Source organism: Panthera leo, chromosome E1 (assembly GCF_018350215.1).
Source record: "Panthera leo isolate Ple1 chromosome E1, P.leo_Ple1_pat1.1, whole genome shotgun sequence".
NCBI classification, from domain to species: domain Eukaryota; kingdom Metazoa; phylum Chordata; class Mammalia; order Carnivora; family Felidae; genus Panthera; species Panthera leo.
The window spans coordinates 23,153,419-23,297,597 of NC_056692.1; the positions used below are offsets into that span (position 1 = coordinate 23,153,419).

At 43.9% G+C, this 144,179-nt stretch overlaps 1 protein-coding gene and 1 long non-coding RNA gene across 5 annotated transcripts; both read left to right on the plus strand.

Annotated features, from left to right (window-relative positions):
- Nucleotides 1-36,007: 36,007 nt before the first annotated feature.
- LOC122206217 lies at nucleotides 36,008-41,251 on the plus strand. Its single transcript, XR_006196387.1, has 3 exons — nucleotides 36,008-36,140; nucleotides 39,232-39,332; nucleotides 41,169-41,251. It is a non-coding gene; the product is annotated as an uncharacterized LOC122206217 (long non-coding RNA).
- Nucleotides 41,252-44,520: 3,269 nt separating this feature from the next.
- HEATR6 (HEAT repeat containing 6) lies at nucleotides 44,521-79,334 on the plus strand. Of its 4 annotated transcripts, none has more exons than XM_042915192.1 (20): nucleotides 44,521-44,924; nucleotides 48,297-48,404; nucleotides 51,201-51,341; nucleotides 51,830-51,945; nucleotides 52,758-52,872; nucleotides 54,391-54,492; nucleotides 55,388-55,525; nucleotides 57,223-57,518; nucleotides 58,259-58,436; nucleotides 63,524-63,730; nucleotides 64,168-64,267; nucleotides 66,598-66,953; nucleotides 67,771-67,893; nucleotides 68,263-68,349; nucleotides 72,171-72,305; nucleotides 73,004-73,126; nucleotides 73,838-73,962; nucleotides 74,788-74,884; nucleotides 75,954-76,158; nucleotides 78,370-79,334. In XM_042915192.1, exons 1-20 carry the CDS (start codon nucleotides 44,706-44,708, stop codon nucleotides 78,939-78,941), a joined length of 3,543 nt encoding a protein of 1,180 aa, XP_042771126.1. In that variant the 5' UTR covers nucleotides 44,521-44,705; the 3' UTR covers nucleotides 78,942-79,334. The 4 variants fall into 4 exon arrangements, with proteins under 4 accessions (XP_042771126.1, XP_042771129.1, XP_042771127.1 ...); XM_042915193.1 differs by lacking the exon at nucleotides 44,521-44,924 and adding an exon at nucleotides 45,000-45,193; XM_042915194.1 differs by lacking the exon at nucleotides 44,521-44,924 and adding an exon at nucleotides 45,000-45,181.
- Nucleotides 79,335-144,179: the final 64,845 nt, after the last annotated feature.

A 144,179-nucleotide genomic window follows, 5' to 3' on the forward strand; every position in this document is an offset into this window, starting at 1 on the left:
GTGTTATATCTTCCCCCCTATTATTCAGTAGATTGTCCTTTTGTTTTCTTGATGGTTTAAGTCGCTGTGCAGAAGCTTTCTATTTTGATGTAGTCCCAATAGTCTAATTTTGCCTTTTCCCCCCTTGCCAGATGAGACATACCCAGAAAAATGTTTCTATGGCCAACGTCAAATAAATTACTGCCTATTTTTTCTTCTAGGAATTTTATGATTTCAGGTTTCACATTTAGGTCTTTAATCTATTTTGAATTTATTTTTGTGTATGGTGTAAGGAAGTGGTCTGGTTTCATTCTTTTGCACATAGTCAACCAGTTTTCCCAATTCCGTTTGTTGAAGAGATTGTCTTTTTCCATTGTATATTCTTGCCTTTTTTGTCATAGATTAATTGACCATGTAATCATGGGTTTATTTGTGGACTCTATTCTATTCCATTGATCTATGTGTCCATTATTGTGCCAGTACCATACTGTTTTGGTTACTACAGCTTTGTAGCATATCTTGAAATCTGGGATTGTGATACCTCCAGCACTTTTTAATTGGTCAAATCTCTTCACCACCTTTGGGGGGGCTGCCTCTCCCATGCACAGCCTATACGTGTAGCCTCCTGACCACCCATCACTCTCTAATTCTTTTTTAAAAATTAATTTTATTTTTTAATTTACATCCAAATTAATTAGCATATAGTGCAACAATGATTTCAGGAGTAGATTCCTTAATGCTCCTTACCCATTTAGCCCATCCCCCCTCCCACACCCCCTCCAGTAACCCTCTGTTTGTTCTCCATATTTATGAGTCTCTTATGCTTTGTCCCCCTCCTGTTTTTATATTATTTTTGTTTCCCTTCCCTTATGTTCATCTGTTTTGTCTCTTAAAGTCCTCATATGAGTGAAGTCATATGATATTTGTCTTTCTCTGACTGACTAATTTCACTTAACATAATACCCTCCAGTTCCATCCATGTAGTTGCAAATGGCAAGATTTCAACATCTTTGATTGCCGAGTAATACTCCATTGTGTATATATACCACATCTTCTTTATCCATTCATCCATCGATGGACATTTAGGCTCTTTCAATACTTTGGCTATTGTTGATAGTGCTCCCATAAACATTGGGGTGCATGTGTCCCTTCGAAACAGCACACCTGTATCCCTTGGATAAATACCTAGTAGTGCAATTGCTGGGTCACAGGGTAGTTCTATTTTTAATTTTTTGAAGAACCTCCATACTGTTTTCCAGAGTGGCTGCACTAGCTTGCACTCTCAACTCTCGAATTCTGTGTATGAAGTATGATTGGCTCCACCTAACAGAGCAGAAACGTGCTTGTGTGTGTTACAGTCTCATAGGATTCTGAGACTCTGATTCGAGCCTGGCCCCATAGCTGTGAGCCTCTACCCTCACCTTCTGCCCATGCTTCCTTTAGAAAAGAAAGTCATCCAGGGGCACCTGGGTGGCTCAGTCAGCTGAGCATCCAACTTCGGCTCAGATCATGATCTCACGGTTCATTGTTTCGAGCTCCACTTCAGGTTTTGTGCTGACAGCTCAGGGCCTGGAGCCTGCTTAAGATTCTGTGTCTCCCTCTCTCTCTGCCCCTCCCCTGCTTATACTCTGTCTCTCTCTGTTTCTCAAAAATAAAAATAAACATTAAAGAAAAGAGAGTCATCTAAAAAATCCATGCTGGGAAAGATTTTTTTCAAGTGCACCTTATTGTATGATTTTTCAATTTGCCTCTTTGAAATGTCAAGTTCCCAAGCACATTCAAGGCAGAACTTTCCTGTCTATACCACATGCTCAAGTTGTAGGAAAGGGGTTGCTTTGGGCTTCCTTGGGCTGTTCCCCTTACTCTGGCCTGCATCCTATGTGTGTGTCTCTCTCTGCCCCTCCCCTGCTCACACTCTATTTCTCTCTCTCTCAAAAATAAATAAACATTTAAAAAAGAAGAAAAAGTAGGAGGAGGAGGAGAAAGGTAACTCAACCTTTGACCTAAGACTGGTTTCTCTGTATGAATCCCATAGAATTAGGCACTATCTCTACAGCAGAAACTTTTCAAGTTTCTGTTCATTGTATCCATATGAAGGTTTTCTTTCCAAGTCTCTGTGTAGGTTGAGTGAATTTTGTTGCAACTGTAGTAGTCGGGGACAGAATGTGGATCTCCTCCTGTGAGGAGCTGTGGGTTTCTTCTGAGCTTTGACTCTGGAACAGTCATCATATACTGTAGGAACACCACCATCAAAAAGGGTAAGATGCGGTAAACACGTGAACTGACCTACAGGGCTTCTGTCTGAGAAATGATTGTAAGGAAACTAGAGATCTGCTTGTGGGTATATGACAGGCCCCCTGTCATCATCTCCAGCAAAAGGAACACCCACCTGTCTACACACAGAAGACTGCATAAGCCCTGGGAAAGAGCAGTTGGTTGCAAATGGCAGGAGAACTGGAATTGTCCTACCTAACACAAGACACAGGAAGGACTAAAGAACCCTCTTCCTAGAGAGGGAGGAAACCACTTCCAGCTGCTCAACAGACACACTACCATGCTCCTGGATTCCCAGGACACTGATTAAAAATCCTTGAGATAGGTCCCTTCTGCCAGGGTAGGGTGAAGCCATGGGGAGTAAAAAAATAGAGTAAGTAAGCATTTATTGATTGCTGTTGGACACCAAGGTACTGTGCTTGGTGTTGGAATAAGAACACACATAAGGCAAGTTCAGCAGGACAGACCCATATAAATAATTATAATATAACCTGCCTGATGCTGTGGAAGGGATTTGTGAGAAGTTCTGCAGGAGCAGAAAGGGGAATTATTAGCTCTTGCCCAGGATGTTGGGAAAAGGTTTAGGTGGTGTGAAGTATGTGAGCTGGAAGCTGAGAGATGAGCCTGAGGTCACCAGGTGGAGGGGGAGCCAGGTGAACCATCCAGGCAGCAGGATCTGCCTGCACATGGTCTTGGGAGTGGGGAGGGCTGGAGGTTGGAACACCGGGGGAGACAGTTTCCTGGGATAGTGGGACTGGAGGAGGATTTAACAGGAGCTCCAGGCCAATTCTGGAAGGCCTTCATTGCCATGCCAAGCAAGGTGAATGCATATCCACTGAGCATAGTCAAGCCAGCAAAGTATGATGACTGATTTGTATTTTAGAACATCATTGCTGGTGGCAGTGAGTGATTGGGGAGATCCTGTCTTCCTTGCACTATGACTTGTCCCAAAAAACACTTCTGGAGTCTATGTGTCCAGGATAAAGGGAGACTCATCCACAGCCCTGGATGGGAATATACAATGAATGCTTGACTTATGAGGATTTCAGGCAGCATTGCCTAGTGGTTCCTTTTATAGAACCTTTATTCTGAATACACTCTTGCTTAACCTTATCCATCTTGGGTCATTGTAACTAATTAAGTTGGGTGCAGGAGTTTCTATAATCACCAACATCTCAGCAAAGACCTATTAACTGAGTATTACATGGGCAGGGCATTCCTGCAGGTGATAGAGATGTCAACAGGGCAAAGAAGATGTCTTACCTTCCAGTCCCTTCTTGCTACTATCTTCTAAGCCAGGCTACCTGCACTCATTTGTGTCTACTTCTTGGCCAAGGGCAAAGAGAACCCTACTCTCTACACAGGTATTATCAGTGCAGCTACTCCTAGGTTGTGAGACTGTAGGCTGTGTTCCTGCCTTATGTAACTTGTCTGGCCAGAGTAAATCAGTAGAATGAATAAAGAAGATATAATAATATGAGTGGGCCTTATCCAAGCAGTTTAAGGCCTTAAAAGAAAAAGACAGGGGTCCCCTGAGAAACAAGGAATTCTGCCTTCAGACTGCCTTTGGACTCAAGCTATAACATCAATTCTCCTTTACAACAGAATCTTTCCTCTTGGACTTAGGAAGATGAGAGCCTCTCAACTCCAGCATGGGTGACTTCAGGGTCTACAGATCAGTAGGTGATATAATTAGTTGGAGTCCTGTAGGGTCAATGCTCTGGAGAATAAGGAAGTAAATAGAGCAGAGATAGTTAAGAGTACTTTGAGAATACAATTTCATTTAGAGAAAAAAGGAAACAGTATCAACCTAGCCAGGGACTTATAAGGTATAACTTTGAATGGATACACAGTCATTACGTGCCTTGGCTAAGATCTGAAATCAGAGCTCTCTACTACTCTGCCTTGGTTCCAGAGTCCCACTGCAGGACACAGAATTGTCTCTGAGTCAATGCTTGGGAGGCAGTTCTGTTTACTACTCTTCCACCAGGTAAACCCCAAGAATGCCAGAGGCTTAGAGAGTGACACCTAAACTGTAGGTCATGAATCGTCCCTTGTTCTAAGGTTGAACCTTTTATGAAGTTGTGTCAGGAAAGCAACAGAGGCCAGGCAGTGAATGGCCTGCATCAGCTCACTGACTGTCATTTACATTTGTGACTTTCTGAAAACTTGAGAAGTTTTCAAGGAACTTTAAGCAAGTTCTATAAGAATTTGGTTCTTGTGGCCTTTCAGACGCTGGTTTCAGAGTGGCCAGGATATCTCAGAAGTATAAGCCACAGAGGGCCCCTGGGGTAGAGGTTATCTCCAGCTAGTGATTGGAACAGACTATCCCAGGACTAATTGGTGGTTTGTCAAGCTGTGCAAGATCAAGTATATGCCATCTCTCTTCTTTTCCCTGGATTTGGCAGTTTAAGTTTGGGAGCCTAGTGCTCTTGGGTTAGTTCTCCTTCTTTTTTCTACCACAATGAATAGAACAGCTGTACAACTTCAGTGTCCCAGGCCCCACAGTCTGGGTGGAAAGATGAAGGTACATTCGCATGTATGCCCACATTGTCAGGGCTGCCGTGTTGCCTAACTCTGGGGTCAGCCAGGCATATCATAGTCCGTGGAAATAGTGGCCCCTGGTGCTGTGGCTGTGCCAGCTCCATGGCACTGCATAAGCTCTGTGCTTTGCTTGCTGATCATCCTTCTGCAGGTTCCTCCATGCCTCCTGTGCCTCCCCATCTTCCTAGGTATTTCCGGGGATGTCCCTCTTTTGAACATGGATAAGCCTCTCATGTTCTACTCTTCTGACTTCTCAGTCCTGATCTGACCCTTGCAAGGCCACTTGAGTGTTGAACTCACCAGCCACTCCTGGCCCCCAGAGCACTGTCTCCTGATTGCAATATTCTTCCTCAGAACCTATAATCCCAGTCCAATCATGAGAAAACATCAGACAGATACAAATTGACAGATTTTCTACTACATATTGAACCAGAGGAGACTAAGGGGATGTCATATACCAGAGTAAGGAGCAGTAATAAATAAAATACAATGTGGTCTCCAGGATTGGATCCTGGAACATAAAAATTAGCACATTCATGGAAAAACTAGTGAAAGTCAAATAAATTCTGCAGTTTGGTTAATGGCACTTGGTAGTTGTAATTTTGTGCTTTTGGTTAAGAGTAATACTGATTTATTTTAGTTTTGACAAAACTACCATGGTTATGTACGTTTAGCAATAGAAGTCCAGGTGAGAGGTATATAGGAATTCTCTGTATGATCTTTGCAGTACCTTTGACAACTTCAATGAAATGGCCAAATTCCCTGAAAGACACAAACTATCTGTGCCAGTTACTGATTTATTGCCTCTTGGCTCCAAATTCACCCTTTTAGACGATTCTGTGAGAATGGGTCTGGGCCCTTTAAATATTTTTTCCTTTGCCAGACAGAACAGAAGCTATATCAGAAGAGAGCACTGGAGAGACATTGCAGGACCAAGAGTTTTGCCTCCTGCAGCACCTGGAGCTTTTGCAATGCTCAGTTACTGTGTGCAATGGAGACAGCGGCACCCAATGGGCTGCAGCTTCTGCACCCACACCAGAGTTTTGTAGCAGAGTGCCTCCAACCCCCACCATGTGGGTGGTTCCTCCAGTGCTCAGCTCTTGCAATGTTTAGCAACCAGTAGCACCCAGCAGCCAAAAGTCTTTTCTTGACACCCTTCTTGGGCAGGGCTTTGTAGCAAAGAGCCCCTGCTGACACACCTCCTGGTGAAGAGATTTCCTGGCAGTCCTCAGTGTCAGAAATGCAATATGACGCTCAGACCTAGGTCCTGATGCAGAGACAAAGCATTGTCAGAAAAAAGTCATGAAATACAAAGCCAAAAATATCTGAGTTTGAACCTCATTTAGTAGCTTTTAATAAGAAAAGCAGGTTGCACACAGATGTTTCTGTTACCTCTCCTCCTCCCTATCTGCATCATCTTCTCTCCCTCCCCCTCCTTTCCTACCTCTCTTTCTCTCTGTGATAGATTTCTTTGTTACCTTAAGGAGATACTCCCCTTGGTCTGTGTTGTTGAGGTGTGGTTTTTTTTTCCCAGCAAAGTCAGCTCCTTGGCAGAGCCCAAAGTTCAAGGTTTCTACATGCTGATGGTGGCCTTGAACTCTGGTCTGGCTCACTGTCCAGGAAGGTATAAATTTCAGCTCCTTTGGCCTTGCTGCATTATCACAAAACAATGTCTTCAACTAGCTGCATGAAACGGGTGTCTCCCCCTTGTGGTCCCCCTCATCCTCAGCACAGAGCTCCAGGCAGTCAGTAAGTCCAGGCAAAGACCAGCCCCTCCTGTCTCACAACAAGAAAGTCACAAAGTGGGAAATCTAGGACTAGGATTCTGCAGCATAAAAGAAGGGACAGAAACAGAATTGAAGATGGTTAAACATGGAGAACAGTCTACATCAGGAAATACCCGGGCACATTTTAGTTGTCAACACCCATCATCATGCTGGTATCTCTGTGTCTGCTTGCCTCCTCCCTCCCTTGTTGCCAGGGCCAGTCTCTCCAACTGCACTCTCTAGGCCTCACCTCCTGCTCTGACCCTGCTCCATCATCTCTGTGTCTCTCCATGGTCTCTCCATTCACTTCTACCTACAAACAGATACATTTCCTCATTCTTGAGAGATCATTTTTCTGAACCCCACTTTTGTCTGTCTTCCATCTCTTCCTTCCGAACCACTGATCACCCCTGAGCCCTTACAGGATAACTTCGGCCACTACCACCAACACCATTACAATCACCACCAATTATCTCCCCACAACACACACACACTCCCACCCTCTGGTAGCACCAGTAACTTTCTGGTTGACAGTCTAATAATTTTCTACAATTGTCACCTTCCTTGATATCTCTGCAGGATCCAACATTGTTCAAGATTTTTTCATTCCTGAAACTGTCCTGTGGCTTCTTTCTCTCTCTCTGCTTTTCCTCTTCTCTTCTTTCTGCTTTCTCTTCTTTTTCCTTCTACTCCCTGAAACTTATGGGCTCACAGCCAAAGATGATTTTTCTGTCTGTCTTGCCACACCCCACCTCAACCATGCAATTACCAGACTTTGTCAACTCTTCTTTCAAGATTTCCTTTACATCCTTTCTATACCTACCATTGTGAACCTCCTGATTTCCTCAGCCCCAGCAGGAACATGTGCTTGGTCCTTCTCAGCCTTTCCAAAAATGAGTTAAATAATAATGAACTCTTGAGTATGGATTTGAAAGTTTTCATCATAAAATATAAACAAAATGGGGTTCTTTGGACCCCCCTACCACAATTCATATGACATTCTGTCATTTTCAACTTTTTTCAGTATGGGAAATTTTTTTAAGTGTAACTTTAATCACCCCAAATACATATTTATGGTTGAAAAACAAGACTCTACAGCCAAAACTACATAAACAAACACATAAATGGCACCCACAGTATCATTGCCCAGAGAAACATTATTGTTCATTTTTCAGTGTATATCTTTCTATGCTTACTGTGTCTGTTGAGTACAAACATGGGAGTAATTTCACTTTGTTTACTCATTAAAATGTTTTGTACATCCCTCAACTTTTTTTAAACTTTTTATCATGGGACATATTAAACACATACAAAGCAGACAGAGTATAACAATAGACCACATACCCATCACCCAGTTTCAACCATTATCAACATGTGATCATTCTCTTATCTCTAATCCTACCTGCTTCCCTTCACCCCATGTTATTTTGAAGCAAGTTCCAGACATTATTTCATTACATATTATTTCTGTATGTATCTCTAAAAGACAGAACTCCTATTAAATGTATGGTTTATCCTACCTTTTTGTTATTATTTTACTTACTGGTATAGTTTTATTTCCTCTTTATTAGATATATGGTCTTTTACTATTTTGTTCCAAGTTTTTATTGAAATTCCAGTTAGTTAACATACAGTGTAATGTTGGTTTCAGGAGTAGAATTTAGTGATTCATCACTGACATACAACACCCAGTGCTCATCACAACAAGTGCCCTTCTAATACCCATCACGCATCTAGCCTATCCCCCACCCACCTCCCTCCTTTTTTTTTTTTTTTTTACTATTTCACTATTTTACCCTCATTTTTTTTTTACTATTTTATTTCACTATTTTTTCTTGTATAATCTCTCCCTCTATCCCTTTCTGTTTCTTTTATTATGTGTCTTGTATTTAGAAGGTTTTCTATTTTTGTTGAACCAAGACTTCTAAATACTACCTTAAGCCCCTACTTTTTTTGGATTATCTATAGGTGTCCTACTATGAATAATAATAATAATGAAATCTCCCTTCTTCTGTCTTCCCCATTCGCCTACCCCCAGCCACTGATTTAAAGAATTACCTTTTCATTCCCATTTAATCACTTTACGGTACTCATCATACTTTCTCTACTTATTATATATTCTTTCCAATCCCTTTCCCAATTTTTGATAGGTATATTATGTTTACATTTTCAGACGTATAGGTATTTCATAGACTTTGTCCATGGATCATTATTCAGCATAATTCTACTGTAAATACATATTCACTGGTTTTACTACTCCCCATTTTGGTATCTCTCCTGTCACTTTGGTCCATTGAAGATCAATCTTTAGTAGATTCCTCAGGAAGTCTCAGGGGCGCAGTATCCACTTCATCACTTACCTCATTGCTTCCTGTGGATTTCCACACAGATGTAGACTCTTTGATGATCTGGCAGATGGTAGTGGTTTATTCCCTTCTGTCTACTCATATTTTGGAGTTTGAGGGGATACCTTGTTTCCCAGTTTTATTGTCTTTGTGTTTTGAATTTTGCTATTTTGTTCTGTGTGTTTTTATGGGGAGATTTTAGAGGATTCAGAAATTATGTCAATCTACAATTAAAACCACAAGAATTTGACATTATTTTAAACAACTTCCAACTTTGTCTTTTGTGAAGTATCTCTTCCATCCTTTTGCCCATTTTTCTATTAGGTTACCTTTTTTTTTTTTCTTCTATTGATTTGTAAGACATTCTAGATACAAGTTGTTTGTTGTATATATGTATTATAAACATTTTCTCCCAATATGACTTTCCTTCTCACTCTCTTAATGGAGTCGCTCAATGAAGAAAAGTGCCTAATTTTAATAAGATCCCATTTATCTCTCTATTCTTATGGTTAATAATCTTTCTATAATATCTAAGAAATATTTGCCTCTCTCAAGATCATGAAGCTATTTACTACAGTTATCTTCAAGAAGATTTATTGCTTAACATTTTACCTAGGCTCATGATCCAACTGAAACAGACATTTGTGTGTGGCATGAGGTAGGAGACAAGGTTCCTTTTTTTTCCATGTGAATAATCCAGTTAATCCAGCTACATTTACTGAAAAGACTTTTTTCCCCTGCTTTGTATTACAGTGGCTCCTTTGTCATAAATTAGGAGACTGTGTGTATACATTTTCACATTGGTCTGTTTTTCTCTCTTGCACCAATGCCACACTGTCTCATTTACTGCCACACATAATAGTAAGTCTTGATAAATGGCAGTTCAAGTCCTACAGCTCTGTTTAGGATTGTCTTCACTACTCTTGATTTTTGGAATGTACATATGGATTTTAGAATCAGTTTATCATGAATCAGCTTTTCATGAATTTTTATGAAAAATCCTTCTAAGATTTTGACTGGGATTGTATTAAATTTCAGTTTGAGGGAAATGGACATCTTTACCATACTGACCATACTGAGTCTTCTAACCCATAAACATGGCATATCCATCCACTTAGTAACATATTTAAACTTTTTTCTTAGTAATATGTAGTTTTCTGCACATAATTGGTTAGATTTATTCCTAGGCGATTGATAGTTTTTGCATGATATTGTAAAGGCAGTTAAAATAATTATTTTGGAATTGTAAGATTTCAAATATTTTTATTTTATTTATTATTATTATTTTATTTTAGAGAGAGAGAGAGAGAGCATGAGTGGGAGAGAGGAGCAGAGAAAGAGAGAGACAGAATCTTATGCAGGTTCTACACTCAGTGTGGAGATGGACACAGGGCTTGATCCCACGACCCTGGGATCATGATCTGAGCAGAAATCAAGAGTTGGACACTCAGCTGATTGAGCCACCCAGGAGCCCCTAGACTTCAAAGTTTTTAACGGAGTCTCTCCTCTCATCAGGCATCTGTGAGCATTAGTGCAGAGAAGTCAGGGACCATGGGAAGGAAAAACAGTGCATGAGGAAGGCCATGGTCACATCTGCTCCCCCATCATTCAAATAGGTAAGTCCCAACTTCCTCCACCCCGCCTGTCCCAGGAGAGCTAGAAATTTGGTGCTATCTGAACTTTCACTGCTGTGTGGTCACCCAGAAATGTGGGAGAAATACACCTGAATGCTGATGTCTCCTTGCGTTCTTGCCCTTCAGAGGGAAAGGTTGGTCATGAGGCCCTTCATTCCAACATTTTCAAATATGAGAATCTAGAAAATTTTTTCATTTTATTTTTCTCAAAAAATTTCTATATATAGATATATAGAGAGTCATTATCTCATTATAATGAGATAATCATAATTACATGTTTGTTCATATATTTCCATATATACCTATATATTCATATATAGAGATAAATAGAGAGATATATTCATATATAGAGATATATATATTCATTCATGGGGTGTGGTGCCCAATGATCATGGCATCACACTCCACAAACATTTTTAAATTTTCTGTTTTTTTGTTTTTACACTCAATAACATGTAGTGAACATTTTCTCATGACTGTGGAAGTATTTGCACAACTCTTGTTTTTTCCCCAAAGACTTCACAGCATTTTCATTGTGAATATAGCACACTTTGCTTACTAATTCTTGACCAATGGACATGTAAGCTTGAATTTTGCTATCAAAGGATTCCCTTGGAACTAAACCTTTCTGTGTATATGTGAATGTTCCTAAAGTATTATTGTAGGCTCAGGAAATGTTCCTAAAGTATTATTGTAAGCTCAAAGGGTATACATTTTTTTTTGAGAGAGCATGAGTGGGGGGGGGGCAGAGGGAGATAAAGAGAAAGAGAGAGAGAGAGAGAGAGAGAATCTTAAGCAGGATCCACACTGAGTGGGCTCGATCCCACGACCCTAGGTTCATGACTTGAGACTAAATCAAGAGTTGGACACTCAACCATCTGAGCCACCCAGGTGCCCCATATATATTTTTTTATCCATAGATACATTGCCAATTTGATTTTTGTGAGAATGTACTATCTTTTTCAAAAAGTTCAATATGTTTGTCTCCCCTTCTCTGCCCCTCCCCAGCTTGTGCTCTCTCTCAAAAATAAAATACACATTTTTTTAAGGTTCAATAAACTTCAAAATGCTAGATATATTTTAAATTTTCTCTACTTAACAATAATAATTTCATAGGAATTTATTATTTTAAGTCAAATAAAATTTATTTTTTTTTAATTTTTTTAACGTTTATTTATTTTTGAGACAGAGAGAGACAGAGCATGAACGGGGGAGCGGCAGAGAGAGAGGGAGACACAGAATCGGAAGCAGGCTCCAGGCTCCGGGCCATCAGCCCAGAGCCTGACGCGGGGCTCAAACTCACGGACCGTGAGATCGTGACCTGAGCTGAAGTCGGACGCTTAACCGACTGAGCCACCCAGGCGCCCCTTGTCAAATGAAATTTAAAAACAATTTCAATTATGTTTGTGAAATATTGACTTGTTTTTAGGGAATGCTTCAATAATCCTTTGCAATGAATTGACATCCCCTGGCATGGGTAAAGAGTGAAAAACACGTTTGGAAATCTCTTTGTGGCAGGTCTTTTTAATACATGACTTTGTTTAATCCTGAAAGCTTTAGGTACGAGTGATGTAAGTACTCATCTCACCTCCACTTCACAGATGAGGAGACTGAGCAATGAGCCAAATGCTTTTTTTCTTTGGCTTACCTTGCCATGATTTCTCTCTACCCTCTTCCTTAAGTCACTTGGATCACACTACAAACAGTGACACCAGGAGGCAATCATACCTCACAGCATCCCAAATTTGCACTAATGATTGGTGTCCTTCAAACCCTCCAGGGAGGACAGAGCCTGAGTGCCTGGCTCAAGAGCAAAGCCTGGGATGGTATCAGTCCCCATTGTGCCATCTGCCGGCTCTCACTGTCTGGTGCATGACCTACCCAATCATATATGGCAGGACTGGCTGGAGCCGATGAAGTGGAAATATCTGTAAATCTCACACGTTTGCATTTAATCTTTATAACACCTTTCCAAAGTCAATCTTACTCCCTGTATTTCAAGTGCTTAGAGACTGGGTCTCAGATCATGTCTTTACCTCATATCAGGCAGTTAATAGATGACAAAGCTGGTCTCTTCACATCTAAAACACATGATGCTGCCTCCCAAATGGATTAATAATGAGAAGAGACTACCCTAATGGTTCTGCATTTCCCCCCAAACCATTAAAACTATAAGGAAAAGTACCCAGTGTCTTTGCATAGAGTAGCCACAAGTGTGTGTTGTGGTGTTGCAGTGGCTGGCCACACTATGACTCACTCTCATGGCCAAGCTCCCACTTAGTTCCACTCCTTCCTGCTCAGACCCATCTTTTCCTGTTCTGTGCAAAGTCCAACAAGAGCAAGCAATCTCTGTCTGGTGGGGTTTCCCATCTCTGCCTGCTTCCTCCCCTAATCTTCTCCCTTCCCCTAGACAAGACCCATCCAGACCCATCGTAAGGAGCTGAGATAGGAGGGCATGGAAGCTTCAGATGGGAACCAGCTATTACTGGGACTGCCATCGTCATTCTGGTTCATGGGAGAACACAGCTGCTAGCTCTACAGAGACCTGGCAGCAGTATAGCGTAATGAAGTTTGAGGTCACATGGACCCTATTCTAATCTGGGCCCCTCCTTTTCCTAGCTCTGTGGTTTTCTGTAAGTTACTCATCCTAAAATGGGAATAATAGTTCATAACCCACAGAATTGTTCTAAGGATTAAACAAAATTGTGCTACTAAATAGCCCAGTGGCTGGCACGTGCAAGTTCTCAGTAAGAAACAGGTTGGGAGTTGGTGCTAAATATGCGCCTTCCCTGAGGCTCTCTTGGTCAATAGGGAGCATTAGCATCATGTGGAGGTAAAGATCCAGAAGTCTGGAGTCAGACAGACATCCTTTCAGCTTTAGGCTCTGTCACTTATTGGCTATGGGTCACCAAATGTGGTGACCTTGTGTCTCCTCTCAGCCCATAGACAATCTTTATTAAATAAAGCTCAGGGCCATGCCTATTTTTAAGGCTTTAGGCACATATTTCCAAATTGCACATAAGGAGCCTTTTAAAATGCCAGAAATGGGAGAGGGAAGATGGCGGCATAGGAGGACGCTGGGCTCACCGCGAGTCCTGCTGATCACTTAGATTCCACCTACACCTGCCTAAATAACCCAGAAAACCGCCAGAGGATTAGCAGAACGGAGTCTCCGGAGCCAAGTGCAGACAAGAGACCCACGGAAGAGGGTAGGAAGGGCGGCGAGGCGGTGCGCGCTCCACGGACTGGTGGGAGGGAGCCAGGGCAGAGGGGGGGCTCGCCGGCCAAGCAGAGCCCCAGAGTCTGGCTGGCAAAAGCGGAGGGGCCTGATGGACTGTGTTCCGACAAACGCGACTTAGCGTCTGGGAGGTCATAAGTTAACAGCTCTGCTCAGAAAGCGGGAAGGCTGGAGGACAAAGGGAGGGAGAACTGCTGAGCCCCCGGATGACAGAGCCCAGTTTGGTGGGGAACAAAGGCACTCGCCAGCGCCATCTCCCCTGCCCATCCCCCAATCAAAATCCCAAAGGGAACCAGTTCCTGCCAGGGAATTGCTCGCTCCGCGCAAACACCCAACTCCGTGCTTCTGCGGAGCCAAACCTCCGGCAGCGGATCTGACTCCCTCCCGCTGCCACAGGGCCCGTCCTGAAGTGGATCACCTAAGGAGAAGCGAGCTAAACCTTCCCCTCCTGCCCCCGTGCACCTTGCCTACCCACTCCAGCTAATACGCCAGATCCCCAGCACCACAAGCCTGGCAGTGTGCAAGTAGCCCAGACGGCCACGCCACCCCACAGTGAATCCCACCCCTAGGAGAGGGGAATAGAAGGCACACACCAGTCTGACTGTGGCCCCAGCGGTGGGCTGGGGACAGACATCAGGTCAGACTGTGGCCCCACCCATCAACTCCAGTTATACACCACAGCACAGGGGAAGTGCCCTGCAGGTCCTCACCACTCCAGGGACTATCCAAAATGACCAAACGGAAGAATTCCCCTCAGAAGAATCTCCAGGAAATAACAACAGCCAATGAACTGATCAAAAAGTATTTAAATAATATAACAGAAAGTGAATTTAGAATAATAATCATAAAATTAATCGCTGGGCTTGAAAACAGTATAGAGGACAGCAGAGAATCTCTTGCTACAGAGATCAAGGGACTAAGGAACAGTCATGAGGAGATGAAAAGCGCTTTAAACGAAATGCAAAACAAAATGGAAACAACGACAGCTCGGATTGAAGAAGCAGAGGAGAGAATAGGTGAACTAGAAGATAAAGTTATGGAAAAAGAGGAAGCTGAGAGAAAGAGAGATAAAAAAATCCAGGAGTATGAGGGGAAAATTAGAGAACTAAGTGATACACTAAAAAGAAATAATATACGCATAATTGGTATCCCAGAGGAGGAAGAGAGAGGGAAAGGTGCTGAAGGGGTACTTGAAGAAATTATAGCTGAGAACTTCCCTGAACTGGGGAATGAAAAAGGCATTGAAATCCAAGAGGCACAGAGAACTCCCTTCAGACGTAACTTGAGTCGATCTTCTGCACGACATATCATAGTGAAACTGGCAAAATACAAGGATAAAGAGAAAATTCTGAAAGCAGCAAGGGATAAACGTGCCCTCACATATAAAGGGAGACCTATAAGACTCGTGACTGATCTCTCTTTTGAAACTTGGCAGGCCAGAAAGGATTGGCACGATATCGTCAGTGTGCTAAACAGAAAAAATATGCAGCCGAGAATCCTTTATCCAGCAAGTCTGTCATTTAGAATAGAAGGAGAGATAAAGGTCTTCCCAAACAAACAAAAACTGAAGGAATTTGTCACCACTAAACCAGCCCTACAAGAGATCCTAAGGGGGATCCTGTGAGACAAAGTACCAGAGACATCATTACAAGCATAAAACATACAGACATCACAATGACTCTAAACCTGTATCTTTCTACAATAACACTGAATGTAAATGGATTAAATGCGCCAACCAAAAGACATAGGGTATCAGAATGGATAAAAAAAAGCAACCCCATCTATTTGCTGTCTACAAGAGACTCATTTTAGATCTGAGGACACCTTTAGATTGAGAGTGAGGGGATGGAGAACTATTTATCATGCTACTGGAAGCCAAAAGAAAGCTGGAGTAGCCATACTTATATCAGACAAACTAGACTTTAAATTAAAGGCTGTAACAAGAGATGAAGAAGGGCATTATATAATAATTACAGGGTCTATCCACCAGGAAGAGCTAACAATTATAAATGTCTATGCGCCGAATACCAGAGCCCCCAAATATATAAAACAATTACTCATAAACATAAGCAACCTTATTGGTAAGAATGTGGTAATTGCAGGGGACTTTAACACCCCACTTACTGAAATGGATAGATCATCTAGACACACGGTCAATAAAGAAACAAGGGCCCTGAATGATACATTGGATCAGATGGACTTGACAGATATATTTAGAACTCTGCATCCCAAAGCAACAGAATATACTTTCTTCTCGAGTGCACATGGAACATTCTCCAAGATAGATCATATACTGGGTCCCAAAGCAGCCCTTCATAAGTTTACAAGAATTGAAATTATACCATGCATACTTTCAGACCACAATGCTATGAAGCTTGAAATCAACCACAGGAAAAAGTCTGGAAAACCTCCAAAAGCATGGAGGTTAAAGAACACCCTACTAACGAATGAGTGGGTCAACCAGGCAATTAGAGAAGAAATTAAAAAATATATAGGAACAAACGAAAATGAAAATACAACAATCCAAACGCTTTGGGACGCAGCGAAGGCAGTCCTGAGAGGAAAATACATTGCAATCCAGGCCTATCTCAAGAAACAAGAAAAATCCCAAATACAAAATCTAACAGCACGCCTAAAGGAAATAGAAGCAGAACAGCAAAGGCAGCCTAAACCCAGCGGAAGAAGAGAAATAATAAAGATCAGAGCAGAAATAAACAATATAGAATCTAAAAAAACTGTAGAGCAGATCAACGAAACCAAGAGTTGGTTTTTTGAAAAAATAAACCAAATTGACAAACCTCTAACCAGGCTTCTCAAAAAGAAAAGGGAGATGACCCAAATAGATAAAATCATGAATGAAAATGGAATTATTACAACCAATCCCTCAGAGATACAAACAATTATCAGGGAATACTATGAAAAATTATATGCCAACAAATTGGACAACCTGGAAGAAATGGACAAATTCCTAAACACCCACACACTTCCAAAACTCAATCAGGAGGAAATAGAAAGCTTGAACAGACCCATAACCAGCAAAGAAAATGAATCGGTTATCAAAAATCTCCCAACAAATAAGAGTCCAGGACCAGATGGCTTCCCAGGGGAGGTCTACCAGATGTTTAAAGCAGAGATAATACCTATTCTTCTCAAGCTATTCCAAAAAATAGAAAGGGAAGGAAAACTTCCAGACTCATTCTATGAAGCCAGTATTACTTTGATTCCTAAACCAGACAGAGACCTAGTAAAAAAAGAGAACTACAGGCCAATATCCCTGATGAATATGGATGCAAAAATTCTCAATAAGATACAAGCAAATCGAATTCAACAGCATATAAAAAGAATTATTCACCATGATCAAGTGGGATTCATTCCTGGGATGCAGGGCTGGCTCAACATTCGCAAATCAATCAACGTAATACATCACATTAATAAAAGAAAAGATAAGAACCATAGGATCCTGTCAATCAATGCAGAAAAAGCATTTGACAAAAGTCAGCATCCTTTCTTAATAAAAACCCTCGAGAAAGTCGGGATTGAAGGAACATACTTAAAGATCATAAAAGCCGTTTATGAAAAGCCCACAGCTAACATCATCCTCAATGGGGAAAAACTGAGAGCTTCTTCCCTGAGATCAGGAACACGACAGGGATGCCCACTCTCACCGCTGTTGTTTAACATAGTGCTGGAAGTCCTAGCATCAGCAATCAGACAACAAAAGGAAATCAAAGGCATCCAAATTGGCAAAGATGAAGTCAAGCTTTCGCTTTTTGCAGATGACATGATATTATACATGGAAAATCTGATAGACTCCACCAAAAGTCTGCTAGAACTGATACATGAATTCAGCAAAGTTGCAGGATACAAAATCAATGTACAGAAATCAGTTGCATTCTTATACACTAACAATGAAGCAACAGAAAGACAAATAAAGAAACTGATCCCATTCACAATTGCACCAAGAAGCATAAAATACCTAGGAATAAATCTAACCAAAGATGTAAAAGATCTGTATGCTGAAAACTATAGAAAACTTATGAAGGTAATTGAAGAAGATATAAATAAATGGAAAGACATTCCCTGCTCATGGATTGGAAGAATAAATATTGTCAAAATGTCAATACTACCCAAAGCTATCTACACATTCAATGCAATCCCAATCAAAATTGCACCAGCATTCTTCTCGAAACTAGAACAAGCAATCCTAAAATTCATATGGAACCACAAAAGGCCCCGAAGAGCCAAAGTAATTTTGAAGAAGAAGACCAAAGCAGGAGGCATCACAATCCCAGACTTTAGCCTCTACTACAAAGTTGTCATCATCAAGACAGCATGGTATTGGCACAAAAACAGACAAATAGACCAATGGAATAGAATAGAAACCCCAGAACTAGACCCACAAACATATGGCCAACGCATCTTTGACAAAGCAGGAAAGAACATCCAATGGAACAAAGACAGTCTCTTTAACAAATGGTGCTGGGAGAACTGGACAGCAACATGCAGAAGGTTGAAACCAGACCACTTTCTCTCACCATTCACAAAAATAAACTCAAAATGGATAAAGGACCTGAATGTGAGAGAGGAAACCATCAAAACCTTAGAGGAGAAAGCAGGAAAAGACCTCTCTGACCTCAGCCGTAGCAATCTCTTACTCGACACATCCCCCAAGGCAAGGGAATTAAAAGCAAAGCTGAATTACTGGAACCTTATGAAGATAAAAAGCTTCTGCACAGCAAAGGAAACAACCAACAAAACTAAAAGGCAACCAACGGAATGGGAAAAGATATTTGCAAATGACATATCGGACAAAGGGCTAGTATCCAAAATCTATAAAGAGCTCACCAAACTCCACACCCGAAAAACAAATAACCCAGTGAAGAAATGGGCAGAAAACATGAATAGACACTTCTCTAAAGAAGACATCCGGATGGCCAACAGGCATATGAAAAGATGTTCAACGTCGCTCCTTATCAGGGAAATACAAATCAAAACCACACTCAGATATCACCTCACGCCAGTCAGAGTGGCCAAAATGAACAAATCAGGAGACTATAGATGCTGGAGAGGGTGTGGAGAAACGGGAACCCTCTTGCACTGTTGGTGGGAATGCAAATTGGTGCAGCCACTCTGGAAAGCAGTGTGGAGGTTCCTCAGAAAATTAAAAATAGACCTACCCTATGACCCAGCAATAGCACTGCTAGGAATTTACCCAAGGGATACAGGAGTACTGATGCATAGGGGCACTTGTACCCCAATGTTTATAGCAGCACTCTCAACAATAGCCAAATTATGGAAAGAGCCTAAATGTCCATCAACTGATGAATGGATAAAGAAATTGTGGTTTATATACACAATGGAGTACTACGTGGCAATGAGAAAGAAAGAAATATGGCCTTTTGTAGCAACGTGGATGGAACTGGAGAGTGTGATGCTAAGTGAAATAAACCATACAGAGAAAGACAGATACCATATGGTTTCACTCTTATGTGGATCCTGAGAAACTTAACAGAAACCCATGGGGGAGGGGAAGGAAAAAAAAAAGAGGTTAGAGTGGGAGAGAGCCAAAGCATAAGAGACTGTTAAAAACTGAGAACAAACTGAGGGTTGATGGGGGGTGGGAGGGAGGGGAGAGTGGGTGATGGGTATTGAGGAGGGCACCTTTTGGGATAAGCACTGGGTGTTGTATGGAAACCAATTTGACAATAAATTTCATATATTAAAAAAATAATAATAAAAAAATAAAAAAATAAAATGCCAGAAATGTTAAGACACTCATAAGATTGCTGAACTTTTAGTATCCAACATGCCTAATGACAATCATGACTAATAGATTCAGGAATGTCACTAAATGCAAGTTTATGTTAATATTTACAGCAGTCTATACTTCTATTTGAACAGAGGAGCATAATATTTATTCACTTTATGGACAAAATATGGGTTTCTTTTGGGTTTGCCAATCCCACGCATTCCTCCATTGTCTGGTTCTGCATGACATATACAAAGCTTAGGAAACTGGCCCCCAAGAGCTTGGGCTGTCATCTCTCTCCCTGGCTCTGGGTCCCAGCTCTGGCTTTCCTGGGTGCTTGTGATGGAGCTGGAGTTTGACAGTCAGTCTGGGTCTTGGACCTCCCAAATTCTGTTGTACTTTAAAATCTCAGTTACAGCCAGGGACTCAGAAAAGACCAAGACCCCAGGTTGTCAAAGGCCCTTCTCTTAAAGGGATGAATCAAAGGCTTTTTTCCTTTATCTTGTTCTTGCCAGGGTTTGTGTCTACTCTATTCCCAGAATAAACAGGGTCTCATTAGACTCTCATGCCTACAATTGTCCCCCAGTTTGTACAAAGGGATAACCTGGTTCCAGACAGGAAAACCATAGTATCAAATCTACAGAGGGTGGGAAATTTATGTGGGAACAGCCTAGCCTGTGTTGGAATTCAAAAAATCATGACAGGCTGGATGGAGACCACAACTAGCTCAAGTGACACTTTTGTGAGAATCAGAAAAAGGCCCCTTCCAGCACATCCAGTGGGTACTTAATTTGGCAAACAAACATCTTTATCCTATATGGAAAGAGTATCCCTCTTTCCATGGTGGAGGGTGCCTGGGTGTAGGACCTCAGGAATGAAGTCATGGATGGGTTACAGACCCATTCATCTTGTTATCAGATGTGATTGTGCAGTGCACAACCTTTAAAACCATACATGGCAGCCTTGGTTAGAGTGGATGAGATGGAAGTACGGGTGCCTTCATTCCTCATTACATCTTTTTGGAGTCATAGTGTCATGCTCATCATAAACATGAGAATTGGGGCTCAGAAAGGTAACGTTATCTGTTTAAAAAAAACAGCAAGGCTCATCTCTTTAACTTGAAAAACAGATCACTTTCTACCACAGTATATCACCTCTTTGCATGAAACCTTTAAAAAGCCACCATTTGCCCACTTCTGCATCTTCCTTTCTTCATTTTCTCAAGATACAGGAAGTTCAAGAACAAACAACACATCATCTTTGCATATGGTGTGTTCTGTTCTTTTTTCTGAAAAGCCCAACTACAGCAAGCAAACTGTGAACCCGTAAGATTTCCCCTCTGGCTGGCTGGCCAGACTTCCTCCACAACTCCCTTCCCTTCCTTTGTTGGGACACACACAACCCCATCCTGAGAAGGCCATGGGGGCTCTGACTAGGGGGGCATCTCTTCCTGGGGCTGCCTACATCGTTCTGGCTTGTGGGTGAACATGATTGTTAGCTCCACAGAGACTTGGCAGCAGTAGCGAAGAGGCTTCTTTGCAAGTCTTTCTTTGGGAATCAGACTTAGTTCGGATTCTGTGTCTACCTTTTCCTAGCTCTGTGGTCTCATGACAATTGCTCAAGCTCCCAGAGCTTCGTGTAATGTAAATTGGGATTAAGAACACCTACCTACTAGGAATCTTGTGAGACATAAATGAGATCACAGGCACAATGACAAGTCCTCACTAAATGATAGGAGAAAAATCCCTGGGAGCTTGGGAGCCAGATATGCCCCATTTATGAAGACACCCTTCATGAAGAGGAAACATCACCCTCATGAGATGGTGGGAAACCAGAATGTCTGGAGTCCTACAAATCTCAATCTGAGTCCCTGTCCAGCCATGGCTCTCTCCCGTTATTACCGTGGTCTCTGTTTGAAGACCCTTTGACAAGCCTCCATTCAAACCCATAGCCCTGCACACCTTGAGTTGTTTTGATTTATATTTTCAGATTGCCCCACATTTTGGCTGCCCAGAAATGAACATTTCCACAGAATTATATGTATTATTTATATCTACATAAGTATTAATAATATTTAGTATTATATTTAACCCAAAAACCATCCAGTAAGTAGTTTTTTGTAACTTCAGTTTGTTGTGAGCATCTCTGCTGTCAACACTTATTTAATACATTTAATTTAATATATTTAATTATTAAAATGAATACACTGGTTTATTTAATTGACTTAATTTAATAATACAGAATACACCACATCACCTCAACAAATCACCTTCTGGTGGACATTCCAGGTGTGGTATTCTCTTATCTCGTTAATTGCTGCTATATTAAGCAAAGCCTCAATGGTAATTCTTGCTAAATTTTGTAGACTTCCTTATTACTCCCACATGAAGAAACTGTGGCTCCTCAGATTTAAGGGACACACGAATTGCTCGTGGCTGAGTCAGGCTCTATCCCAGGTCTGCGCTTCACAGGGTGGGAGGTACTGGGCTCCAGGGTCTTCCAGTCCCGCCCCCGCAGCTCCCTGATGTGGGGTTGAGGGCAAGTCACTTCACCTCGGGTCCCTCATCTGCAAGATGGGGTCACACCTATCTCACAGGGGTGTGGGGATGACTACATGACCTAATGTAGTAATGTGTTTGGCCCTGACCCCAGCACAAAATTTGGAAGGAAAATGAACAATAGGAAAAAGAATGAGGTGGCAGGAAACGCTTGTAACATCACAGGGGGATTTTGACTTGATTTCAAAATGTTGTTCTGACTTCTGAATCCTTTGTTTCCTCATCAGTGAAACCCAGAAAATGATCCCTCTGTGACTGAATTTTATGAGGAATAAATTAAATGTATGAATGTGTATGGAAGAAGCATCTAGCAATGTGTAAATACTCAGGAAACCAGTGACTGACATGGCATGGGCTGCCCTGTGGTGGAACTCAGGGGGCCTGGGGTGAGAGGGAAGGGTCTTAGGGTCCTCTCCTCCTCCCCCTCTTTTCCTCCCAAACAAGGCACATTTAATTCACATCACCCAAGATAATTAAATGGAACAAAAATTGGAAAGGAGCTGATCAGACTCTCAGGTGACATGGTGTTTGTTTGATATGGCTCAGCCTTGACTCTCAAATTACTGTACCTTATTTGTGTAAGAAACTCCACATGTCAAACAAGGAAACTACCCTGGAGCAGAAACAGACACTTCCAGAAGCCAGTGTTTGTCTACCGGCTCAGCTGGCAGAATTGTCGCGATGATTCTTTCTCTCTGGAAATCGTACAGGAGATGAGCTCATTCACGGAACATTCTCACAGACCAGAGAATAAGTCGTGCAGCATTATACCATCCTCTAGCCATGAGCCTGGAGCAGAAAACCTAGGGCCTGAATGCCCCTCCCGTTTGTTCTGACCCCAGCCGGAGGCCTTACATCCAGGCTCACTGGGGGTAAGCTTGTACCCACATTAGCCCCATTTCCCAAAGCCTCTGGATGCCCCTCTGACAGCTGGTGGACAGAGTCGGGGGTGTTGGCTCCCCCTGCAGGATGCCGGGTTTGATGCAGCTTCCCTCTCGAACTTTTCTATTGGGGTGCAAAGCAGGGTGGCCCCACTACCCTTTGGTTGCACATTCTCTTTGGTTTGGCTTGCTCTTTGGGGGGCACTCTACCCCATTTCCTTAGCCACCTTTCTGCACCATGATCTGCACAACACTTGAGAAGTCCCTTGACAAGCTCCACCCCATGCTGTCCCCCAACCTTGCCCTCTACCAGTGCTCCAAGACCAAAACTTTGCTTCCTCTGAATGATTTTCTTTCCTGTTCAATTTGGTTGTTAATCTGTAAGCTGGTAATAATTAAGGTCTTGATCCTGATATGTGACTCTAAAAGCACAAATAGCCAACTCAGCCAAGTCACTTAAACAGGAGGAGACATTCCCCTGAACCCAAAGGACTCTGGTTACAGTGGCCACTAGGGCCTCTCGAGCATACCCTTGGCCTCACTGTTAGGGAAGGGATGAGGCTGTGCTTCTGCTGCGGCTAGGATCAGAGAGAGACCTCATCCTATGTCTGGTGATTTTAACAGCTCTGTCACAGTACTTGATTTTACAGCTTCAAGAATTTCCTGTTCTTTAATATCATGAGTTTTGTTAATGTTTTATAAGTAATTTTCCCCATTTGATTTTTCTTTCATAAAGTCTCACAGAACAATGTTTATGATACAGCCATTTAATATATGTACAAATTGTAAAGAATATGTATAAATGTTTTACACAGATGTAAGAGCATGCAGAAGCCAACATAGAAACAAACTGTTAAAAACTGTACAGTAAATTTGGAAAGCACTTTTTCAAAACAACAAAAAGAGTGGTTTTTCTCAAATTAGCCTTTGAGCAAGTACTCCTCTGCCATTCTAAGTAGGTGGCACATTTCCCATCGACCTCAAGGAATGGAGGAAGAGACAATGAAGTTCACCATGTGTTGGACTTCAGCCCCTGGAAAACTCTGGTGTTGGCTGATGCCAATACATCTGGGATGCTGTCAGCAAGAGATCTCAGGAGGCACCAGGGCTCAGAAGGCTGAGCAGCAGCACTGTTTTCCTGGTGATAGAGTCCCTAACTGGGAACCACACCAGGTAGAAAGCCACCCTATGCACCCAGGAGGGAGGAAGCCATCTTTGGAGGTGCAGTGGTGGGAATCATGAAATGCAACAGATGCCTGGGAGATCAAGGATGGAATGATTCCTCACATGCTTATGAGTTTCTGCCCTGAAGTCTCACTCTTAGACTTCCTGCAAAAATTCCCTGTCATTGTGCCTCCCAGAAGACACACTGGACCCTCAGACATATAAGGCCCCAGCAGAACCAGTCCAAGAGTGTACTTAAATCCACATGGGTATGTGTGTGTGTTGGGGAATCACAGAGAATGTCTGTATTTGATATGGACTTCAGGGCCAGGGCCATCTGGGTTCCAACCCCAGCACCACTACTCACAAGCCCTGACTGTGGGCAAGTCAATTTATGTTCTCCGGGTCCCTGTGTCCTTGTTTCTTAAGTGAGAATTTTATGCCTCTCAACACCTCTGTTTTTGTGCAACTGGCACACACAGGAATGGCTTGGTGAGCACGAAATCCTTCTTCTCCTGTTTTTCTGCTGGTCAACAGCATCGGCCAAAAAGCTAAAGCTTATTTCTCTGAATTTTCTTCATTTTTAAATTTTTGTTTTTCTTTATTAAAGTTACACTTTTCTTGCAGAAGCTAAAATGTCATAGAACTAAACAAAAAGGGATAAATTTGCCTACAGTCCTAGCCTCTTGAAATAATCACCATTACTACTTGGGTAAACATTATTTCAGTTTCTTCTATGAATATGCCAATTTAAACTTATTTTCACATTATGTCCTGTTTCATATTCACATTATGTATTATGTACCATGTAGAAGCTTCCAGATATCCTTACATGAGCCTTCTTTGTGTTCACTGGGTCTTTTCTAACGTCAGGCGTCTGTATGGATCACTGCCAAGGAAACCAGGACTGGGAGGGCCAGAGAACAGTGTATCAGGACGGGATGTGGTCAAATCTGCTCTCCAGCCCAGGAACCAGGTAAAAGCCCTGAGCCCTGCCCGAATCCCCAGACCACACATAACTCAGGGAGACTTGCTTAGCTCTGCCCAGACTTTCTCTTCTCTTCCTTGGGTGGTTAATCCCCCTGGTCTCTGATTTCAGGTTTCTCATTCCCAAGGGAAAAGCATGACATGGTGCCGTGTAGCTCTACTTTTTGAGCACAGAACTCTCTTCTCTTATTTTAATGTACAAGCAATGCATGCTCATGGGCGTCTGTGTGGCTTAGCTGGTCAAGCATCTGACTCTTGATTTCAGCTCAGGTCATGATCTCACAGTTCATGGGCTCAAGTCCCGAGTCAGTACAAGATAAATGTCCTAGAGTGAAATCATATTTCTTTAAGATAAATTCCTAAAAGCAGCATGGCCAAATGCACATTTGAAAGCTTTTGATGTATATTTTAAGTGTCTAATGAAGACATCCTTCAACACTGAAAAAAAAAATGTAGGCTCACCCCACATATTTGTAATTTAGTAGACAAATGTGTGCTAACATTTTATGTGTGTATACATGTGGGTTATTGATGTGCTTGTGTTTATATTTGTAAAAACAAAGAGAAAAGTCTGTAAGGAACCACAGGAAATAGTAGATAGTTCCTGGGAAATGAGCTTGATGGGTTGGGGGAGAAAGAGTTTGACTTCTTACTTTATATAGCTGAGTGTTTTTGTCTTTTTTTAAAAGAATGAAACGTATTTTACAATAGTGCAAACTATGTAGATATCTATATATTTTGAATTGAACAAGAGTTTAAAACAAATAAGCCTCCTCACAGCTCTCCCCTGCTCTCTTGCCAGGCTTGACAGTTTTCTTTCTCTGGTGGCAGGTCTCTGGGTGGAACAGTGCCAGGGACACTGGGTCTGTGGTGTAGGACGCTGAGTGTCAGTGGTGTATGCAACCACATCTGCTTGCCGGCCCAAGACCAAGGTAAGAGCGCAAGTCCTGCCTTGCGAATCCTAGACCAACTGAGGTTTAGCCCGCCCAGACAATGGCTGTCAGGCTCACCTCACAGAGAGAGAGAGAGAGAGAGAGAGAGAGAGAGAGAAGGCAAGTACAGATGGGGCCAGTGTTAATCTCTGCTAAAATTAGAAAAGATGCCCCACCTCCCAGGTCCAGGAGACTATGAAGAAACAGAAAAATAGTATCTTGTTTCAGAAGGATTTGTAAAACTTGAAAAAGCTGGAAATAGGGGCACCTGGGTGGCTCAGTTGTTAAGTGTCTGACTCTTGATTTCACCTCAGGTCATAATCTCACGGTCCATGAGATCCAGTCCCATGTTGGGCTCTGCACTGACAGCACAGAGCCTGCTTGGTATTATCTCTCTCCCTGTCTCTCTGCCCCTCCCCTGCTCACACCCTCTCTTTCAAAATAAATTAAAAACTTTAAAAAAAATAAAAAGCTGAAAACAGTCTTAAAATAAAAATTAAAAATCCTTAAGCTACCAAATTATTCCTCAGCAAGGGCTGGAAAGAACATAAGTATGAACGAGTTAGCTTATATCTCACACCCAAACACATGTCCACACTGGTGTGAAACACACAGGTCTGTTCATTCACTCCACAAAACCTTTTTTTTTTTTAATTTTTAATTTGTGGGGCACCTGGGTGGTTCAGTCAGTTAAGGTCTGACTTTGGCTCAGCTCATGATCTCACGGTCGGAAAGTTCGAGCCCCACGTGGGGCTCTATGCTAACAGCTCAGAGCCTGGAGCCTGCTTTGGATTCTGTGTCTCCTTCTCTCTCTGCCCCACCCCCACTTGTGCTCTGTCTCTCTCTGACTCTCAAAAATGAATAAATGTTAAAAAAAATTGATCTTTAATTTGAGGGGAAGGTAGAGAATCCCAACGACACAGGGCTTGATCTCACAAACCATGCGATCATGACCTGAGCCAAAACTAAGTCGGATGCTTAACCAATTGAGCCACCCAGGTGCCCCTCCACCAATCTTTACACCTGCCCACCTGATTCTTGCCAGCAGTGGCTGAAAGTTGCAATTTTACCACAGAACCTTCAGGCCATGTGTGTGGCCTGAACATTGCCTCACCCTGGAGACCTCTGAGCAGGTCACAGGGAAAAAAAGCTAGCACACCCCAACACGAATGATCTCAGGAGCTAGTAGAGAGGCTGAGGGAGTAGTAGTCTGGAGGATAATGCCCGAGGTACTGACAAATGGATTGTGGTTCTATTCACCATACTGGAGCTCCACAGAGACTGTAAAGAATAGCCTCTTAGTGGGGCACCTGGATGGCCCAGTCAGTTAAGTGTTTGACTCTTGGTTTTGGCTCAGGTCATGATCTCGCAGTTTCATGAATCCAAGCCCCACATTGGGCTCTGTGCTGGATGCCCAGAGCCTGCTTGGGATTCTCTCTCTCTCCCTCTCTCTCTGCCCCCCCCCACTTGCACTGTCTCTGTCTCTCTCAAAATAAATAAATAAACATTAAAAATTTAAAAAAAATGAATAGCCTCCTAGCTTTGGGAGTTTAAAACCCAACTGAGGATAAGAAATACATTTAGAAGAGAAGGAAAACATTTTCTATAATATATTATTAGATGTTCGATATTTTCTCTGCATTATTTCCTTATCCTTACAATAGCCTCATGAGTGGAGTATTCTGAGCCTCTAATTCTTGATGAAGAAACCTACTCAGCTTAAACTGTCAAGGTCACAGCACCTTGGTAGAGCCTGCTTTTAGAGCCAGATCTTTGTGGCTTTAAAACCCCCTTTTTTGCCCTCTACTATACTCCCTCCAAAAATAAAAATTAGCACGTGTATTATCTGGCAATTTAATTCCAGTCAACCACTTTGAAATCACGTGTGCCATCCACGCTCCCATAGAGGGAAGCACTTACAGAATCGGAGCCTTGGGAACAAACCCTGGCGGATTTCCTAACACTTGGTTAGTGACTTGTTACAGGATCTTGATTAACATTTGGGAGGCCAAGAGCTTGAAAGACATGGATCAATTATGCAGTCTCTTTCTGTGCCAAGTTGATTAAACAGTCCCTAAAAGAGAGGCTATGGGTCTTGGGTCTTCCTGACACTTTGAGAGATGAAAAGGGGACTCTAAGTTTCGGTTGTGAGAATAGTACCATCTCACCTGACAGCAGCTTGCAATGTCCCTGAGGTCTAAATGCCACATGATGCTGTCCAGGGAAGCAGCTATTCCTGACTGGTACACTGGGATCTGTGCTATAGAAAATCGCTGATGGCCCAGAAATCCGTGCGTATTTCAAGCTGCTCCAACTCCAAAATATTTGTCACCCTACCCTTCCTCTCTTCTTCACTGAGCTTCACTTTCTCAGTCTCATGAAATCTCAGGGCTCACAAATATTCCCTCTGTTACACCAATGCAATGCACAATATTATAGCCCCAAAGTCCTCAAGTCCCACCAGCCTGCAATTAATTAGCTGCTGCAACAAATTAATCCCAAGATCTTACTGGCTTAACTCACTTGAGGTCTATTCCAATCCAGTGTGAAATCCAAAATTGGTATTCTTTTTTTTCAATGTTTATTTATTTTTGAGAGGTGGGGGAGAGTGAGAGAAAGCAGGGGGAGGGGCAGAGAGAGGGGGGGATGGAGGATCCAAAGCTGGCTCTGTGCTGAAAGCAATAAGCCTGATGCGGGGCTTGAACCCACGAACCATGAGATCATGACCTGAACTGAAGTGGGACGCTCAACCAACTGAGACACTCAAGTACCCCCGCCCTCCTAAAATGGGTATTCTTGAACAACAGACAGCTTTCCTCTAAGTAGTAATTTGGGGATCAGGCGCCTCCCATCTTGAGTCACCATTTTCAATACTTGGCTTCCAGGATCATTTATCTATGTGCTTTAGGCTGGCAATTGGAGGGTTGTATGAGGTGGGGAGGGGGTGATTAGGGGCCTCACCCCAGAAGTGGAGCATATCACTTCTGTTCACATTCCATTGCCTAGAACTCCGTCACATGGCCATAGGTAACTGCAGGAGAGGCTGGAAACTGCAATGTACTGTTCTCAAGAAGTCCACCTGCTGCTTACATGAAGGCTGGCCTTCTCGATTGTGGCCAAGGTTACATAGGTCCATACCAGCAGTCAGACATTCCACAGAGCCATGCTTGCAAGATGCATGTTCTTCCAAACAGCTTTGCAAAAGGAAACATTAAAACTTATACATAAAAACTGGATCAACATTTCTGAGAACCTATAATAAAAGAAGGCTGGAAGATTAGGTGGAAGGAGGAAAAAAGTTGTAATGCTCAGATATGGGTTTTTTGTTTTTTTCCTGTGCCTGAACATGGCAAGAGGCTTATTTACCCAAGGAAATCTCTACCTGTTAGTATTTCAGGTAATGTGACTGGATGAGGAATTCTAGGTAGTTCTGTGGAGACTGGGGGGAGAAGTCGAGAAGATGCCAGTCCCCATTTCTAGACCAGACCCTGAGCCCTGTAACTTGGATATAAAATCTGGTGAATGGGAGTATGTAAGGAAAAGGCATAGACTGTGTGTGCAGAGTAGAGAGCTTGGGATTTGGATCAGAAGAACCTGAGCAGGAAGTTACTGGGGAGTAACTTCTTTTCATGTGTGTAATGGAGATAACGTTTGAGAGTACTTTTTATTTTTAAAGGGGGTGGAGATAGTGTGTGTATATATATATATATATATATATATATATATATATATATATACACACTATATATATGTTATTTTAAAGATCAATTTATGGGACACCTGGGTGGCTCAGTCCGTTAAGTGTCCAACTCTTGATTTCAGCTCAGGTCATGATCTCACCATTCATGGGATCAAGACCCATGCTGGGCTCTGCACTGGAAATGGAGTCTGCTTGGGATTCTCTCTCTCTTTCTCTCTCTCTCTCTCTCTCTCTCTCTCTCTGACCCTCCTCCCTCACACTCTCTCTTTCTGTAAAAAAATATTAATTAAATTTTTTAATTAAAAAAACCTCAATTATATATACTATTTAAAGTGTGTGTATATATATATATATATATATATATATATATATATAATATCCAATTTTTCTATGTAGTAGAGGTAAAATCTGGTAGTAGAGGTGCTTAATAAATGCTGATTCCCTTTCGCCCCACCCCATTTCCCTCTGCCATTCAAAGTGCCCTCTGTTCTTTAGGCAGTCTTGATTATTAGACGGAAGAAACTATTTCACTTGGGCTTGGAGAGCTTATGTGAAGATACACCATTACTCAATATTAAACACGGATCTCTCTAATCCAGAAAGGTCAACTGCCCATCAGGGCTTAAGCTTCCAAATACTTGTGACTTGACCAGGTTCCACACCCCAGCCCAGCTCAGTGGGAGGAAGGGTGTAAACCTTGGCTCATCTCTGCCCATCTGCCTGGTCATCACAGGAGACTCCACACAGCAGCGTGGCATGGGGGTGTCCTCCTCCTTGCTGCCCCCCCCCACTCTCAGCACAGAGTGCAGACTCTCACTCTCAGACTCTCAAGGAGATTGGCAAGTCCAGTCAGCTGCTGCTTGCTAGAGTCAGTGTAAGGAACTAGGTAGAAGGATGTGTGTGCAAAGATGAGAAGGAAGGAGAGAGAATGGGGAAGGCAGGGGCATAAGACGTTGCATCTGAAGAGGAAGCATAGGGTGGCATCTCATGCCATCTCTGCCTGTGCTCAGCCCTCCACCTGCACTCCCCTCCCTTCCCATGGTCCTCCTCTATTCCTGCATTCACTGCTGTATCACTGGCGCTCAGTGATACAGAATTCACTTCATGTAAAGGAGAAGCATGAGCCCATGTCTGTGTAAAGGAGAAGTGCTCGCATCCGTGGGGTTTCAAAAAAGGTGGAGGAGGGGGGACTTGTGGGCTTCCCACCCTAGCAGCAATCATTAGAGATGAGGAAACCAGTGTCCTGTAAAGACAGCATGACTTATCCAACATCACACAGTCATGACTCTGAGGCTTAAACCTGGGTGCACTTAGTTGTGAGCAATAATTCCTTTTTATTTTCTTTTATGTTTATTTATATATTTTGAGACAGAGACAGCAGTGAGCAGGAGAGGGGCAGAGAGAGAGGGAAACAGAAAATCCCGTGCAGGCTCTGTACTGACAGCATGGAGCCCAAAATGGGGCTCAAAGTTACAAAAACATGAGACAATGACTGGAGCTGAAACCAAGAGTCTGACACTTAACCAACTGAGCCACCCAGGTGCTCCAAGAATTCCTTTAAAAATTTTTCTTAATGTTTATTTTTATTTTTGAGAGAGAGAGAGAGAGAGAGAGAGAGAGAGAGAGAGAGACAGCTTATGAGTGGGGGAGGAGCAGAGAGAGAGGGAGACACAGAATCCCAAGCAGGCTCCAGGCTCTGAGCTGTCAGCACAGAGCCCGATGAGGGGCTGGAACCCACGAATCATGAGATCATGACCTGAGCCCAAGTCGAACGCTCGACTGACTGAGCCACCCAGACGTCCCAAGAATTCCTTTTTAAATAATACCACCACTGATCCTGAAAACAGCAACCTTTATTGGGTGCTTGCTGTCTTCCAGACATTGTGCTGAATTATGGACATAAATCTCACCAAATTCTCACCTGTCACCATGGGGGCAGGTACTATTCTCATGCTCATTTTACAGGGGAGGAAACCGAGCCTCACAGGGGTTTGGTAACTTGTCCATGGTCACACCGCTACTGAGTGGGAGTCAGGATCTGACCCAGGTGATCCGGCTCCTGAACTCAGACTCTTGCCTGTTGCACGATCTAGATTTGGCACAGCACAGAGAGGTCTATGTGGGAAGGGACATGCTTAACATTCTCCTGGAGACCAGATGTTATCCTCAACCTTGGTCCCACGCTCTAATTTCAGAGCATAGGGAGCAGCAGAGCTGGTATTTGGAGCAGCTGGGTGTTCACTCTTCATTGCTGACCATGGGCTCTTTGTAAGCAAAGGCTCTCATTTGGAGGGGGGACTCTTAGGATGGGGATAGCCCCTTGTAGACAATGGCTATCCTCTTTACTACCTTGTAGAGAAATGATGTAAGATTGTGACTTCGTTGATCCTCCTCTGGCAAATGTCTGTTTAGGCAAAACTTGGTCACATGCTAAGTTTCCTGACCTCTAGATGGGCATCATGAACCCACATACAGTTGTTGAGCCAACAGTAATACCTACTTAAGCCCTAGAAGTCTCTTCATGGTTCAGCTTATATTTTGCAGCATAGTAGAATATGGGCAGATTCTGATTTCCCTTTCTTTTGTGATATTTCCTTAATGAACTGATACATTTTTGCATGGACTGTGTATAAGTGCCCTGTTCTAGGGAATAGAAAGGCATACATTTCCTTTCATAGAAATTAATAATGATAGTAGCTGCCAGTTTTGAGGACTCTGCCAGGAATAGATGTGTGTACATATATGTTCATTTAATCTGCCCAACAGGCCATTGAGGTAGGAATTATAATGCCTGCTTTGCAGATGAGGAAGTGAGGCTCAGAAAGGGAAATTAATTTCCCCAAGTTTACACAGCTACCAAGTAGTGGAGCCAGATACAAACCAGATCTGTTGCACCCCAGAGTCCTCACTCTCATGCACTGGGCTATACTCGCGTTGGCCTTTGTGAACAGCCAGAAATAAGGGCCATATTGCTCTTCCTCAGCTCTTTTAAAGCCAAAGTTACAGTTTTAGGTGGATGAGCCCTACCTTTAACCTGGTTGGGCATCAGAGTCCTCCATAGCAAGCAGCTTAGCACAAAGCAATTGTGTTCTGCTGATGAAATGGTAACACCATGCCTGTTGCTGTGTCCTTAAAAGCCCATTTACCTGTGTCTCAGAGAGAAGTCAAGAACTTGGACCTAGCCTGACAGGAATGTGCACCAGTTAAGAGCAGCCTTTGAGGTTTGATCCTAGTTCTGCCATATTATTTTGGGTTTGTTACTAAACCTCTCTGTGATTTTGTTTTCTCGTCTGTAAAATGGCAATAATAATGCCTGTCTGTATTGGAAACCATACGGGATGTCTTCCTAATTACAATCGCTCCCTGAATGCCACCCCCACCTCTCTCTCTCTCTCTCTCTCTCTCTCTCTCTCTCTCTCTCTCTCTGACACACACACACACACACACACACACACACATACACACACACACACCTCAGCAGCTTTGTATTATAGGGTGGGGGGCAGGGAGCATTTGACAATCAAATTCTCTCCTGCAGCATTCCAAATTTGAGATTGAGAAAATCTAATACTTTCTGGATTGAACTTAAATTTAGGGTTCCAGAATGGTCACATTCCCTCCAACATATGGTTTGAGAAACAGCAAGATCTACAACTGGGAACACTTTGAAGGTTGCCGATTTGGGCGGGGGGGGCAGATTAGGAGTACAATCAAGTTTAAATGCAAATGGAACTCCCCTTGGTGGGCCCAGGGTGATGGGGGGGGGCAGATGACATTTGCTTAAAGTTTGTTTGTATGAACGGAATATTTTCTTTGTCTCAGACCAGTAGGGGTGCCATAGAATGTTTACTTCCTCCTTTCTAAGGGCAAGCCCACCTTGTTCATGCCACATCCCCAGCATTTAGCACAGGGTGTGGTACATAGTCAGAGATCAACAAGGATTTTCCTAAAACCTGAATGAGATTTTTTAATATACTAATGTTAGTACTGGCCCACTCACATCCCCAGGAAGTGACCACATGGAGGGATTCAAACAGAAGTTTATCCAGCTCCAAAGCCGTGTCCTTCCTGTCATTAGTGCCCTTATGGGGCTTCCAATTTGGCAAATAAAGGACACCCTATGGGTCCTGTTCACACCCAATCTCAACCCCATGTCCCCACTCTCCTGCCCTTCTCTCTGTCCCCACCCATTAGCCAAAATTCCCATTCATTTATCACTGTCTCTACTGTGGGTTCACTTAATAGTTATTGAGCACAATAAATACTTATCATTGAAGCACAGAAGACAAGAGATAAAGAAGAACACTCTCCCACCCTAGCCATCAGGATATTCACAGGAGAGAAATGTAAAAATAATAATAATTGCAACACAGTGTGCTAAGTGCTATGACCAGACAAGTATACAGACAACGTTACCTCTCCCAAGGGTGGGGATTGAGGAAAGTTTTGGCAGTGACATTTGTGCTAAGCCTTGTGAGATGTGGTAGAGAAAGAAAGGGAAATGGTGTTCCAAGTTCAAGGAACAGCTTGAACTGAGCATGAAGTACCTGGCAAGGAGCAGCAGCCAGAGCATCCCATAGTGCCTGAGGGTGAGGAGGAAGACAGGAGGCAGGGAGGCAGGCTAGGGCCCCACTGCCAAGGCTCTGAAGGCCCCACTCAGTTTGGAGTAGCCCAAAGGACAAACAAAGCAGGTTCTTGGAGCACCAGCAAAACAGGGCACCCATAATAAAATCAGAAAAGAGGACATCTAAAAAGAAACAAGTTTAATTTCAACACACCTTTGAGGTTTATTGAAATTTCAAAATTATTTCAAAATATGTTTTTATTTCATGGTTAAGCACTTTCTTAAAATTTGCGGTTACATATAGAGAACATCTCTATCATTTGTTCAGTGTTTAGGGCCTCTTTAAGGTTTCTTTCTGGCTCTGACTCTGTTTCAGAAATTGGACACCAACCAGCCTCAGCTTTGGGATAGGCAGGGTTGTGTTGAGGCAGTTTTGCAGAATTGTTTCATGAATAACCTATAGTTATTCATGCACCCCCTAACCTACCCAGGAGTACTAGCAATTTATGAGGTCAGTTGTTTGTCCAAAGGACCTCTCCCTGGTGGCATTTCAGAAACTGTGAGAAATGAAAGCAAGGTAGGGAGGGTCTCTTCCTGTAGCCCTAGAATTAGAACCCAGGCCCCTGGTGAAATGACAAGGACTCTACTACTCTCTAAAGAGAAGTCACCCATATTGCTAAAGTCATAAGAATCTGCAAACTGGTCCTGCCATACCCAAGCAGCTGAGTCATCCTTATCCCATGTTAAGTAAGACATCTTATGGGACACGATGTTCATGGCCAGAAGTTACACACACCTCTGCCTTCGCCTACTGCCACTGGGGAGGGAAGGAGGACATATTCCAACAAAAAGCTGAGGGGAGTACAGATTTCAGAAAATCACTTATCTAGTTGAGGAGTGCTTACAAGAAGGGGAAAATGAATTCTCACTCCCCACCTGGTTGGTTACTGCAGCTACCTGGCATCCCCCAATCCCACCGCAGTGCTGTCTGATGAGAGACATCCTGGAAGAGCCTAACACATATATTGAGAGCTAGGGTTCTCGGAAAAGAAAGTGGACAAGATGAAGTGAAACTCTACACCAAGAGAACGACATATATCGTGTCAGCAAAGACCACCACAAGTGCCTAAATCAGACCAAGCCAGGAGACTAAGGTGGCCTCCTTCCCACCAGCAGGTGACCTAGGAGCACCCCTGCTGGTTCTTCTGACTCTCCCTGTCCTCAATACCAAAGGCCCTAGGCCCAGAGCAGACAGGGGAGATGTCAAAGAAGGGGTTGCACCCTTGCTAACACCCAGTTCCTAGATTGTGATTTCTACAGGGATGTATTCCATGCCTGGCATGTGTCTGGCCCAGAGGAGATGTTTCTTTGTGTTTAAAAAAAAGAAGGAATGAGTGGATAAAGTACATAATAAAGGCCAGGGCCCACCCCCCATCCCACTCCACCCCTTTCTCTGTCACTCATAGCTTACCTGCTTCAGGAGACTCTTGTCTGCCAGAGGAGGGTGTTCCTTTGGGTCAGAGACTTGCCTAGGCAACAAGGAGGAGTTACCCAGGATACCTACTGGTGTGAGTTCTTCAGAAGTAGTTTCTGGGCAGGGCTTAAGGCTCTCACCTCCCTAGTCCCACCCCTGACCTTGCATTCTAATTCGGGGGTGGGGGTGGAAGAGTATAAATTTCAGCCATTCTCTGCCTCGCTGCCTTTCTGCCAAAGACTTTCTACAGCAACATGAAGGTGGGGGGCTTCCTCCTCCTGGTGATGCTCATCACCCTCAGCTTGGAGGTGCAGGAGCTCCAGGCTGCGGTGAGGCCACTGAAATTGTTGGGTGAGTCCAGGCAGAAGACAGCCCTGTTCTCTGAATGAGGGAGCTGGAAAGTGGGCCAGCAGGGACCGGTGTGTGCAGGGGGAGGAGGGAAGAAAGGAGAAAAGGAAAGATGTTCTAGTCAAGGAGCCATCTTGACCGCATAAACCTCTCTCCCTCTGCTTCCACCCTTCCCCCTCCTTTCCTCGGGTCATCCCTTCATCCGGACTCTCCACTCTTCCCTTTTTGCTGCCCCATCATCTCTTCCATCTCCCCCAGCATCTCTCTCCCCATGGGTTTCTTGGCCTTTTGCAACAAATAAATCAGATCACTAGAGAACACATTGTCTTAGTCACATTACACACAAATCATCTCGATCTCTACTTTTCCCTTTACCACCAACATTCTCAAAGGAGCCATCTTAACTCTCTGCCCCTACTTCCCCACGACTCATTCCTTCACACCCTGAAGACTGACTGTCACCCTTTCTGTCCTCATCAGTCTCCAGAAACTTTGCTCCCAGGATCTGCTGGCAAATCTCTTGACGCTCCTCGGCAGTAAAAGCCTGTAACCTCTGCATCTGACATGGTTTGCTGCCCTGCCAATCCGCAAACTTTCTTCTCTCTTGGATTCTCTTCACTGTAGCTCCTGCTTCTCCCTAAATATTCCTGGGTTCTCGCTTACTCCCCTCTCTTCTTTGCTGTCCTCCTCCCCCCTCCATTAAACCAGTTGCCAAATACTGTCCATTCTTTGAAATTGTTTCTTGCATGTGTTCCTTCCTTTCCCCTCCCCATTGCCACACAGCACTTCCAGCCCTGACTACCCCATGCTTGGGCCAGTGCCCAAGTTTCCTGACTGCACCCCCTGACCCTCTTTCCCCTCTGAGGTTTGCTTGCTCACTGAATCCTGGTCCATTCTATGCCCTCACACCAGAATAATCTTTGTAAGCAAACTGCAGTCATATCCCTCCTTGGCCTACCAAATGGAATCCAAACTCATCAGGTCCTCAAGATCTGACCCCAGCAACTTTATCCCCTGGCTGTTTGTCCTGCTTGACTCCCAGCTGCTCCCGTGTACTTCTCCAGCCTCACATTTGCCAGTCCTCCTGTATTCCTTGCATTCCAGGCCGAGAAGTGAGGAGAGGAGACGCCTAGAGTGCAATATTGAAGGAGACGTTCACTCTCAGGTTGTGCAAGTGCAAAGTCCTTAAACTTTGTGCCCTGGATGCCTCACATGCCTGCATTTCCCCTTGTGAACTTTTGCTAGTAATTCTTTTCTCTTCTCACAAGACTCTAACACCACCACCGCCCCCCCCACCCCCGCCCCATCAAGTCTGCCTTAAAAAGATTCCTGTACTTCAAGACTCACCTTTTGTGGCTAATCTAACTGGAAATAATGTTCTCCCTCCTCTGAGCCCCTTTTCCTTTGGATATACCTCTCCCAGGACACCTGTCATATACTGCTTTGTTTTTAGTACTTCGTTTTTTAAAAATATTTTAATGTTTGCTTATTTTTGAGAGAAAGAGAGTGGGGAGGGGCAGAGAGAGAGAGGGACAGGGGATCCAAAGTAGGCTCTGTGCTGACAGCACAGCCCGATGTGGGGCTCGAACCCATGAACCAAAGTTGGGCACTTAACTGACTGAGCCACCCAGGCACCCTGTTGTTAGTGCTTTAAACACAAGTCTTATCTCTGTTGTTAGATTCTAAGCTGCTTTAAGATAGTGACTCTACCTGACATCTTTTCTTTTAACTGTTTTTTTTAATGTTTATTTATTTTTGAGAGAGAGACAGAGAGAGAGAGAGAGAGAGAGAGAGAGAGGGAGCATGAGGTGGGGAGAAGCAGAGAAAGAGGGAGACACAGAATCTGAAACAGGTTCCAGGCTCTGAGCTGTCAGCACAGAGCCCAACGCAGGGCCCAAACTCAAACCACGAGATCATGACCTGAGCCAAAGTTGGATGCTCAACCAACCCACTGAGCCACCCAGGCACCCCTTAAATCTTTATATTTTCTGAATAACTTAGCTCTATGCTTCATACATAGCAAAGATCAACAGATTTAAGGAGTGGGGCAAAGTCTTCAACCATCTCACCATATATCAACAACAGCAAACAGAAGCAGGGAGGGATCGTACTGACTTTCTCTGAGGTCTGCAAGTATATTATAGACATCCCACCAGGCTCCCTTCTTATACTCTTAAACATTGCTAGTCATCACAGGATTCTTTTCCTGTTGAGCCTGGACAAGATGCCCCAGCCTTCTCAACGCAGCATTAGGTAGTCATCTCTGTTGATCAGACTTGACACTGGAGAATGAACTTCATTTCCCCTGCTAGATCTAAGAGCTCCATTTTACATATGAGGAAACAAGAGCCCAGAGAAGTCCAGACACAGAATCAGGTAGAGAAACCCCTGAGTAGAAGCAAAAGCACAGCACACATTCGTCCAGAGCTCTGCGTACATTTAGCTAGAAGTTCCTGTGGGGTCTTAACTGGCTTCTTGGACCTATTTCATTGGTTCTCAAAGACTAACTGTGAGGCTCTGGGAACCTAGGGGGCCTCCACTCAGGTCAGGAGTGACTCCTTGACATTTGGCAATGTGCACTTCATCTCAGAGTCTGTTTCACTATGTGGGACGGAAGAGGGAGCTTGGCCTAGGGGCCAGGCTGGTCTAGGTTCAATTCCATTTCTGTACCTACAGAGGTGGGCAATTCACCTCTGTGCACACCAGTCACCACACTTATTAAATGAGGTTAATCAGATTCACTGCGCAGGGTGACAGCAAGGCACCCTGGATGGCATTTGCTTAATGTGAGTCTCCTCTTTTCTGCCCTTTTCCCTGCAAAGTAGGGAAGTGAGGACATTTGAGTGGGCTTCTTTGCACTTCCCTTCTGCAAATACAATGATTCTCTTCTTTAAAGTAGGCCTTACTTTATTGTGATTATGTGAATGTATTGTCTTTAACTGAAATATATAAGATGTTAAAGAGTATTATTCTGTAATTATTTAAAAATTCCATATTTATTGAATTGAAAGAAGAAAGTGGAACTAGCCGCTTCAGTCAAGGGCTGTCCTCTCTGATACCTGGGCTTAAAACAAGGTGGTCTGTTCTAACATAGGTAGCTGCATTGAGGAATGCAGTGGTGACTGGGATTGTGATCCAGATGAACGCTGTGCCAGCAATGGATGTGGCCACGTCTGTGTTCCAGCCTAAGGACAGGTGAAAACATCAGGCCCTTCCCTGCTTCCTCAAACCTTGCCCAACCTAAGGAGGCTGGCTCTGGTGGGACTTTCCAGAGCTGGGTGGAACAGAAGACTATCATTCTGTGGCCTCTCCCTCTTTACACCCTTCTCAAGAAAAAGAAGCATCCATCACAGGATGGTAGCTTCCAAACCTTTAAAATAATTTCATTACCCAATATATCCAGAAGAGAAATCAAACTATTTATTTGAACAAAAAGAACATTAAAATCAGTCACATTATGCCCCATCCCCAAATGATATCTGCTTAATACTTTGGTGCATATTTTAAACACACACATGCAAATACATAATATACATACATATATATTATATATATATGTGCATGTTATATATATTAATATATGTATATATTATATATATATAGAAATGAGATAATTTGTGTCTATTTTGATTTCTTAATTATTTCACTTAGAAAATAGCTATTTTCTAATACAACTTTTAATAATACCAATGTTTCTATACCATCATCAACAGGCATAAGGCTGTTATACCTTTAACAGCCTTATAAAAAAGTTCATTAATACACACTTGATATGTTTATTATTTATTAATACAGTTGTAATGAATACTAAATTGGTATACATGCCCTTATTAACTTCCTTGGGATAAATTCTAAGAATTATAATTTATGGCCCAAGAGTATGTTCATTTTATTTATTTATTTTTCAATATATGAAGTTTATTGTCAAATTGGTTTCCATACAACACCCAGTGCTCATCCCAAAAGGTGCCCTCCTCAATACCCATCACCCACCCTCCCCTCCCTCCCACCCCCCATCAACCCTCAGTTTGTTCTCAGTTTTTAACAGTCTCTTATGCTTTGGCTCTCTTCCACTCTAACCTCTTTTTTTTTTTCCTTCCCCTCCCCCATGGGTTTCTGTTAAGTTTCTTGGGATCCACATAAGAGTGAAACCATATAATATCTGTCTTTCTCTGTATGGCTTATTTCACTTAGCATCACACTCTCCAGTTCCATCCATGTTGCTACAGAGGGCCATATTTCATTCTTTCTCATTGCCACATAGTACTCCATTGTGTATATAAACCACAATTTCTTTATCCATTCATCAGTTGAAGGACATTTAGGCTCTTTCCATAATTTGGCTATTGTTGAGAGTGCTGCTATAAACATTGGGATACAAGTGCCCCTATGCATCAGTACTCCTGTATCCCTTGGGTAAATTCCTAGCAGTGCTATTGCTGGGTCATAGGGTAGGTCGATTTTTAATTTTTTGAGGAACCTCCACACTGTTTTCCAGAGTGGCTGCACCAATTTGCATTCCCACCAACAGTGCAAGAGGCTTCCCGTTTCTCCACATCCTCACCAGCATCTATAGTCTCCTGATTTGTTCATTTTGGCCACGCTGACTGAGAGTATGTTCATTTTAAACCTCTGATGCACATTGCCAGATTAGCCCATGAGAACCCCTTTCCTGTGGAAAAATTTCAGGGTCCTCATGTGATATTTTTAGTAGCCATCAAATGAAAAAAAAATGCATAATGGAAAGCTATCATGATTCAGTCTTGATTATAAATTAGGTTGTATTTATTAACTAACGTAATAACTAACACAACAGAATCAACATAAACTTCAGAAGTAAGCCATTTGTGTTCAGAAGTTACTATTTGTCCAATCCACCCACAATCCTTGGGATGCTTTTAGCCTTGCTCGCTCTTTTCAGGTGCTTGTTGATTCCCAGAACTGGGAACTGTCACCTCTCAATTGCAGTCTGCGACCCTAGGTCACAAAAACAGCAGGTCTCATGCATAATTTTTTTTGTCCATTTTTCAGATGAAGATTTATCTTAAGGGTCATCCTTCTCTAATAATTTCTCATCACTTCCTATCTTCAAAGATGTGACTGGAACTCCTTGCCCTGGAAGACAGATGAAAATGGGGACCTGTGGATGGAGATTACATGTGGTGGGGAAGGAAAAAGAGTCACTTCTTTCAATAAATCATCATTGTTAAAAGTACCCACACTGCTTGAGTTATTTGGTTAGGGGTGATGATTAGGTGGGGGAAACATTTGCTCAGGACTTGGTATGCCACTGTGTTATAGTCTCCACAAGAATCATCTAATTTATCCTTACAACCACCTTGTGACTGCTTATTACCACTACCATTTTACATATAAGGGGGCTGAGGTTTGGAGAGATTAAGTAATTTACTCAAACTCATATAGCAGATAAGTGTCAGGACCTTATCACTAATCTCATTTCAAGCTCCAGGGCCTATGCATTATAGCATTGTAGTTAGGAGCTCTGATTCTGAATTCCAAACCCAGTTCCACCACACAACTGTGTGACCTTCAGCAAGTGTCCTAACCTTTCTGTGCTTTAGTTTTCTGATCTGATTATCAATATATACTTCCTAGAGCTACAAGGATAAAAGAAGTTAGTTCATGTAAAGTGCTTGGCATGCTTGGCATAGTGCCTGACACAGAAAACATTCAATAAATGTTGACTATGATTGTTATGATTATTACCAAATAGATGGGCTGATGGCCCTTAGTCCTAATTTTCTAAGATTCTAGAAGAGAAGCCAAGGCCAATCCTCCTTCCTAGCCTATCCTAGTTGATCTCAATTCTTAGGACCAGCCTCTCTCTTCTGGTTTTCCCCATTACAAAACATGGGTAAAAACAGACTTATAGTTTCTTGTCTCTGGTCTTCACAATCACAACTGGCCTGGGTTGTAGTCTGATTTTGGCCAACTTACTGCCTGTGTGGCCCTTGACAAATCATTTAAACTCTTTATACTTTCTTTTTTTAAGCCATTTAAACTTTTCTTATCTGTAAAAAGGGGGAAGTAACAGTGTCTCCCTCATTTGGATGCTAAGATTTATAGAACTTTATAGTTTACAAAGTATTTTCACAAAGATCCCATTTGATTTTCACAACAAGTAACAAATGGCAAATTGGGGGCTCCGAATAAATAGTGAATCCACTAATTCTGTCAGCAAGTATTGGTGAGTGTCTTCCCTGATGCAGTTGCTGTGCTAGCATTGATGAACAGCGATAGATGATGCAGACAGTGAACAATAGTGAACCAGACAGATGGGATGTGTGCTTTCACAAAGCTCACATTCTAGAAGAGGAAACAGATAAAACCAAGTAAACAAATAACTACACATTATGGTAAAGGTTTTGAAGGAAATAAACAAGGATGTGAATTACAAGGAGAAGGGGGCAAGGTAAAGCCTACTTTAGTTAGGATGATCCACACTCTAATGAAGTAATAAAAATGAAGTCTTGACAGAGTTCCAAAATATGAAAGAGGTGATATTCCAGAGTAAGGCTCCAGACCACTTTATGCAGAACTTACAAAAGGAAATAGCTATGAATATGCTAGGCATCCCTTAAAGTCCCAGTGCCACTGTAGGATTAAAAAAGATTCAGAGTGAGGAGGAATAAGGATATGTGAGGAGGTTTTCTTGGGAGAGATTTTTGCCAAGCTATGAATTCCACAGTTTGGGGGTTATCATCTAAACACAAGCCAATGAAGTGGGCTTTCAAGTCCTTCCTGAAAGCTTGATATATGTTTCTTCAGTTGGTGATCAGCAAAAGGTAGGAATGTTCATTTCTTTGGAGAAACCACATTGCCATCTGCTAGGGTACATTCCATCAGAACTCAACAGACTGGTATCAGTATACTTTACAATATCTGGGTCATTCAGTCTTGAATAACAGTATGCGTGGGCCACTCAGGTTGCAACCTAAGATGAGCCACACCAAACCCTGATCCTTTCCACAGTCTCTATCACACCACTTCCACTGTGATGATGATCAGGTTTCACATCCTTCTAGCCCAGTATATTGGATATCTCTTGTGCACTGCTTTGAATACTCTTGGCCTTACACTCTTATTCTTAGTCTAATCATTGCTATAGCAACCAGCTTCTATCAGGCATCTACTAGCTTAGCACAAGTTAAGGCTCTTGTCAGAGCCTTGTCTTGGACTGTACCCCAGTACCCTCCACCTCTCACTTTTGCCTCAGGGCTTCTCTGTGCATCTAGAAACTCCCACAAGAGCCACCACCCACTGATGCATGCTCAAATGAAAAGCACTGGAGAACTGATGCTTGGTGGGGCAATGCTTGACAACAGAATTCAAAGGCTGGCAGATATATGCTTCCATCTTCCATTCCTCAGGAAGGGGGTTCTGACAGCATTCCATAAAGCTTCTCAGAAAATCTTGAGGATTGAGCAAATACCACCCCTTGCAATGGTTAATTCAATAGCCCATATGCATATTGATTCCCCTTTCTTCCCTGTTCATTCCTGAATAAATCACTCATATAACAACCTCATCTAAGGCTCTGTTTTGGAAGAACTCAGACTAAGACATCTGTGACTCGGCCTCAGCTCCTGATCTTCTCTGAGCAAGTGCTTGAACATCACAAATACACATACATAACATACACATACACACATCTCAAGAATAAACAATAATATACAAGCATAATGAAATCTAAAGTCAAACAAAAAATATTCCTCCCCCAAAAGCCCAAAGTCTTTAGAAAACTAGCTCTTCTAAAGCATGCCCCCAACTGCCATTGCTAAACAGAAGTGTTTGTCTCAAGATAAAACATGTATATTCAGGTGCCTTCAAGGTTTTCCCTAAGAACCATTGATGATAATTTGTTTTACATTTGCATAACTCAAAAGGCTTGAGATGACCAAATGTAAATTTCATGCCTTCACTTCTTGGGTGGCTAAAAACTGTTTATAGCATTTAAAATCGCTATTTTCTTTTCCAGTTTCTTGCTTTTAAGGTTACAGGAAATCTTGGGGTGTCCAATCTCAACTAGGTCACCCTCGGGCAGGTTATATTTCACATGGCTTGAGTTTGAACTTCCAAATTACTTTTCTCGTGTGGTGAAGTGCCTCAAGATTCACAGAAGGATGCACAGCTAGCTGCAAGGAATACTGGTTACTATATCCTTTATGCAGGGTGGTTTTGTGCCTGGGAAAAAAGGGAAGAGTCCAAGATGTCGCAGACCTAGCAGTTTCTGCCATTGCCATCTACAACGGCCCCTCCCCAACTCCAGTCCGAATTTGAAACGCTAGTACTAAATAGGCATGTCAGCCATGCCCAGGAACAAACTTTCTAGGAGGACAAATAAAGTCTCAACTTCAGTCAGGGCTCTAAGCGAAGTAGGCGGCAAGTAAAGCCTCCAAGCCGTTTCTGAAACCCATTCGCACAGCAGTGCAAGCAGATCCCAACGTCTAGGAACGCCAGCTCTGGTCTAAAGAAGTTATTTCCGGAGCTGGCGCCCGGAGCCGGGAATGCCCCGGAAGTATTTCCCTGTGGTCCTACGTGGGAAAGATGGCGGCGATGCAAGTGGCCGAGTCGCTGCCGGGCGGGCAGGCGCGAGACGTTCCACGAGAGCCACCGCCCGAGCAGGGCAGTGGGTTCCGCTGCTTATCGGCCAGGCTCTGCGCCCTCCGTCCTGACGACAGCAGCTCCGCCCGCACCGAGATCCACTTGCTCTTCGACCAGCTCATCTCTGAGAACTACGGCGAGGTCGGCGGCGTGGCCCCGGAGGTAGGCGGCCTGCTGGGTCGGGAGGACTCGGGCCACGCCTGCTCGCCCCGGCCCCACCCTCAGAGACCCGGGCTGGCAGCTCCCGCCGGCCTCTCCTGGCCTCTCCTGGCTTCTCTCGGCACCGCTTCGCATTACTTAGTTCCAGGCATGCTTGCTCCCTCCGACTGTGGCAGTCTCTGCCCTCCTCTGTCTGGAAGACCCCGCAGTGCTTGGCAAACTCGGCATCTTTCAAAACGCCACTGATGACTTCTGCTCTGGTAACACCGCAGGTGTCATTTGGTCCGCCCCTCGCCTCCGCTCCACTCTCTGCATACAAAAACACTTTGTATATAAAATTCACTGTTACCATTTACTAAGTAATGGAACTCGGACCGTCACGTACTATATACCGCGCACGGTTCTAGGAATCTTACAACGTCGGTAATATTAGGTCTGTTTTACTGTTAAAAATACGGAGGCACATAAAGGTCCAGTGTCATATTGCTGGCGAACGGCAGCGCTAGAATTGGAGCCTAAGTCTCACATGGTCCCTGCCATTTTCTGTTCCTCCGTGCTAGCTTTTCCCTCTTTGCCTCCTCTTTAGAAGTACTTTGACTCTGAATAATAATAATAATATTCACACACATCGGGCCTTGGAGACTACTTAATGAACTCCTAGAACTCTTGACCCAGTCATACCACTGCCTACGGTGTTCAGAGGCACCTCAAACCTGACAGTTCCTAAAAATGAGTTACATTAGCTCGGCAGAGACCACTGTATCCCCAACCCGTCCCCTCCCCCCACTCAGGGAAACATGAACAGTCTGCCAAATCGCACTGGCACAAACACTGGTGCTTTCCCTTTCCCTTCTCCCGGATCTATCCACTCTGGATTCTTCAGACTCTATTTCATAAATGTTTCTCATCTCCTTTTCTGTGTTCCATTGCCAGTGCCTTAAGCCTTCAGGCAAGATGACTTTTTCCTGAACTCTCCTTAAACTTCTGCCTCCAGTCCAGCCCTTCTCCATACCATTCTTTGCTTTGCTGCTAGAGTGCTCTTTTCTTTTGTGGGAAAAAAATCTGACTAGAAAGCAAAGCTCTGATTTGGGATGATCTTCACTACATACTGTAAGTGATCAGAGCAAGTTACAGAACAGTTCATGCATGCAGTGTGACACCAGTATAGGGTGAGGAGCGTGTTTAACAGACTGTGTATATTTATAGATGTAAAGCGTTCACAACAACAAATGGAAGAGTTGACAACAACAGAATAGTGTGTATCACTAGGGAGTGGAGTGGAATTCGGGGAGGACTCGGGAACTTTTGCTCTATTGGTATAATTTGATATTTTTACGTCAAAAATATGTGCTTTTCCAGTCTCCCATCACTTCTTTTGTGCCCTGTGTACAGTCATTTAAAACCTGCTCTTCCACAAGCTTCTACTAGTGTTTCACACCTACTGGTGTTCCAGGTTTTGCACACTCCATTCCCTTTGCTTGTGGCGTCTTTCGTTGCTTTGTATGTCTGGCAGATTTTTAAGTCATCCTTCAGATCATTCCAGGTTATGCTTAAAAATCACCTCTGTAACTGGGGCGCCTGGGTGGCGCAGTCGGTTAAGCGTCCGACTTCAGCCAGGTCACGATCTCGCGGCCCGTGAGTTCGAGCCCCGCGTCAGGCTCTGGGCTGATGGCTCAGAGCCTGGAGCCTGTTTCCGATTCTGTGTCTCCCTCTCTCTCTGCCCCTCCCCCATTCATGCTCTGTCTCTCTCTGTCCCAAAAATAAATAAAAAACGTTGAAAAAAAAAATTAAAAAAAAAAATCACCTCTGTAAGACCTCCTTAATTACCATTTCCCCATAGAGTTTGTACTTAATTCTTTCAACATTTAATTCACTTTAATGTTTTGTGAGTATTTCTAGATAATGAGCTCTTTGAAGTTCAGGAATATGTTTGTTCACCTTTGGATTCCAAAGATCTAACACATAATAGGTGCTCCAGACTTTTAATTCAGTAAATGTCTATAGAGGAATGAATGGTGTGATTTGCAAATAGATTCCCCGCTTTTTTTTTTTTTAGAATTACCTAATTTTACATTAAACTTATACACGTGTCACTGCTGATTTTCCCAGTGGCCTTGAAAATATGGTTTGCTTGCTTTCTGTTTTCTTTTTCAAGATGGGAATGAATGAGTTTTATTTTTTAATTAAAAAAATTAATTCCAGTATGTTAATATACAGTGTTGTATTAGTTTCAGGTGTACAATATAGTGATTCAACAATTCCGTATATCACCCAGTGCTCATCATAACAAGTACACTCCTTAATCCCCATCACCTGTTTCACCCATCCCTCCCTACCCACCTCCCTTCTGGTAACCATTAGTCTGTTCTCTATAGTTAAGAATCTGTTTCTTGGTTTGTCTCTCTCTTTTTTTTCCCCTTTGCTTGTTTGTTTTGTTTCTTCAATTCCACAGATGAGTGAAATCATATGATATTTGTCTTTCTATTATTTTGCTTAGCATTATACTCTGTAGCTCCATCCATCCAGGTCATTGCAAATGGCAAGATTTCATTCTTTTTTATGGCTGAGTAATATTCCACTGTGTGTGTGTGTGTGTGTGTGTGTGTGTGTGTGTGTATACACCACATCTTCTTTATCCATTCATCTGTTGATGGACATGGGCTGCTTTCATACTTTGGCTATTGTAAATAACGCTGCTGTAAACATAGGGGTGCATGTATCCCTTTGAATTAGTGTTTTTGTATCCTTTGGGTAAATACCCAGTAGTGCAGTTGCTGGATCTTAGGGTAGTTCTATTTTTAACTTTCTGAAGAGCCTCCATACTGTTTTCCACAGTGGCTGCACCAGTTTGCATTCCCACCAACAGTGCACGAGGGTTCCTTTTCCTTCATATCCTTGCCAACACCTGTTGTTTCTGGTGTTTTTTATTTTAACCATTCTGACAGGTGTGACGTGATATCTCATTGTAGTTTTGGTTTGCATTTCCCTGATGGTAAGTGTTGTTGAGCATCTTTTCATGTGTCTGTTTGCTTACTTTTTGGTATTTTTAACTTCGGTGTGTGTTTTTATATTCTGGAAGCCTCTCTTTGGCTATTTCATTGCACTCTCTACGTATGTAGAGACTCTGGAGTTTTTAGACTGACAAAAACCATATTGTGTCTTTTCCTTCTTTTTAGCACATCCCACTTCTGTGCTATCATTTAATTTTCTTCCTACTTCCTGCCTCACATTTCATCTTTCCTCATTTTGAGTGTGAACATTGCCTTTCATTTTTCTGTTTGGCTGTGTTTGGGGGGCAGGGGTTGCTTCTTTACTTGACTAATAAATAGCCATATCACCTTTCATTGTTTTTTGTTTTTTTTGTTTTTTTGGTAGGATGTCAGTGCTCTTCTTGTCCAAGCTTGCCGACTGGTGCCTCTTAATCAGAATCATCTTGTCAGCAAAGTGTCTCAACTTATCCACCATTTACTTAACAGATTACAGGTAATCATGTGCATAACTTTAGAATTTATCATGAACTAAATAAGTACCTTTGAAATGCTACATCTGTGCTAGGTGCGATGGGCTGATCTTTTGAGAAATTAGAAGAAGCACTTCCTTACTAGGGATGATATTAAATATAATTCTGACCAAAAAAATTATTCTGCGCAATTCTAGAAATTTGTCCATTAGAGTTACCCCTTTCTGTTTGGTTCAAGAAAGCAATATCATTGAGTCCCCCAGGTCTTAGAATTTTTCATGGAAGATGTATTTGACCAAGATATATCTAAGAATAAGTTGAAACAATCTACTACTCCTTTCCTACCAATATGTTTTCCCCTTTCCCATTTTTGTGGTCCGCTTTTGATCTTCATAAACATAAGTAGCTTGGGAGCAAGAGGACACTAGATAGAAAGACCCTTGGGGCGCCTGGGTGGCTCAGTCGGTTAGGCATCCGGCTTCAGCTCAGGTCATAATCTCACGGTCTGTGAGTTCAAGCCCCGCGTCGGGCTCTGTGCTGACAGCTCAGAGCCTGGAGCCTGTTTCAGATTCTGTGTCTCCCTCTCTCTCTGACCCTCCCCTGTTCATGCTCTGTCTCTCCCTGTCTCAAAAATAAATAAACATTAAAAAAAAATTTTTTTTTTTTTAAAAGATAGAAAGACCCTTGTTATTTATAACAAGGTCCGTGCTGTAGCTCTCCTTTCTCCAGAATGTTTTCAGTTTGCTAAATAAATCTCATATCTTTTTAGGAACAGTTCAGACATTGAGGCTGTTACCATAAGATGCCACATGAGGATGTGAATGTAGTTAGCACAAAATTTACAATTAGCACTATGTAACCTTTTGGCTGCTTTTGGCTGCAAGAAACAGAAAAGTCAACCTAGAACAGCTTAAAAACAAATTTTTTTTTAAATTATATCATACCACAACCCCCAAGAGAGGCACTCCAGGGGCACTTTATGAGAAACTTCCTGACATTTTTCCATTCTGCTATCGGTGTATGGGCTGTCCTCAGCTAGCATCTCTCCTAGTCAAGATGGCTGCCTCAATTCCAGGCATTCCATGTGAAATAAATAAATAACCCCCAGCAGAAGCAAAAAAATGATTTATTTTGTGTCTCTGTAAGAATGAGGCATGTTGTCGGGGCACCTGGGTGGCTCAGTCGGTTGAGCATCCGATTTCAGCTCGGGTCATGATCTCACAGTCTGTGAGTTCAAGCCCTGCGTCGGGCTCTGTGCTGACAGCTCAGAGCCCAGGGCCTGCTTCAGATTCTGTGCCTCCCTCTCTCTCTGACCCTCCCCGATTCATGCTCTGTCTCTCTCTGTCTCAAAAATAAATGTTATAAAAAATTAAAAAAAAAAAAGAATGAGGCATGTTGGGGCGCCTGGGTGGCTCAGTCGGTTGAGTGTCCGACTTCAGCTCAGGTCATGATCTCACGGTCCGTGAGTTCGAGCCCCGCGTCAGGCTTTGTGCTGACAGCTCGGAGCCTGGAGCCTGCTTCAGATTCTGTGTCTCCCTCTCTCTCTGCCCCTCTGCCTTCATGCTCTGTCTCTATCTCTGTCAAAAATAAATAAACATTAAAAAAAATTTAAAAAAAAAGAATGAAGCATGTTGTCCCCTCATTCTCCATCAGACCTCCCCTCATATCTGGCTGGGGAGACCTAGGTCTGATCAAGGGAATAGTATTACCATGGGTGACTGAAACCAGGGGTTAACCTTGACTGTACATTAGAATCAACTGCAGGGCTTAAGCTCCCTAGATGATTACACTGTGCAGCTCAACTTTTATATCAGGGTTTCCCAATCTCGACACTTACTGACATTTTGGATTGGATGATTCTTAGTTGTAGGGCGGCTCTCCTGTGCATTGTAGGATTTTAGCAGCATCCTTGGCTTCTACCTTAGAAGGCAATAGCATCCCTCTGATTGTGACAGTCAAAACTGTCTACAGACATTCCCATTTCCTTGGGAAATAAGATTTCCCCTGGTAAAGAACCAGTATCTTAGCTAATTAGGATTTACCCTCAGGTCCCATGTGCAAGAGGTGACTTGCCAGCAAGGAGAGAGGAGATGAGTGCTGATAGGTAAGCAGTGTCTGCTACCTGTGACGTCCTAAATGAAATGAGGCTGTTTTCAAGTTCAGAATTTTTCACACTGGTACCATAGCTTCTGAAGGTTTACTGTTCTCAGATGTATTACCTTTGTAGCACTGGCAATTGGAAAAGTTCCTGATCACAGATGGTACCTACAGCCCTTAATCAACTTTCTAGCTTTTGATGACAGTTTATCTCAGTTATTCATTAATTGATACTTCGATTAGCCTCCTTTGTCCCAACACGATTATAAACTTGATGACAAGTATATGCAGTCTCTTCCCATTGTATGCTCCACATCATAGTGAGACATAGTAGCTATTTAGCAGGCATTTATATTCATAGTGTGTTTGTTGAGCATTTATGATGTAGAGAAGGCCATTTCAGTGGCTTGAGTCTTACGTATCTGTGTATTTACAGCTACCAGTATCTGGTTGGCTCCAGGAAAAGCTGCAGGGACTTTGCCAGGCTCTATTTTGAGTGGAGGGAGTAAAGGGGAGGAAGTGAGCAAGGCCCTGGGACAAGGAGAAGGCCCTGTCTTGATCAGACATTCAAGGCCTTTAAAGCTGATCTTTCTGACACCAAAAAGATGGACACATGTGCCCTTTCTTTCATAGCCTGGTTCAGATGAGCATACATGTCTGAAAAAGATAAAAGTATTTTTTCTTACAAGTTAGATGATGCATATTTTTTCCTGTATTCATAGGTGATTGTTGATGAACAAAACCTGGATTTCCTGTTGGCATATACTATTTCTGCTATTCAGCAGTGTAGTTCCTGGACACACATGGAGATTCTCCAAGCCCTGGCAGCTCTGGTTTACTGCAATGGCTCAAAATGTCAAAAGGTAGTTTAAACTGTGTTCTGCCTTTCCTTCCAAAGGTTAGGAACACAGGCTCTGAACCAATAGACTCGTGCTCAGGTTTCCATCCTGTCATTAATGAGATGTGTGACCTTGGTCGACCCTTACTCAACCACCCTGAATCTCATTTCTTCATGTATACGGTAGATCCTTTGAGGATGAGGTGAGACAGTCCTTGTAAAGTGCTTGGCACTCGCTAAACATGAACCGCTATTGTTATCGTCATCCTTCAGTGTGCACCCAAGACTGAAGAGCTTCAGCAGCTACCTGGGCTGAGAGTGATGATCGCTACTGGTGTTTCAGGGCACATCTTTGCATGCCCATCTGAAAGATTTAGCTGCTAAAAGATTTAGCTAGCAGCTAGTCTTTTGGGACTTAACCGCCCATTAGTTAAAAAAAATGACACCCACCTAAAGAGTAATAATTTTCCAAGAAGCCTTTTCTGATGCACGTTAGCTGTTATTTTGTTCTAGTACCTCCCAGACTTGCTCGGCAAGGACGGGATTTTGATGAAGTTGAGTGACTCGGCTCAGCCTGACCCTGAAGCTAGGAGAGCTGCAGTGCACTGCATGGCAAACTTGTGTCTCAGGTATGTGAGTCCGGCCACATCTCCTGGCTGTGATGAGACAGGGCCTCTCGTGTCTGAAGCCAGAGCCAACTTAGAAAAATAACCTACTTTGTGTTTCCCATGTTCCTTGCTAATAAGATCATCGTATATTGTTTATTTTAGTGGTATTTGTTTAAAAAGGTAAAGTAAAGGAAAAAATAGACTAGGATCTTCTCCCTAAAATAGGGAAAGAGCAGTACATACGCAATATGTCAAGGTTTTGTTTTCTGTTGATACAAATTCTAACCATATTAAGTCTTCTAGAAGGATATAGTCATGAATTTAAGCTTTGTTGAGGCCTCTATCGAAGCCAATTTCTTCTAATAAAATGGAACCAATCCCATCCACCAAATTGTAGATTTGTGCAATGGAAACTGAGGAGCACAGACTTGAACCGATGTATCTTATCTCCCCATTGTGGTGTTGTCCAGTGGGGAGGAGTCGGGCTCAGCTGTGTGATTCTAGCCAGACAAGACCTGTGTGCATTGTTTCCCTCTACACATTGAAAAGTAGAGCTAAAAAAAGATTTCTTTCTCCATACTTCTTCCACTACAAACTTCTGTAACTTTTCCCTGTGGAAACCCCTCTTCCTTCTTGGTATTCATTCCAGCCATGTGCTGTTCCACAGCCGTAGTTACTTACCCGAAGTGCACAGTCTTCCTTAATACAGTTTCATCTGAAGGTACATTCCAACTCCACTAGTCTGTATTACTGCTATTTTTAATTCTTATTCTTTTGCAAGCCCCATTTCAAAGGAGACTGAGTTTGAGTTACTTTCTCTGTATGTGTTTTAGTGTACCAGGACAGCCATACTTGGAGGAACCCTACCCAAATATCTGCTTCCAGGCTTTCTTGACCACTTTACAGTCTCCAAAATCATCTGATATGGATGATATCACGTTTTGCATGGTAGGTGGGGCTACCACTAATCTTGTGAATGTTACAGATGTGTCTAGAAGCAGTAGTCGAACAGAAGTTGTGACTAAAGAATATAATTTGGTTGCTGAATCAGTTTTGTCTGGAGATAAAGGCATAAGTGAGATATTTATAACCTGCAAAGATGGAAATCATATCTTTCAGGTTTAAATTACAAAACAGTTTCTGTTTGTTTTGTGGTTCTAGATTTTTGAAGAAAAGTATTTTTTCCCCTCCTGACTATAAAAGCAATACAGTTTCAGACTAGTAACAGTCTTTTAGATGGAAGGGAAAGGAGTAGATTTCAACAATATCTGCAGTATTACTTCTTTTTAAAAACTCTGATGCAGATATGGCAATTTGTTAACATGCTTTAAATTCAGAGTGACACATTTCAAAACTTACAGATCTGAGGTAGTGAAAGTTCCCTATAGTTCCCTGCTCAGATATAACCACCTGGAACAATTTGTTCTACATGCCCCTAGACATTTTTTTCTGTATATAAATGACTATATTTTATAATTTTTCAGTGGGATCATATTAAATATGCTGTTTTTTACCACTGTATCTCCTTTTTAAAGTTAATATTTCTTGGGCATCTTTTCAGTACCTATTAATGTACCTCATGCATTTCTAACTGCTGTAGCTGGGAGACATTGGGCAAGTTACTTAACTTCTTGAGTCTCCATGTACTTTTTCTCTCAAATGGGACGAATGATACAGTTACATGAGCGGTATATGAAATATATCATTTAAAGTGCTTGGCAGATGCTTCCTGTTATTATGATTGAGTTTGCCATGTAGCAGAGGGCTAGCTTCTTACATAATGATTGTCATAACAGATGGACATTGAAGTTTCTTCAGTGTTTCCACTATTTCAGAAAAAGGCTATGTTCCACATCCTCTCTGTGTGGGGAGTGTTTTTTAAGGACAGTATCTTTTTTTTTAAAGTTTTATTTATTTACGTGATCTCTACAGCCAACATGAGGCTTGAACTCACAATCCTGAGATCAAGAGTTGGATGCTCTACCAACTAAGCCAGCCAGGCACCCAAGGACTATTTCTTAATGAGAATGCTGAGTCAAAAGATCGATCTTGATCAGAATTGCCCTCTAGAAACCTGTTCCCACATACATTCCTTTGACTTTAATAACTAGTGAGGCTGCTGTATCATAGAGATTCCCCGCTTCCAATCTCTGCTGCCACTTTTCCATCCCTGTCACCTCCTTCCCACTACACACCTCCTGTTTTTTTTTCCTCCTTGCTCACCATTTGTACATGCTAGCTTATAAACATGTACAGTAAGACCACTCTTTTCAGTGAGAACACTCTGTTCTTCTGGAAAATAATTAGTAGTTCATCACATCTCTCCTCTAGATCTTCTTTCTTTTCCCCTGTTGCATGATTTTTTTCATCATTGAAAGACTTCTTCATCCTAGGTGGTGCTAGGAGGCCGACCCCTGGATAACCAAATTTTCTGTACCTTTTAACTTGGCCTCTTTTCTCCCCCAGTTGTTACAAAATGCATTGAAAGGTATACAGTCTCTTCTCAATGGGGGTAAGATGAAACTGACACAGACCGAGGAACTTGGAGCTCTTCTGGCTGTGCTAAAGGTAAGTGCTCATCGCGATGAGTGTCTTTCCTGCTCAGACCCCAGGCATAGGGACCACTTTATGTCATTTCTCTAAAGCTAGCTTTTGGGCAGTATATATTAGGAGATCGTTCAAATGTTCATATGTACGGATATGTCAAATTAAGAACTGAAAACAGTAAGCTGTGCTTTAAGTAAATTCATCAAAATTCTAAAACTTGACGTATGAATCTTCACTTAGGAAGGAAATAGCTTATGATCTGTAGACAATTTAATTGTAGATCCTCTTAAACCTGTTTGTACTTGAAAGAGGAACCAGGGCTTCTCTTTGGCTCTTGGCCCACATAAGTAGACAGGCCAGTCAGATGGCAATTAGTAGGCTGCCTCCTTTCGTTTCTGAGCCTGCTGGTCGGTGGGAAGGTTCCTCTCTGGGGACCCACCTTTCAGGTCAGCCAGGAAGTGGCCTCGGGTCAAAGCCATTTTTAACTTACCTTGATCGTGACTAAAACTTTAAATCTTTCCCTGTCCCATCTCCCATATAGACAGCTAGATGTGGACATGGATAAGTGAAATAAAAATGATAGATTGTTTAAAAAAATCATAGATAAAATAATCGGATAAAACAGGTTGGATAAATTTTTAAACTTAATAAAAATGGTAAGTAAATAAAGTAAAATCAAACTTAAACTCATCTGACCAGACCAGATCCACCCAAATGGGATTAAACTCTTCTGTAAGCCCTAAACCTTCAAGATACCAATTTTCTGTCCTTTTGAATTTCTTCAATAAGATTCTAGACATTAATCGGTTCATCGATGTGATTCAGAACATGGCAAATGATTCTGTTTTATGATTTGTTTTTGTGTGTGCGCTTCCTTCATCATCATCATCATCATCATCATCATCATCATCATCAGAAATCTATGTTTCATGGACTCCCGGGACTAAACATAGAGCTGCCCACGGTGTTATACCCCACTCCGCTTCCTCAGTATGACGGGCGGCCACCTGTCAAACCGCAGCAATCCGAATCCAACACTTCTCGACCAACTGTGGTATGCTTGTGTTTACTTAGCACGAAGTTGTGGATTGTTTTTAATTGCCTGTTATATATATTTTCTGTGATTTGCATCCCTACTTGCGCCAAAGGCTGACCTTAAATTTGATTTCAGTTTTGGTTTTTAGCATAGTAAATGTAAATTCATCAGACTGCTGAAAACACTGGTTAGAGCATCTTATATTTCTAAGAGGTCTAGGCAGTGTAAGAGCTATAGCAGCAGACATTCACTTTACGCCTGAAGCCGCACATCCTCGTTCCCCAAATGCTCGAGACCACAGGTCAACCCACTTTTTCTACAAAAGGCTACTTGGTAAATATTGTAGGTCTCTGTTACAACTGCCAGGTTTCCCAGCCTGTCCATATAGTTGCCATCTCCCTCATGTTTCCATTGGAGAACCTAGAGCATACAGATATATGGGCCACTGTATTATATCTGGACGTGTATCCGGTATTACTTATAAAATGTTTATAGTTTGAAATTCTTCTACTCATTGAGTTACTCAACATTTACTGAATACTTGCTACATCCCAGACATTATGCTAAACATTAAGGATATAGATTCTGTTTTTAGGAGTTTAGGGGAGAAACTCAGAGCCTACTTGGGATTTTCTCTCTCCCTCTGTCTTTGTCCCTCCCCCGCTTGCTCTCTCTGTCTCTCTCTCTCTCTCTCAAAACAAATAAATAAACTTTTTTTTTTTTAAAAGAATGAGTAGAGTACAAAAAGGAAGGAAAGTATTGGTTATTTTTTTCCACCAGAGGAAACAGAAGGTGCCTAGGCATAGAGGATGAGCATGTGTGCAGCCTATTTGTTAACCAGTAGTCTAGAGTGTCAGGTGCGTGCAGGAGAAGGCTGGGACAAGTAGGTAGCAGAGGCCAAATCATAAGGGTCTTTTATAGTATGCTAAGGAGTTAGTTTTTATCTTACAGGTGGCAGAGATGAAGACTCTTATATAGGGGAGTGATATGATCAGATACACATCTAGGAAACATCACTGTGGTAGCAAGTAAAAGGTGTGAGTCTGGGGCCATGTTAATAATACAAAATAGAAGTGATGAGGACCTTCCTTTCTTAAATTCAGGGGACCTTGAGAATGCAGAGGGAGGCCTAGATTCCAAAGATATTTGGATGTCAGAAAGGAAGCAGGAGAAAAGAAAGAAACTGGCTCTTACTTACTATCTACAAAGCCTCAGTGACCTAAACCGTGCATTGTATATAGTGGATTAACATCTCTCTTCTACATCTAGAGTGGTGCTAGCTATGGGTCTTATCTGGAAGAACTGAGAAAATTGTCACTCTAGTCATTTTCTATAGACTTGAAAGCTGTTGCTGCTGAATGCTTTCACAACTGTGCAAGGAAAGTGGCATTAGCCTTATACTCACAGATCAGGAACTTCAAGCTAAGTGGAAGGTGAAATGATTTGCCCACAGTCACAGAGGTAGAATTTAAACCCAGGCTACCAGTATGGCTCTGTTGTACATACGTAATGCCTTGTTTCCTGTAGTCCAGTAGGGTGTGTGTAAGCACTTAGCACAGCACCTGACACACAGAGTATTAAGTAAGTGCCATTTTTTTCTCCTCTCCTCTTTTCTTCTTTCTTCAGACTACATGTTGGGGACATATTTAGTAATTATCAAATGAGAAAGTACCAATAGCTCTCATATGTATGTTTTCATTTGCTCCTAAAATCAGAATAAAAAGAAGAAATCAAAAGTAAAATCAAGGAAAATCCATCAAGAAGAGGAAGAGGAAGAATCCAGTGGTGAAAGAGAAGCAGCCCCCATCACTGGCTCAGGCAAAGAGAACCTGTGTGAGGGGAGCACTCCCTGCTCCTCCTCCCTGGGAGTCCGAAGTTTGCCTGTAGAGGGAAGCAGCATGGCAGGAAGAGACCGAGTCTCCACCCCCTTCCGTTCTGCCAGTTGGAAAAAGGTCAGCAGTAGTGAGTCTGACTATTCGGATGCTGAAGGAGGCATGCAGAGTAAAATGAGGTAGTAGTATTTTGTTATGTTGTTACGCCTTATAATCTCAGGTGTACATAAGTTAATAACTTTGCTTAAAAACCTGACTGCTACACAAGATTTAATTTGAAGATTCATTTATGCTGGGCTTTGTGTCACTCTACATCTGCCTTGTCCCCTTCATCTGCCTTTGTACATGTTGTTCCTCTGCCTGGAATTTTCTTCCACTTTGTGTGCCTTCTTATTAACCACTACTCCACTTTGGTATGAGCTCAGCAATCATGTCCTCTGAGAAGCCTTTTCTTACTAGCACCCCTGCTCCCCAATTCTGGCTTTGGTGCCTTCTTTGTGACCCTTTGATGTATCTCCATCTTAGCATCGATCAAAATGCCCTGCAGTTATCTCTTTAACTGTCCGTCTGTCTCTGCCCCTCGCAGGCTCCTTGGGGGCAGGGCGGGCTTTATGTCTGCCAGCCTCAGCACAGTGCCTGGCACATACTCACTATTCCTGATGCCAAGCTGTTGCCCTCTTATTTTCTGTCTAGTTGTGTTTTATATTGTTTACTGTATTAACTTGTTATGTAAACAAATTGCTTTAGCATGTTTTGATTGCATTTTGAAAACTATTTTTTCAACTATCACGTTGGCATATTTACTTTTGGGTTTATTCAGAATGTTGAGTTTCTCAGTGCATCATGTGAGTTGGCTGGAATAAATAGAATTTCATGTTTGTATTTTTTAAAGACTTTTTTTCTTCCTTCTCTTGGATAGGTCTTACCAAGCCAAAGTTCGCCAAGGAGCATTAGCTTGTTTTCTTTCTACTATAAAATCAATAGAAAAAAAAGTTCTTTATGGCTACTGGTCAGCCTTTGTTCCTGATACACCCGAGCTTGGAAGCCCTCAGTCAGTGTCCCTGATGACTCTTACGTTAAAAGATCCTTCTCCAAAGGTAAGAGCACTTAAATTCTGAGCATAATACCAGGAAAGTCTTTGTTGTTTTCCCTGCCTTATCTGTTCTCATCTGAACACAGCTCTCATTACTAACAATCCAACTCCTGACTCGAGAACCACAGGACAGGCAGGAGGACAGAACACGGGCGTATGTGAGTAGCAGGCTGAGAACGCTCACACTAGGGGCCCTGCTGCCTAGGGCTTGCTTGGAGCCTGAGTGCACTGACTTGTAGCCTCTGTATCCCTTTGGAGCTGCACTGAGACAGCCGTGGTTCTTTCCCTTTTATGGGAATGTTGATTGCCATGGGATTTATAATAGGAAAAAATCAAAAGCAGTTTAAACACTCAGTGGAATATCTTGGTCCATAATGGTTACGAAGAATACGTAAAGCTTAGAAAAATGTCTATGATAAGAACACATAAGAAAACTTGTGGGTGACCCTTCAAAAGTTCTTACAGGGTGAAAAAAATAAACAGGCCTCAGTTAAGCACAAAAATTTCAAACATCCAATATCCTGAGTAGTTATACCAGCAGGAAATTTTCGATTAACTGAATCAGTAGCAAATGAGAACCTGCAAGAAAAATGGAAAATAAGGGGTAACAAATAAGTCAGTACTGAAGCCATTCTTGTAAGTGAAAGGAAAAATACTATAAAGGTTAAAAAATACATACATTTGAAAAGCCTCCCAAATAAATAAATAAATAAATAAATAAATAAATAATAAAAAATTAAAAAAAGAAAAGAAAAGCCTCTGCTTTTCTGCTGCGGGGAGCTGCCGGCAGGAGCTGAGGAGATCGTCCTATGGAGCAAGTGGCAGGCTAGGTAAACCACCCGCACTGCAGCTGCCCAGCCAAGGGGACAGCAAACGTATGAGTTTGGGATATGAGTACAGAGAGGTTATGGAGTTGGATTTCATGAAAGTGGATTGAAATCTGTGTCATGGTGTTTATGTCTTTATAGTTTTTAATGTTTACATTTGCCTTAGAGTGCCATGAGAAATTTTACATGCTGCAAAGTGGTCCTCCTTGATTTGGGTACCTTTTACAAGACCAGTGCTCTAACCCCTGAGCTATGGAGCCTTGGGTACCTTTTAGATATGGTCTTGCTCTTTAACTTTGATGAATGCAATGCAAGAAATGTGATGAAAAGGAAATGTATAGAACTTCCTTCTGGAGATGTCCTAGCTCCAGGACATGAAGGTCCTGGAGAAATGGAAAAGCAGTCATCATTTGTAGGATTTAGAAAGATCAAAGTAATGAGTAGAACTTGTCAGTTCCATGTAATGGCAAGTGAAATGATTGTAGCCAGAAGCTTTGTCACAGGTTTTAGGTTAGAAAGGTGTAAAGAAGTGTGATCATGGTCCACAGTGAGCCTTAGTACACACCTCTGCAAACTGTCCCTGTGCACCAAGACACGTGCTAGAAGCAAGTGTTGTGGTCGGTGATGTCAATGAGAGAGACTTTTTACAAAGACTCCTAGAAAGTTGTGTGCAAAACTTAAAAGTTCACATAAATGCAATGGAGCAGCAGTCGTTGATCAGAGCTAGATTAAAAGGTACAGTCATGTGTAAAAGCTGAGTGGTCATCTGCTCAAAGTCTCGTTGTAAGTATAGAGTTGGATGCCTGAAGTTTCTCTTAGGATGAAACATGACAGTAGTGCATCTTGCTGAAGTGCACAGTGATGACAGTTTCAAGTTCATGGCAGCTCTGGTATGACCTAGGGTAGATTCAACTGGAAGCACAGTTTTTACTGATATGCTGAGAAACTTTCCAAAGAAAAACGGACAGAAGGAAGGGGACTGGACTCTTCATTCAGAACACTGGCAATAGATTACTTTCAGGAAATTGCAGTATGAAATGCTAGAATGATTAATTCCAAAGGAGAAAACTTAGAAATTTCCTTTAGGATTTGGCAGTGGGCAGTACTTGGGAAATGGTCATATTTTTACATGTTGGAAATGTGCTTCAGAAAGCACATCCTGTATGTTTCCAGATGGCACAGAGCAAATTATCAATAAAAATACCATGACTAATTTATGAATTTCTTCTATAGGATTTCTTTGGGTGTTAAAAAGGTAGATTATGTGGCTATAGCAAGACTTGATCTAGGGAACAAACTATGGGACAAACTTTCTTGGTACCTTGAGAACTATCCCGATTTTCAAATTTCATGATTTTTTATTTCTCTTTTGGAGAGCTATGAAATGTGGAAACAAATCAAAATCTAGAGTAATGCCCTATAAGGAAAGAGAATAAAGCAGGTTTGTAACTATCATGGACTGGTAGGTAATCGGGTTTTCCCTTATATGGCTGACCAAGAACAGATGGCCTTGGCTTGGATATCTCCAAATCCAGAGACCCCGACACAGCGTTCAAATGCCCCCACCCTAAAGGCAACCAACTTTAGGAGTGTGATCAAATAAAGTTAACCTTGAACATGTGTGCAGAATAATCAGTCCTGGGACAAAGCTAAAGAAGGGAACAACCAAGTACATTGAAACCTCACTGCTACCCACTCCCAGCCATGACTTCTTTATCATCCTCCCAGAAAGATTGAGACCAAACATAAAAAAGGAAAAACTAAGGACTAACTGAGCTACCTCTGCAAACATTTCTGCCACATCCATAGGTAGCAAAAAGGGGAAAGTGTTTTCCTGTTTCATTACCTTTGAACAAGTCTTCATGTCCAAGGAAGTGAAACTACCCCCTGGTGAAACAGAGCACACTGATGTTTATCAGATTGAAAAGTCTTCATCCATCATTGTAAATATTCAGACAATAAAAACTTAACAAAATGAGTTCTCTGGAGAGCTGCCCCTCTTAAGATTTGCTTGCACATCAGTAATTTCTGCTGAAAGTGCTGATCAGAACTGGTAAACAGTATATTAAATATTGATGTAAGAATCAGTGAAGCAGAACTTGAATGATTCAGTGTCATAAGTAGCTTTTTTTTTTTTTTTAAGCAACAGAGATCTATTAAACAAGGTTTAAAGGAAATTAAATCAGACCTTTGAGAAATATCATGTGATATAGTATTATATTTTTCATAGATTTCCTACCTCGGTGATATATTTCAGTGACCTTTCCTTTTGTTTTCATTTGTGATAGTCATGGATACTTTTACCTCTTAGGGTACCAAAGTTAATGAGGCTAAAAACTTTTGGCTTTTGAGTATCAGTTCATTTCTTTCCACAAGTTGGTTTTAAATTGTAATTGCTTTGTCATCTGTGGGAATCATGATTTTTTAACTGCCTTGTAAAGAAATGGAGGTTCAGCATAGCATACCTTTTTTCAGACCCGCCATCTAATCAGGGGTTGGCAAACTATGTTTCTGTATGACCCATGAGCTAAGAATACTTTTATACTTTTAAATTGTTGTTAAAAAAAACTTTTTAAAATGGTATTTCATGCCGTGTGAAAATTATATGAAATTCAGATTTCATTGTCCATAAGTAAAATTTTATTGGAACATAATCATATTTATTCTTTATTTAGCATCTGTCTTGTCATGGCTGAGAGGTTGCAACAGAGACTGTGGCCTACAAAGTCTAAAATACAAAGTAGGTGCTACTGGTCCTTTGCAGAAAAAGTTTGGCAGCCCCTTATCTAAGTTTTTGTTGGGTCAGCTGACTTGTGACTTGAGTTCTTTCTCGCTTGCTGTTTCTCTCTCTCTCTCTCTCTCTCTCTCTCTCTCTCTCTCTCTCTCTCACCTATACACACACACACACACACACACATACACAGAATTTCCTAATACATTGTCAGCTTCCTAACTTAAATGATTATGCTTGATTCTGAAGACTTATATTGTCATACTACAAATTTATTGTCAGAGCGGTAAATCTTTAGTTTTTTGTTTGTGAGCCCACTCTACAAAAGATGCACAGAAATGATTTATTCCTTAGTTACTTGGAGATGATATAGTTGAAGATTTTCTGGAGAACCTTTTTCACACCAAACTCAGATATGCTTCATGGTGAGCAAATATTTAGATTAGAATTATAATGTTGATTCCCCACTTTTAAAATATCTGGAAGTATTTAGTTGGTATTTTGGGGGGCTGGCCAAAGAGGGTACAGTATTATATAACTGGTCCTACATTTATCACCTGCATTCCATTATGGTTAAATTGGCTTTCTTTTTATTTTTTTCTTACCTGATTTTTTGTTTGCTTGCTTTTAATGTTTATTTAATCATTTTGAGAGAGAGTGTGTACAAGCAGGACAGGGGCAGAGAGAGAGGGAGAGAGATGTGGGACTCAGTCCCACAACTGCGAAATCATGACCTGAGCCGAAACCAAGATTCGGATGCTTAACTGACTGAGCCACCCAGGCTCCCCTCTTTCCTGATTTTTAATACCACGGAATCATCAGAGTACCAATTGAAAGTAATCCTTTAATCTTATAAACAAAATTTTGCTTCATTGACACTTTTCCTGACAAGTACAGCAGACCATTGACAAAGGTGCACATATTTTCCTTTCCTTCCATAAGGTTATAGTTGATAGTTTTCCTTTCTTTGATTATCAAAGACTCTCACTACAGGCAGTATTATTTTCTGTGCCTAAGACTATTTCTGAAAAGTTGGATCACTAATGATGCCTGCCAACTTGAATGTGCACAAAGTTCCTAATATACTGTTTAATTAACTTCGAGCACTCATGGATGCTTCAGTGTCGCATGTTTAGTGTGAAACAGACTCTAGACTTGGGTATTTTTTTTCCTACCCCACGAGCTATTTAGTTCTCTCTTTTTACTTGGCCTTATGCTTGAATAAACTAGACTTCTAATCTTTTAAGTTATTCTCATGTTCATGATTTCAGGGTTTTATATTATCATGTAGCTTAGACTTACTCCTTCCTGTAAGAAAACCTAACAGCAATGTGTTAGAAGTTTTTTTAAAGTGAGGGTGCACTAAGTGGCCTAGTTCATGGCTACTTTTAGGACCTGATAGATAATCTTAATGCCTCTAATTTTCTAATTAAAATGATCCTAAATACTTCAAAAATTAAAAACAAAAATAGGAAGAAGAGGATTTGACTCCTGATTATTAACTAATCAAGGTGAATCATTCTGAAATTTCAGACACGTGCATGTGCTCTGCAAGTTTTATCCGCCATCTTGGAAGGCTCAAAGCAGTTTCTTTCTGTTGCTGAAGACACCAGTGACCACAGAAGGGCTTTTACTCCCTTCTCTGTGATGATCGCATCCAGCATTAGAGAGTTACACAGATGTCTTTTGTTAGCTTTGGTGGCAGAGTCATCCTCACAGACCCTCACTCAGATAATTAAGGTAAGCATGTCAAGTTATCAACGGGTTCTGGATGGGTTTTCTCTGTTTTGATCTTGTATAATGTTTTACATTGTCCAAAAGTAATTTGACTTAAGAATAGAAGTAACAATTTTATTTAAAGTTATCCTGTTTGTTTTATTTAAAGCTATTCTATTAAAAAAAAAAAAGCTAGCCTATTGTGCCTCCTCGCTTGATCTTACCTACACTCTTTGTATATCCAAATAAATGATTTACTAAAAATACTCCCATATTTTTAGTATTAAGTTGTACCAATGAGAACACAAGTCCAAGTCCCCTAAAAAAAGGACAAAAAAGAAAAAAACTGATTTTCAAATGAGTCTTCATAGACTTTTCTTTTTTAATTAAATGCTATAACATTTTGTGTCTGTGCTGTGGCTTAATCAGGCCTATTGATGGGCTATTCTTGTCTTTTGCAGTGCCTTGCAAATTTAGTATCAAATTCACCTTACAACCGTCTGAAACTCAGCCTGTTGACCAAAGTCTGGAACCAGATAAAGCCTTATATCCGCCACAAAGGTTGGTGGTAGTTTAAAATCGATTGCTTTTTTGTATCAATCAAATCTAGATTATTAGTTTTAAAAATATTGAGAGCATTTTTACAGCTCTAAGATATCTCTACTCATTCTCAAGTTTTCGGGGAAAGCAGCTATTGCTAGAAGCCTGCTTTTGACCCGAGAAGCCCCAGTGGACACCTGGAAGAAGTGAGCTGGAGAATTAATTGTAAAGATTAGTGGTTCTTTGCTGCTGCAGTGTAGTGACTTTAGAGTTCTGGTTGAGCCAAGTGCAGGGGGCCGGCGCTGGGGGGGCGGGGGGGTGGATGGGGGGGCAGTGCTCTGGTACACAATACGTAGTTTCTATCCTTAAGGCAGAAGTAAGGATGGGTGGACAGTCACATAGACATCATCCTCTTTTTGGAAAGAAAAACGAATGTAAAACATAACTGCTGTAAGATTATCTCCTCTGCAGTTTAGATAAAATTCCAGAACCTCAACTCCCCCACTTACTGCAGAGTCTTATTTCTTGTTATTTCCTGACTTACTCCCACACGTGATATATCTGTGCTATAAACATTTGCCTAGAGAACATTTGTTTTTCTTTTGCTAGCAAGCAGGCAGTGAAAGTACTATGTGGTCTGTTACCAGACCACATTCTGATAAGTTTTTCAGTCAGAGTTCTTGAAGGAGGCAGTGATGTTTCTGTGACGTCATGGGAGGGGTACTAGACCTGGAGTCAGGCTGAGGGTCTGCAGCCCATTCCCATTTCCTCCATCTCATAACTGTGGCTCTGTCAGAACCGTCATTTCCTCCTAACAGGAAGACGTTGACCTACCTCGGAAGATTTTTTAAGGCTTAAAGGAGATGATGATGTATACACATGTATCACTGGACATCACGGTCCAGTTCACTTGTTTCACCAATGTGTAAAATGGGACCCAGAAAGATAAATCTTGCCTTTGACATCTCTCATGTCAGTGGCAGAAGTAAGATTGAAACAACTCAAGTCTTTGGGCTCAGTCCCCTGCTCATTCCGCTGCACCAGCTTTTCTTCATCTATAAACTGAGAGGAGCGGACCATGTCTCACGTCCCTCCCAAGTGTCTGGCTTTGTCTTTCAGCATTTTCATGAATAAAATGGTCAAACCCTCAGAAACTTGAAAGAATAGTACAGTGAACATGTGCATATCTCTACCTAGACTTAACAGTTATTAACATTTGTCATATTTGCTTTGTCTCTGCCTGTATGTATCTGTGTACGTGTGTATACATATGTGTGTATAAATAGGTATATTTTTGAACCATTTGAAAGTAAACTTCTGGGGCGCCTGGGTGGCTCAGTCGGTTAAGTGTCAGACTTCGGCTCAGGTCACGATCTCGCTGTTTGTGAATTTGAGCCCCACGTCGGGCTCCGGGCTGACAGCTCAGAGCCTGGAGCCTGCTTCGGATTCTCTGTCTCCCTCTCTCTCTGCCCCTCTCCTGCTTGTGCTCTGTCTCTGTCTCTCAAAAATAAATAAATGTTAAAGAATTTTTTTTTGTTTTAATAAAAAAATTTTAAAAAAGAAAGTAAACTCCAGACATGATATTTCATCGTGAATACCTCAGCATGCATCTTACAAGAACAAAGACAATTTCCTAAAAAACACATCCCCATTCTCACACCTAAGAAATCCACATCAATTCCATAATATTGTTTCATATCTACTCCACATTCACATTCCACCATATGTCTCAAAAAGTCTTCCCTCCCTTTTTGTGAGGACTTGGGTTCATTCCTGGTTCATGCATTTCATGTCATTATGTCAGTTTAGTCTCTTCTAATCTAGAGTAGTCCCATCACCCTTTTGTTCTTTCACCACGCTGATTTGGGGAAAAGTCCAAGACCGTTGTCTTAAAGCCTGTTTTACCTTCTCAGTTTGCCAGATAGGTTCTTTACAGTGTTGTTTATTTATTTATTTTTTTTAATTTTTTTTTAACGTTTATTTTTGAGACAGAGAGAGACAAAGCATGAACGAGGGAGGGTCAGAGAGAGGGAGACACAGAATCTGAAACAGGCTCCAGGCTCTGAGCTGTCAGCACAGAGCCCCACGCGGGGCTTGAACTCACGGACCGCGAGATCATGACCTGAGCCGAAGTCAGCCGCTTAACCGACTGAGCCACCCAGGCACCCCTACAGTGTTGTTTAAATTCTGTTTCTGTCCCATGTATTTCTATAAACTGGAAGTTGGGTCTGGAGGTTTCATTGGATTCAGGTTACACAAGGACGCCATCATTCTTCATTGTCTGCGGGAATAATTGTGATCCTTGCGATAGCTGTTCCCACAGTGATAGTGATTCCCATCAACTTTGACAGATGTGAATGTTCGAGTGTCAAGCCTCACTCTCTTGGGAGCCATAGTGTCCACTCACGCGCCTCTACCTGAAGTCCAGCTCCTTTTACAACAGCCCTGCTCTTCTGGACTCAGCAATAGCAATTCGGCAACTCCTCACCTCAGCGCTCCTGATTGGTGGAAGAAAGCCCCCTCGGGACCCTTTTTGGAAGAGGCTTCAGTTAGCTCCCCTAAGGGGTCTTCAGAGCCTTGCTGGCTCATCCGACTTTGCATTTCCACTGTTGTACTGCCCAAGGAGGAGTCCTGTTCCAGTAGCGATGCTGGCTGTGCAACGGGGAGCATCTATGAACCATCCCCCATGCGATTGGAGGCCTTACAGGTAGGAGGTTTCCTCATTTTTAGAATGGAAGTAATCACTCTTCTTTCAAAGTATTGATTGATTGTGAGGAGTGAGTCTATGAAAATAACATATAACTGAGCCGCAGGTCAGTGGTGTTAGAGAGCTGTGCTTTAGGTGTGAGTGCTTTGTTGTTTTGGTTTTGGCAGCGGTTAGGAGAAGACTTGGTTGTAAATGTCACATTTATTCCTTTTTGTTGCAAGTCACTTTAGTGACCATAGTTTTTATGTGACAGGTTGGGTATGCTGGATTATATAGTAATTCTGAAAGACGTTGTACAGTTAAGCTTTGATTTCTGAGACTTTCAATATTTAATTCTCCATAACTTCTCTTCCATCTTCTGTCTGCTTAGAGACAACAGGAAGAAAACAACCCTAGATTAATTTATTTGCTTCTTTGGTACTCAGCTGTGATCTGAGACATGGGTTTGGTTCTGGGCTCTGCTGCTGATTGTGCGGTTGATATTAAACATGTCCTTGAACCTTTAACTTTTTTAGCCTTAGCTTCTTTAGCTGAAATATTCAGTCAGTACCTGCCTCAGAAAATTGTTCCCAGGCTTGAATAGTATTGACAACCTTAATGAAACACATTTCAAAAATTATAAAGCACCGTGAAGTTACATGATAGAGTTAACTGATTTCAGTCATAAAATAAAGATTATGGTTGTTCATTTCATTCAACATCAGATTCCTGCCTACCCCTTGTTAAATGTGAGTGATTTCTGAAATATTAAAACACTTTTCTGGATATTGCAGCCCTGCATTTAGGTCTTGAGGTTATTCCTCTGTTCTCTTTGCAGGTGTTAGCTCATCTGGCCAAGGGCTACTTTTCAATGGCTCAAGTGTACTTAATGGAGCTTGGAGAGGTGATTTGCAAGTGCATGGGGGAAGCAGATCCGTCTATTCAGCTTCATGGAGCAAAGGTAACTTTGATGAAAAGCCACCTGCTATTTTCTTCTCTTCCTTTATGTTCTTCCCTCTGTTCTATGTCTGTCAGTTCTGAGGTTTCTTAAAGGGGTATCAGGTAGGGAAAGTCATACATTCCTTCATTTTCAGCTCGCCAGAGAAACCCAAAGAATTCATTTGATAATAAATAAACAATATGTTTCTGGTGGTTTTGCTCCTGAAAGAATGCCTCTGATGTCAGAATTACTGAAAGAAGAAAGAAAATTCGGTTGGAAACTATTTTTCCCTTTGGTTTGAGGTTGTCTCCAAACAAGTGAGGTCTTCTGCCTCCGTAATTCGGATTATCAAATCTGCTTTGATAATCTATATTTCTTTTGCCTTGGCAGCTTCTGGAAGAACTGGGGACAGGCTTAATACAGCAGTATAAACCAGATTCTACCATAGCTCCTGACCAGAGAGTGCCAGTCACTGTGGTAAGTACACGTTGTTCAGTGCTCTCCTAGTGCTGCAGTCAGTTGTGAGGCTCAGTGATGAAGTGAAATAAACTGTGTAGTTTCTTCCAGTGTCAAAAACTACAGCTAATGATATGTGATGACAGGAGACTAGCATGAATAAGATTTATTTGCATTTCTGTTTATTTGCAGTTCAGTATGTGGTCGGATTATGTGCAACGTACAGCCAGCAATTGAAAAACCAGTATTTCTTTCGCATAAAACCTCGTGTGGTTCCTCATCCTGCCCAAGAGGTAGACTAGAATGGTGGGAAGAGCCAAGGATTTGGGATCCGAAGACATGAGAGCAAATGTAGGGAGCACATTAATGGATGTGTGAGCACAGTTTCCTCATAAAGAGGAATAATAATCTGTAACTAGATTGAATAAAATGTAAAGCTGCTGGCAAATAGTAGGTGCTTGATAGATGTTGATTCCCTTAACTCCCTCACCACCCCGCTCCAGGATTCCTAGAAAATTCCTGTGACCTTAGGTTGTTTCTGTTGTCTCCATACTGCGCCAGTTCTTTGGAGGAGGAACACGTGACCCTACCAAAAAGGGCTTCTACTTGGTGCCAAAAGCAAAGTCAACTCAACATTAGTGGTGTTTTTTACCTTCTGCCCTCCTCATCCTGCCCATTCTTTTCCCTTTGCAATTTCCATCATCCCTGCAAGCAATTAAGAATATCTAGCCCTAGTCCTTTCCTGAGACTGCCACTCAAGCTGAAACGTCACCGTTCACAGGGAGAGGAGTTGAACTTTGCTCAGACAGACCTGGGTTTGCACCTGGACTTCTCCCCCTGCTGGTCAAATGACTGTAGGCATCACGTTCAGGTTTTTTCATTTGTAAAAAAGAGATATACTTTCTATATTACTTGTCAGTTGCTGAGTAGTAAATTAGCCAAAACACTTAGCATCTTACAACAATATATATTCTCTCACATAGTTTCTGTGGCTCAGGAATTGGGAGTAGCTTAGCTTTGTCCTTCTGAGCTTGCAGTCAAGATGCTGGCAGGGGCTGCAGTCAACTGAACTTGACAGGGGTTTGAAGATCTTCTTCCAACACAGCTCACTCACATACCTAGCAAGTTAGTGCTGGCTTTTGGCAGCAGGCCTCTCTTACTTCCTTCCCACAAGGAACTCTCCAGAGGGCTGCTTGAGTGTCCTGTGGATATGGCAGCTGGCTTCCCCCATTGCAAGAGAATCAAGACAGAGCAAGACAGAAGCTGTGGTGTTCTTTTTTTTTTTTTTTAAATGTTTATTTATTTTTGAGAGAGAGAGAGAGACACAGTGTGAGGGAGGGGAGGGGCCGAGAGAGAGGGAGACACAGAATCCAAAGCAGGCTCCTGGCTCTGAGCTGTCAGCACAGAACCTGACGCGGGGCTCAAACCCACAAACTGTGAGATCATGACCTAAGCTGAAATCAGACGCTTAACCGACTGAGCCACCCAAGGCACCCCTGTGTTTTTTTTTGTTTGTTTGTTTGTTTTTTAATTTTTTTTTTTAACGTTTATTCATTTTAGAGACAGAGAGAGACAGAGCATGAATGGGGGAAGGTCAGAGAGAGAGGGAGACACAGAATCCGAAACAGGCTCCAGGCTCTGATCTGTCAGCACAGAGCCCGACGTGGGGCTCGAACTCACGGACCGCGAGATCATGACCTGAGCCAAAGTCGGTCGCCCAACCGACTGAGCCACCCAGGCGCCCCACCCCTGTGTTCTTATAACCTTGTTTTGGGGTTTTTTTTTTTTTTAAGTTTATTTATTTATTTTGAGAGAGAGAACACATAAGCAGGGGAGGAGCAGAGAGAGGGGGAGAGAGAATCTTAGGCAAGCTCCTCATTATCAACGCGGAGCCTGACTTGGGGCGCGAACTCATGAATTGTGAGATCATGACCTGAACTGAAATCAAGAATTGAACACTTAACCAACTGAGCCACCCAGGCATCCCACCCTTGCTTTGGAAGTTTCACACTGTTATTTCCATAGCACCCTACTGGTTACACAGGTCAGCCTGGACAGGGGCTAGGTGGGGGGCCACCTCCTTAACATTAGGAGACAAGAATCCGTCAACATGGGCCATGTTGGAGGCTGGCAAGCATACCTGTCTAAAGTCTTCTGGTTTGGGGTGGGGAAGGCCCAGATTGGGTTTCTAGAAACTAGGATTTAGGGGAGGACAGAATTGATGTGTGGGACACATGGCAAAACTTGGGACTAAATCCGTGGGGCAGAAAGTAGAGACTCCAAAACCACAGACAGTTGCAAATGCACCTGAAATCCTAAGATTTTTAGAAAGCATGGGAAAGAAACGGTTCAAGGTACTCTTCAGATGCCTGCCTTGAGAGCTTTAATAAAAGTGAGGTAGGGGCGCCTGGCTGGCCCAGTCAGTTGAGCGTCCGACTTCAGCTCAGGTCATGATCTCACAGTTTGTGAGTTCGAGCCCCACATCGGGTTCTGTGCTGACAGCTCAGAGCCTGGAGCCTGCCTCGAATTCTGTGTCTCCCTCTCTCTCTGCTCCTCCCCTGCTCACACTCTGTCTCTCTCTCAAAAATAAATAAAGATTAAAAAAAAAAAAGGTAAATCTTCATAGTACCCACAAGAGAGCCCAGTGCTCAATTTAAGAGTCTCCACTGTGCACCTGACACTGTGCAAGGAACTTGACACACAGTGTTACATTTTACTGTCACCAAGACTCTGCCAAGTAGACATCTTCACCCTGTGTTACTGAAGAGGAATCAATACTTAGGTTCAGGGACTTGCCCAGGGTTGCAGAGATGGGAAACAGCCACTGAAGGATTCAGCCCCAGCTCTGCCTCTGGATCCGGTGCTCTTTAGACTCTGGCACATGGCCTCTGGGCTGTGCAGGGCCCTAATGCCCACTAGCAAGTTACACCATATGTTTGTGCCTCAGTTTCCTTGTGTGAAAATGGAGATAATGACACATACTTCATTTAGTTGTACTGAGGATTGAAATGGGTAGATATGTGTAAAGCTTAGAGCAGTGCCTGGCATGTAAGAGGCTTTCTGGAAAACACGAGCCATGGCCGCCGTTACCACCATCACCCCCTGCCCCTCCTCATGATCATCATCACTCCCATCACTCCGGCCACCTAGCTGTAGCCAGCTGTTTCCTAGTTCATAAAGTGGAAGGATGCAGTCATTGTTTTCTTTTTTTTCTTTTAATTTTTTTAATGTTTACTTATTTTTGAGAGAAGGAGAGAGACAGAGCACAAGCAGGGGAGGGCAGAGAGAGAGGGAGACACAAAATCCAAAGCAGTCTCCAGGCTCTGAGCTGTCAGCCCAGAGCCCGATGTGGGGCTTGAACTCGGGAAAGACAAGATCGTGACCTGAGGCAAAGTTGGAGGCTTAACCGACTGAGCCACCCAGGCGCCCCTGCAATTGTTTTCTAAAGCTCCTTCCCCTGCTGTGCAAGGACTAGCGGAAGCATTGACAAAAGGCTACTGCTTTAAATTTTTTTTTTAACATTTATTTATTTTTGAGACAGAGAGAGAGAGAGCATGAACGGGGGAGGGGCAGAGAGAGAGAGAGAGGGAGACACAGAATCCGAAGCCGGCTCCAGGCTCTGAGCCATCAGCCCAGAGCCTGATGCGGGGCTCGAACTCACAGACCACGAGATCGTGACCTGAGTTGAAGTCGGACGCTTAACCACCTGAGCCACCCAGGCACCCCGAAGGCTACTGCTTTAAAGAATGTTGCATTACTAGGGCCACCTGAGGTAGTCTTAGCGGCAAGTTGGTTCTGCTGTAGTGTCTGGGGCCACAGCTGTAACTGTGCCCCTGATCCAGGTGGTGATGTTCTGGACGATGATGCTAAACGGCCCTCTGCCCAGAGCCCTGCAGAACTCAGAGCACCCGACCCTGCAGGCGAGCACCTGTGACGCCCTGTCTTCCATCCTGCCCGAAGCCTTCAGCAGCCTGCCGGTAACTCCAGGAGTGTTTTCTCACCTTACGTGGTGCCCCCCGAGTTTGATTCAGATTCGTTGTCATCTTGAGCCAGTATTCAGCGTCATCCCTGGCTTGAGTGTGGGGTGAGGGCGGTGGAAACACTTCAAGTCTTAATGTCTCAGGGGAGCCTTTCCTCCCTGTCCTCGGAGGGCAGGTGAGGGAGGAGGCTTGGAAGAGACGTTTCAGAAAGACTTCAAAACCAAGAGTTAGGAGGACCTGGGTTTATCTCTTCCACTCCACTCCCTGATTTTCTTAACATCTCTAACCTGAGTGTTCTCATCTATAAAAGGGGCACGATGTGAGGAATAATACGAAGTGTGAGCAGTACTTGGCCAGTGCCCACCACATGTATATTCAGGCTGCTCCCCTTCTTTAGTCCTCAGTGGCATTTGCATGAATTAGCTTTTATAAAGAGGCTGCTTTCAGGAAGTAGGAGAACACGGTGACCTAACTCACACAGTGGGAAAGGTTAATGGTCACAGGTGCTGTGTGTGCCCAGCACCAAGCAGGCACTCACCCAATACCTGGATCCGTGTTGCCCCTCTGCTCTCTGCTAAGGTAGTCTCAAGGTCTCCCTTGTGTTCAGATGCAGACACGTCCCAGTCGCGTGTTGAGGACAGTGGCTCATGGTTCTTTCTTTCTCACTTTCCCTCCACCCACCTTTCTCACTACAGAGCGACAGGCAGATCCTGTGCATCACCATGCTGCTTGGGCTGAACGACAGCAAGAACCGTCTAGTGAAAGCGGCGACCTCGCGGGCCCTTGGAGTCTATGTGCTTTTCCCCTGTCTCAGACAGGTCAGAGCGAGCCTGCACAGCCCTTCTCTGCCTCTGTGATAGGCCAGGGCAGTGTTGATTTGGGTGCATAGAGAGCTTCTGAGTTGGACAGTAAGGGACACCAAATTGCTCTTAGTTTCTTTAATTGCTACTAAAATACGGTAATGCCTGTAAGTTCATTTATTTCTAATTATTTAGCACACTGCCCAGGACCCTAGATTTACATTAATGAATAATTGAAAAAAAAGGAAGTGGGATATTGCCATGGGATAATAATAATTTAGAAAGCTGATGTAGAATTTTTGCTAAGAAGCGAATAAATTTCTTTTTCACTCTTAGTTGTGACATCTCACTGTGAAGTGTGTAATGAATAGGATGTGTTTTAGAAATGCATTTCATTGGCAGTGTCATTTCCCAAGGTGGAAATCAGTCTAAGCACAGATTTCATGGATCACTGTCGCAGACCAGGTTATAAGATGTTCAACAAGAGCAAAATCCATAGGCCCCACAGGTGTGCGTGGCACATACCAGAATCCCAGAAGACCTTCCCGTGGGGTTTTAATGAGTGTCCACATTATAATAAGTAGAATAGTAAATTGAGTAAATAAATTTTGATTTTCAAATAGAAATTGTGGTAAAGGCTTATATCATTGTCTGAAAATAAATTTCAGAATTTCTAAGGCAGCTGTGTGAGCTCCCAAAGTAACTACAGTGTTTTATTTTCTCTTACAGGATGTCATATTTGTTGCAGACACAGCGAATGCAATATTGATGTCACTTCAAGACAAATCTCTGAATGTCCGGGCCAAAGCAGCCTGGTCCCTGGGCAACTTGACAGACACTCTGATTGTCAACATGTAGGTGACTCAGCTCATTTCCCCTGGGTGACTTCTGAGGTTGAGGTCCCAGGAGGGTATCTTTGATCTCTACTATAAAAGAACAGTAATTCTCCCATATCGTGTAGTCAGTCTTCATGCTTTGTTGTGTTTTATTCTCCTTCAAGTAATGAGATTAGTAAGTTGTTCTTTATATATACATGTATGTGTTTGTGTGTGTGTATTTAATACTGTATGCTGATATAAGTAACGTATCCACATTATAGAAAATGTGGAAAATACTAAAGTAGAAATTCAAAACCATAATACAGGTCGCACTACTCTTTAAATATCAAATTTGTAATTTTTCAGAGTAATAAAAAAAAAATTGAAACAATACAAAAGGGGTCATCAGTATAAAACCTCCCTCCCTAGAGGCAGCTATTGTCCCTCATGTACTAGTGCCCTGCTTATCATTGCTTAGTTCTCCCATACAGCATGTCTAAGCATCCTCCCAACTTCTGCTGGCTTTTTATAAATTGTTCATTACTATTACATAATCACCACTGTGAAGTGATTATTTAACCACTCCGTTACCGAACATGTGCATTATCTTAGGCTTTTCTAACCAATGAACATTTTTGTACATAAAATCTTTATTTCAAGATACACCTTTTGGTCACATTCCTAGATGTGGGCCTACTGGGTCAAAAGGTATAAACTTTTAAGTTCTTGATATAATTGGAACAGATTTGTTGAGCTGTTTTCCCACATTTTTATAGTTCTACTAAGTGAATGCCTGTGTATATGTATATATTTAACTGAGTTTTAACTTTTAACGTGTTTTGTCTGCTTTGGATGGAACAGGGAAACCCCAGACCCAAGTTTCCAGGAAGAGTTCTCTGGTCTCCTGCTCTTGAAGATGTTGCGATCAGCTATAGAAGCGTCCAGGGATAAAGACAAGGTAGACCCACAGCAAAGCCTGGTATTTCTCCATTAGATACTTAGTGTATTATAGTTGTATCCCCCAAATGTATCCCTGTTGAAAGGAGATCAAGAGAGTACTCAGGTATAATGTGGCCTACTCCACACTCGTACAGTTTCCTTCCTGTCTCCTGTGTCATGAAAAATATCAATGCTCTTTGTCATACTGCTCCATGATCTGTCCGTGTTTGTTTTAATATTAGTCTGCTTTTGGTTTTTTTGTTTTTTTCTAAAAAATCTTTAAGTAGAAGTGACAAGTCAGAAAAATCAACAGCCCTTGGCTTTGTATAGCTCCCATTAGACTAATAAGTTAAAAGCATAGAAATGGGTTTTAGGGTCAGGTAGACATGGTTCAAATCCTGGCTTGCCCTTTAGTAGCCGGGTGACGTTTGGTATATCATTAACTTCTCTGAAGGTCTGTTTCCTCATCTGGAACCTGGAAGTCATTACATCTACCTCAGTGGCCTCGGAGATGCCTTGTGTTAAAGTACCTAGCATGATACCTGACCCATACCGAGTGCTTAATTTAGTACAGTGACTCTGAAAACCTGGGAAGCCCTATGTGGACTAATCTGTTCAGAATTTCTGGGACTAGGGCATGGGAATTGGTTTTGGAGAAAGAAAGCTCCTCGGATGATTCTACTGTGCTGCGAAGGTTGAGAGAGACTTTCTAACGGAAAAGTACTGGACTGGAATTTTGAAACCTCGCCTCTCCTCGTCACCTTGCTGCAAACCAGCTTTGCCCTGTAGCCTCTGGGTCTTCCACACGGTCTCTGTAAAACGAGGAAGACAGACCTCTCTGGAGTCTAATCCAAAAATACCAGTGAGGAGCTGTGGAAGACCTCACCTCTCTGATGGCATAGGCTGTTCAGCACATAAGGCCTTGCAGAGTTTCAAGAAGCCACACTTTTACAGGCTGCTGTTTTCATTGGCTTTCTGACTTTTAGCTGTCCAAGACCTCCTGGGTTTTTTAAAGCTGAAATGATACTTTCTGTAACATATCTTTGGCAAAGCAGATTTCGAATGCTTTTTTTTACATTTTATTATAGGTAAAAAGCAACGCAGTGCGGGCCCTTGGAAATTTGCTTCATTTTTTGCAACCGTCTCATATAGAAAAGCCCAGGTTTGCTGAAATCATTGAGGAGTCTATCCAGGCCCTCATCTCTACTGTGCTGAATGAGGCTGCCATGAAAGTCCGATGGAATGCTTGCTACGCAGTGGGGAATGTATTTAAAAATCCTGCTCTTCCATTAGGTAAGAAGGTGTCTCTCTGGTGCAGGGCCTCAGGACAGCACACTCCAGCCTACAGTAGTATTCAAGATGTTCCTCATAGTTTTACTTATCACATATTAGAAAAAATGGAAATGTTTCGAATGCCCAACTTTAGGGGAATCATAGTATATATCATAGTATATATATTCAAAGGGATCCTTTAGAATTATGTGTACAAAAAGTTTTTGATAATCTGGGAAAGTACTTCTGATGTTAATCAAATTAAAACAGGATATGCAGTTGTTTCTACGACATGATCTCAATAAATGGGTGGAAAAAAGAGTGAAAGGAAATTAGCCTAATCATTAACGGTGGTTGCCTCTGGAGGGGATGATGAGTAGGACTTTTGTCTGCTTTCATTTTCTATAAGAAAATGTTGTTCTAACAACCGGGGGGAGGGGGGGAGGGCAATGAAGGAGAAAAGCTGGCATGGAAGAAGAGGTACAGATTGGAAATCCCAAATGAGCCCTTGGTACTGAAGTGGGCTGCTGTGTAGGAGGGCATCTCAGTAATGACGTGCCATGCACCTTGATAGAGCATCAGTGGCTTATAGCTGCTTAGGCATACAGGTCAAAGCCTCCAAATCCCCTTTCCCTCTCCTTACCAGCATTTGCCTTATACATTTGTCTCTGTGACAAGATTTGAAACAAGTTATGTTCCTGGAGAGGTAAAACCATTCTGGGCCAGCAGAGCATGCATCAGGTTAGGGAGATCTGGCTCTGCTCCCCTTTATTGCCACAATCTTCCCGCCAGGGGGTGCCTGGCTGGCTCAGTTGGAAGAGCACGTGACTCTTAATCTCAGGGTCATGAGTTTGAGTCCCACGCTGGGGGTAGAGATTGCTTAAATAAATAAATAAATTCAATTTAAAAAAAAAAATGCTCCCAACCGAGGGCTAATGGAGAAGTAGCTTCATGGCGTTTTCTACAGAGGAAATAACCCAAAGTGACCTTTGGAGTTGGAGCTTGTCTGCCTGCCTGCCTTCAAAGACAGCAAAGAAGTTCGGAAGGGCTGAAAGCGGGAAGCTGAATTCTTTAAAAAAAAAAATTTTTTTTTTAATGTTTATTCGTTTTTGAGAGAGAAAAAAAAAGAGACACAGAGCAGGAGTCAGGGTGGGGCAGAGAGAGAGCAGGACACAATCTAAAGCAGGCTCCAGGCTCTGAGTTGTTAGCACAGAGCCTGATGCGGGGCTCAAACCCACAAACCATGATAAGACCTGAGCTGAAGTCAGACACCTAACCGACTGAGCCATCAAGGCGCTCCTAAAAAAATTTTTTTTTAATTAATTTGTTTTTGAGAGAGGGCATGAGTGAGTGAGGGGCACAGAGAGAGAAAGAGAGAGAATCCCACACAGGCTCTGCATTGTCAGCACAGAGCCTGAAGCGGGGTTCAAACTCATGAATTGTGAGATCATGAGCGAGCTGAAGTCAGATGTTTAAACAGACTGAGCCACCCAGGCACCCCAGGGAAGCTGAATTCTATTCTACTGTCCATTTTGAGGAATAAGAGCCACCCCAAAATTGAGTGGGGAGTGGTAGTTCTGATGAGGAAGAAAGCAGGCTGATTTCCTGGGACTGACCAACAGGAAGGGAAAGAAGACAGAAACTGGGACATCATCTTCTCAAAATTAGAGAATTGCACCTTTGGTTAATCTGAGTCCTCTGTTCCTTAGTCACTGCCTAGATAGCACCTTCTTTTTCTTTGCAATAAAACACATGACTTGCTATGTCCAGAGCAGTGTCTGGATGCTAATCTGGGTGATGAGATATTTTTTTGTCATCATGAACAAGGCTGGGCATACGGTTGTGCAGTGTGTGCACTGCTCAGAAGCAGGCAACTGAGCACAAGTGGCACTACAGTTTAGTCCGAGCTCCTCAAGCCTTACCCCCGTAGGACAGCCTCTTCCCAGAGAAGCCGCCTCTTTCACTGTCGCCAAAGTCCCCATTTAGAGTAGCAGAGGCCCCCATGTGTGCGGCAGACTGTTTAAGGAAATGGGAAGTTTGGGAATCCGTACTCAGCCCCTTCCCTAGAATCCCACAGTGAGTACCGGTCACCCTGATCCTATAGGGTTAGCATGAGAATTGAATGAAAACCTAGTGTCAGCTGGAGCATAAGTGTGTATTTCTTCCACCCTCTCCACTCCCCTGCTTGTTTCTAAGCCTTCATCTGTTGTAATGCCGGTGGGTTCTTTCTAGGAACAGCCCCGTGGACCTCCCAGGCCTACAACGCCCTGACGTCGGTTGTGACATCATGCAAGAACTTCAAAGTGCGCATCAGATCTGCCACTGCCCTTTCCATCCCGAGCAAGAGAGAGCAGTATGGGTCAGCTGAGCAGTACGTTCAGATCTGGAACGCATTGGTCACTGCCTTACAAAAGAGCGAAGACACCACAGACTTTTTGGAATTCAAGTACTGTGCCAGCCTACGGACCCAAATCTGCCAGGCACTGATCCACCTCTTGAGTTTGGCCAGTGCCTCAGACCTGCCCTGCATCAGAGAAACCCTCGAATCGAATGGGGACATGGTGCAGTCCTTTATCCTACAGTTTTTAAAATCAGGAGCAGAGGGAGATGATACCGGAGCACCCCACAGCTTGCACGAAAGAGACCAGATGGTCAGAACGGCCCTGGAGCACATAAGCAGCATCCAGGCACTGGCTGGCGACTCAGCCAAAAGGGCCATCATGGACTTTCTAGAGGATACCCTCACCATTTATTTTGACTCCTCTGGATCACAGGTTGCACTCCTGGGACTGACAGATCGGTGAATGGTCTGCCATACCTTCCAGGTGTCGTGGTAATGGAAAGACCCAAGCTTGAGAATCAGATATGCAGGATTCAATTTTAGGGGCAGAAACAACCCATTCAATTTTATTCAGAATGGGCTCACATCTATTTAAATTTTTCCCAAAGGGCTCAACCACTTTAGGGAGTGGTTCCGCTGCATTGGCCACGGTCCAGGTTGTTGGAACCTCTGACCTGTGCAGCCGGGAGCCGGGAAATACGGTCGTAGGGAGGGCTGAGCAGACTGGACGGTTGCGAAGGGTGTTTGGCCTCAGACACGAAGATAAAGACAAAAAAACGAATGAATTTAGGAATCGTTATGTTATATATTGTGTCTTGGAATTGTTTTTCTTTTTGTAATAAACTAATGAAAACTAGCGTGCCCATAACCTTCTCTGTTTTTAGATCAAGTTGTGTTTATAGAAAGCCTCAGGCAGAGCTGATGTTTGGCCAGTCTGCACTGATGTAGCTGCTTCAGTTGCTAAAATACTGAGAAGTTCCTCACAGGCTGCTAAACAGCTACTGCACTGAGCTTCCCAGGTACGCACCCTGGAAGCCCTCCGTGTGCCTCCCCACGAGCCGCTAGCTAAAGAGCTGCCTCCTGGCACCTGGCTGCCACCCTGGGCCCGCGTCCAGTTCGCCGTAGCCGCACCACCCACTTCCGTCTCAGCTTCTAAAGTCCCCGAGGAGAGTGTGGTCCGTACACTAAAGGTATGGTTGTTTCACCACCTTTGCATCTGTGCCTTAGAAAAAGAATTCTCTAATTTAATTTAGATGGTTATAAAGCTTTTTAAACTATATTTTGATAATGTTTAAGCCGTTATAAAAGTGATTTCTCCCTGAAGAATTATTTACATTTAAATTTTGCATTCCTCTATTAACCACCAACAGTTTAAGGAGAATTGATTTCAGGTAGGAACTTCAATCCACAAAAGAACCAACTAAAATTACTCCATACTTATATTTGATCTGGGATAAATAAAAATCAAGATACATAGAATGGATTTTGGCAATACATTATTTAACTGTTGTTATTTAGCTTAAAATTCATATTTTAGGGCATACATATGTCCTCAGCATTTCTCATTTGCCCCTGAGTTGCTCTTTTCCCTCTACTATGTTGTTGATTGTTCAGGAAATACTATCCAAGCAGACCGGGGAACAGATTAGTCCGGTAACTGAAGGCCCACTTTTCCATTGGTAGAATGCCAACCAGTTTCCAAACAATTAGACTATGGTACAGTAAAAACACCCATGTAGAACATTCTTTAAAGTTGCTTTTCTTTGGAGATGACTCTGGACACGAATTATTACAGAGGCCTAGGGACTGGGTTGAACCTGTACTGATCCTAATGATGAATCTTGGAACTTCCATCTCTTTAAGGAATATGTTCTGAGCAGCAGCTTGTTTACTTGTCCCTGTCCTAAAAGTAAAAATGTGGCATAGATACCCACTGTTTGGGGGACTTTCACTGGTGACCTTCTTGATAAAAATATTTGTGAAATGACTTTGAGTGGTCTGATTTGATGATTTGCTCTTATCCTTTGTTTATCTTGAATAAAACTTCATTTTTTGAAGAAACTTTCACTTCTGTACAGGTTTCCTTGTCTCTGAAAACAGATGTCAGTATGCTCATATGCAGGGAAAGCCGAAGGGTAAGCACTTCTAGAAACTCCAGGAGCCCGGGGTACAGCTTCTGTCTGGATGGGATGCCGGTTCTCTCCTTGCCGTAGCACTGTGGGTATACCCCAAGGGCAGGGGCTCCCACACGCCCTGCGCTGGTGCCTCAGGAAAGCTGCCATCGTGAAAGGAAGCCTCACAAACAGTAAAGGGTTAGAACTGATTCTGATGCAGAAACAATAGAAAGTCTGGCTCTGATGCAGAATTCTAATTCAGAATGCCAAACTCTGAACTTTCTTTTGATGTTTAAAAGGGAAAAAACCAGGGGCGTCTAGGTGGCTCAGTTGGTTGAGTGTCCAACTTCAGCTTAGGTCATGAGTTCGTGAGTTCAAGCCCCGCATCGGGCTCTGTGCTTACAGCTCAGAGCCTGGGGCCTGCTTCGGATTCTGTGTCTCCCTCTTTCTCTGCCCCCGCCCCCCATCTTCGTACTCTGTGACTCTCTCTCTCTCTCTCTCTCTCTCTCTCTCTCTCTCTCTCCTCTTCGTACTCTGTGACTCTCTCTCTCTCTCTCTCTCTCTCTCTGTGTCTCTCAAAAATAAACATTTAAAAAAATTAAAAGGAAAACAAACAGGAGAAGGGGCCATCCAGGTACAGATGGCTAGAGCCTCTGTTTAATAAACTGACAGCATGATGACACCTTGCTTACTTTTGAAGTTGTCTGTGACCACTAAAAGCCACTAATTCCGACCCACTTGGAGAACTTGAGGAAGGCACACGCTATAACCTGTTGTATGGTAGTAGTTCATGGTAAAGCAGGGGTCCTATGGTGATTACAGGGCAGCAGAAACGCACCCCCCCCCCCCAACGTGGAACACCAGGGCAAGAGCTTCCTTGATTTTGACATCTGTGCGTGAACACAGACCCTGAGCTGAACATCACCGTCTTTCCAGCCTAAGAGTTCTGTGAATTCTAGCTACTCGGCTTCATTTGGCCTTCACTTTGTGAATACAGTGCAGTGCTTCAGAGCCCAGGGTTGAACCCTGGCTCTGCTGCTTTCTATCTGTGAACATCTTGTGCCTCAGTTTTCCCATCTGCAAAAGAGGGATAATAGTGCCTACCTCATAAGGATATTATAATGAGTAAATGAGTTAGTATGTGGAGAGTTCTTCAGACAGCTTCTGGCACCCAATAAATGTCAGATACTTATTTTCCTTGAACTTTCAGAGCACTAGACAGAAATAACGGTCGACATACCATGACCTTTCGTGTTGGTAAATAGCTGGAGTCTCCTGACTGCACCCTCAGGTGAGGTGTTACCTGGGATGCCTCGGGAACCTGAATCCAGCAGTATGGGAGAGGCACCACCCCAGGACCTCGGTAGCCTGCCAGATACGGCCCTCCGTCTTGCCCCTACAGGACCCCATGGAAAAGGGAAATGCCTGGATGTGTGGGAGGCCACATACTTAACGGGGCAGTAGTGACCCCTTTCCTAGTTCTGCCTCAGGACGCATCCCCAAGGGCCAGTCAGGAATTAACATCCAGTTTCCACAAGCTTTGGAATTACACCTGGGTTTTGCAGGACAACTCTGCAACTTAATAACCACATCCCTGGGCAAGTTACTTGACCTCTCATCTGTAAAATGGGGATAATAGTACCTCCTAGGGTTTCAGGAGTAGGTCGCATGATATCTGGCTCAGAGCTGGCACAGACCAAGCACTCAGCAATAAACGGTGCCCTTGTCACACCTCTCTGATGTCCTTCCTGGGCTTGAATGTCTGTCTCTTCACTGGAGAAAGGTCATTGGAGTGGGACCTGCTTTTGGTACACACCTGGAGGCCTCGGGTCACAACTGAAGGGATCGTCAGCTCCAGTGGACAAGGATATTGTATTAGGGTTGGGGTCAGAGGACTAAAGCACTGCCACCAGTAACAACAGCCCACAGGAATGCGGCCTGCGGGTTTAATTCAAAGCAGCGGCAGCGTATGCCATTTGCAAAAACCTTTCCTTGAAAATTACTGCCCTGTTGGAGCGACTGGGTGGCTCAGTCGGTTGAGCGTCTGACTTCTGCTCAGTTCACGTTCTTGTGGTTTGAGTTTGAGCCCCACATCAGTGCAGAGCCCGCTTTGGATCTGCTGTCCCCCTCTGCCCCTCTCCCACTTGTGCTCTCTCTCTCAAAAATAAAACATTTTTAAAAATTAAAAAAAAGGAAAGGAAATCACTGCTCTGCCATTGATTCCATGACCAGCTGGTATTTACTGTAGGAATAGGGGCATTTCTTGAATGAGAAGTTCTATTAACAAAATTTATCACATATCAAATAAAAAAAACCCAAATGGTCATTTTTATGAATGCTGAAAGAGCATTTGACAAAGCTCAATGTCCTTTTTTGATGAAAATTCTTTTAAAAAAACTAAAGATACATTGTTAACATCATAAAGTATACCTATCTTATCAGTGACTCCTTAAAACGTCAGAATCAAGACAAGGAACCCTGTCATCACGACTGTTACCTAACATACAAGATTTAATGATCAAGGTGATTAAACCAACCATGCAATTAATTTTCCAGAAAGTTTTTTCAAAGAGTTTCCAAATTATGATTATTTGTAGAACACCAGTCTGAGAGACTGAATCCACAAAGCACCATTTGCAGAAAGTCGAGATAAATCAACTCGGCAAATAGAACTAATGAAAGTTCTGTAAGGCAGCTGTTTACAAATATGCCCAAATCGCTAGCTCTTCCGTATGTCAGCAATAATGGCTGCGATATTTTTTTGTCAAAAAAGATTCCGTTCACAAAAGTCACAAAAGTAATAAAATACCTAGAAATAAAGAAAGCCAGTCCAAGGAATTTGTGCGAAAATAAAATTTTCAAAGGTCACAAGAGACATTTAAAAAAGAGAAGGTATACGATGTTCTAGATAGAAGGACTCAATATTATAAAGACCACTTCTCTTTAAATCTATAAATTTAACCACATTCCCATCAAAGTCAAAATAAGATTTTTTAAAATGACAAAATGATTCTAAATTTCATCTAGAAAAGTAAATGCAAAAATTCAAACCAAGGAATGAGGCTTTTGGCTACCACCCCGTGAGAGAAAAGAGAATTTCTCCCTCAAATAGTGTGCCCCATGGAAGCACTTTCCATGCTCTGTAAATCTACACGCCCTGCTACATAAAAATCCATCTTTCATTCCAGTCCTACTCCATGCTGTTTCTCCCACCAGATGCAGCTATGGAGCCTGGACTAAATGCATGGAGCAGCTATCATGAACAGAAGGAATAAACAGGAACCTCAGGGAGGGACCAGAGAAGTCAGAGCCCCACCAAACCGGCATGAGGTTTGCCATTTTCCCCCTCTGGTCTCCCCTGGCCTGGACTCCAAGCAGACAGAGACCTGGCCCTGCAGACAAGATGCAGACGGAGAGAAGCTATCTCCTATTCTAGGACAGGGAAGGAGGACCCTGGGGTGGAGTGGGGGGAGTCCTGTTTGTTGTTGCTTCTCCCTGACACCAGCCCCTTGGCAAGCCCACCGCAGCCCACCGCGGCAGGTGCCTAAAAGTGCAGGGAAGGAACTCCTCTCTGTCCAGTGGAGCCGCAGTCCCCCGCTGCAAGGGAGTGATGACCATTGTGAGTGATGACCATTGCTTTCTCTCTCCCTCTCTCCCTCTGGGTTTTCTTATTGGACCTCTTACTGTGATGACATTTTCTTCTTTCTTGCTTGCTTGCTTGCTTATTCATTTTTGAGAGAGAGAGAGGGAGAGCACGAGCAGCAGAGGGGCAGAGAGAAACAGAGACACAGAATTGGAAGCAGGCTCCAGGCTCTGAGCTGTCAGCACAGAGCTCGATGCAGGGCTAGAACTCAAGAGACGTGAGATCATGACCTAAGCTGAAGTCAGACACTCAACCGACAGAGACACGCAGGTACTCCGATGGCATTTTCTTAATAGAACTCTGACACCAAAGGGAAATTTGAAACTTTGGGAATGGAAGAAGAGCAACAGAAATAGGAATTATTTGGGTAAATGTAACCAACTATTTTTTTCATCTTGAGCCCTTTATAATGTGTATAATCGGCGAAAGCAAAATTTACATAACATGGTCTGGTGGGACTTTTAGTAAATGTATATCTATATATGGTAGTAAAGATTTCTACACTTCACTTGAAGTGACAAAATATTAATCCTAAATAGACTATGAAAAGTTAAGTGTTTTTTGAAATCCCTAGAGAAACCACATTTAAAAATTACACAAAAATGGGGCACCTGGGTGGCTTAGTCAGTTGAGCACCCGACTCTTGATTTCGGCTCAGCTCATGATCTCCTTCCTGGTTGGTTGTGAGATTGAGTCCCTCACTGGGCACCACCCCACATCCCACGCTGAGAACCTGCTTAAGACCCTCTCATGCCCTCTGCCCCTCCCCCACCGCTCTCTCAAGCGCTCCTGTGCTCTCTCTCTAAATTAAAAAAATCACACATAAAGATACAGTAAAAAAGCTCAATAGACACATTTTTAAAAATGGGATGCAATTTTTAAAAAATGGGATGCAAACAACATTTCAGATAATCTGGAAGAAGACAAGAAAAACAGGAATGAAAAACATAGGGAACAAATAGAAAACAAGTAATAAAAGAGTAGCCCTAAATCTAAACATGTCAACAATTAAATTCAAAGATCTAAGTTATGCTAGTTAAAAGAGATTGTCAGGATGTTAAAAAAAAAAAAGAAAAAAAACACCTCAAGACCTATTTATTATTTATTAGAAACCCATTTTAAGTAAATAGTGTAGGTTAAAAATAAAAGGACAAAAAAGAAAACTATAGCATGCAGATACTGATCAAAAGAAAGCTGGAATAGCTACATTAACATCAGACAAAATCAACATCAGAGCAAGGACATTTACCAGCGATAAAGGAGGACATTATAGAAGGTCAACACGCGACGAAGACATAGTAATCCTAAATGGCCATGTACCTAACAACAAATATTTAAACTGTGAAGCAAACACTGCTAGAACTGAAAAGAGAGATGTTGAATCCACATACTATTAGAGGTGGAGACTTCAACACTTACTCCTTCTTCAGTAACCAATAATAGAATGAATAGACTATAGTCTGGATCATAAAGTGAATCTCAACAAATTTCGAGGAGTTAAAATCACACAATATGAGCTCTGACCACAAAGGAATTAAACCAGAAATCAATAACTGGAAAAATCTCTAAATCCTTGGAAATGGACATACTTCTAAGTAACCCCTGGTCCAAGGGAAAGTCTCTGAGGACATTAGAAAATCAGAAAATCATTTAAACTGAACAAAAACAAAAAATACAAATGTATAGGTGCAGCTAAAGCAGGGCTTTGATGGAAATCTGCAGCATTAGAAAAATTAGAAAGGAAGAACAGTCTCAAATCAATAATCTCCATTTCAAACACAAGTTGTAGAAAAATAAGAGAAACCTAAAGCAAGCAGAAGGAAGAAAATTATGCTGAGTGAAGGAAGCCACTCTCAAAATGTTACATACCAGATGATGCTATGTACATGGCATTATGGAAAAGGCAAAACATAGGCAGGAAAAACAAATCTGTGTTTGCTAAGGATTAGGATGGGAGGAAGCATCCAACTGCAGGGAAGCCTGAAGGAGTGTTTTGGGGTTGATGGAATCCTTGTGGTGGTGGTTACATAAATCTATTCAGAGACTCCGGAACATATACTCCCTCAAAAGTCTATAACAATGATAAGTGGGGGAGAGGCAGAAGGAGAGCGAGGGAGAGAACCTGAAGCAGGTTCCACACGATCTCACCAACTGTGAGATCATGACCTGAGCCGAAAATCAAGCTTAACCGACTGAGCCACCAGGTGCCCCAATAATGATAATTTAAAACATCTTTATCTCTCTCTCTCTCTCTCTCATTCAGTGTACAGAGTGTTCACCTTTAGGTACCCATAGTGGACAGTGTGCCAGGTAGAGTAGCACTAAACCTATCTTTTAAATGGATGAAAAGCATTCATTCCGAAATGACTCACTGTACTCAGGGCGCCTGGGTGGCTCAGTTGGTTAAACCTCTGACTCTTGATTTCAGCTCAGGCAGTGATGTCACAATTCATGAGATCCAGCTCGGAGCCCCAAGCCCAGTGTGAGGCCCTGCACTGGCAGCATGGAGGCTGCTTGGGATTCTCTCTCTCCTTCTATCTCTCTGCCCCTCTCCTGCTCACGCTCTCTTTCTCTCTCTCTCAAAATAAATAAACTTACAAAAGAAAGAAATCACTCACTGTACTCAAAATATGGGGGCCAATATTGCTAATAATAATGATAAGAGCTAACTAACATCTTTTGGCTGCTTTTAATTTACCAAGCACAGAAAAGATCCTGGATGTGTCATCCTACCGCAGGTATAACTTAAACCATCCTATTACATACAAGAATATATTCTGTAGCTATTTTTATTACTTAAAAATTTCAACTCTTTTTTCTTTGTTTCTTGAGGCAGACGTTCTTAAAACTATAAAGAAGCATCACCTCTTGTTCAGGTAAATTGTGGCAATGCAGCAGAATGGCCAGCAGATGGAGACAGAGAACATAAAGTCGTTTAGACCCGGGGCTTGTTTCTCAGGCTTGGGAGCCCGGGCACCTAGATTTCACGTCGCTCTCAGTAAGTAGAGCGCTGAATCTCGAACCTGGAGAAGTTTAAAAACTACAGATTCTGAGTTTATCAGCCTGGGGTGCAGTCTTGCCATTAGCAGGTTTAAAATATGTACCAGCGATTCTAATTACAGCAAAGTTTGAGACCCACTACCTAAGAAGGAGCAAAAGCAGTGGGTCTCAAGCTGGCAAGTCTCAGAATCACCTGGAGAACTTGTGAAAAACAGAAACTCGGACTGTTGGAGTCTTCATTCTTTTGAGAACCAGTGCATACCGAAAGGGTGACATATTGCTGTAGTTAAATATATAGACAGGACTAAATCTGGTATCATCTTATACTGGATTCTAATATACCAGTAACTTCAGGCATCAAATGTTTAAGAAAATCTTATAGCAGATAAATTTTAATTGAAAACAACGCTAACCATGAACTTTCCCTTGGGTCAGCTGGGCTATCTTGTAGAACACAGGAGCCAATTCCCTCTCCAGAGAAGCACAAGCTGCTGTCAGGTTCCAAGAGCGTTAATATTTGGCCACTTTGCAGCAGGGGATTAGGAAAAAGTTGAGGTCCTTGGGCAACTGGATTACCAGCCTTCATGAAGTATGTTTCCCAGATTTGTTTTCACTTTCTTTCACCAAAGTATTTAAATTATTTAATATTAGAGCCTATGTAGTTAATTTTCTAAATAACATTTATCTCTTTTCCATATTATAAAAAAAATTTTTAATATTTATTTTTAAGAGAGAGACAGAGACAGAGTGCAAGGGGGGAGGGGCAGAGAGAGAGAGGGAGACACAACCCAAAGCAGGCTCTAGGCTCTGAACTGTCAGTGAAGAGCCCGACGCGGGGCTCGAACGCACGAACTGAACCGTGAGATCATGACCTGAGCCGAAGTCGGATGCTCAATTGACTGAGCCACCCAAGTGCCCCTCTTTTCCATATTATAAAAGTAATGAATCTATCTTCACTATAGAATTTTTTCAAAAAAAAAAAATCAACCAGTAAGTATGTGTAAGTAAAAATGACTTGTGATGATTGCTATTACCATTTTGGTGTTTCATTTTAAACTTAAAATTTTTTTTTAAGTTTATTTATTTATTTATTTATTTATAGAGAGACAGAGACAGGGCGAGTGGGGGTGGGGCAGAGAGAGAGGGAGACAGAGAATCCCAAGCAGGCTCTGTGCTGTCGAACTCACCAAACCGTGAGATCATGACTTGAGCCAAAACCAAGAGTCAGATGCTTAACCAGCTGAGCCACCCAGGCGTCCCTTTTTCCTTTTCTTTCTTTTTTTCTTTTTTTGTTTAAAAAATTTTTTAAGTTCATTGTAGACTTTTGATGATACATGCATGTGTGAGTATGAGTGTATGCCATCCATGTGGACTCATATGATCACTCTTCGATATATAGGGTGGGAAGTTAGTCTACAAAATTGTGATAATAACCTGTGTAGTTTTGGATAGTCTGCTATTTTATTTAATAACCTATGATAGCCTTAAATATTTTCCTAAAACATGATTTTAATGACTTGAGAGTAGTCCACAGTCACTACGTCGTGATTTTAACCAGTTCTCCATTGCTGGACGGTGTTTTCCAATTGTTTGTTGACTTACATGCAGCTCTTTCACAGACATTAGAGTTTTATTTGGATGTGTGATATGAGGCAGAGATGTTGTAACTGTATGCCTCTCCGATCATCTCTGTACCACTGATTTAATAATCACACCATCCTTCCTGGGTTTGACGTGCTTTGTTACTCAGATGCTACCTGCTTATACTCCCACAGGGCTGTAGTAGGCTTCCCAGTGTATTCAGCCCTCTGCCCCTCTATCCTGGTGCTAGTGCCCAGTGTATTGACAACCGAGATGGCGGTTGGGTCAGTGGTCACTTTGGGAGTGAGACTGATGGTAGGACAGGGGAGAACCTGCAGGCTCTACCTTTCCAGGAGGCTGCCTGGATACACGATCTCATTAGCTTTCATCACCTTGTACCCACATGGCCACCAGTCCCTAAGCCCGGGCCCTTCCTTCTTCCTGAAACTATGACAACAGCCTCCAAGTGGGTGATCTGCCATTAACAGATCCGTAGGTCTCCTCCCCTTTCTCACTGCTCCCTGAGCCCTTCACATGGCGTCACTGCCTACCAGCCCCCTCCCCCAACCCAGCCACCAGTGGGCTCCATGCCTGTGCAGACCTTTGGTCAGCCCAGAGGCTCCCAGCCCTTCGGGCACCATATCCTCTGGGCCGCCTTCCGTGAGCACCCTGACATGGGGTATTGTGGTGCTCAGCTCATAGGGTTGTTATAGGATTAAATGAAATGATCAAGCCCCTAGCAGAGAGCCAAACACTAATAAGATGCAAGTGAATGCTAGCTATTATCACTGTGTCTATTATGCTCCTTACCATATTGCTCACCACCCTGTATTACAATCACCCTTTTACCTGGCTGTCTTCCTACCAGACTGTGGGCAACTTGAGAGTTAGCATCGTGTCTTCTCACCTTTTTATCTCCCCCACCAAGCACTGGGCCAAGCACAGAGCAGGTGCTCAGCAAGTGCCTGCTGAATGCAATGTGAAATATCCCTATTTCACAGATGAGCAAACTGAGTCCCACAGAGGGAAAAATGACTCACCCCTAATGATGCTGCCAGTAAGGGACAGAACAGGAAATGAATTCAGGCCTTGGAGACTCCTTTGTCCAATGCTGTTCTCTCTATACTGCTATTACCTTGAGGCCAGATATAGAAGGAATGAAAATACAAAAAGGAGTGATTTTCAAGCCTATTATTTTTCTGCTGTGTTTTACTCTGGTCTTGCCAGCTATGGTTTTCCTGATAATTCAGGAGCTCAAGGGAAGACCTTCATACAGCCTTGCTCTCAGGAGGGCGAGCTGTGACATTAGAGCTGACAGCAGCCTTCTGGGTCATCCAGTCCACCCTCTTTACCCCTTCACCTCAAAGCAAATCAAGACTCTGAGAGGGAAGTCAGTCACCCACAGCCACACAGCAGAGCTGAACTCCCTTTACAGTGCTCCTCTTATCCGTGAGAAGTAAAGTGGTGTCAGCATGGCTGAGCAGCTGAAGGGAGTTCAGTTATTTACAGGGCAAATGTTCCATGGAAGCCTCCAGCACAAGCCGCAGAGCCCTGCATCCTCCAACAGGCCCTCCTGAGATGGCACAGGCCGTGCCAGGGGGCAGGGAGAGGACAGTTCAGCAGGCAGAGAGTGCACGGTCTGGGCCCCACCCAGAGGGACGGGTATAGTCCGGCACTCTGCCAACTGTTGATGGGCCATGCTCTTTATAGCTTCCTCAAGAGGAGGACGATTACCTTCCCCAGCCTGAAGATTTATGGCTAAAGAAGGGACAAGGGACACTCCACTCCATTCAGGCCCTTTGAAAGTGGACTTACAGGATTATCTCTGGGTTGGGGCACTTTGCCTTTAGCTGCAGAAGGATTGTCACTCGCAGTCCCCGCTTTTCTGCCAACACCTGCTGGCACCAGGGCCGCAGCTAGAGAGATGAAGCACATTTGCCTAGGTAGGGAAATGTGGTTGGAGGTGGCCCAGGTGTGGAAATGAGGCTGAAACTCGACAGTCCGACAGTCCGGGTGGTGGTGGGCGGGGCCAGCTGATTGCCCCAGGATTAGTGCTGGGACTTGGAAGAGGCTGGTCAGGCAACTGGTAGGATTACCTACCTGGCTCCAGTCCTTCCAGAGACCAGTAGGCATCCTGTCCTTCACCCATCACCCTCCCCCACCCACCACACAAATCTGCCTGCTGTCAGGCAGCTGCAGGTTGAGGATATAAAGATGGATAATACACTCGCCCTGGCCTTAAGGAGCTCACAGAGAGGCCAGTAAACACAACGTGACAGTCAGTGTGGAGCCAGCCCCCCTGTGAGAGCAGACAGCAGAGGGACCAGTCTGTCCAAAGGCATGGAAGGGTGGCAAAGGGCCATATGAGTCAGGAAGGGGAAGGAGGCAGGATAGGGAAGTAGGTGCATGGAGGTCACAGAGACCATGCGTCCATCCTGGGGAGCTCAGATTTTTCGAGGGCCACAGGGAGCCATAGGGGTTTTAAGAAGAATGCGGGTGACACACTCAGATTTGCACTGAGATGGCATCATGAAGCTTGGGTTAGAGGTGCTGTGGCTCCCATACTTGGCTGTGCTTGTAATTGCCTAGGAGCTGTAGAAAGACTGATACCTGGGTTCCCCCTCCAGAGAGGCTGCTGTAGTGGGTCTGGGGTGTGGCCTGGGCACTGGGATGTTGAACTCCTCCTCCCTGCCGAGTCCAATGTACAGCAGAGGGTGACCCACTGGAGAGAAATCCCAGTAGGAGGCACTGTGGCCATCTAGGTAAGAAGTGGCCAGGCAATTTCTGGAGATGCAGGAGGGCACACGTTCAGGAGAGAGAACGACAGCCCACGGTGGGTGTTGGATGTGGCTTCTTGGAGAAAAGGGAGAGAAAACAGTCTGGAAGTTCTTCAAAAGGTTAAACATTGAGTTGCCATGTGTTCCAGCAACTTAGGTACATACCCCAGAGCAACGAAAATATACATTCATACAAAAACTCTATCCAAATGTCCATCAACTGATGAATTGAGGTGGAAATTCATGCAATGAAGTGTTATTCAATAAAAAAGAGGAATGCAGTTCTGATACCTGCTACAACATGAATGAACCTCGAAATCGTTACACTAACTGGAAAAAGTCACAAGAGACCACATATTGTATGATTCCACTTATATGAAATGCCCAGAATAGGCCCATGTATCAGACAGAAGGTAGATTATTGGCTGCTTAGGGCTGGGGTGCTGGGCAGATTAGGAGCAGATGGCTAAGGGCTATGGGGTTTTCGGGGCAGAGGGGTAATGAAAATGGTCTCAAATCACGTGATGGATACCCACCTGATTAGTAAAAGCCACTGAATTGCACACTTTAAGTGGATGAATTGTGAGGTATGTGGGTTGTACCTCAATGACACTGTTGGAGAAAGAGAAGTTTCAAGCACGACCCTCGGTTTGCTGATGCGGGTGTCAGCTAGATGGTGGCCTCATGAATCAGGTAGCAGGCGTAGGAAGAGGAGCAAGTCCGGGACAACATGATGTTGATGTAGTCCCTCATTCAGCAAATGGATTCTGAGCACCAGGCAGTGGGGTACAGCAGTGAACAAATCAAATATGCCTTCCCTGTGGATCTTACCCTCTAGGGGGGGAAGAGAAAATAATACAATAACTAACTTAGTGTGTCAGGCCATCAGTGAGGCAGGTGGCCCTATAACCCAGGAGGACGGGGAACACTGGGCCAGGGCTGCAGCTTTAGATGAGGCAGTGGAGAAGCCGTCCAGCAAAGGAGACATTTGAGGAATGTAGGGGCGAGGCTCTGAGGAACAGGGGGTAGAGCAGAGAACAGGAGCAGAACCGTGAGGGCCCTGCCCTCCCCCTCCCCCGCCCCCTGCGGATACTGGGCTCGCTCTGAGAAGACAGCAGCCGTGGGAGGTCATGAGCGGAGCAGTGCCATGAGCTCACCTACCTTGTGTAAGACTCCCTCTACTTCTGGTTTCTCCGCCTCAACACTATCGACCCCTGGGGCAGGATAATCCCTTGTTCTGGAGCCTACTCTCGGCATGCGGGACCCCTGACCATGCAGCAGTATCTCTGACCTCCGCCAGTGCCTCTCTGGGCTCTGTTGCCCTTCCCTACAAAGTGAGTGAATGGTGCCTGGCCTGGCTAACTCTTTCAGGAAGGAAGTGTGAGTTTGCAGAGAAAGCATGGGCTTTCCAGTGTCAGAACCATTTTCTAATGGGGCTCTTCCATACACTGGCTGTGTGGCCTAGGAAAAATGACTTGGATTCTCTGAGCCTCACCCGTAGTCATCTGTCAATTGAAAAGGAAAAAAATACATATGACATATATAAATGTGCAATGCCTGGCACGTACTAGAGGTGCAACAAATGTGGGATCCCTTCCCTGCTCAAAGGGTGTGTGGGGATTAAAGAGCCCCTTCTCAGGGGGGCACCTGGGTGGCTCAGTTGGTTGAACGTCCAACATTGGCTCCGGTCATGATCTCGCAGTTTGTGAGTTCCAGCCCCATATCGGGCTTGCTGCGGTCAGTGCGGAGCCCGCTTCAGATCTTCTGTTCCCCTCTCTCTTTGTCCCTCCCCTGCTTGCACTCTCACAAAAATAAATAAAACGTTAAAAAAAAAAAAAAAAAAGCCCCTTCTTGGTAAGGCCTCCCTGGCCATCCTGATGCAAATGTGAGCCCCCACTGTCCACCCCAACCTTGTTCATGTCCCCTTTTCTTCCTCATTGTTTATCACTATCTAACATTTTACTTATCTGGTTTATTGTCTCCATCCCTCCCTAGAACGACTATGACTCCAGGTAGGGTATTTGTATCTGGATGGTTTACTAATACCCGCCCGAAGCCTAGAACAATACCAGGATGTGAATTTTTGTTGAATGCATGGAAGTTTCTTCGGCTATTATGCTGTTGTGTTATCAGGTTTCATTTCTTCCACACCTCGGAAGTCAGTGTAACGCACCTGTAGTAGGCATGCAGCTGTTAGACAGCAGAGCCCCAGCAGGAAACAGTTTGAGCAGAGACCACAGGGGAGATGGGGAACAAGGAAGAGCCTACAGTGGAAGGCAGGGAGCCATTAAACACAGTCAAGACTTCCGGGTCAGGGCAGCCTGGATGGTTCAGTCGGTTATTTCTGACTTTGGCCCAGGTCATGATCTCACGATCCGTGGGTTTGAGCCCCACATCGGGCTCTGTATTGACGGCTCAGAGCCTGGAGCCTGCTTGGGATTCTGTGTCTCCCTCTCTCTCTGCCCCTCCCCTACTTGGTCATTCTCTCTCTGTCTCTCTCTCTCTCTTTCAAAAATAAAAACATTAAAAAAAAAAAAAAAGAGCTGCTGGGTAATAAGGCAAGAGTCTTCTGGGCTCTCCCACACCACCACACAACAGATAATGTTCCTTTCTCGATCTCTGGCTTACCCCAAGCACAAGAGAGGATGAAACCTCCTCCCTTAAAATCCAACTGAGTCCATAAGAAAGCGATCCATGAAGTGTTACTACGAGGGCCCCCAGAATCCATCGCCTCTGGCGTCCACTGCTCCATCTGGGCTTTCTGGGCATCTCACTTCCTTGGTTTCTTAAGCTGCATCAGTTTTGATTGACTCCGGCCCCATGACCGATGTCCTCAGAATGGGATCCTCTTTCCAAGCTCTGATCTTGATTTCACGTTCCCTCTCTGGTTTCATGCACCCAACGTTTGGGTAAGAGGCGCCTTGCTCTCTGATCCCCATTCCTTGCTCCGCAGGGGACAGTGGAGCAGAATGAGGGCTTAAGGTCAGGTGGCCTTAGGTTCAAATCCTGAGTCTAGAAATTACCAGCTGTGACGCACTGGTCAACTTATCTGAGCCTCAGTTTATTCATTTGTAAACGACAAGGATCAACATTATCTTGCAAAGTGTTGTCAGCAGTGAGTCTCAAAACGTGTGCTTTGGAATATCAATCAGATGAGGTGTGTGAGAGAGGGTTTTGCTGTTAGGTGAGTCTGGCAAATGTTGAATATCACATCCCCATCTTGGGGATTCCTGACTAATAATAATAATAATTCCTGATTAAGCAAGCTCTGAGAAACCTGTAAAATAATCCATTTAACCTTGATCAACACGGCCTTTGCCAAGCAACAGAATCATTTTTGCAAGGAACACATGTTAGCATCTGCAGAGCTAAGGATCTCTGTAATGCGCTTTGGGAAAAGCTGTTGTGGACGATTCAGTGAGATGCTAGACACATGGCTATCAGCAAGCTGCGGCCCATGCACAGAGGACCCCGAGCGAGTATGAGCGCCCTCTACACTTCTTCCCCTAAAGTCACCGGTGTTCATTCAAACCTTTCCTAGCTTGGCCACAAATGAGCATTTTTTAGGCCGTTGCGATAAGTAATTTTCCAGAAAACTGTTGTTGATCCCTTTACACAAAGGGAGAATCACATAAGTTAATGACGTGTGTAACTTTTGAAGCTGAAATACGGGCACTCACAAGCCTAGATGTGAAGAACGCTGCTCTTGGATTCCAGGCGGGTGACGGGTCCCACCTGCACCAGCAGGAGGTGGTAAAGTTGGGTAACTTGCCCAAAGTGGCAGAGGCTGAGCTCTTTCCAGTAACAACCTTGCACACACAAACCAGGGTGTGTCCCATCACACTGGTCCAGATCTAAGTGCCTTCAGGCCCCATCTTTTTGGAAAAAGTCTGTATCTCAAAAGCCTTAAAGATCTTCCTGCCTGGGAATGCCCCTTCTGGAATTACTGTAAGGTGCAGACAAATGCAAAATGCAGACAAAAACAAAATGCATACAAGGTGATATGCATAAAGATACTCATCACAGAGACGCCTGAGTGGCTTAGTGGGTTAAGCGTCTGACTCCTGGTCTGGTCATGATCTCAGTTTGTGAGTTCGAGACCCTCATCAGGCAAAGTCTGCTTGGGATTCTCTCTCTGCCCCTCCCCTGCTTGCATGTGCACTCTCTCTCTCTCAAAATAAATAAACCTTAAAAAGGTGGGAAGGCGCCTGGGTGGCTCAGTAGGCTAAGCGTCCAACTTCAGCTCAGGTCGTGATCTCAGGGTTTGTGAGTTCAAGCCCCGTATCAGTCTCTGTGCTGACAGCCCAGGGCCTGGAGCCTGCTTCAGATTCTGTCTCCCTCTCTCTCCCCTTCCCCACTCATGCTGTCTCCCTTTGTCTCTCAAAAATAAAAATAAGCATTAAAAAAATTAAAAAAAAATAAAAAGACACTCATCACAACATTTTAGTGGACAAAACTGGAAACAACCCAAGTGCCCACTACTTGGAGAATGGTTGGGGCCACTACAGGGCTTTTCTATGTTAAAATAATGTGTATGAAGAGTTTTGAATGATATTGGGACATGCTTATACTATAATATTAGGGAAATAAATTTGGCTACAAAAATAAAATACATATATCATCATAACAGCTGTATTGGTGTACTGAGGAAGAAAAATTTACCAACGTACTTGGAGTGGTTATTTCTGAGTAGAGAGACAATGCATGAGTCACTCTCCTTTTTTTTTTAAATTTTTTTTTTAACACTTATTTATTATTGAGAGACCGAGAGAGACAGAGCATGAGCATGGGAGGAGCAAGAGACGGGGAGACACAGAATCCAAAGCAGGCTCCAGGCTCCAAGCTGTCAGCACAAGGCCTGATGCGGGGCTTGAACCCAAGAACCGCAAGATCATGATCTGAGCCAAAGTCAGACACTTAACCAACTGAGCCACCCAGGTGCCTCTTCACTCTCTTCTGTAGAGGGATTTTTCTATATTTTCTCCTTTTAGTCCGTGTGTTTTTCTGTATTTCCAAGTTTTATACAACAGTGAACAGGAAAAGGTAAACATTTATTTAGAAAGAAAAAAGAAGGGCGACTTGGTGGTTGACTCCGTTAAGCGTTGGACTTCAGTTCAGGTCATGATCTCATGGTCTGTGAGTTCAAGCCCAGCGTCAGGCTCTGTCTGTGCTGGCAGCTCAGAGTCTGGAACCTGCTTCAGATTCTGTGTCTCCCTCTCTCTCTGCCCCTCCCTGCTCACAATCTGTGTGTGTCTCTCAAAAATAAACACACATTTAAAAAATTGTTTTAAAGAAAATAGAGACCTGAAGCTGAGTTACCTACTAGATCTAAATGAAGCACCATTGTGGTGTCTAGAGAAACCTCCCCTATTTGTGTTGGGGGAATGCCACCCGCCAGCGTTTCTCAAACCCCAGGAAGCATCTGCTCTATGTTGTCACATAGGGCATTACTTTATACATTATTACTTAATATTTTTATAGAAATCAACTCAATTTTTTAAAGTTTAAGTGCATGTATTTTTTTTCATTTTTTTAATGTTTTATTTATTTTTGAGACAGAGAGAGACAGAGCGTGAGCAGGGGAGGGGCAGAGAGAGAGCGAGACACAGAATCCGAAGCAGGCTCCAGGCTCTGAGCTGTCAGCACAGAGCCCGACGCAGGGCTGGAACTCACAAACCGCGAAATCATGACCTGAGCCGAAGTCGGACGCCCAACTGACTGAGCCACCCAGGCGACCCTGCACGTATTTTTTAAGATGAATTTTTCACTACTCTAAATGGGAACATAGTATCACCTTCCATTAATTATCCACAAAAATAAATGCAATACAGCAACACAATATTACCAAATTCTACACTGGCAAGGCTTCTGAGCCTGAGCCCTGTTTTCTCTCTGTTGAATAAAAAGTGGGGGCCAGAAGGAGAATGTCACCAAGGAGGAAGGGACAGATTAGCAAAGGTTTGAATGTTACAAAAATCCCCTAGCCCAACAACAGACCCCTTAAAGGCATCAGAAAGATTGAAAGATAACTGAACATGATTTTAGGACTAGAGGGTTTGATTTGTGCTTGATGATTTGCCTGTGTAGCGTCCAAACTGCCTCGTATGCCACAAACTGGGGGCACGTGCTGTACATATTTCGAGTACTAGAGGGTCTCCTGCCATCTGTAGGCATGCACCCAGCTGGTCCACTCAAGAGCAGGTGTTTCTACTACCATCAACGCCTCTCCTTTGCTCCCGACATTCGAAAGTCCTGCTCTTGTTCAAGACCTTGGTGTTTCCAAGCAATATTCCTAATGCCTTCATCATTTACTTGCAAAGCATGTTCCAAGGTTTGTAAGGCCATAAACTTGCTGATGTAGTGCCAGTTCCAATCTGAAACAGGCCAGGCAAGTTAAAAAGGGCAAAAAGACGCCACCAGTACCAGAAAGTGGTGGAGGCCAGATAAAAGCTTAGTGAACGTAAATTCGCTCATTATACAGACCAGGAAACAGAGGCCCGACAGGAGGAAGGGACTGAAGATCAGCGACAGAGTTGGGATAGAATCCAGGCGCCCACATCCCAGCCCAATACTACCTGTCCACCATACTCCATGTGAAGTTGGCTCAGAACCAAAGTCGCTGTCGGTGTTTAGTGCGAGAGGTTTGTCTGCTCTGGAATCTCTACCTGCAGGATCAGAAGTTAAAATCAGAGACCAATAAAGAAGAGAAGAGGTCTTCCTGCAAGTGTTTCTCTTTGGGTCCCTTAAATGCCAGTGAGCTCACTCCTCTCTCTCTGGAATGACTCCCAGCCATGGGTTTGCTTGGCTCAAGGAAGAATCACAGATCTGTGAGCTTCAGCAGAAGATAGGGACCTTATATCACTTGTGTGACCTACATCTAAAGAGACGCTCCATTTCTTGGTCCAACCACCTAATTTTGTAGCAAAGGCTGAGTCCCAGGAAGGAATCGTATCTCGCTTTAGATCACCCAGCTAGTGAGCAGCAGTGGTGAGACTGGGATATGACCCTTCTGGGTCCAAGACCAGTACTCATTAAAAAAAAAATAAAAAAGTTTTGAAAATAAAATTCACTTGTAAACTCGGACAAGCAGAACTATATAGTGCCAGTAGAACTCTAGATAAAATTCATTTATTCAATATATTCATTCAACAAATACTGATTGAATGGGATATGCCAATATATATTGACTAGGGATCCATAGAATCACTGCCTGGCAGTGCTAAGGAGCCACGTGAGACTTGAGGTTGTGAATTTAAACTGTGAGCCACCAGCATGATTGCGTATTTTTCTCGAACCTTGTTGGACTACACGCGGTCAGGCACTAAGTGAGCTGAGTCAGATCTAACCAAGGTTATGTCTTTGCCAAAGGAGGGTGATGAGGTGAAGGGCTCAGAGAGAGAGAGAGCTGAGGGCACTCAAGGAAGGGATTAACAAGTAATCAGAGGATTTAAAAGTGAGTTTTAGAGGTGCCTGGGTGGCTCAGTTGGTTAAGTGTCTGACTTCAGCTTAGGTCATGATCTCATGGTTGGTGGATTCGAGCTCTGAATCAGGCTCTGTGCGGACAGCTCAGAGCCTGGAACCTGCTTCCCATTCAGTGTCTCCCTCTCTCCCTGCCCCTCCTCCGCTCACACTCTTTCTCTCTCTGTCTCTGTCTCTCTCAAAATAAATAAACATTAAAAAAAATTTTAAGTGAATTTTATTTTCAAAACTTTTCTTTAACTTTGCAAAATGAATTTTGAAAGCTGGCTGTGATGCCCGTTCATCTTTGTTCAGTAGCTGCCCTAAGGGTGTTTTGTCTGGGCTCGTGCAGCCTTTAGATGGAGGAGGTGCTACTTGATCTAAATTGTTGTTTGAGCCAGTGCTCGACCTGAGAGCTTCAGGACTTTCCTTCCTCCGGAAGGAGGTTTTCAGGCAAATCCAGGGGCCGGTCCAAAGCTCAGGAGATGCAACCCCACGTATAAAGTCCTTTTATAGCATTACTTGCATAAGTAAATAGTGGACTTCCTATTTCTGAAAAGGACATATTTGTTCTCAAGGCTGCCTGTGTCCCGGGCACCCACTGGGGTGCTGGAAAACAAAACCATCCCTCTCCTGACACTGTTTTGAAATAGCCAGGGCAGTGTGCACCCTTCAACCACAAAAAACAACTGCACGCCGAAGCCGCAATACAAGCCACACTCAGTTTTGTATTCGGCCCGTCCCCTACCTCATCATAATACTTACTAAGAACCTGGCCTCCTTTGCACTCATTGTAGGTGCCCAGGCAGGTTTTCATTGATGTCAGCAGTGGTAATGATTAAGTGGAAACACCCCACCCCATTCAAACGTCTCCCTTCCCCTGCCAATCCCCATTGTGAGCGAAAGTGCAGTGTGCCTTCCAGTATTCCTCCCAGGACTTCATCTGGAGGGCAAGTAAGGTGAACCTGTAGAAAATAAGTCCTTTTGACTCAAAACAGGCCACCACCCTTTCGGCGCCCCAGACGTCGGCCTCAGCCACTCGGATGCAGCAGCCCTTTGGAAGAACCCAGAACGGATATTCCATTCCCGAGTGCTACTATAAACAATAACTATAGACACAGCAGAGCAGAGGCATATGCCTTTACGAAAGTTTATCAGGATGTACACTTCAGATGTGTACGTAAGGTATAACCCAACAGAAAACTTTTTGATAAAGCAGAATTCTAGATCACGTCCTAACTAGCGTAGGATTTAGGGGTAGGGGCGAGCAAGAACGCTGTTACCTACTTTAAGATCCCAATATTCTGGGTTGCGTTTGACAAGAGGACACCAACCCCTTGGTTGGAATGGGTGCCAATTATTGTTTAAAAAAAAAAAAGACAATAAGAGGTAAATAAAGCAACCCTCCCCCTCCTCTTGCCTCACATTCTCAGTGCCTACAAGAGATTTAAAAAAGAAAAGCCCAGGAAATTCCAAGCATGTATACCTCCCCAGATAAGACAGAAATGGAAGAAAACCAAACTTTTTAAAGTAAGCATTTTGATCTTCATGCAAACATGGAGTTAATCTCGGGACAGCTAAGCACAATTACACAGATGAATTCATTGTGTGAAATGGTCATTGAGCGTAGAGAATGTTAGTGCCAGTTCAGAGTCCAAGCTCTGTAGGGGTCATACCTGAATCTGCTGAGTTGAGCACATGGAAACCTCAGTGTGCATTCAGGCTTGACCATTCCTTTTAATTTATTTCAGAGTTGCTTGCAGGGTGGCTTCAGGAAATACACATCGAACGTCCAGAGTGGTGTTTGAAGATGTGCAGGGTTTTGACGCGTGTTAAACTGCCAATATAAATAAAAGTCTTTGGGACCACAGTTACATATGTTAAAGCTGCTACTAAGATAATGGTATGATTTTTATAATCCCTTACTCTTCTAATTGGCTTTTATTCATACAGAGAGGACACAAGCATTAGACTGGACATGATGGCAGCTAGGTTTTGGCTCTGGCTCCATGCCAAATTCCCCAGGAGTCCTGGGGTGCTTCCTCCCTTGACTCTGGGCCCCCATGCCTGTAAGATGAGGAGTTTGGACCACACGGTCTGGCTCTTAGTTCCCAGGCTGCAACTTGGTGGAGTTTGGAAACACCACTTTACCTCCAGGATTTTATTCTAAGCAAATCGGATACGTTTTTACAATGTAAAACACATAGGAACCTATAGCTGCATTGGTTTTGAGCCACAGTTGGAAAGAACTCAAGTCTTTGTCTTAAACACCCATCCCTGTTCCAACCAAGAGAAAATTCTGAATTCATCAAGTACGACTGGCCATGGTCAATGTGCAAACCTCAGCACTACAAAGGAACATTCCCGAGAAGATTCTCTCCATGTTTGCAACAGTGAAACATGTGCACTGAAAGAGGCCTTAGCAAGCATGGAGGCCCAGAGAGGCTAATCGACTTGCCCAAGATCACACAGGCAGCAGGAGGGAGTGAGGACCACAACTTAAGTCACCTCACTCCCAGCCTGGTCAGGACTCGGGCATGCGCCCTTCAGAGTTCGAAACCGTCACCTTTTGAATTTGTTTTCCGTTTTTCCCTACACCCTTCACAGGACATGGAAATGTTGATTTTTAGAATTAGATCTTGTTGAAATTCACTAGAGAAGTGGATGCTGGTGAAAAACTCGCAGTTGCCTAATCTGTAGGAGACTTTCACAAAAGAAACGATGAAAGTCTTTGTTCAGAGCTGTCCCTTCCTTATCCCCAGAAGCGCAGTAACTAGGAGACAAGAGAAGGAAAGGTGGTCTGGACCCTCAGGAGCCAAGCAGGGACAGCCTGAGCTGCTGATGTCCTAAGTTCAAATCCAAACAGGGCCTTGGTGTGCTGGTGGAGCTTGCGCCCAGAGAAAACAAACTGGAACAAAAGCAAACCCAGGTCTGTCCCACGGTGTCCCCTGATCTTTCATTTTGGGGAAAGGGACCCCAATTTCCAGCATTCTCGAACGCTTGAGTGGCCCACACATTTGTCTGCCCCTTTTGTTGTGCCCCACCTCAACTCAAATGCACTTGAATCCAGGGGTCATGTCCGCTACATGTCCTCCAGGGAGGGCGGGAAGGGCCTGAAGTCAGGGACAGGAACCGTCAGCTGCAGCCCACAGAAATGATGCTGAGACAAAGGAGCCAGCATGGCTTGGAGAACACAGTGCACAACCAGAAGAGCAGAGCTTCACTGCTATCGAGCTGTATGACCCTGGGCAGGAAACTGTTTCCTCATCTGTGAGCTGGGGGGATCACACCCCCCGAGAGCACTGTTGAGGGGTTTAAAGGAGAAAGTTCCCTTCCTCCAGCCTTTTCCTTAGCAGGCTGTCTATTGAGATGCCACCATTTACTGAGTACCCATTAGCTCATGTCCTCCTCCTAACTGAAAGTGTTTTCACAAAGGTCGGACATAGAAAGATATGGAACCCAAGGTAGGATGTCACTCTGACACCCAACCCTCCCCCACCCCAAACCGACTACTACCATCATTTGTGAAACAGCCATGTGGCAGGTGGCTCACTGCACGTTGTCTGGTGTCTGTCAGACGGATTTCCATCTTCCCTTACTTCCATCCCCAGTGTCCACTCCTGTAGATGACGCTTATCCCTAACCCTCTTCAGTAACAAAAGCAGGTTCTCGCATCCGAAAGAGGAGGGGCCGCACTGGCCTCAGCAAGACTCCATGTCTTAACCCCTACGTTACCCCTTCCTTGCCTTCCCCACACACGCAGTCACCCAGTTAGCTCATACCACCCTCATACTGGACACTGTTGGACACCAGCAAGGTTTGGGTGCAGAACAGAGCGCCTGTCAGGTGTCGACCAGGCTCTGCCACTCACGGCCAATCCATTTGTGCTCTCTGAGCCTCAGTTTCCCCACTGGCGAAAAGAAGGATCTGGATGAGGTGCCTCTCAAGGGCCACTCAAGCTCAAATCCTCTGAGTGTGGGTAGCGTGTGACAAGAGTGCTCTTACACCCGAAAATGCTGCTTTTTGCTAGCTCCCAGAGGTGACAAGGACCCTTTCCAACCATTCTAAGTAGTTCGGACTTTCTTTAAAAAGATCTCATTTCCCTAGGTTTCTGAGGCCCCCTGCCACTCAGGAGCCAAAATTATCCCAGTGTCAGCAGCTAAAAACAAATCAGATCAAAAAGCATCCCTGTGCCTCATCTGAGCCCAATTTCTGCTTTGAACCTTATGCCAAGTCTAGGGCTTATCAGCCAGAGTGTGTGCGATTACCATATGAAAGAGCTCTCTTGGATCATATTTAAAAGAATCCTCTTTTCAATTTAGATAAGAAAAACACCCAGTCCTCCAGAAAATACATATAAATTCCTCTCTAAATGTCCAAAGAGATTTACGCTCATGGAAGATGTAATTATCTCCTTCTAGGATAAATGAATCTTCCAGCTATAAGGGAGAGCCAAGAAGCCAGAACATTCTGCTCGAGACTGCGGCAGGGCCACCACAGAAGGTTGTCCAAGTTGTTCACTGCACAAGAGTGCTCCACTGATGAGGGGGAAGGGAGGTGAAGGTGGAGGGTGACTTAAATCCACCAGTCAAGCTGTGTGCCGCGTGCGAGATTATATCAGTTCGAAGGGAGGTGCGTGCACCTTTTTGTAATCCAGCAAAGGCACTGTATTTGCGGGCAAGCAGCCCCCAGCGTGGAGAAATAGGTGTTTCCTCTGCTTTCAAATACATCATCTCCCAAAGGCTCATGCAAGAGCAGACAGCAGAAAAGCAGAAGTGAAGGCTGGGTCGTGAGAAGCTCCTCTTGGAGACCGTCTTGGTCTCTGGAAGGTGTTTAAACAAACCCCCAGTGCCTCTTGGCTGGCTTCCAGAAGAACATGGTTCTAAGAAGAACCCAGTAAGAGGCTGCCCCCTGCTTCTCTCTGTCCTTCACTACCCTGCATGTAGGGCTCTGCTTAGCCCTCCCTGACCTCTCAGCCTATGCCACTGCCTGCTGCAGGGTTTCGGAACAGCTTTCCTTGTCCTTTAGAACACTCACGCTGCACTTTGCAATAACGTGTGTGTAGGTCTCGTCTTCTGACTAGCCTGTAAGCTCTGTGAGGACACACTGTGTTATATCCCAAGGACAGTGTCTGGGGCACGAAGCAGGAGCTACAAATGGATGGAAACAGCATGAGTCAAAGGGCGTGGGTCGTGCACTTCTGCGTCCCTTTCTTCCAAGCTGAGGGGACGTTTGGGCACAGTGACATGCAGTCTCCATGACCTAAGCCCTGTGCCCAGGCTCAGGGGACACAGACTAGAAAAGAGATACCCAATCCTGGCCTGGCATCCAAAACACACAGCTTCCCAAGGCTTGCCCCAAGAGATTCGGGTGTCTAGGATTTGTATTTTTGAACAAGGTCCTCCAGGCAATGCCGAATTGCCTATCGGGCTTGGGAACCCATGGATATAAGGAACGTTAGACACCAAAGACAAGGAGACCAAGTCCGACCTGAAGGTTCATGGAAGGCTTTCTAGCGGAGATGATGCCTCAGCCAGGTCTTGGCAAATGTGAGTCATGTGAAGGAAGGAGAGAACGGCGTTCTGGGTTGAAGGAACCACATGAACAAAAACAGAAACAGGTGACTGCATGGGGTGCACTTATGGGGGAAGGGCAGTGGGACTGAAGCAAAATGACAAGAATTAGGCCCCTGGTAGACCATCAAGCATAAATCATCCACTTTTCAGCTGGGATCCCAGGACCCTTCTGGGTAGGAAGCCCGCCATTTCAGCCACCGCTATTTTTAATCAGACCCCATTCCTACTTTTGGTTCCATTTACCTTCTGGCTTTTTCTTATCTTCTTTTTCTAGTGAGAGGCCTCCCGGAATAACCTTCTGAACCCTGGGCCGTATTGCCAAGGGCTTCCTTGAGAAATAGGCTTGACTTAAGAACTCCAAACCATCCTGGCTAGAAATAGGAGATTGCTGAAGCTGGCAAAACAGCAGCACCCCCAAACGACCGGGGGTCATGCGCGTGACCCCGGGGCCATGCGCGTCCAGTGTGGCAGGAAAGGGTCTTTTTACCTGATTGAAAAGCAATGTCTGGGGCATGAAGTTCAGGCCACAGAAGGATCTGCACATCATGATTCATGTCTTTCTTGGGCCCAGAATGGGGTGGTCACGTTGGGAATGACAGAGGGGTTGCACGTGGGATGGGAGGGTAGAGCCTCAAAGACCCGCCTCCACAGGAGTGAGCAGTCCACAGGCTAGGTGCCTCAGACTGTGGGAATCACCTGTCACCCCACACCCCACTCCGGACTCCCAACTATCCTTCCCCGTCTTTGCACTGCCTTGTCTTTCCATGCTTGGCCCCTCCTGCCCTCCCCTCCCGCACAGTTTAGTCAACGGGCCTGGGCTGTGTTGGCAGGCTGACACTCCCTCTTAACTGAACTTTTCAGACTGGACTTTTCTAATAAGCCCAGCTGTTGGCCGGAAAGGCTTCCTAAGACCAGCTAATATGCTACAGAGAGGGGAGTCATCGGCACATTTTCCCCTCTCTTTTTTGTCCCGGTGGCCTCTAGGGACCAGGGCAGATCTGAAGTTCCCAGCCTCTCTCTGCACCAAGCTGCAAACCAGGCGTCTTCTAAGTAATGCCCCACGCCACAGGTCAGTGTCACCCCACCCAAGCCTGAACTATCTTGTCTGCTGCCCAGTTATAAATTAATCTCCTGTCATCAGTGATTAACTTATTCAAGCCACAGGAGCTGCTGAACCAAAACAGCCCCCTTGGGGTGAAAGAGTCTCCAACATCGTGCGGCGTGTGGATCTGCCTGTGACCCTCATCACTCTGGCCCTTGTGCTGTGTCAGCAAGGGAGCAGGGACAGCCAGGACAGGGGTCCTGCTCTGGGCACTGCCGCTTTGGGGCACTCACCGGCTTCCTCAGAGCGGAGATCCTCGCAGTAAAATTCTAGAGTTCATTTTCCAAGATGGCTTTCAAAATGAGGGTGGGGTGGGCATATTCTCTGGGGACATATGTCATGTGAAGACAAGCACCTGGGACTGATATGGAGGAAAGGGGAGCCAAACTCTGGAATGAGCTGGGTGTTGAGGAGACTGGAGAATCAATCACCTCTTACAGCATAAGCTATCAGAGCAGGAAGAAGCCTTGGAGGTCACTCGTTCCGACTTCTTAATTCTGCGGACACCAAGGAAGAGGTGACTCACCCAAGGTCATACTGTAGAGCCAAGGGGAGAGAAAGAACAGATGTCAAGTTGTGTTTATGTGTCAGAAAAAGGCTTTCTTCACCACCATGGGGATAGTGGGCATACAGCTCTGGAAAAAAGGCCAGGGGATCCTTCCATAGACCACTCTTATCATTTGAAGGTCTCAAAAGTAAAGTTTCTCTGTTTGTTTTTTCTGAGTCATCCTGGCAGACTTGGTCTCACTTCCTAGTTTTAGGGCTTCTCACAGCAGTTAAAAAAAATTTTTTTTTTAATGTTTATTTTTGAGAGAGACAGAGACAGAATGCGAGTGGGTTAGGGCCAGAGAGAGGGAGACAGAGAATCCAAAGCAGGCTCCAGGCTCTGAGCTGTCAGCACGGAGCCCGACGCGGGGCTCCAACTCCCGAGCCATGAGATCATGACCTGAGCCGGAGGTGGACGTTCAACCGACTGAGCCACCCAAGCGCCCCATTGTCACAGCAGTTTTAAAATTGTGCCTTTATTCACCTCTGTGGCCATCCCCCATAACCCGTAAAACCCAGTCCAACCACGAAAAAACCATCAAACAAACCCAAACTGGGGGACATTCTACCAAGAAGCTGACCAGTACCCCTCAAAACTGTCAAGGTCATCAAAAAACAAGGGAAGCCTGAGAAACCGTCACAGATCAGAGGAACCTAAGAAGACCCAATGATTAAAGGCACCTGGATGGGGTCCCGGAACAGGAAAAGGCCGTTAGGCAAAAACTAGTGAAATCAGAACAAAGTGGAGGGTTGAGGGGACAGCTCTGTCACAGTCCTGGCTCCTCAGCTGGAATGAATGCACCATAGTGTGTGAGATGTTAGCAACAGGGAACGGGGTGATGGGCATACAGGAATCCTGCACTATCTTTGTAACCTCCCTGCAGATCTATAAACTATTTTAAAATGAAGCATTCACTTAAAAGAATTGTACGCGGTGCCTTTCAGTTTACCTCAGGCTGGAGCCTTAATCAGATGTTTAATTACAGTGCCTGTAACACAGTAGGTATGGGATAAGAAGCATCTGAGAGAGGAAAGCGGGAACAAGGGAAGGAAGGAGGAATGGAGGAGAGAGAGAGAGGCAAGAAGAAAGAGCAAGAGGGCAGGAAGAGGTCACGGAGGCACAAGATGCAAAAGTCAACGTAATCATCCAGCAACTTGGTGGCCAACTACGTGGAAGGTGGGATATTCCCATCATGGAATTCATCGGCCATAAAAAGAATCGAAGTACAGACACACGCTGCAGTGTGGATAAGCCTTGGTGAGGTTATGCTGAGTAAAAGAAGCCAGACACGAAAGACCATATATGGCATGATTCCATTCACGTGAAATGTTTAGAAAAAGCCAACCCACAGAACGGAGAGTAGATTGGTGGTTGCCAGGGCCTGGGGGCCAGGAGGGGATGGGGAGCCATGGCTAATGGGTGTGGGGTTTCTTTGGGGGGCGGTGAAAATGTTCTGCTATTAGATAGCAATGTACTGGCTATATACTATGAACCTTGCAAATATACTAAGATGGTTTAAATTGCCCACTTTAAAATAGTGCATTTTATGCTGTATGAATTACATAATAAATTAAAAAATAAAATGGAAATGTTGAAAAGTAAATACAACTCAATCTGTACTTTAGAGGAGCTCACCATGTACTGGACACTTTCAGTCCCAATGACTGTAAACCTTTCCCCCTGTCTGTAAGCTCCATGGGGGTAGGAGCTGGGGAGAGTTTTGCTCAGTATTTATCCCCAGTTCCTAAGAGGCTCTCAAGAAGAACTTGCTGAATGGAAGAATGAGTGCGTTAAGTCCTATGACAGACAGCCAGGGGGTCACAGAGGAGAGGCTACAGGTGTTCAGGAAAATCTAGGGTGCTCAGAAAAACCACAGGCTGTGCCGCGGACAGGATTTACCTCACCACGACACCGTCATGATATTCAAAGCCCTCCCTAGAGCCAAATCCATGCAATCCTGAGACCCCAAGCAAAGCCCTGCAAAGGCGCCTCTTTCTAATCTGCTGCCTGCTCCGTGTGCCCTGGGACTCCTTCCTCTTGGACACCCACAAACTTCCTGAGGAAGCTTGAGCCAGTCTAGACCCACTCTGCTCAGCCCAGGGAGCTCATCCTCTGGAGGAAGGGATGTGCATACACCGCCCCCCCCCCCCCCCCAGCCCACTGCTTCTGATACAGTGTGCTGAGCAGGAGAACCAAGGCAAAAGCAAGAAATGGTGGGAGCCTCGTGAGAGCAGTTCATGGCCCGCACCCCCGTGGGCAGAGGCAGGTGGCAGAAAGTGTCCCAGAGGAGGCGACATCATTTCAGCATGAGGGGCCTTGAGGCATGAGGAATGGATTGATTCTGAAATAGTTTCTGTGTTGGTAATATCTCCACTCCTGCTTTCATGAATGGTTGGTTGTTTTCTTGTTCACCCTCCACAGATCCTTAGAGACAGCCTGTCACATCGTCACCAAAGCCCCAATAAGACTCCCAAGGTGACCCAGCTACTCAAAGGTGTCATTAAAAAATGAAACCTGCTTTTTGATTCCTTGAGCCAGCCAGAAGGAAGTGAGTATTTTTTAAAATCCGGTTTCAAGTACCTCAAAATACTGGGCGACTGTGGCTGGAAACCATCATTGACATGCGAGGGACTTGGAAGAGAGCTCGCCATCCCAAGTGTGAGCTTGAACCGGAAAGAAACCTGAACTACACATGTTGTAGCTTTGACAGAGCATCGGAGTAGGAAAAGCAAAGGCTTTTCAGCCAGGCAAAGCCGGGTGTGGAAGACAGCCCTGCCACTTACCAGCTGTATCCTGTTAGGAAATACAGGCTCTGAGCCTCAGTTTCCTGGGATGGAACATGGGGATATGGTCCCCAGCCTGCTGGGTTGCTTTGAGAGTTAAAAAAAAATAATGTGTGTAAAGCATCCTGGTTAGTATCTGGCAGAGAAGAGCCTCTCAATAAATGGCAGGTATTTTTTAAATCATTATGATTACAACTACTGTCATAATTATAGAGATACCTTCTCAATTCGGAGGGTACTTGAAAATAAACTTCTATCCAAAACTCCCTCTCAGCTTATTCTAAAATCTATTCAAAGAACAAATGGAGCTTTGGGCTTTTATCCTGGGCTCAATTGCAAACGGAGTTTCTACATCATTTCATAATGAGTGTTTGTGATGAGATCACAGAACCACAGAAGACAAAATTGGAGACAGAGAAGCTCCTGCACCTTTCAACCCTGTCTGTGAAACAAAACAAAATAAAGCGTATCAGCCTCTATGGATATACGGAGGATAAGAGATTTTGTCCCTAAAATATGTCAAGCGTTAAAGTGAAACCTGGATTTCAGTGTCCATCTCTTACTAAATCTTCTGCACTGTATAATGAACTACTTTAAAGCAATGCCGTGCAGATGTAGAACTCATGTGATCTAAACAGAACAAGTAGAAGAGGAAAAGGAGGAAGGGGCTGAGGAAGGGGTGGGGTGGAGGGGAGGAGGAAGGCACGGGCATAGGTATTTTTTTTTAAAAAAGACCAGGTGATTCCAGTGTGCAGCCAGAGACTCATTGGATGGTGCCGCTTCCCTTTGACACTTTAACGCCATACCCCTTCGGTAAATAGGAAATAGGAAATACTTGCTTCCCCGTCTCCCTGTAGGCCCAGTGGGGTTTAGTAAAATTGCGCCTGACATGTAATACATTAGATGCTGCTGAAAGCCACGTGCTTATTGTAAAACAATTACTAGGAACTGGGAACCACAGTAGATCAAGGACAAGGCTGCACTTTCACGTTTCTGTGTTAATGGGGGAGCCCAAGGCCTCGGGCAGGTGGGGTGAGTGTTGCCCTTTGAACACGGCATGACTTACAAGGGATTTCAGGTATCTGCTGGACGCTCTGGGCTGTTGATTTGATCACAGACACTACATCCAAAGAGGTAAGTAAAGCAAAATCTAAAACATTTGAAAAAGGAAAGCAGAGTTGTGTCTTTGCAGTTTTCTCACGCCGCTGTTTTAAAGTGATTTCTTGGTTTCCTCCTTGTTCGTGTGACCACTAGATGGCGCACACGTTACAAAACAGTATCTGAAGTGGGCGCTGCTATGACTTCGCAAAGGGAATCAGAGGTAGGGGTGGCCAGATTTAGCAAATGAATGAATGAATGAATGAATGAGTGAATGAATAACTCCCAATTAAATTGGAAGTTCAGACAAACACATATTTCATGGGCTACCCCACTTATACTCAAAAAAAGCACTGTTGTTTTATATGAAATTCAAATTTAACTGGGTGTCCTGTATTTTGTCTGGCAATCTTAATCAGTGGGGTACTTTCGGGAATAAGTAGGTAATCCAGTGGTGCTCAGCTTTTTCAGATACTAGATGTTTTTCGGTGGCATGGTTGAAGGAATCCAAAGATTCAAAGCAACGTGAAACAAGGTAGCAATGATTAGAGCACAGTCACAAGGGTTATAGTGCAGCAGTGTCTTCAGGGTCCAAAAAGCCCTGACAGTTAACCCTTTACTTCCTGGTTTGTCCCATATCATTGGGTGAGTCCAGCTGTTCCTGCCCTAACCACAGCTCTTCAGTCATCAAGGCAAGTTCTGGAATAATCCCAGCATTCACTCTTGCTTTCTTCGGCAATGGCTTGAGTGTGGCCTTGCCCTATGCCTCCTTGCTCTTAAAGTAAGTTGGACCTACATTACTTAGAGAAACACAGTCCCAGTGTTCACCTTGACAGAGAGTGGCATAGATAGTCACTTGTGAGAAAAGGAAGTTTTACATGTTAAGCAGAATTTGATGGCAGACACGTAGCGGTTGGTGCTGTGCCTCCTGCCAAGCTGACATCCCTTGGCCAGCCTCACGTTCAATACCTCATGGAGAAGAAAAGGCAGAAACACCTGCATTCTGAGCTCTTTCTTTTCATTCTTTGTAATGTTTGTTTATTTTTGAGAGAGAGAGGGAGCCCACGTGGGAGGGGCAGAGAGAGAGAGAGGGAGAGGGAGAGGGAGAGGGAGAGAATCCCAAGCAGGCTCCTCGCTGGCAGGGCAGAGTCCAATGCGGGGCTCAAACTCACAAACCGTGAGATCATGACCTTAGCCGAAGTCAGACGCTTAACCGACTGAGCCACCCAGGTGCCCCTCTGAGCTCTTTCTTGACATGAATTGGCTAATCTCCCTGCTTGACCACAAGTCTCCTACATGAAGGATCCGTCCTTATAGCATCTGGCACAGAGAAACGCTGAAGGCAGACCTCAAACTCAGGGCACTGCACCCTGAATCAGTGTTGTCTTCAACACACTTTCCAGACAGATCAGTTGCCCCAGTTTGTGATCCAAGTTGTAGTGCACCTGCTCTACCTGTAGGACGACTGGGTCCCTGGGAAGGAGAAGAAGACCGAAAGAAAGGAAATGGAAAAGCAAAAGTTAGCAATAGTTTGCAAAAGTTGACCTTAAAGGCTACGCAGCTAGAGCCTGCTCTGATCACTAACTCTTCTCTACTGAGGGGGAGAGGAAGACCTGATGGCCAGAAATCTGTCTCAGACCCACTGTTAGGATCTTGATTCTTTCTCCTGCAAAATGAATGCTTGCAGGAGTCGATACACGAGAGAGCACAATCCAGTCTCTTTTTTTCTCCCCACCCCAACTCTTTCCAAGATCTCTTTCTTCCTAACAGCTTTACTGAAACACAATTTGCACATTTTTCAATGTGCACTTTCGTGTACAGTTCAGTGGCTTTTGGTATATACACAGAGTTGTGTGACCAACAGTGCAATCAATTTTACCATGTTTTCATCACCCCAGAAAGAAATCCCACCCCCATCAGTGGCCACTCCCCATTGCTTCCCAGTCCCCACCCCCAGCCCCAAGCAACAGCTAACCTACTTTTTGTCTCTATAAATTGGCCTACCCTGGACATGTCATATAAATGGAATCACATATTATGTGGTCTTTTGCGTCTGGCTTCTTTCCCTTAGTATGATGTCAAGATTCACCCAAGTTGTAGCATGCGTCTGTACTTCATTCTTTTTTCTGCTAATATTCCATGTAGGGATACACCACATTTTATGTACCCACTTATTGGTTGATGGATGTTTGGGCTGTTTTCACGTTGGGGTTTTTACAAATAATGCTGCTATGAACCTTCATGGAGCGCACAGTCCATTCCGTGACTCTGCTCCAGGTCTTATAGACACATTGAGAAGGGTCAACTGTCTTTCTTTGTTCTAGAAACTCATTCACAGTAGGGCAGCTCCATGGAGATGCTGCCTCCAAAGTAAGAACAAAAAGAGAATATATATTTAACTGGGGGAATATATATTTAACTCGGTGGCATCAGGCTTTGGCTCACGGCAGGATCTCATGGTTCATGAGTTCAAGCTCCGTGTAAGGCTCTGTGCTGACAGCTCAGAGCCTGGAGCCTGCTTTGGATTCTGCCTATCTCTCTCTCTCTCTCTCTCTCTCTCAATCTCTCCTTCCCCACTTGTGCTCTCTCTCTCTCTCTTTCAAAAATAAATAAACATCAAAAAAAAATTAACTGGGGGAGAGGAGACACTGGGCAAGAGGGCTCTTCTGGGTAGATTCTTGCCAAGTTATATGAGTTCTTGGGCTCTGAGAAGTTTCAGGAAGATTATGAGGTTTTCCATCTGCAGAATGGGTACATGATTCCTTTGCTTCCTCCAGTCTATAACTAGCACATCCACATCTAAGAAAATTTGGGTCCTAAAGTAACACTATGTTTAGACAGCTTTGTAAGAATGGTCAGACAATGGCATCTTTGGGAAATTTTTGCCCTCTGAGATATCCTGAATTCCTTAGGTCAACACATGGATAAACATGAAAAAGAAAAGAGGCTGCATTTTTCAGATTTTCCTCACCACTTTCAAGGCATAATGGTCCTAGAAAGGAAGCCAAGCACTCCTCTTTCAGAGGGGAGAGAGGGGAGAGGGATCAAGATTGACTGAAGTGAGTCATCCTTACTCCCCTGCTGAGATATTCCTCCCCTGGGAACTCTGCATGGATTCATTCCACACAACTTACTGAGCACCTTCTGTGTGCCAGGTGCTGCAGATAAAAATACCGTATCATTTTGCAAGTGAGGAAACTGGGGCTGAGTTCCCATAGCAAATGATGCTAGCAAATGATTTTACCTAAGTCTGACCACGGAGCAGCCATTATGGAAACGTCAACAATGATTAAAATGCAGTCGCTACTCTCCAGCAGATTATAAGCTAGTGAGGAGAACAGATAAATAAGTAAAAAATGAAAAAGAGACAGATTGGTACCAGAGGTGAGAAGCATAGAGAAATCATGGGGTAAAACCAAGGGCACTGCAGCCAGTGGTGGGTAGGAGAACACATAGTTTCCCCAAGAAAATGAAGTTTGAAAAACAAGGAAGAATCTACCAGGGAAAGGAGGGAAAGATGAGTTTCCTTGCAGAGAGAGAGCAGTAGCTACAAAGGATTTGCTATAACAGATAGCTTTAAGAAGTCTGTAAAAATATCAGCGATTGTGGCTAAAATTAACAACACAGGAAACAACAGATGTTGGTGAGGATGCAGAGAAAGGGGAACCCTCTTACACTGTTGGGGGGAATGCAAACTGGTGCAGCCACTCTGGAAAACAGTATGGGGGCTCCTCAAAAAGTTAAAAATAGAACTACCTTATGATCCAGCAGTTGTACTACTAGGTATTTACCCAAAGGATACAAAAATCCTGATTTCAACGGGTGTGTGCACCCGTGTGCAGCATTATCAACGATAGTCGAGTTATGGAAAGAGCCCAAGGGTCCATCAACGGATGAATGGATAAAGAAGATGTTGTATATTACACACACACACACACACACACACACACACAGTGGAATATTACTCAGCCACCAAAAGAATGAAATTTTGCCATTTGTAACAACATGGATGGAGTTACAGTGTATTATGCTAAGCAGAATAAGTCAGTAAGCAAAAGACAAATACCATATGATTTCACTCTTAAATGTGGAATTTAATGGGAATGCAAGCTGGTGCAGCCACTCTGGAAAACAGTATGGAGGTTCCTCAAAAAATTAAAAATAGAACTACCCTACAACCCAGCAATTGCACCACTAGGCATTTATCCACGGGATACAGGTGTGCTGTTTCGAAGGGACACATGCACCCCCATGTTTATAGCAGCACTATCAACAATAGCCAAAGTATGGAAAGAGCCCAAATGTCCATCGATGGATGAATGGATAAAGAAGATGTGGTATATATATGTATATACATATATATACACACAGTGGAGTATTACTCGGCAATCAAAAAGAATGAAATCTTGACATTTGCAACTACGTGGATGGAACTGGAGGGTATTATGCTGGGTGAAATTAGTCAGAGAAAGACAAATATCATATGACTTCACTCATATGAGGACTTTAAGAGACAAAACAGATGAACACAAGGGAAGGGAAACAAAAATAATATAAAAACAGGGAAGGGGACAAAGCATAAGAGACTCATAAATATGGAGAACAAACAGAGGGTTACTGGAGGGGTTGTGGGAGGGGGGATGGGCTAAATGGGTAAGAGGCATTAAGGAATCTACTCCTGAAATCATTGTGGCATTAGATGCTAACTAATTTGGATGTAAATTTTAAAAAAATAAAATTAATTATTATGTTGAAAAAAACCCTTTATTTTATCAAATATTACATGGTAAAATTTATGTTTAATAAAATCTTTGGTAATATTTGGCCTCACTCAATATAAAAAATGACATTCTTTTAAATTTACTTTATATAAATTATATTAGGAAGAAGACAATTTTGACAAATAAAATATTGTATTATTCTTGGTTTGGTCATGATGTACATGAAAATATGGAAAAAAACCTTGAATTACTAGCTTAGTATTAAATGCAGGTAGAAACTTTAAAAAATGTGGAATTTAAGAAACAAAATGGGTTAACATATGGGAAACCATAAAACAGATTCTGAACTATAGAGGACAAACTGAGGGTTGCTGGAGGGGAGGTGGGCGGGGGCATGGGCTAAATGGGTGATAGGCATTAAGGAGGGCACTTGGGATGAGCACTGGGTGTCATATGTTAAGTGATGAGTCACTAAATTCTACTTCTGAAACTAATATTACACTGTATGTTAGCGAACTAAAATTTAAACTGAAGCTTGAAACATTAAAAAGGAAGAAGAAGAAAATCGGTGATGGGAGCAGTGGGTATGAGTGGCCATCCAGAGCGGTAAGAGACGACAGAGGTCAACCACAAAGGGATTTTTATATCACATTGAAAGATGGCTTTTATTCTGAAACTTATGGGGGGCCATGAAGGCTTTTAAACTGAAGGGGGAGGTAATCTAAAATTTTACCAAGTTTACTTGAACAACATTGTGGAAAATGGATTGGAAGGAGCATGAGTAAAAGCTAAAAATACTCCCAAACCTTGTCCAAACCGGCTCCATTCTGAGCCACTTGTCTGGAAAAGACACACTGTTTTCATGGTGGCTTTTTGCTTCACTGTCCTCCTGGGTGGGCCCGTGTCTTCCTCTTCTTGTCCTTACCCCATTGGAGTAGACCGCCATGTAAAAACCCTAAGGAAAGAAAGCTGCTTCACAGGTAAAATTTCTAAGTTCTTGTAAGTCTGAAATGTCTTCATTCTGCCTTTACTCCTGACAGAAAGAATTCCAGGCTGGAAAACAGCTTCCCTCAGAACTTTGTGGGCATGGCTTTATTGTCTTGTGGTGATAACCAGTCTGGTTGTCTTTCCTTTGATTTCACGTTTGAAAGAATCCTCTTGTGCTTCACACCTTCTGGGACACTATACTTCGGCTGCACTGGCCATCTTGTGCCTCTTCCTGGAATTTTCTTCCCCAACTTTGCTCATGACTGGCATTATTTCATTCAGGTCTGAGCTCAAATGTCCGCTCTCAGAGAGGCCTCCCCTTAGCAACCTCGCTACACCAGCAAATACTAGAGGTACAAAACAATATTTATCAAGTTAATTAAAAATAATTAGTTATTTCCAACTAGGATTCTGTGAAAATATTTCAGAAAGGAGGTAGTATTTGGACCAGGCCAAATTCACAATCTAACTTATGTTTGATTGGCTCTCTGTATGGAGAAAAGGTGAATCTCAAATCCTTACCTCATATAATACACAGAAATGTATTCAGATTTATTCAGATGCCTTTTAAATCTAAATGAAAAAGAAAACTAATAAATATTCTAGAATAAAAACATAACATGTCTGTCTTCATCACCTTGGAGGATGGTAGATTCTTTTTTTTTAATTAATTTATTTTTTAATTTGCATCCAAGCTAGTTAGCATGTAGCGCAACAATGATTTCAGGAGTAGATGCCTTAATGCCCCTTACCCATTGAGCCCATCCCCCCTCCCACAACCCCTCCAGTAACCCTCTGTTTGTTCTCCATTTTTAAGAGTCTCTTCTGTTTTGTTCCCCTCCCTGTTTTTATATTATTTTTGCTTTCCTTCCCTTATGTTCATCCGTTTCGTCTCTTAAAGTCCTCATATGAGTGAAGTCATATGATATTTGTCTTTCTCCAACTGACTAATTTTGCTTAGCATAAAACCCTCTAGTTCCATCCACGTAGTTGCAAACGTCAATATTTCATTCTTTTGGCTTGCCGAGTAATACTCCATTGTGTGCATATATATATATATATATATATATATATATGCATATATATATATATATACACACATATATATACACATATATATATGTGTGTATATATATATATGTGTGTGTATATATATATATGCGTATATATATATATATATGCACACACACACACACCACATCTTCTTTATTCATTCATCCGTCGATGGACATTTGGGCTTTTTCCATACTTTGGCTATTGTTGATAGTGCTGCTATAAACATGAGGGTGCATGTGTCCCTTCGAAACAGCAATATTCTGTATCCCTTGGATAAAAGCCTAGTAGTGCAATTGCTGGGTTGTAGGGTAGTTCTATTTTTAGTTTTTTTGAGGCATCTCCATACTGTTTTCCACAGTGGCTGCACCAGCTTGCATTCCCACCAGCAGTGCCAAAGTGATGGAATATGGAGGATTCTTAACCAGGACACCAAAAGGTACTAGTCATTAAAATAAAACAGTAAACTGGACTGGATTAAAACTTAAAGCTTCTGTTCATCAAAAGACACCCTGAAGACAGTGAAAAGGCACGTGAGAAAGGTATTTGCAATATATGGTACAGAAACTCATTTTCTGAGTAAAGAACTTTCACAATTAATAAGAAAAAAGGAAAGCAACAGAATAGAAAAGTGGACAAAAGATTTGAACAGACACTGCCCCAGAGAAGATATCCAAGCAGCCAATAAACATGAAAACAGTGCTTAATTTCACTGTTCACCAAGAATGCAAGTTAAAAGCGCGATGCAATACCACTATGTGTTCACAGGCGTTGAACAGACACTGCCTCAGTCTATTTGTGCTGCTATAACCAAATACCATAGGTGGAGCGGCTTATAAACAGCAGACATTCATTTCTTACAGTTCTGAAGGCTGGGAAGACCAACCATGGAGGCACAGATTTGGCGTATGGTGAGCACCCGCTTTCTGGGGCATAGACTGTGCTTTCCAGCTATAACCTTCCATGGTGGCAAAGGATGAATCTGGGGCCTCTTTTATAAGGGTACCTGCCATCACCTCGTAAAGTCCCTACCTCTAAATACCGTCACATTGAGGATTAGGTTTCAACAGGTGAATTGAGGTGGGGGAGTGCATTAGGATGATAATATTCACCACACATGGCTAAAATGAAAAGGAGAAACAATGTGGGCAAGTGGTTGGGACTCTCCTATCCTGTGGGAAGTAGGTATATTTATCAGTCCCTTTGGAAGTAGCCACTGAGGCTACATAGACGTACATCCTATGACTTAGCAATCACACTCCTGGGTAAATACCCAATAGAGTTGTGTGCATATATTCATCAAAAGATATTTACAAAAAGAATGTTCACAGCAGTGCTGTTAGTAAGAGCCTAAAACAGGAAACTGCCTAAATATCCCTCAACAGTAGAATGGATAAATAAATTGTGCTACAGTCATAAAATGAAATGCTACTTAGCAATGCTAATAAATGAACTATTATTACACGTGAAAACACGAATGAACATCATAAACATATTTAGTAAGGGAAGCAACGCACAGAAGATTTTGTAGTTTACGATTCCATTTGTATAAAATTCAAAAACAGGCAAAACTAACCTATGAGTTTAAAGATAGTTATCATTGCTTTCTACTGAGGCTTGGGGGGGAATGAGGGACTGTGTAGCAGTGGGAGAGGACACCAAGAGATTTCTGGAGTGCTGATAATGTTTTAGCCTTTTATCTAGGTGCTGGTCACATAGGTGTATCCACTTTGTGAAAATGCATCAATGTGTATACCTACCATTTGCACACTTCTCCGTATGCATGTTATATTTCAGTTAAATGTTTGCCAAAAACATTATTGTTGTGGGGACTGAATAAGATAATAAAGAACTCAGTTCAGTGACTATTATGTGACAACCACCCACTAAATGCTCGTTGTTAAATTTCATAGTATAGTGACCAGTGACCATGATGAGCCAAAGTGAGACATTCATTTAGCAGTACAAAAAGTAAATTAAAAAAAAAAAACTGGATCACACCCAGAAGGATGGCTATCATCAGACAAAAGCACAAAAACAAGCCAAAACACTAGAAAATAAGTCTTGGCAAGGATGTGGAGAAATTGGAAACATGGTACAATGCACATGGGAATGTAAAATGGCACAGCCACTGTGGAAAGTGGATGGCAGATCCTCAAAAAATTCAACATGGAATAGCAAATGACCCAGCAATTTCACTTCTGAGTATACACTCAAAAGAACTGAAAACAAGAACTCGAACAGAAATTTGCACACTAAAATGCAAAGCAGCATTGCTCACAGGGGTGACCAAAAGCTGGAAGCAACACAGATATCCACCAGTGGATGAATAGATAAACACAATGTGGGATATACAAACGATGGAATATTATTTAGCCTCTAAGAGGAATGAAATTTTGACACAGGTCACAGCCTGCACGAATCCTGAAGACACTATGCTAAGTGAGATAAGCAAGACACAAAAGAACAAATATTGTTACCAAAAAAAAAAAAAAAATCCTTTCCCCACTGCTCTGAATATTATCTTTGTCATAAATTAATAAATTAACTGACCTATGCATGTCAGCCTATTTCTAGACTATTCTTTTAGTCTATTTGTCTATCCTTGGGCCCAAACCATACCGTTTTAGATGCTGTAGACTTAGAGTAAGTCATGTTATAAGGCAGTATGATCCTTCCAGCTCTGTTCTTCTTTGACATTGTCTTGGCCATCTCTGTCCCTTTTTATTGCCTTATATATTTTAGACTCACTCTGCTTATCAACTTCCATGTTTTTTAAAAAATGCTGGGATTTTGTTTGGGATTACATTAAATCTATTAATCAATTTGAGGAGAATAACAACCCTTTGAATTAGGAACTATTATTATCCCCATTACAGAGACAAGAAATCTGAGGTTTGGAGAGTGTCAATAACTTGCCTGAAGTCACATGGTCAGGATTTGAATCCAACGCTGTGCTTTTCTGTGTCTGACTTCAGAGCCTTCACATTGAATCACTCCTTCCAAGTAGACAAGTATTTCTACGACTTCTGTCACTACGTGGATATTCAGTCTCGAAAACAGAGATTGTGCCATCCATGTTTGTATCTCCTTAGCTCCTGGATAGTGCCCAGGACCAAACTCATTAAGTGATCTGTTAAATCAGTGAATGAATAAGAATCACTGGTTTCTGAGAACATAATTCCATGCTGGCAGATAAATGTATTGTGCTTACCCCTTAGACACAAACACCCAAAGTGAACAGGCAAAACTCCATCCACTAAAGCAACATGTTTGTTTTGTTACATTTTAACTCCTAAGTGCCTAAGTCTTACCACAGTAAATCAGATCCAGTGTAGATAGAGTTCTATCCCTGAAGGTGATATCCAAAGACAGGTGTTGGTTGGGAACGCTCATCGCCCTTAACATTCACCTAACTGCTGTGCCTTCCTGCAGACCTCTATCCTGCTTGTTCTCCTCCTGATCCAGCTGCCACAATGTTGCTGGATTGCACACTAACAGCTTATGCAGCCATATGATCTGTGTTGCTGGGTGGAAGGGGAGTTTGTTGGATTTCCACTGCTCTGCACCCACTTCTCTTCCAGAATAGCAGCCTTGTTTCCTTTACTGGAATTATCTCTTCTGTGCCAAGCATAGTCTGCTGGGGCCTATCTACCCCCAGGTGGGCAAGTGACCTGAGCTTGACCAATCTGATGTTCCTTCCCTGGGTGCAGGATCTTGAGCAGAGAGCAAATAAGCAGGGATTGGCTGGCTGTAGCGTGAACCAGCTGGCTTCCCCAAGGGGGTCGCTGTTGATGTTTCTCCGCCATGACCCCCAGTCTCCCGTCAATTCTCTGAGCCCTTAGTGGCCTTCCAATAAATGTCTCTTCTGCTTAAGTTAGTTTGAGTCGCAACCAAAAGATTCCTAATTGATACAGAATCTAATACCAGAAGCGGATGTTACAAGGCTAAGCAGCGAGATTTGGGTGAAGGAAAGAATTGGTATGAGAATTCAGTAATTCTTCTTTATGTTGTAGTAAGCAATGGGTTAACCTGTTGCCTATGAAGCCTTGAGATGCATACTGTGTGCTTCCTGAGGCTTTAACATTAAAGGATATTATAAGAAAATTTCAAATTTTGGAGTGTGCTGTAACTTCTTCAGCAAGGTCTTCCAAGGATGATTCGATTAAACGAAACCTGATCCCATCCAACAGTAAGAGAAGGGAAGAAAATACAGATTTGCTAAGAGTTGCCTTTTTGCCAATGGTTTACAGTTACAATTGTCTGGGAATCCAGGAAAATCTCAATTCTCTACCCTCAAACCAAAGTTAGCAGAAGAAAGTTACTTGGATGAAGAAAGTTAGAAGAAGCTCCATAATAAGGACAGAGACAGCAAGCAGGAGGGGTCTCTCCCAGGCACCTCCTGATGCCTCAAAGAAGTCAGCACGCCCCTTGGGAAGATGCCACAGGAAGTAGCCAGTGAACAGCACAACAGTCAGTGCTCCACTGGGACCACGGAGCCAGCATGCCTGGGTTTGCATTGCTGCCCCACTGCATGACAGCAGATTCTTTACTGCTCCATGACCAGTGTTTGCAAAGGGGAGATGATAATGGTTCCTGTCTCATAGGGTTGCAGTGAGGATTCAGACTTTAGAACAGTGCCCGCCCCATAGTAAGCAATCAATAAATGTTGCTTCTAACATTTTAGTTGTTATTGCGAGGAAAGGGTCATCCGTGTCATCCCCACCTAGCCCGGTGTTCTAGATTATTCTCAAGTAGAGGCCAAGACAGATACTAAAGGATGGCTAGAGCACCTGGGCCTATTGCCAGGCCACAGCTGTCCCCAGGCAGTTCTAGTTGAAAGCCTATGGCATGGTAAGATCCCTGACTCTTGTTACCATCCATGGCATTTGCCAGAAGCAATAAAGCAGGACCCCATTCACTTTTTAAGGGCATCATTTTGCCAGAGGAACCACAAGCCTGCTCCACGGCAGTCTACGATGGTGATTTCCAGGCTCCCAGACTCACAGCAGCAGGAAGAGAGCTGATAGAACAGTGCAGCTCCCAAAAGGGGCACCGCCCTTGATGCACATGTCTCATGGTCTGTGAAGGTTAACACAGGAGGGATTTCCCCAAAGAGACAGCAGGGGCCACAGAGGGCAAAGGGCAAAGAGGAGCCTTCCGGAGGACAGCACTAGGGAGGACAGGTACTTGTTTCGCAGAAGGACATCCATGTGATTTCTGGCAGAATATGACAGGGTGACCGTTGACAGTTGTATCCTGTCCTTTCCTTTTCCAAATGAGAGTTTTTAGTGCAATTACCCTGTTCTCCATTGCTGTTTACTAAATGCATCAGTGGTGATTAAATTTACCACTGAGCTTCACTGGACCGCATAGGACCATAGCAGCTCCCTCCACGAGGACCGTGAATCACCTAGAGAACCAGACTACATGAAATCATGGCTTGTCTCTTTTGGAAAAAGAGTTCATAGAGGGAGTGGGGATTTTTTGAGGTGTATTTATGGGGATGCAGGTGGGTGTGGATATTGGGGAGTTAAAGGGGGTGGACTGTACTGGTTGGGTGTTTGTGCAACTTGGCATTTTTTCACTCTTCTGGTAAAGTAACGCCTCCAAATGTGGTTTGGTTGGCATCATGATCCTGCTTCCAGATCTAGGGATGGTCCTTGATTCTCTTCAGCCAATCAGCATATCTGATCCCCTGGCTGTGGAAAGAAAGCCAGTGAAATTGGCTAACTCTGGAAAAAGAAGAGTCCCTCACTCCTCCCCCTCCATCTCTCTTTAATGGAAATTGGGGGAAAGGAACGCCCCTCCTCTGGATGGCATCTTGTCAAGATATGACATGTGCGGTCACTGTGGGGGCTGGGGAGGAGCTGGTCCTTGGTGATGTTGAATCTCATCCTCACCTGAATCCATCCTTTTCAATTACATAAGTCAATTGCGGTTTTAGCCAGTTTAAGTTAGGAGTTCTGTCACTTATAGCGTAAGGGGTTCTAACAAGTACACTAACTAGCAGGATTGGTGCTTTTATCTTTTAATAACAAGAGCTGTTATTTATCAAGGGCTTTATGCACAAAGCATTTGCATGGACAATTCTCTTGATCTCGTCACCTCCCCTGCAGGGCAGGCAGACCAGACTGTACATTATCTATCTATCATCCACCTTGTACTAGATGAGGAGACTGCGCTGGAGAGATCCTACTTTGCCCAAAGACGCCCAGCCAGTAATTAGAGGAGCTGCACCTTGAACCCAGGTCTGGCTCCAGGAAAAAAGTCTCATGCTGCAGCAGGGTCGCGCAGAAGCTGTCACCGAAACACAGCAAGTCAAATGAGATGGACACGTACCCAACCCACCTGACTTCTTCTTAGCCTCAGATTCTCGGTGGCAGTGCCTGGGTTTCAGATCCTTGAACCCCAGCAGCGGTTGCTTCTGCGGGAGGGGAAGTGACTCCGTTTGAGATATCTCTGGTGCAGTCAAGCGGGAGGTCATTTTCCCTTGTGGTTTCATTGATTTTATGAGGAGGGAGTCTGTGATCTTAGTTGGAAATATTTATGTTTGAAGGAGAGAAACTTAGGGGACTCAGTTGTGTCTGTAGGCCAGTCACTCCCAGGGACCTTCTTAATTTAGTGATTCCTCCCCTCCAGCCCCCTCCCTCTGTCCGTCTTCCACAGCAGGATTGAGCAAGCGATGTATTTATGAGACTGGAGCTCCAGAGCCCACGTGGGGGAGTAAATTACAAGTGAATGTACCTCCAGGATGGGGCAGCCTCCCTTGTCCTGGTGGCACTTCAAAGCTTCCTGAAAATTCCCCAAGAACAACCAGTCTCAGCAGGGCTCTGTGCAACCCTCTGATGACTCTGCCCAGACGTTCTCCAGGATGTGCAGACCCTCATTTGTGTCCACACCCCTCTCTAGCAGTTAGCAATGCCCCTTGGCAAAAGGAGAAACTGAGGCACAGGGAGGCCAAGGTTTTGAACTTAACAGGCTTGAAGGCTGAGCCCATCCTCCAGATGTCCGTCTGGGGTTTCATTTACCTGTGCTCCATACCTGAAGGGCCAGGACTGTGTCTTGTCTATCCTGGAATCCCCGTCTCTAGCACAAATATGGCAATAGCTAGAACTCAGTACCTTTTTGTGGAAAGAGTGGACAAGTTTGCTGTCCTGGTCTTTATGCCAAATTTGACTGAAGTCCAGTTTGATTTTCCAATTCATTTAGGCCACAGAGAACAAAGAATTTAAGATGCCCATAAACACTGGATAGTGTCCAAACCGATTCCTTGGTAACTTCTAGGCACCAAAATAAAAACATTTTACATTAGTAAAATTGCTCTGTAATCCACAAGGCCCCTTGTACTGGTATTCTGCTGTTCACAGGCAACAACCCATGAGGCTGGTATAACTATGCCCATCTCAGAGACCAAGAAACTGACACACAGAGAGGCTGGGTAATTTGTCAAAGTCCCACAGTTGAGTGACAAAGACAGGTCTGAAACCCAGATCTTTTCATTCTGAGCCCAGTATTCTTCCCATCCAAAGGGTGTATTTCTGTTCCCGCCTTCTAAGGGCACTGGAGAAGCTACTGGAGAAGAAAGAAGTTGGAATCAAGGACAGGAAGTCTCTGGTTTTGCCTGAGGCAGTGGAGCAGGAAGACAAGGACTCTCCAGGCTTCTCCCATTTCCAGAGCACCTGATACATGCCAGCCCCATGCTCCACACATACCTGCTTCCAGGGGAAGACTGTCAGGCAAGCTGAAGCTTCCAGCCCCTCTCTTATGCAGACCCCCTCAACCGCCCTGGGTAAAGGGTGCCATCAATTTACTACACAGGAACACTTACTTGAAGCCCTGAGCTCATATATTTAAAAAATACATATTCGGAGGCTTACCAAATTTGACAACAGCCCTAAAAAAAATGCCTGACATTATCCAAATAAGTTGTAGAGCTGAATATAAGCTCTCAATAATAAAAACCAAATTTTAATCAACCATGCTAAAGAAAGGCCAAATTATCTTCTGACCATGGAAAACATATATTTTTAAAGATTTTATTTTTAAGTAATCTCTACACCCCATGTGGGGTTCAAACTCACGACCCCGAGATCAAGAATCACATACTGTACCAACAGAGCCAGCCAGGCGCCCCTGCCTATGGAAAATATTGCAAAATCTTTGTCATGTTGACAAGTGACCAAAAAGTATGCAGTAAAAATGTGGGGAAGACAGTATTTTAAAGAGGCATGCCTAGGTGATTTTTTTAATTGTCATTTTTCTGTATTTTGTGACATTTGTGGTATTCACCTGCTTTAACATGTGGGGTTTGGGGGGGGGGGTCATTTCTTAATTATTTTAAATTCCATTTTCAGTAGGCTCCATGCCCAACATGGGGCTTGGACTCACAACCTTGAGATCGAGAGTCACATGTTCTATCAACTGAGCCAGCCAGGCACTCCATTTTTGTCATTTTTAATTCTAAATAAATGTTCATTTTGTGCATTATTTACACTTGTAATTTTGCATTCTCCTTTCTTCAAGAGGGCCCTGTCAAGTTGGAAAGGTGTCAGGCCCCATACAGTTGGAGTCTGTCCCTGCATGGGTCATCTCGTTTAAATTATTAAAAAACTCCATGGAAGAATTACAATTCTAATTTTCATTTTGCAGATAAAGAAACTAAGGTTTAGAGATGACCGTTTTGCCCCAGATCCCAGAAAATGGAAAGGATCAAAGCCTGGTTTCCAACTCAGATTTGACTCAAAGCCCATGTTCTTCCTACTGTGTTACTACCAGTACCAGCCTTCGTGGAGATTCATTCCTGGTCCAGCCACATGATGCCTTGGGAAACTTGTGGTTTGAAAATATGTCCTCAAATCCTTTGATTCTTTTTCCTCCCTGATTCCCCTCCCCTGGAGCGCGGGCTGGACTTAGTGGCTTGGTGGACTTAGAATATGGAGGAAATGATAGTGCATGACTGGGTCTTAAACAGCACTGTGGCTGCCTTCTTGCTTTCTTTCTCTTGGGTCATTCATCGCAGGGGAAGCTGTCATGTCAGGGAGGCACTCAAGTAACCTTACAGAGAGGTCCTCATGGTGAGAAACTGAGGCCTCCAGCCAACAGCCATGTGATGAGCCATCTTGGAAGCAGACCCTCCCAGCCCCAGTCAAGCCTTCAGATGACAGCAGTCCAGCAATCTCACGAGAGACCCCAACCCGTGGGAGGAGCACTGTGGCCTCAGGAATCCAAATGCCCACAGTCCTGACGGGCCCTCACATTCATCTCTCGGGTGTGTGAAAACAGGCCACACTGCGTCCTCTGTGACCGGAAACTCGATCTGCATGCGGTGGGCCAATTCCATGAGGTGTGCGGATACCACAAAAACGGCACAAGACACTCGGTCTGAGGGAACGGGACATACATCTACAGAGGCTCGGGGAAGCCACCCCACATGTCCTGAAGGAGCCCCCATGCTTGGGCTGCTCCCTTGTGCGGGGACACCCACAGCGCTTCGTACACGCAGATTTGATGGTGACTTGGAGCTGCAAGAACTGCTCCGTGGGGTTTGTTGGGGGATCCAGAGCCTGACTCAAAGTGAGGGACATTGTAGGAAGGATGCCAAGACAAGGGTTTGTAGGCTCGTCAGGCAGCCATATCTGAAACAGTCCTATCTCTGCCACCCCCTCCCCCCCAACCCACCCGCACTTCCTCCTTGTCAAATCAGCCACACTTGCTAATAGTGAGTGCAGTGGGGTCTCCCGGAGGGAATCAGTTTCCCAGGAGGTAACCTCTTTTGATCTCGAACAAGTACATTTCCTTGTGTCCATCAAAAAAAAAAAATCTCCAAACACTTTTTTGAGCTGACAAGTCTACCTGATTTATCACTGGCATTCCCAGGATTTGGGGTTTTCAGTGCTAAAATGGGGACAGTCCTGGGCACACGGGAGAGTTGGTCACCTATTGGCATTTAAGTAAGTGAGAAGTCATGGGGCACCTGGGTGGCTCAGTCAGCTGGGCGTCCAACTTCAGCTCGGGTCATGATCTCATGGTTTGTGGGTTTGAGCCCTGCATCGGGCTCTGTGCTGACAGCTCAGAGCCTGGAGCCTCCTTCGGATTCTGTGTCTCCTCCTCTCTCTGCCCCTCCCCCACTCTCACTCTGTCTCTCTCTCTCAATAATAAACATTAAAAAAAATTTAAATAAGTGGGAAGTCAAATCAATGCAGATTTTTGTAAATAAAAAATTAATGTTTGGGCATTAATTGGGTGGCTCAGTTGGTTAAGCCTCTGACTTTGGCTCAGGTCATGATTTCACAGTTCGTGGGTTTGAGCCTGGCATTGGGCTCTGCACTGAATGGCTCAGAAGCTGGAGCCTGCTTTGGATTCTCTCTCCCACTCTCTCTGCCCCTCTCCCGCTTATGCTCTCTCTCTCTCTCTCTCTCTCTCTCAAAAATAAACATTAAAAAAAAGAAACCTTAAAAACATTACTAATAATATTTATCACTCACCTTCAAGAGAGTTTACAATAAGTAAAACCTTTGTACTGAATTTCTTCAAGAAAGCCTGGAGTGCTTTCAGTAGGAGGAAGTGGAAGGAAGAGAGAAAAACAGAGTTCGGTTTTGCAGACTTATCCTCCTTGCAAGTTCACTTGTATTAGCAGCACTGGCAAGTGAGAACTCACCTGAATTCAGAACTGTGCTCTTCTAGAAACACGGTAAGGTGAGAGGTAAGTTGTCCTGTGAATGCCTACAGGGGAGAACGTTATTTAATTTAAAATGCTAGCAAAGGTCTTCAAGGGACGCCTCATTTTTCACAGGCTTGCACTCCTCATGAATATGAATATCGGGCTCCAAAATCCATTGTGCAAGAAAAGTAACTTTTGTTTTTAAGTGCTTAGCTTAATTTCTATTAGGAGTCTCCATTGTAGCATGGTGTGGGAATTTGATCTTAGCCAACTCTGGAGTCCTCAACTTTTCTTCAAGGTTGTGTCTGATTTCAGGGTTTGGAGGGACCTAATGTAGCACTGAGGTGCAGGACAAGGGGGGGCACGTGCTAATACTAAGAACAAATACTTAATGAGCACCTGTGCTATGCCGGACACTAAGCACTTTACACATCCTCTCTTTTGACCTTGGATCAGTACTGATCTGAACTATTTTTTTAATATTTATTTATTCATTTTGACAGGAGGGAAGGGGCAGAGAGAGAATCCCAAGCAGACTCCGCATCAGCACTGAGCCCGACTTGGGGCTCAATCTAATTAACCCACAAGAGCATGACCTGAGCTGAAATCAAGAGATGCTCAACCGAATGAGCTACCCAGGTGCCCCTGATCTGTGCGATTTTTATCCCCATTTTGCACATGAGGCACAGAGAAGGGAAGAGACTTACCCAGGCAGTGAGAGGCAGAGATGAGGTTTGAAACACAATGGCCTGGTTCTGGAGGCAGCGTGCCTAAAGTCATTCATTTAACAAGTTTTGATCGATCACCTATTACCCAAACCAGACCCACAGGATGGAGCAGTGGACTAAGCGGACAGAGACCCTTGCCCTCAAGTAGGCCCTGTCCTGGCCGCTATGCCTTCCTGCCTCTTTGTGGCAGCCATAAGACATCCTCTTCCCATGCCGGTCCTTCAGGCAGCATTTTATTTTGTTCCTATTCTAGAAGACTCTTCAGGCCCAGTGGCCCTCTTTTTACATCCACATTCCTGCTAGGGAGATGGACATTCACTGTGCTGTGTGCACTGTGCTGGCCAGAGTGGAACTTTGCAGGGCTCAGATCTCTTCTACTTTCAACCTGTCAAACCCAGAGCACTTTGCCCCCACACCAGGTCAGTGCCCAGGGAACAACTTGGCGGGTCCGTGTCAGGCACCCCAGCATGTACACCAGCCCTTCCCGCTCTGCCGTCTAACTCTACACCTTGCTGGACATCTAGCTTGAATAGGGAACAGGGTCTAGTTCTCCATTTCTCAGGGAGTCTAGCATGCTTCTTTCCACTCCCTCGCTTTCCCCTTTTCTGTGGGCCAGAAAACTGGCTCTAACTCATCCAATCTCTTCTATGTCCTGAGTTACGTCACAGCCACGGATTAGGAGTTTTAAAACCCTAAAGCCTTCTCTGCTCTCTGCAGAAAGTCTCATCCCTCCAACTGGCTGTGTGTGACTGATTCCCAATGGCAGAGGGGTCAAGCAAGGAATTGCAGAAATATCAGGGACACAAAAGCACCGGTTAATGTTGCACAACATCTGCCTAGCATAATTTCTGCATGTCAGACCCTGTAAATAAATAGTTTGCGTGCATTATTAATGTTCGCAAGAGCTCTGACATACACACCTCTTTGTGCCTCAGTTTACTCACTTGTAAAGTAGGGATAAAAGTGGTATCCATTTCCTGGTTGCTTGGGAAGAGTGAAATGAGTTAAAAGGTTTCCAAGTGCTCAGGGCAATTACTGGAAAAGACCAAATATAAAATGTTGGCCATTATAATTATTGTAGTAATTTCTTGTCATGTTTGTCTTTCCCTTTATACGCATTCCAGGATGAAGACGTGCTTTAAAAGTTTGTGTCTGCAGGGCGCCTGGGTGGCTCAGTTGGTTGGACGACCGATTTTGGCTCAGGTCATGATCTCACGGTCTGTGAGTTCGAGTCCCGCGTCAGGCTCTGTGCTGACAGCTCAGGACCTGTTCAGATTCTGTGTCTCCCTCTCGCTCTGTCCCTCCTCTGCTCATGGTCTGTCTCTCAAAAAGGAATAAACATTTAAATAAATAAATAAATAAATAAATAAACAAACAAATAAATAAGTAAATGTTTGTGACCGTATCCTTAGCACATGACAGGCTCTGACACGTATTCAGTACATGTTGAATTTTAACTGAATGAACAAAATGTGGCATTTTGTTCTCTCTTAAAAGATCAGATTGGAGGTGGGGAAGTCACTTGACTTCCCCTTGCCCTCCACCCTGCCCCATTCCTTGTAGGAGATTGTATTTCTTAGAATGTCAGAGCTGGAACAGATCTGGGAGATCCTGTGATCTAACCTCAGTTTACAGAGAAGGGGTTATGAGCCCCAGGAAGGAGAAGTGATATGCCTGTGGCTGCCCGGTTAGTAGCAAAGGAGGGATTTCTAATCCAGCAGACAGGAGGAGTTTAATCACTTCTTTTGCATGGCCAGGTCAGGGTTCAAATCCCAGGCACACCATTTGGAAGTTGTATGCCCTTGGATAAATGAAGCCTCGCTGTCCTTGTTTTCCAGTTGGGACTGTAATACAGAATCTGCAGGAGTTGTGCATGGAGGAGATGAAGTGATGTGGTAATGTCTCTAGCACATCATAGAAACACTTGTTCCCTCCCTGCCTTCCCCAACTCCTGTTCTGATAGCAAACCAAAGAAACAGAAGACAGAACCCTTATTCCAGGAGGCTATCATCCAAGATACAAGTGTACGTCTTTCCAAGAATGAACAAGATGGAACAGAAATGAGCCGAAGGAAACATCAGTGCAGGGGGGAAAGTTAGTAGGATGTTTTCCGGAAGAGGCAGTCCTAGTTTTAAAGGAGAGAAATAAGGCGGCACCTGGGTGGGCTGAGTTGGCTAAGCGTCGAACTTCAGCTCAGGTCGTGTTCTCGCGGTTCGTGTGTTCGAGCCCTGTGTCCAGCTCTGTGCTGACGGCTCAGAGCCTGGATCCTGCTTTGGATTCTGTGGCTCCCTCTCTCTCTGCCCCTCCCCCACTTATACTCAGTCTCTCTCTCTCAAAAATAAATAAACATCAAAAAATAATTTAAAGAAAGAGAGAAATAAGACAGATTGCCAGAGTGTAGCACAAAGGTTTTCCAATGGGCTTTTCTGAGACACCACCTGTATAAAGTAGCACTCCCTCAGTTTCTCTCCCCGACCCAGCTTTGTTTGTCCACGGCACTCACACCGCTGACTCACTCGTCCGTCTTTCTGTAATTGTCTGCATTCCCAACTGGAATGTATGCTCCATGAGAACAGAGACTTCCTCTGTCTTGTGTTCAGCGTTCCTGTTCCTAGAACAATATCTAGCACATGACAGCTGCTCAGAAAATATTTGTTGCATGAATAAGGAGTGACAAGTCACAACGGTGGGAACCAAATGGTCTTGGGAAGGAAGGAATGATCTGACTGGCAAGAGTCTATGTTTAAAATATTGAGAAATACCATGGAAGGTCGTAAGACACTCAGGGCTGAGATTTGATCACTTCCCATGGCAGAAGGAAGGCCTGTGCTGTGGGGCTGGTGGAGTAGCTTTGCTCTCTAGAAGGCCCACATTCCTGACCTTTGGCCAGACCCCCCTCACTCTCATACCAGCTGGTGAGCCTAGAGAGATAACCTCCCCCCACCCAAGACTTCGGGTGCCTTTAGGTCAGCCCTTCACACAGGGGTCATCTGCAGTCACCGCCTTTGACTTTGCTGAGTGTGGGCCCAGTGAGAGCAAAGTGTTGGAAAGACCGGACACTCAGAGTCCACAAAGAACATAATTGAATCACCGAGCATCTTGTTTGTGTTGGGGGGGGAGGGGAGGTAAACTCTAAGAACCTTTGCCCATAAAACTGTCTGCAGTATTGAAAACACGCTTCATAAAAACTCCCCGGTGACCAGGAATGTACCCTTCTAACGTGGGATGTGACTGAAAACATCTTGAAAACCTGAATTACCCCGGGGTCGCCTACTTTGGCTGGTATACAGTAGGGGGCGCAGCTGCTACAAACGAGATTAGTTACACATTGACTCCTGCTCACTGTGTTTACAGCTTTGCACAGACACTTGGCCCTGATTCCTCACACGGAGTAGTTAACAGGTGTGCCAGCAGAAGAACGGGGCTTAGCCAGACAGTCTGAAGGCTAACGTTTTCCTGGTTGGCATCCTATTTGACTGTAACCAGTTCTCTTTTTACAAAACTTTTTTCATCTGTATCAGTTCTCACCGTGTAAGACTAGCTTTCCTCCTGAAGACCTCACTTATCCCCAGGATCAGTGTTTGGTGTCCCGAGAATCCCTGTGTTAGAAGAAGGCTGGGCTGTCCGAAATGAGGGAGCCCAAGTCCCACCCACTGGCTTGAAGAAAATCTAGACAATAACGTCTGGAGCAAGCCCAGTCTTCCCAAGAACTGGCCTTATTGGGGCTTCAAGGGAAACCACGCCTGGCTTCCCCTGGAAGTGATATACAGTCACTGGAGGAAGAGAGCTGTGCCCTGGAAATCCCAAACAGAGGGGCTTCCGAATACCAGCCGTTGGTAGGGATGTTTGCCCGTTTAGGGACTGGCAGATGTGCATTTCTAAGAGTGCTGAGCTTACAGAATAAGGAATGAACAAAGAGTGCCCTCCTTACCTCCAACCCCTCACCCTCTCCTAAGCAACGAGCCCCCAGGGCTGTCTCAGCATCACCACATCCTGCTTCGATGGCCTTGGGATGCCCAAGTCACCACATGAGTCAGGAAAGGGAACATGCAGATACTTTGCTCTTTTCTGGAGTCTTGGACCTTCAGTGTCGTTGACCAGCTTGCTTCCGGTAGCAAAAAGAGCAGTGAACTCCCAAGAAGTTCGGGTGCTCCTCATGTCTCAAGGACTTTGAGACCCCGCATCCAGGCCGACTTGATGTCTTAGCAAAGGGAGCAGCCAGGAGTCCCTTCTGGCCCCTCACCCCCCTCTTCCTCCCTCCACATGACTCCAGTGGATGGAGGTGCCAGGGAGGGGCTGGGAAACAAAGGTGGCTTTCACCCAGAGCCTGCTGAAAAGGGACAGTCCTGGTGGGGTCTGCAGCCCTGAAGCAGGGTGCCGTCCTGTGACTCTGGGCTCAAAAATGTGTGAAATTTCTTTTTGCTGGGTATTCTACATCAAGCGGAACCTGTTCTCAGAGAAACATTCCATTTCACAGACCCTAATGGCTTTCCTCTGTGCTGATGCATTAATGAGGCTCCGGCTCGTTCTAATCAGAAGGAAGCCATGCAGATAATTGCCTGAATTTTTAATTCAGGGTTATGATAGGGGAATCAAAGTCACACTGCAGTTGCTGAGGCTGCCTCTAGTTCCGGGCCATTGACTTTTGCAATTTTCTTTGATTTCCCCCCTCCGTCTCTTTCTCCCCACCCCCACTTCTCTCTCTCTCTCTCTCTCTCTCTCTCTCTCTCTGAGGCTTGGTGGAGACTGACAGTTTCGGGGTGGGGCAGGGTGGAGAAATAGGGACAGCCCTTGGGGTCTCCTATACAGTCTCTCTTCTTCCTCCTTCTCTTGTTAAATCCCTACCCCCACCCCAGGAAAGAGTAGATGCTGCCTGCACCTGTGCCCCCAGGGCTGGTTCTGGGAGAGCGCTCTCTGCAACTAGCCTCCCCACTTAGGGTCTCCATGCCCATAAGCAAAGACAGGAAATTTGCCCCAGGAGAGGATCTCCCTTGGCAATTTACTTCTCATTTCATTTCGGTTCTTTGGGGGCAGGGGAGAGAACTGCAAAGGTGAAAGGGAAAGAAATCAGGTGACCAGAGCGGCCGCGGTGTCTCCCAGTTCCCTGCAAAGGTGATTTGCGCCAGATTGGTACTGGGACCAAGGGCAGGTGAGAAGCTGGAGGAATCCAAGCCTGGGGTCTTTCCTAAATCACCTTATCTCCCGCCCTAACAATCACAGGGTGCCAGAATTTCAAATTTACGCAACTCCGAGAACTTACAGGCGGTGGAAAGAGGTGAATTCAAACCGGTTGTATTGTAGGCCACCAACCAGCACCCTGAGCAAGAACCCGGAGGCTGGTACAGAGGGAGGCCCCCTGACGCTGGCCAGTTTTCCCAGTCTCCTGGACCTTGGAGTGATAGAGAATTTGCCAGGGCGAGAGCCAGCTCTGCTGGCTCAACTCCAGCCAAGCAAGCTGGCTTTTCCAGGAGAGCCACTGTTCCTGCAAGCGAAGGCTGTTCTCCCAGCACCTCGGGTGCTGTCAGTAGAAACACTGTGGGCACATGTTTACACTTTAAGCTGGTAGCAGCAGAGTGACTCTTCCCCTTCCAGACTGGGCAGCTGAGTGGCTGGGCACCAGTCACGTGGCCTCTAAGAGCAGAATTTATTTCCACATCTCTGATTCTCTGTAGGTTTAGGATTTCCACTTTCAGGAGAACGAGAAGATATTGGTGCCATGACTGAGAATCTTCTAGGCACAAAAGACTTTATGCCATCCTTCCTTTGCAGCCTGCCAAGTGCCTTGTGAGGAAGGGAAGCCTGCCCGTACAGATCAGGAAAATCAGGTTCACTGCAAAGAAGCAGACATTGTGCCCTCACCTTCCAGTGGAAGCTTTCGTCCTGTAGAATCCCGAAGTCCCTTTACAGCTGCATTCTCAGGGCTTGGTGATGCTATTGCTAACGCTGTCTTTCCAACTGCTGGCCGCAGCTTCCAGAAATTATAAGGAGCTGTCGCCTTTTTCATGCTGGTGGAATTTGACCTCCATGGGGCTTTTGTTTCCTCAATAAAATCTCGCCTCATGCTTGAACAACACCTCTCTCCCAAGAATGCCAAATCAACCATAAATATGCTCTGCAGTCATCCAAACACTAAAGGATAAAGGAGAGAAGACTAAACCCCTTAAGAATATTCCATCTCTTTCCGACCAGTGGGCCTCATCTTGGTTCTGTGATATTTTCAGATACTACAGAGTATCACAAAGGATGCTTGTGAACTTCTGTTGAACTTTTAATGAAAAATCACCCTCCATTTCCTTTAAAAAATTTTTTTAATGTTTATTTATTTTTGAGAGAGAGAGCACGAGCGGAAGAGGGGCAGAGAGAGGGAGACACAGAAGCCGAAGCAGGCTCCAGGCTCTGAGCTGTCAGCTCAGAGCCCCATGTGGGACTCGAACCCACGAGCTGTGAGATCATGACTTGAGCTGAAGTCGGATACTTTAACCCACTGAGCCACCCAGGCACCCCTCCATTTCTTTGAATTGAACACACAGACAAAAAAGACATGTGCTTTGGAACACCTGTACACAGTTAGAGTCCCATTTATGTAACCAGTCAGCAAACATTTAACGAGCACCTGCTATGTGCCAGGCTGTGCCAGGCACTGAGGTCACAGATGAAAGGCTGAGTCCTGCCCCCCCCGGAGGTCACTGTTTAGCGGGATAGATGGACAAGTAAAGAATTTCCATGCCGGGCAAGGGCTGTGGCAGAGAGAATTACAGTACCCTATGAACACTAAAGAATCCTGAAATCGAGCCAACAAGATGATGGCTAACCTCCCACAAAATTGAGAGAAACACTACGAGTCCTTATTCCTGAGCCCAGAGTGTGGGTCCATTCAGAGTCAGAAGACTCCATTCTAAACTTTGGTCTCTTAACGATCTCAAGAACCGCTCATGGCTCCCTGGAGACCTGGGCTGCCCCCACCCAGGTCCTCTGCATTCCAGCTCCAGTCCTGTGAACCTGGAGTTAATGATTAAACTGCGCATCGGTGCCGTGGCTTCCTTGGGGTAAACTGGGCTGCTCAGCCTGGAAACTACCAAGTTCCTGGCTCTGCTCCAGCCCAGGATAGGCCAGAGACAGATCCAGTCCCCACACCCATAAGCAGCTTTTTCAAAGTTGGCTGGGGTCTCAACAGCACGTGGTCACCAAGCCTCCTGCTATAGACTTAACACGCTGTGGTATAGTAGAAGGGGGGGTGGCAAAGGAGATGGGGGTCTTGGGTACAAACCCTGGGTTGGTTACTAATCAGCTGAGTGACCTTGAGACAGTCTCCCTACCCTTCCTGGGTTTCAGGTCTACCACAACAGAAGGTTGGATCAGAAAGTGCCATGTTCTCCCCCACTTCTGTGCCTTTGCACACGTTGTTACCTTTGCCTGGTACACCCTTCCTGTCCCCTTTGCCTTCTTATCCTTCAAGATGCAGCGGAAGGATCACCATCTTCAGGAAGCCTTCCTCAACCCTCCTCCCACAGGCTGGGTCAGGTGCCCCTCTCTTTGGTTCCCTCTGTCATGACACTTGACCTATGATTATGGCTTTGTTTTTCCTCACCCCCCCTTCCCCAAGGAGACTGTGAAGTTCTTGAAGACAGAAACTGTAGTTGATCTATTTTTGTATCCCCCACCCATAGCACAATGCCTGGCATCAAGTGTGTGTGTTCAGAAATGTCGATTTTCATCCAATTATAGTCATTGTGATTATGGATATTTATGAACTTATTTCTAACATTTTGCTTTGTGTTTCCTTTTTACTTTACTTTTTTCTTCTCTGTCTACTGCTCCCCCCGCCCCAACTTTTTTTGCATTCTACCCAATTGATTGTATTTTCTTTCTTTTTCTTTTTCTTTTTAGAGGTTTCACATTTTATTTCCCTGCTCTTAGTGGGAACCCTTAACATTGTAACATAAACTCTTGTCTTAATAACTATAAAGTTACTAATACCTCTGATCTCTTTCCCCAACATATAAAAACCTTAGAACACTTTAACTTGTCTTTCCCCATCCCTATTGTTTCTTAGTACTTTAGTTTCATTTTATTTGTAGATCCATCAAAATTACTTTAAAAAAATTTTTTTAAGGACGCCTGGGTGGCTCAGTTGGTTAAGTGTCTGACTCTTGGTTCTGGCTCAGGTCATGATCTCATGGTTTGTGAGTTCAAGCCCCGCATCAGGCTCTGTGCTGATAGTGCAGAGCTTGCTTGGGATTCTCTCTCTGTCCCTCTCTCTCTGCTCTTCCCTACCCCCCTCCCCGAAAATAAATAAATAAATAAGTAAATAAATAAATAAATAAATAAATTTTTAAAAATTAAAAAAAATTTATAGCCAGTGATTATTGAGATCACAGCAGTATGATTTTATATATATATATATATATATATATATATATATATATACATACATATCTTTTTTTAATTAATGTAATTTAACTTACCTTGCTTCTTCAATACCACTCTTTCTGTCTGGGCTCAATTCCCTTTTTTTTAAAAATATTTTTAAATGTTTATTTTTATATTTAAGAGAGAGAGAAAACGCGAGCAGGGGAGGGGCAGAGAGAGAGAGGGAGGGAGAGGATCTGCGCTAAGAGTGGAGAGCCCAACGTGGGACTCGAACTCAAGAACTGTGAGATCATGACCTGAGCCAAAGTTAGATGCTCAATTAATTGGCTGAGCCACCCAGGTGTCCCCTCAATTCTCTTCTTGAAGTGCATCCGTTAGTAGCCCTCTCAGTGAAGGTCTGTGACAAGTAAACTCTGTCTTTGCCTGAAAATACCATTATTTTGCTATCCCTCCTGAATAGTACTTTCACTGGGTCAAATGCATTTCTAAACTGATGGTTATTCTTCTTGTGCACTTTGAAGATTATTTCCACTGTGTTCTGGCACCTTTGGTTGAGGATGAAAGGTCTTGTTTCATTTTATTATTCCTGTGTAGGAAATGTATTGGTATTTATCTCTGATAGCTGCTAACATTTTTGGTTTTTTGTGTGTATGTTTTGTTTTACTTTGGTCCGTCTTATTTCTGCAACTCCAGTATGCTCATATGTCTGAGGGTACATCTATTTGGTTTATCTTGCATGGAACTCAGTATACTTCTTTAACCTGAGGCTTCATATCTCTTTTCAATTTTGGAAGCCAGGATTTCTTTAAATACTGACATTTCTATATTTTCTATAGACTCTTCTAGAATCCCTATTAAAAGTATATCAGGGGGCTCCTGGGTAGCTCAGTCGGTTAAGCATGCAACATTGGCTCTGGTCATGATCTCATGGTTTGGGAGTTCGAGCCCGACATGGGGCTCTGTGCTGACAGCCCGAAGCCTGCTTCAGATTTTCTGTCTCCTTCTCCCTCTGCCCACCCCCCACTTGCACTCTGTCTCTCTCTCTCAAAAATAAATAAACATTTTTTAAAAAGCATATAAGATCTTTCCATTCTTTATTTCATGTCTCCTAACCTCCTTCCATGATGTGTGTGTCTTTACTTATCCATGTTTCATTTTGGATGACTTCTTTAGATCCATACTTCACATCACTAATTCTCTCTTTATTTGTAGTTGTTCTATAACTAGCCAACCCCTTAAGTTTTAGGTTTCACTGTATTTTTCATTTTTGAAAATTCTACTTTTTCAGGTCAACTTATTCATTTTCAGTATCCCATTCTTGACCTTTTACTTCTATAAGTATTTTCAACACACATATTTTATAATCTCTTTCAGAATTCCTATTATCTGCAATTTTGTGGGTACTGATGCTCTTACTTATTGTTTCTGTTAACTCTCCTTCATGGTACTTCATTTCCTAGCGTAGTTTGTGACTTTCGTCCTGGGCTCATCTTCAAAAGGGAATATGTTTTGTTTTGTGCACTTTCTTTCTTTCTTTCTTTCTTCCTTCCTTTCGAGAGAGAGAGAGAGAGAGAAAGAGTGGGAGAGAGGGACGTGGGAGAGAGGGACAGGGAGAGGGGGAGAGAGAATCTTAAGCCATCTCCATGCCCAGAGTAGAGCCCAACTCAGGCTCTATCTCACAACTGTGAGATCATGACCTGAGCCAAAATCAAGAGCTAGATCCTTAACCGACTGAGCCATCCAGGCACCCCTTGTGCATTTTCATACATGCCTCTTCTAGGTTCCTGGTGATTTGACTACTGTAAACTGGTTCTTACACGTCCTCACCTGGATATTATAAATTCAGACTCCACACTGACATATGACACAGGCTTTGGCTTACAATTTCTCATGGGTGTCTGTTCTCCCATCTACAGTCCCAGGTGGGTGTTAAGGCTCCTCGTAAATTCCTTAGGTGGGGGGCAGTTTTCCAGTTCCCATTTGTGAACAAGGGAATCCTTAGAATCCACCCCACTTCCTCACCTCTCCCTGTCCTCAGAGTTTCTCTTCTGTGCCTCCATTTAGTATTGAATCATATCCTCCAGCACTGAGAGCCTATCTCTCAATGTGGGACCCCCGTCAGCCATCAGGGTCTCAAGCACTTACCACTCTAGCTTTGAATCCTTCTCTTTATTTCTTTCTTACAAACTCAACAATGTATTTGGAAAAAAAAATTTTTCTGTTCTACTTAATCCAGATTGTCTATGAATTTTTAGAGAAACAAACCCATGTCAGTCAGTCTGTTGCATTAAGCAGAAGTCTCCAGAAATTTCTTTATGGTGAGTGAATGAATGAATGAATGATACCCAAGGTTCCTTCAGGTCTAAAGTCTATAATTTTAAGTGTACTCAGAGGAGAAGCTTAATATCAGAAACAGAAATCCAAGTACGTGTTCATCTTTTCATATCCCTTTCTGTGGAAATAGACAAAGGGTCCCCTGACTCCAGTGGACACATGTTTTAGCACATAAACTAAGGTTTGCTCCCAGTTACATTTGGTGACAATGGACAGAAAATATGCCTAGCTTTTTTCTTCTTCAAGATGGAAGCAATTCTATTTGACCCAATTTGTGGAATATTAGAAAACCTAAAGAACTATTTTAAAGAGCTTTTCAAATAAAAGTTCTGTGTATCTTAATTTATTCCCAGCAAGGCTAACAGTCAAATGTCAAGAAACCTCCCTGATAAGTTATTTGCGGGCATTTAGAAATGCCCAAGTGTTCGGGCACCTGGGTGGCTCAGTCGGTTAAGCGTCTGACTTCGGCTCAGGTCATGATCTCACAGCTAGTGAGTTTGAGCCCTGCATCGGACTCTGTGCTGACAGCTCAGAGCCTGGAGCCTGCTTTGGATTCTGTGTCTCCCTCTCTCTCTGCCCCTCCCCCCCCCCCTCTCTCTCTCTCTCTCTCTCTCTCTCAAAAATAAACATTAAAAAATTAAAAAAAAAAAAAAAAGAAATGCCCAAGTGTTGGGGCGCCTGACTGGCTCAGTTGGTAGCACATCTGACTCTTGATCTTGGGGTCATGAGTTCGAGCCCCACATTGGGTGTAGAGATTACTAAAAAAAAAAAAAGAAATACAGAAATGCCCAACTCTTATTGGAGGGAGACTAAGACATAGTCCTCAGGAAATTCCCATTCATGCCTGAGCAGCTGAAGGAAGTACTTTCTAGAAACTGCATGTCTAGAATGCAGACAGGATAATAATTTGCTACATTATAGGATTTTGTGCATACTGCCTTGAAACCGCCCTAGAGAAAGGCTATGCTCTTCCATCCCCAGCGTATGCTTGCCTTGCCCATGAAAGTCATCGCTGTTTGCTTCAGTGCTACAAGCGTTTATGAGCTCTTGCTCAGGACCCTACAGCGTGCCGCATCCTGGGGCCACAGAGATGAACAGGATGAATCCCCTGCCCTCCTCATCCTAACAGTCTGGGTGGTATTGCACGTGGATGGGAAATAAGAGCTTTTCTGTGATTTTTAAAATTTGTTAACATTTTTTAATGTTTTAATTTTCCTTTCAAGTATTCACCTACTCAGACTCTGTGACATTCCTACTAAACGATGTCCCTTCCTTCTGAACAGTGGCAGTGCTGCAGCTTCTGTGGACCTTATTTCACGGTCGCTTGCAGAGTGTGGGGGTATCTCAACTGGCCCCTGCACATGAAATTTATTTGCCCCTGGAGCCATAAAAGGGCAGGATTTCAGAACAGGCTAGCAGAAGCCTCTTTCTCTGAAGCCCCAGGGCCTCTTCTTTGCACTTCCCTTAGGTCACCTGCCACTTTTCACTCTGTATCACCATTACTTGCCTATTTTCTTTCTCTTCGTCCTGGAACCGAAACCCCTGGAGGGCAGGGTCCGTCTTTTATAGTACCTATAAAGTTATGCTTAAAAATTACTTTTGTATGATTTGATCCTGTCTATGGGCAGTTGAGGCCCAAAGCTGTTAAATTGCTGGCTAAGAATTTCTCCTGAGAGGATGGCAAAGAAAGTGACAGCAGTATTGGTAGGACCCACGTCTCTTGATATTCCCTGTCCTACTCTCAGCAAACATCTCTTCTCCAATTCAGGGCTTCTCAGACTTGACCGTGCCACAAATCAACCAGGGAGCTTTTCAAAATGCACATCTGGGGGCGCCTGGGTGGCTCAGGTGGTTGAGCATTCGACTTCGGCTCAGGTCATGATCTCCCAGTCCATGGGTTCGAGCCCCACGTCAGGCTCTGTGCTGACAGCCTCAGCACCTGGAGCCTGCTTTGGATTCTGCGTCCCACCCCCCCCCCCCCCCGCCCCTCTGCTGCTCATGCTCTGTCTCTCTCTGTCCCTCAAAAAATAAAACAGAACGTTAAAAAGAATTTTTTTTTAATACAATGCACATCCTGTTTGAGGAGACGTGGGGTGAGGCCTAAGGGTCTGCATTTCTAACAAGATCCCAGCTGGTGGTGGTGTCCAGGGTGCCCGTCGAGAGCACACTTTGACTAGCAAGGGTCTAACACAAGCCAAATACTGTGCTAATGTACACAGGCCTTGGGGGTTGGAGGTGAGGAGTTGGAAAAGACCCACAAGCATTAAGAAAGAAAGGGCCAGACTCCCAAAGCTCAGAGCTCAGAGGCTACTGGAAAATGCCTGTAAGAAACACTTGTGTGGTTCTGGTGAAGACTGGTCTGTGTCCAGAGTATTCCAGGTGCATGGGAAAAGGAAGAGCCAATAATTTCCCCAGTTAACCGCAGAGAGGGGAGCTCTAACACAGTCCCTTCCAGGCCAGGGCAGTCACTTCCCTTTTCCACAATATTTTGTCCTGAGTCTTCAAGCAAACCTAACAAGGCAGCCTCCTTCAGTCATGCTCGCTCACGGGCCCAGGGACCCGATCCTCTCACCCGCCCCAAATGCCCCTGCAGCATTGGTGCCATAACCAAGGCAGCTCAGTTAGTCAAAGCCCAAGGGCACAGACGTCAGCCTCTCTGGTTCCTCTGAGCCCATCTGCTTTTTAGAAACTGTGCGGCCTATGGATGCCTGAATTCTCAGGATGGTGTTGGGAAGAGGGAGACATTGTCGTAAGGGCTGACCATCTGCCTGTTTGTTTTCATACCGCTAGCTGGTGGGGCTCTAGAGGTGAGAGCCCCCTCACTATGCTACTCTGACTCCGAGAACCTGTTGGGTGTTTTTTCTTAAAGGGGGGAGGAGAAGAAAAACCTTGTTCCAGGAATAATCTCATCTACATTTAATTACATTGCCCTGGGCGTTTTTCTTTCACTGGCAATGAATGTGGCCTCTAAACAGTGTCTGGGGCCCTCAGGCCGTAGTTACTTCCTGCGAGAGAAACTGAGATAGGCTTCCCTGAGCCAGCCCAGAGCTGCATGGGTCCCCAGAGTCTGCACTGCTCCCCACTGGGATGGGCCTTCCAACCCCATCAGTGAGCTCCCCAAATGGCTCTTTGAATAGGCTAAGAAAGACAGCGAAGATGAGGAAGGAAACTCCTCAAAGGGGCCACTCAACTGTGTTGCCAAGAAAGATGCAAAGGGCCCAGCTCCCCAATTCTGTATATTTAATGCTTTCCGTCTTAAAGATTAACAGGGGAAAAGCAGCTAAGCTGATCGGAGTGCCACAAAGTCCACAAGCGTCAAGTGCATGGTCAGAGGCAGAGCACAGCAACCCTCAACATTAGCATGGGGTGGGGTGGGGTGGGGTGGGGGCTGGGAGCACCTTCCAGAGACACGTGGAACTTCAGAGAGAGAGAGGGATCTGAGCAGTTGCCAAAATCAACCGCCTCGTCTACAGGTAGGGAAACCAAGGCCCAGCTAGAGGAATGGATGCCCCAAGTCACTGTGCAAATATCTGTAGTGTATTCTAAACGCATTTATTAAAATATAGGGATACATTCTTTGATTAAAATCCTTTGGCACATTGTCCTAGAGAACTTCAGACCGATTTATGAAAGCTCAGAACTATCTCAACCATCCTTAAGATTCTCAGATGCTATTAGGCATCCCTGAATTCATCTAGGGAGCAAAGTACCAAATTCATGAAAAATGCATGAAACCATGTTAAGTCCAGGGTGGGGAGACTACAGCCTGCTCTTTTGTGTATCCCTGAAGTCGAGAGTGGTTTGTACATTTTTTGAATGGTTGGGGGAAAAAAGAAGGAAAAATAACATTTCATGACGTGTAAAAATCATATGAAATTCAAATTTCAGTGTCCATAAATAAAATTTTATTGGTATGGAGTCACATTTGCTTACATACTAACCATGGCTGCTTTGGCACTACAGTGGTAGGAGCCAGTCGTTGGACAGACTATATAGTGCTCAAAGCCAAAAGTATTGACCACCTTGCTCTTTACAGAGGGAACTTGCAGACCCCTTAGGTAGAGAAGGAAGATTTGGAGTAGCATTTTGGAGGGGATCCCAGACTCTGCCATCTAAAACTAAAAACTCCCAAGGGGGAACATATCCCTCGTGAAGAATCTCCAGCAGCTGACAGAGGACTGACTGTGTGTTGACAGGGCAAGAATTAATCCCCCGTGTGCAGAGGCTCAGGTTCGTGTCTCTGTGAGCTCTGTCTCTCTCACTTCTGCACCTTCCCCGTGACCAATAAGCTATGTTAGCCCTGAAGGTCCCCATTAGAGCCTCCTGGCAGTTCCCCTCCACATATCCCTTTAAGACCATTGCACTTCCTGTGTAGGTATCAGATATTCCTCTGACCTGAGACCCTTTGCTATAGGGTGTTAGGAGTCGAAGATAGAAATGAAGGTATCCAAATCAAGCACTTGTGTTTTGATCTAAGACCTGTCATTAATGGTATGAGAAAATAGGAGAAATGGAATTTATCTTTAAAGGCTTTAGAATTTCCTCCTCTGGGGTGTTGTCCCTAACTCCCTTGGGAAAACATAGAGACAGCTCCCTCTGAGTGCCTTTGGAGCTCGAGCCACACTTAGCATTAGTTTGCAATTAACATGTTGCATTGTAAGTGGTTATTTGGATATCTATGTCCAGGAAGACAGGGACCTGATCTTGTCATCTCTGGATCCCCCAGGACCTGGGGCCACACCTGGCATATAGTGGGTGTATTGGTTTGCTAGGGCTTCTATAACAAAATATCACAGGCTGAGTGGCTTAAGGGACAAAAACTTATCTTCTCACGGTTCTTGAGGCTGGAAGTCCAAGATCAATGTGTCAGCAGGTTTGGTTTCTCCTGAGGTCTCTCCTTGCCTTTAGACAACCGCTTTCTCTTTGCATCCTCACATGGCCTTTTCTCTGTGTGTTCATTCCAGGTGTCCCTTCCTCTTCTTTTAAGGACACCATTGCTATTGGATTAAGGTCTCATTCTTAGGACCTCATTTAACCTTCATTGCCTCTTTAAAGGCCCTATCTCCAAATACAGTCACATTGGGGGTTGGGGCCTCAACATGGGAATTTGGAGGGAACACGATTCAGTCCGTAACACTGGGTGTCTAATAAATAACGTTTTGGAAA

Coding starts and splice junctions, on each gene's coding strand:
- HEATR6 (XM_042915192.1), top strand. CDS start 44,706: ATGGCGGCGATGCAAGTGGCCGAGTCGCTGCCGGGCGGGCAGGCGCGA. Junction 63,731..64,167: donor CCCTCACTCAGATAATTAAG/GTAAGCATGTCA, acceptor TGTCTTTTGCAG/TGCCTTGCAAATTTAGTATC. Junction 66,954..67,770: donor TGCGATTGGAGGCCTTACAG/GTAGGAGGTTTC, acceptor TTCTCTTTGCAG/GTGTTAGCTCATCTGGCCAA.